The sequence below is a fragment of the Centroberyx gerrardi genome, chromosome 16, assembly GCF_048128805.1.
Source record: "Centroberyx gerrardi isolate f3 chromosome 16, fCenGer3.hap1.cur.20231027, whole genome shotgun sequence".
Taxonomy (NCBI): Eukaryota; Metazoa; Chordata; class Actinopteri; order Beryciformes; family Berycidae; genus Centroberyx; species Centroberyx gerrardi.
Genome location: NC_136012.1, coordinates 13,733,751 through 13,860,291, shown reverse-complemented (window position 1 = coordinate 13,860,291; position 126,541 = coordinate 13,733,751). Strand labels below are relative to the sequence as shown.

The 126,541-nt window shown below is 42.3% G+C and overlaps 1 protein-coding gene across 2 annotated transcripts; it reads right to left on the bottom strand.

The window, feature by feature from the left end:
- Positions 1–27,973: 27,973 nt before the first annotated feature.
- LOC139929968 (glutamate receptor 3) lies at positions 27,974–100,632 on the bottom strand. 2 transcript variants are annotated; one of them, XM_071923056.2, is made up of 15 exons: positions 100,554–100,632; positions 99,899–100,057; positions 77,777–78,016; positions 59,650–59,837; positions 51,629–51,682; positions 50,441–50,602; positions 49,433–49,600; positions 48,896–49,000; positions 46,634–46,741; positions 44,553–44,759; positions 41,814–42,187; positions 41,014–41,212; positions 33,819–34,066; positions 32,910–33,024; positions 27,974–28,219 (listed from the first exon to the last, which is right to left on the bottom strand). In XM_071923056.2, the coding sequence occupies exons 1-15, from the start codon at positions 100,630–100,632 to the stop codon at positions 27,974–27,976; spliced, it is 2,652 nt and encodes an 883-aa protein (XP_071779157.1). The 2 variants fall into 2 exon arrangements, with proteins under 2 accessions (XP_071779157.1, XP_071779158.1); XM_071923057.2 differs by lacking the exon at positions 32,910–33,024 and adding an exon at positions 29,672–29,786.
- Positions 100,633–126,541: the final 25,909 nt, after the last annotated feature.

The window sequence follows — 126,541 nt, the reverse complement described above, 5'->3', positions numbered from 1 at the left end:
TTCTGTTCTTAGTGCCACTGCATCTCGGTTTGTGGTTCTGCACAGTGCAATCCTTTTTTTTTCTTCCCACTCATCTGCAGCAAAAGTGATTCCAGGCAGCTGCCACTGAAGGGCAGCATTGCCAAGCCATAAATCAATAATGCTGCATACCAGTGTCCTGTTGAACTTGGAACTCAGTGGGAACTAAAAAAAGACTCATGTTGGTAGGGTAATGCAATTTTAAATAACGTCTAATTATTTATATTCTGTATATTTCAGATCTAGCTTTTCCCTGGACTATTGATCACAAATTAAGCACGCTCCCTCCTTTTCTCTCGGGAGGCTATTTCCCCATTGTTAGAAGGCGAGATACTGGAATCGAAGAGAGAAAGACATTCAAAGTAACCCTCACAGGGCCTGTGACTGAGGGCTCAGCCTAAGCATGTTTGCCACGGTTTTCATCCGAGCAGCAAACACAATGACTTTGAGAAGCAGACAGATTATAATGCAGGCCTGGAATAGTCAGCCACATACATTTCCTATAATTTGATCCATTCGGGTTTTCTTACGTTTCTGAGTCAGTAGAGCGGAGGAATTGCTCCAGGCTATTTACTCTATCAAATTTCATTTCAGAGCTAAATCATTTGTCGCTTTTTGTTCACGTTTGTGGGAAAGAGGAGGTCACATGGCCCTAAGGTAAAGGTCAAACTGAAAACAATGCCACTGTCTGAGTCACCTCCGTTTTCCCGGCCTTGTTTCAGGCAAACAAACCCAAGATCAACTTTAAAATGGGCGACAGTTAAACCACTATTGTTGTGATTATTTTTGGCCTTGAAGAAAGCCCAGGAATAATTCTTATAACGTCCCCCAGGCTCCAATGCACCGTTCTTAAACGGTGTGCCACTCTATCCTCTCTGAGCTTATAACAAGATTTAGAGGCTTTCCCTGCCAGATGATGGAGTTTGCAGAAGGGATAGGCGTTCTTACGGTTTACCATGGAGAGTTGAGTGGCAAGGCTGCCATTCGAATGCTCATAGCCTCGACAAAGTGTTGGGAAATCATTACCTGCCTGGGCAGAGGTCTCGCCCGAAGAGGTCTTAAGAGCGGTCCTATCTGCTTCCCCCCCATCCATCTCTCCTTTCCTCACTCCCTTCTTTATGTCTCTAGTACCCACTGCTGAAAGAGCATAATCAATGTAAAATGATTGACTTTCAATTGCCATTACAATGAAGAAGATATGAGCTGAAGGGGTATTTTATAGATAATAGGATAATACAATTACATGTTAGAGCAAATTGTTTTAGACCCACCCCCCTCATACATTACAGTCTCAGGAGTCAATGTTTCTGTGTTACATTACGAAGGTGTAACCTTGGCTAATTGATATGCTGTGGAATTTGGTGCCCTGCCTATAAATCTCCTGTAAATTGGACAGTGTCTCCCATTTCCCCTGAACAATGATTAATTCATTGTCATTGTTAGCGTCTGTCTTAAGTGTCCTTATCAAAATTGGAGAGCTCTCTGCCTCTCTTTTTGGACTTGGCTGCTTTTCTGCCGTCGTCCCGCTGTCTCTCTCCTCCGTCCCCTCGATTTGCTGACTGCAGCGTAGAAATGCTTTGGGGAAACTTAATTGATGTTTTATTCCACACAGAACTGGCACCGTTTAGTGGTCTTTTAGCTTGCGAAAGGTTGCTTGTGTGTGTGTGTGTGTGTGTGTGTGTGTGTGCGTTCTCATGGCAACCGGATTCAGGGGATTCAGAGAACAGCACCATCTTATATCACCATCACATATTAATGAACAGTTTTAATTGAGGTGTTAACTAATTATATTCTGTCACAATCAAGCCCTTTTTTCTGAATGGGAAGCCTAGGAAATTGGGTTCTTCTTCTTCTGGTAGAGAATTAGAGGATCTAAAAGGTGGAGGCTCAGAACCAATGAGATATCACTATTCATACAGATGACTAATGCAAGTTTGAGTGAAAAGGGGGGGAAAAAAACAGTGCAAAGCTTCTACTTTTGAAGTTTTGTGTCATCACTTGGACTAAAAGTGCACTTCTGTCTATGAGAGCCTGTCCCTAAAAGCAGGTTTTCCAGTGCCAAGTTTTCACTGTTTAAGGTAATTTATTAAAAAGTGATGTTCTGCTGTGAAGGCTCTCTTTCTGCCTCGCCTCCAGCTCAGCAGTACTCCTCTGTGAGTAACCTTGTCTCTTACATTGCAGCGCCATCAGCGGAGACACGGTCCTGTAATTGTATTTATTAATGAAAAAGCAGAGGACCTGAGAGACGCACACACACACACACACACACACACACACACGCACACACACACAAGCTGAGGAAACCCCAGAGGAATACAACACGGCTGTTGCCCCGCCAGATCAACTACATAATGGGGATATCAACAGAATCCACACCTAGATTCATTAAAAGATTACATCCAGAGTTACTGCGGCTGTTTCCATTGTGTTCAAAATTATGAAATGACACTGAAGAGGATATCACCCGAAAGAATTTACAAGATAGGAATCAGAATACTTTGAGCCACTCTCTCTCCCACTCAGTTTTTTTTCTTCACACTTTGCTGCCAACTCCGCCATCGGAGGAATGTTTAGGTTTTGGATTTTTAGGCATCAAATTGCTCAGCAGCCCACAGTATAGTGATAGAGTGATGTTTTCTGGAATATGTTCTTGTAGACACTTGTATCTTGGATATGTTATATAGTCAGAGTCCAATAAAGAGGTGAAATATGAGTGAGATGCGTGTTTTTTATGAGGCTTTATATGTGCCAGCGCGGTGCTTTACGGCTTCTCTATTCCCTGGATGTTTTCCACCAGCTTCGTTTTGAGGCTCGTGCGAGGCTGCCGCCATCTCAGAGAGCGCAGCCTCTGCCAGCTTCGATAAACAACAGCCCCCTGCCCACATCAGAGCCTCCGTGCCACACCAGCAGTGCGGTCGACAGGTAGAACTGAGGTAAACTCGGAGGTAATCTTCCCTCCTCCCTGCCTCTCTCTCCGTGTCGCTCTCTCTTTGTTTACCTCTCTGTCTTTTGTGTTTCAATTGCTTATATTGTTCCCCGGTTGAGAGCGCCGCTTCATTTAGGAATCAATGAGTGTTTTGCGGCGGATTGCAGCATCATCCACTTGATCCTCCTACTTCTCTGAATCCTCAACCACATCATATCATGATAATCTAACACTCTCATATGTTTTTCCCACTTCCTAACCTTAGGGACCCGTGACTCTAACCTGTTTCATACACCACCTAACCTGCACTCTCTCATTTTTTTTTCACTCTCACTCCCACTCTCACTCCATCTCACTCTTATTCTCAACTTAGATCCCTGCTTCCAGGAGAAACCGTTGCCCGGAAGAAAAATAACACAGTTTGTTCAGTTCAGCTGTTCATATTTTTTCCTTCATGGGGTGAATTCCCCGGTGCTCTACAAGATGAACGACTCCAGCCGTCTCTCTGGGAAATGGATGTAGTTAAACAACAGAATCACCCTTCCTCCAAACAGTTGAATGGACAGGCTCAAAAAAAAAAAAAAGTGAATGGGAGGTGTGAAGAGGCCAACCGCCGTTGCTGTTGTGCTCACCGAGAGGAAGGCAAACAACTTACAAAAAAGTTGTTTGCAGAATTGCAGCGCACCATGAAAACAACATATCAAATTGCCCCAACAGAAGTGTCAGAGGTTCAGTTACCTCACATGAACTCATTCATTTTAAATCATGAATTCTGTGTTATTCTCACTCTCTTCCAACACACACACCCTAACACAACCCACTGAGCACCAGACATGATTTCAACGTTGTGTCTATGTTTTAGCTCTCATATAGCTTAGGATCTTTTTTGGCTATGTATAGCCCAGTTTTAGACCTAGCAGTAAATACATTCTTACATATTTAAACAATGCATAAACAGCGGTAAATCTCAAAAATATGCACCAGAGAAATCCCTAACTCTTGTCATATACCCCAAAAGCTTTAACTTTTAAACCTATGTAGCCTAATTTTAGCCTAGATGTCTATAACCATTTAGACATCTTTTAAATGGCTAGACCTGCATTCAAGTTGCTCTAGGCAGCTTCACACATTCGTTTTTCCAAATGGCAGCAAGGTAGCTGTTTGAAAAATTTGTGCTTTGATACTCAGAAATCATGTAACGTGACATCATTAAAGTGCACACCGCACACTCATGCTTACCAACCTGGCCGGTCTGTGACGCTTTATACCAAAGGGACAAGAGAGGTAAAAGATTTAATGTTGGTGAATCCGGCTTCTTCTGGTTACAGTGTTCGCTTGCTGCTGTTTAGGACAGTGTGTATTTCACTCTTAAGTTTTTATTTGTCACTTCCTGCCAGTGCCCATACCCAACACCAGAATGTCATTTGAGCAAATAGGGTGAATAAACAGTTTTTGTTTTGGATTCATTTCGGGTGCCATGATACATGGAGCTGGCAGTTCTCACTGATGTAGTTTTCCAACAGTCAAGACATTATGCAGCCTTGATAGCCTTGATGATCAGATGGAAGTATAATAGTCAGCTAATGTCGCAATGCTATTAGCTTACACTAGATTTAGAGAGTTAAGTGTCTGAAAAAAATAGTTAGTGGCTCACTAAATGAAATGCCAATAACAAGTTGTCAATACTGCCCTCTCCCAACGACACCAAAGTACACTGGCAAACTGTGGGAAACGGTGTGACGGGTGTATTTTTACATACAAATCTTGCATAGTTCAGCTTTACATTAAGGAGTTTCATGCCTATCACAAAATGATAAATGTGGGATCATTTTCAATCCAGTATATTCATTTGTTCACAGTGTAAGGAATGATTTAAACAAGCAAATGTTTTCGGTCACATTTTATCAGTTTGACCTTGAAAAGTATCCAAAACCTCCAGCTGTCACTTTGTCTTAAGACTTTTCTGCTGATGATCTGAGCTCCTTCACGCCCTCTATCTCCTTCCCTCCATCTCATTATCTCTCCAAATATCATCACTTATTCAGAGGCCCTTAAAAGGCAGACTATACCCTGACACAGCAATATCCAGCAGGAGTCCGCCAGTTCATTAAAAAACCTCATCAAACATGCATAAGACAAACACACAGACACACACACAGGCAGACACACACACACACACACACACACACACACACACACACAGGCTAATTCAGCTTTCTGGGAAGTGTTGCCCTGTGGTGTTAACAAGTTTCCCTTAGCCCCCATAGCAACTTACCAGGGTTGAATAACTAGATGTTGTCCCTTTCCGAAAGCCTTCCGTCATAGCGTCTACTTATTAATTAACACTCATAGTTTCATGCAACAGTTACACACACCTCAAGGAACTCAGCTCGGCTTTGGGCTGCTGCTAAATTCAGCTTTTGCTCTACAAGTGAAAGCTGAATTTACTGTACTTTTGGCAAGGTGTATTGTCTGCAATTTTTACTGTATCCCAAGCTGAGCAGCCGTGTGTTAGGAGGGAGCTGCTGACCTGAAAACCTTAACATTATGTTGTCAACTGTCACATACCCTGATAGTTTTCCCTCCTGGCATGCAATGTTTAAATTATCCGCACCTGGTTACCATGTTGGTTGCATGTTTTTGATAAAAAGCACTTGCCAAGCAGGAATGCTTTTCAATAGTCTCTCAGTAGAATAGCTTAAGGCCTTATTAGGGACCGTACGCCTGTCTGACAACACACTCCCAATGTTGTGTTAAATCCCATATGCAGCTGTGTGTTACTTGGAGCGTCTTAAGGTATGTGTGCGTACGCTGGTGGGTAAACGGCCCTCTTCGGCTTTATTACCTGGCCATGAATCATGAGCCTTCATTACAGCCCGCTCATTGTGCTCTGAAGGTTAAGCAAACCAATTAGAGTTCCCCACACGCCGTTGGGGTTCTCAGCAACAACCGCATCCCTGCGTCTTGCATTTTAAATAGCCGGACGAGGGGCGGGATATAAAAAAAAAAAGAAAGAAATCAAGTGAGAGAGGGAATAAGAGAGACGGATGTGGTGAGGGAAAAGGGAGGCTGAGCAAGGTTCATGGCCGGAGGTACAAGAGGGAAAAAGAAACCAACACAGAAGAAGAAGAAAGAGAGCAGACTGAAAGAGGAGGTGGGGGAGAAAGGAGGAGAGTGAAAAAGATAGGGGGAGAGAGAGACAGAGAGAGAGAGAGAGTTAGAGACAGCAAGAAGCCCTATTAAAAGAAATGACACCGTCATGGCTCACTGAGCCCCTGCACTGGGCGGTGGGAGCCCCTGTGCTTAATGCTCTCTGGCTGTCAGCGCCACAGTCAGCAGCACTGCCTGGCTGCTCCCAGGGGGAAGCTGTGTTGGTCTGTGCTCTCGATTAACTCTGCTCCTTATTAGAATAGATACTGGGAAGGGACTCAGCTAACCAAAGAGCAGATCCGATGGAGTGCGGGCGTGGCACATTGTGATCGTAATGCGAAGTGTCACTTTGAGAATTCCTCGGGAAGCCAGATATGAAGTTTAGACACAGCAGCAGCAGCAGCAGCAGCAGCACCAGATTGCTGTCGTTTGATTATGCCCACGTTTGAATTGAGCCTCCTTACGCATTGGATCTGACTGATATATAGACTGGTAGAAGCCCACTGACAGACGCCTTTTAATTATGATTACATCCATTTTCATTCCTCCTCCTTGGATGAATGAATATTTAGATTTATCTGGCAGGAAGATGTGAAAGCCGGTGTGTATCTTGATCAGCGGGTGCACAAACAATTTGGCACCAGCGCTGATACCACAAAGGAACCGGTCTTTCTCAGATTCTGGTGAACACCCTGGGGATTCAAGTGTACTACTGAGAGAACTGTCAGAGGAAGGTTTTGAGAAACAGCTGAAATTACAGCTTTTATCCAAAAACAAAGCGGATAACGGTGCCTGAAATTGGTTCTCTTCAGAAGAGCACAATAGAAGGGTCACTGTGCTGGCGAACCGTGATGAGCAGCAGTGTTTAATAATATATTGTGGCTTATTTGTTCGTGCAGTGTCTCAAAGGATGCAAAATACACATGGCCGCTGACCTTCTCCTAAAGTTCACAGGCATTTTAACTATGCAGGAGCTCAACTTTGCTTTGGCCGCTCACGCTGCACGCATCCAGAGGAGGAGACGGAGGGAGAGAACAAGGGAGGAGGAAGAAAGAGTGCGATCTCATCCAGGAGATATAGAGATGTGAGGCGGAGGCTGGGAAAGGCTGACGTTGGCTCACTAAGTTGCCACATTAGCATTTCAGAGGGAATAGTACAGGAATCAGCTTGGAAACAAAAAGGCTGGATCAGCACTGACTGACAGAACCAAGGACTAAGGTTCAGTGGTAAAACTTCCTCCTCCTCCTCCTCCTCCTCCTCCTCCTCCTCCTCCTCCTCCTCCTCCCCCTCCTCCTCCTCCTCCTCCTCCTCCTCCTCCTCGTCTCCGTCCCTCTACTCTTCCTCCCAGCTCCACTCAGCCAGAACATCAGTCGCCCTAAAGATGGATGACTGTCAGTCTCTTATTCTCTCTGGTCACTTTTAGTCAAAATCATTGTCACTGCATAGACTTCTTCGTATTTGCACGCATTTCTGCATAATTCATGTTGCCATATCAACTGTTTACTGAAGTTCTTTTTCTTTACTGCAGCAAGGACTGTTCTTTATATGACGAGTTAAACGCCTATAACATACCAGAGGGAGAAATGTTATTATCTGTGTATTTATGTTATGTGCGTACGTGCGTACATCTCCGTGCGTGTAAATGTGTGCGTGTTAGTAGGCGGATCAATGCTTGTACATGGCGTTCTGTTCCCTGGTGTGTGTAATGTGGCTCCCGGCGTGCAGTAGAGAGGTGGCAGGACCGGCAGTTAGCCAGCCCGGCCGTCCCCTCCCTCAGTCAGCTTTACTCGAAGCGGAGCGGGGGCACAGGGGTCCTGGCAGCTGCCCTGTCAGCTTGACCTGCTTTAAAACGCCACCATCATCGGAGGAAAAGAGCCTTGAAATGCCTGTTAGTGCTGAGCTCCAGCTTCCCATTCAGAGCCCTTTGAAAGCCCCGCTCGCCGCAACCTGATAACAGCTCCAGGTGTCTGGGCGCCGTCCAAATAGCTGCCTATAGTCTTCGCTCAGTTAGAATGGCTCAGTCCTACCGCTTCCCCCCCAACCACCCCCCCCCCCCTCGCCCCTTCACTCTTTTTTCCCCCTCTCCTCTTTCACTCTCATTCCTACTCCCTCCTTTCACTCATCCACTCGTTTTCCCTTTACCTGTTCCCCTGCCTGGGACATGTTTGTTAAAGTACAGGCTCTCCGTTTTTTGAAAGAAGATTTCTCCATTGATACACATGGTTACCAAGTTCCTTGGCAATGTCATCACAGCCCATAGAGTCTTCAGTTCAATGCCTTTCAGCAAAACCTAAACTGCACGCTGAGATGGGAGTCATATTTACTGGAGTCAGCAAGTTTATTATGGCTTATATTGCTCTGGTAGCTGCTGTTTCCATATGAATTTTTCTGTTATGTCACGTCTCTTGGGATAGTTTGTATAGGGCAAGGTAAAACCATTAAAGCACTTCTTGCCATTTTATGGCCCTTGTGCATTATTCATATGCTAGGTCATTCTGGGTAAATTACTTTGGGGCATCCCTATTCTCATATTGAACCTGCCGGCTGTGTATACTCCACTTCTTTTTATTCTGCTGGTGCCTTGTGTCGAGGATAGCACAAAGTTTTGTTGCAGTTGGGAGATTTTGGATTTGATAACCTTGAGGCAGTGGGTCTCGGGGCAGAAGTAATGCGTACAACTAGTTTTCCACTCTTCCGTTCCCATATTGCAGTTGTGTAAGAGGTCAGACACTAGCCCCCCTCCACATCCCTGTGGAAACCAGCAGTCTCCAAAGTTCACTCACTAAATTAAAACTTGCTCTCTTCTTTCCAGCACCTGAGAATACAATGCAAATGTTTAAAAGTTCTCACTCTACTGAAATTATGTGACTGGAATGCAAGAGTGCTAGTTTGACCCAGTTTCTGTATTATGACAAAATGTTGAACATGCACAAATGTGAAGATGAGTCTTAAAATGAGAAGACCCAGCATATCCTTGAGGCATGGCTGGAATGAAATCTACCCAATCCAGGCAGTCTGTTTGCCAGGGAAGGAGACATTCAACTCTTTTTGATATTTTCCTATTCCCTTATTCCACAGAGCACCTCCACCACCTTCATCTTGTCCCTGCCTTCACTCGCTTCTTGACTTCCCGCGTGGATGGCTCCTGTCCCACAGGCCCTCTGGCACTGCAGGCAATGGATTCACGAGGCAAGTATCAGTTAGACACAGAGGATGTGAGCATCACCTCTCAGTGTGACTAAAGAGTCTGATGAGACGTGTCCTCGGCTCCCTGTCAAATCATAACCCGACGGTGTCATCATCTCTGACCAGGAGGAAATCACCCTCAACTTGTGTCTCAGCTGATAAGGTAATGTAATATCTGGTGAAAATGACAGTCTCTGGAGAGAAATAACAAACTTTTATAGGCAAACTTTAAAGGCACATGCCGGCATTATAATGGTTTTCCTCCTCTCGTCATGATTGTTTATAGCTTAGTTTTGTTTAGTAGTTTGGTTTTAAGCTGTGCTTGCTGTCACTGACTGCACTACAGTTAAGAAATCTAAAAGACTGTCAGGAGTTTTCAGTGTGTGTCTGGGATCCGCTTCTGCTCGCACACAGGTGGGCAAACCTGACATCATATCAAAATTTTTGGGGAATTGCTTCGTATTTTGTGAAACAATGTCTAAGCGAGTATTCGATACACAAGTGACAACAGTGCCACAATAACAGATAACTTAAACAGATGAAAAGTTAAGTCTGAAGCTCTGGAGATGATTTGATGTACAGTTCTTTGGTGGAATATTCAGCTGTAGTTTAAATCCAAAATGTATGCAGAAGTAATGGATGGATCTTAAGTTGGGAGAAGGGAAGTCAGTGCTAGCTACTGAAAAAATCTGAAACTAAAGGAGCTCTGCATGCACATTTCTGCACAAGCGCGGACACGTGCCAACACACACACACACACACACACACACACACACACACACAGTAGTGCTTCCTGTGACGCCAGCTGTAGGTTTCATTGCGTATTTCTGACTGCTGTTTATTCCCTCATTTCTCTCACTTATCTAGCGCCTTTCACTGCAGATGGTGCAACAAACAAACCGCAACCATTTGAGTCATGCTTCATAAAGGCAAGCCAATTATTGAAGACATATTCTTTCACCCATTTGCTGTGAATGACTTAAATGAAAGCGTTTTGGAGCCTAATTCACTTTGCATCTCAGAATTTTCTGTCTCAGAGTCCAAATTACAACAGAGAGTGTCAATGGAAGCTTTAGGTTTCCTCGCCGCAGTAGGAGGGTGGTATCATGATTAATTTAGGCTTGTTTTGTCAGCGCAGGAAGCCACAAAGATGCTCATTACAATCAGCTGGGCTGTGTCAGAGTCCGGGCTCCCTCTAATCTCCCATAGAGAAGCGGAGCGATACAGCCTCTCTGAATATGCATTGACGATGATTGCATGATTTATGCATGAGCCTCATATGGCACGTTAAGAATATCCCGCCCATTAGAAGTCCTTGAAATTTTGAAATTAGTGCTTTTGTCACTCTTTCTCAAGTTGTTTGTTTTAGGCACTTCGCTGCATCACTCACAGGCAATGCTCTTGAATGTGTTGCAACACAAACGAATAAGTGTTTAACGTGGCGACGTAAGATAACAGTGGTTTGTTTGTGATTGAACAAGAATATTTACCAAATGCTTGTACAGAGCCATTAGGAAATGTTTTGTGAGCTGTCGTGTTGCTTTCAGACTTCATTCAGTATTCAGTCTGTCGCATGTCTCTGTTTGACTTTGGGCTTTACTGACATTACCTGCAATTAGGGTGTCGTAATTGCCTGACTTGCCAACAACAGACTTGAATTAGGACGGTGATTGATGATTATATGAGAGTCACAGGAGTGATGTGTGCATTGACCTTCCAGTCAGCTCATCTCATGTGGCTGTTGACCCTTCAATAAACACAGGGCCTCCCAGACAGCCGTGTCCGGCTGTTGCAACGCGCCCTAGAGTTTTCCTAGTTAGCTCTGATAGATGATGTCCACAGCCACGGCTGACTGCACCAGTCCGTGCGCTCCTCTCCGCAGATTCCTCTTCCCAAGTCTTCTCCACAGTAGCTGCCTTTTACTAACAACCACCTGACTCGGAATAGACGGCAGAGATGTACCTGCGCGAGTGTGTGTTTCCTTGTCTTCTGCTCGTCTCCGTCGGTTCTCTGTGGATGAATGGACAAACAGACTCAGATAGACAGATATATAAGTCAGCGGCAGATTACCGAACGCTGACTAGCAACGGGCAGCTCCTGGCTTGGTGTTACCACTCCCTGCTCAGGGTGAGTGATGGAGGGAGGATTTTCTAACATGCTTGAGAAAGTTCTGCTTCTCTGAGCCCCAAACAGGTAGTGTTGTTCACTCTATCCCCAGGGGGAGCCATGTCACTCCATTCAGCGATTAGCAGCAGCACCAAAAAAAAGGCCAAGCCAATCTTGAGCCTTTGATGTCCGTTTGCATAGCAATCCACCCTCTCTCGCCTCTCGCTACAGACTCATATTTTCCCTCCTGCCCATTCATCCCCTCCCACTCTCGCTCGCTCTCCAACTTTCTTCTCCTCTCACTCTCATCTCCCTCTGCTGAGCCAGATCCCTTCCTCTATTCCTTTCGCTCAGGTCCAGAGGCTGAGACAGACTTATTTAACAAGCGCCTGGCAGGCTGGCAGGCTGGCTGACTGGGCGGTGGATGTGGCAGCTGTGGAAAAGAGGTTGATGTGGGCCCCTCCACCACAGGAGAGTGAATCCCAGGGAGGGAGTCTCCAGATGGGCTCGGTTTGAAGCGGCTCACCCCTGGTTCCCCTAGATGAGCCCCATCCTGGAGAGCAGTGCATATCTGAATACTAAATGCAGATTGAGAGTAATTAATTACCTGACTGCATTTTGATCTATATTTACATACTACATCTGACACTGTGAGTATTACTGTGAGAATAACTGACTTTTCACTTTACCATGTGCAGTATTTATATAGGGTTCAGAGCTAAACTTCTTATCTACACCACAAGAAGCTATATGGATCCCATAGATTATGACATAGAGTATACAATCCCAACTGGTAATCCAAAGAATTGATTAACTGTGTTTTTTTTACATTAAAGCACACAAGAAACCGACCTCTGTCATCATGCATTCACATTGTGTGACACATACTTTGATCTATCCATGCTTCAATGTTCCTCTCTCCTCTCGTCTTGTACAGGCTGCTGGTATTCTCCCTGCGTGCCTCTGTGCTGACACTGCTTTCCTCTGCATCCCATTGATTCAGGAGCCCTCAGTGATGGATGGGTTTAATAAAGCAAGGTGCAGTCCCCCCAAATAAATGAGCAAATGCAGGATTTATTAACAACATCTGCATTTTGAGGGGAGTAAACAGGCCTAAGCTGGGAAACACTGTGTAATGATACTCCCACAGCCCAAAATCCAGGCCAGACGCAGACATGCATGCACACAGGCGTGCACATGGACACATACACACACACACACACACACACACACACACACACACAATCACACACACGCACGCGCACGCTCTTGCAATCACTGTCTCTTTATTCATTCTCTCTCCCCGTCTTTCGTTCTTTCTGTCACTTAATTCTCACATTTGTTGCCGTTCATTTTTCCCCTTCAATAAAAGCTGTTACTCACTCTCTTCAGTTGTTTCTCTTTTCTCTCACTCTTATTCAGATAGACATGCCCATCTTTTGAAGATGCTGAGCGGCTTCTCTTTGAACCACAGTGTTCGTCACGAGTTTGTCATCATATATAATGGTCTTTTTGTAATAAACAGCAGCATATTTTATTTCTCCGCTCTTTTTATTTTTTTTCTCTCCCATAGAAGTACTACAGGCTGCTTAGTGGTGGTGATTTATCCATGCAGTGGAGCTAGTGGTGCCAGTGGAGCTAAATCTCTACTCCCCTTGGCACTGAAACAGTAGTCTGCATGGTTTAATTTCAGCTCTGAAAGACTGTCGTGCTGCAGCGATAACACAGGCCTGTTTGCTGGTGATTGGACTAATTAATAGGCTCACAGATGATCCTCGACTGTCGTATCCAGTCACAGTGGAGGAGGGCAAAAAAAGGAGGGAGAGAGAGAAAGAGATAGAGAGAGAAAATAAGGAGTATGGCCTGTGAACTGCAGAGCCCCTTTATAAACGGTAAGACTTTCATGTGCCACACACACACACACACACACACACACACACACACACACACAGACACGAAATCCTAGCAATAAAAGTGCAGAAAATTGCACTCACTGACTACTGCAATTTTTCTTTATCAGTGACAGCATTTTGTCAGCACAGTCGATGATGGCAAACACATTTAGCAGCTCTTCAACAGGATTCACACACTTTTTAATTTTCCCTTGTGTACTGCCCATCGCTGTTTGCAAATGTGATAATCTGAGTGGTCTTCTCATTGCTCTCTCACTTTCTCTTTCTCTCTCTCTCTCTCTCTCTCCCTCTGTCTGTGTCTCGCTGCAGATGACCCACAAAGACTGCAGACAATGAGTGCTACAGTGATAGCTATCCCTCGGTGTAATTACTGACTGAGCTGTGACTAAATTAAAGGGGCAATGGTGTGTTTACCACACATGCATTAGGCAAGCATACATTTTACTTGGCTGGGGGAAGCATTATTGGTACGTAGCCTCGAGTTGTGACGATGATGAATGGCAATTGTGTGCAATGACATGGAATTTGTCAATGAGTCTTAAAGATTCAATCTGGAATTTACATGTCAATCTGAATTGGACGTATATTCACATACTTTTCAACCCTTTACAAACTCAAAAAATCAAGCTTAGCAGTCTCAAGTCTTCACTCCAATTAATTACCATGTACACAAAGCCAGTAGTGGGGTGACAGGGTTTTAACAGGGGGCGCCACACTGCTATGAGAGACTGGATCCTTAAGTGCCTGTTGTAAACAGCTTTACACTCATTTCATTAACCCAACTTATCCACTGTAAAGACACAGCATGGGAGCCATGTGCGATCATGCAAGTACAGATATATTGCTTTTAAACTTGTTTGCAGGAGACATCTGCATCTCTCCACTGGCTGATGATGGTAGCAAATGTGTGTGGGCTTTGGCAGATCATTAGGTTATTAGAAGGGCTGCGCTCACCTGACATACTGCACTAATTTAACTAGGTCCTGGCCCATATCTTCACATGTGGACCCATTACACTATTAATGAAGCTGATTATATAAGTCATAACTAACCTGTTCCCCTCAGACTCATGTTTTACTGCTACAGTATCTGAGTTACAGAGCCCCATCAATGTTTTAAATGCACTCCTGTTCATCTTGTCAGGAGCAAATACCTTCTCTATTTTCACTACCTCCCTCATTTTCTGTGTAAGACTGAAACAGAGAGATTAAATGGAATAGTTCATTTCCAAAATGCTGTAAATCCATTTTGGAACAAAATCGTTACTTAAAATTCATCACTGAATATCTCTAAGATATAAACGATCCAGTTTGTAGAAACATTATTATTTTGTCAACCACCGACTTAAGATAGCTACTTTACTTCAAACAGCACCAGATGAATTAATTCTCTGTGAGTAGGCGTCACTTTTTTCAAATAGTGGATATCTCATTTTGGAACAAAACTCTTCAAATGTTGCTTAATAACAAGAGCATCTGTGGCTACATCTCTTTCTTTCTCCCTCTGGTTCTCCATAGGCTTCAGTCCGTTTCCTGGGATCATGATGTGCGACGTGTGCCAAGACCACCGAAGAGCTTGCCGTGCCTCCATCCTAACCAGTCGAGCCTTAACCAGGTACATAGCACCAGCAGCAGGGGGAGAGTGCACTCAGTCCAGCCCCAGCTCTAAGCCCTCACTATGGGGTGAGCGGCGTGCCATGCTGCCTTAACTACACAACAGTGCTTCTCTGCATGGGCCTCAGGGGTCAGAAGCATTGTGTATTCCTGTGCTGCCGGTTCAGGGTTGCTTGGGGGAGTCCAAGAGCATGGCAGCGTGTTAGCAAGCTGTTGGAGCACCGCTGTAAATGATTCATATTGGACAGGCAGTCACGTTCACCCTAGCGCTGCTTTTAACGCAGCAGCTGGCTGATGTCCTCTAACTCAAGGTCTGGGGTCCCTGAGCGGATATTACGCCTCAGGTTAGTCCCATTAAAGAGGAAGAAGTGATTTCCCCCTTCTCTGTAATGTTGCTTGCATATGTTCCTGGAGACTTTTGATGAAATGTGGCGTTGGAGGGCCATTAGTCCAGCTATGCTGAAGTCACTGCAAAGTTGATGGTAATCTGCTCAGGGACAACCTGTACTGGCACCATTCTCCCTGTGGGAATCTATCAATCTGCTCGCAGCGGTGAAATGAACACCTCTCCTACTTTACACGTCTCTCTCTCCCTCTGTCTTTCTCTCTCTCCCTCCTCTCGGGGCTCATTCTCTCATCTTCCCCCTAATCTCAATCTCTCTTTCTCTCTCCCATCTCCTTTCTCTCCCTGTGCTTGTATTTTACCTCAGTCAATCCCCGAGAAGATGAAGTGGCAGGATAAGGTCGCGGCATCTGTAAAGGCTCTCATTGGGGCTTAATGAATACCATTAATTCAATCGGAGGACTTGTTGGGATGGTCGTGGCCTTTGTCCAGTCATGATTAAGCGATGCTATCAGTTATCAATCGTAATGAGCTTTTGTGGCCGCCGGAGACGGGAGCCGGCTGGTGAAATAATAACATCTTGGTCTGATGATACCGGGTAAGGCCAGACACCTACCTCATCCAGGCCTAATGATATGACTTGTGTGTGGGAGGCAGTATGGGCATACTGTGTGCCACGGTTCAACGGACGCTGGTGAGATGGAGATGGTGATTGTCACGATCACCACACTGTTTGCCTTTTATGTTGACATGGGAATTATATTATTTCATTCAACAATAATGTTCCTTGTTGAAATCGTCTGTTATTGTTTTTCCCATAATGGATAAAGGATTCCTGAACCAATTGATTTGCAAGCAATTCATACCTTGAAGTTGTGGCAGTTTGTGTTTTAAATGGGGTTTTCTTTAGTCTCAACTTTGAAATGGCCAGTTGGCCTATATTTCAGTAATTGCAGGTTGCTTGTCATGTCAGCCATGATGGCCTTGCCCATGCATTCTCATTGAGAATGCAGCATCTGTACGGTCTTTGCCCTCCAAATTTAAATAATTCACACACAGCAGAGTCTCCATTTCATTCACTTTTTATGAGCCCCCAGTGGCAGTTCAAGGCAGTTTTAGCCTGTTTACAGCACAATCTCCCTTATGTGTCCTCATCCCAGCCTTTCTTAATTTTGCAGTTGGTAGCAGCCTTTAAAATCTAACCTTTGTTTTCTCTTCTGATTTTTTAATAATACGCTTCACAACTATTATCAACATTCCGTAGCCTTTCAAAATTACTATTGTCTTTGTAAACAGTGCACGCCGCTATGATCCATGGCACAGTTTATTTAAGTACACGTATGACTTTTCAGATAAACCCAAGGGCAAATTCCTGGGCGGCTTAGAAACCTGCCAACAAACGAAAACAAACAACCCATCAAACGGAGTCACCACCAGCTATGGGAAGAGCATATCGTGTGGGACGGCTGAGCAGAGCTGCACCAGGGCTAGAATGATGCACTATTCTCATCTCTCTCATAACGTTATTAAAAGTTCGGGCCCTGAGGCCGTGGAGGTTTAGCAGAGGGTTATTATTTCAAGCTCCCTGCAAAATAAATCAATCCTTTATCAAAGTCCGCAGTCCCCATGAACTGCGTAATCAAATTGAACAGTGTTCTAGGCTAGTATCCCGTTACTATTCTATTAAATTGAGCTATTGCTGAGGGAGATGGCTCGAATGTAGCCTTCTCCATAAGACATGGGTGTTATGTGCAGACAATTGAAAAATCCCATCCATTTGGCACTGTAAAACATCTTTTCTAAAGGATTCTTTCTTTGAAGTTTTTTTCCCCTCCATTACCTTCGGCACCCAGAAAATGTAATGTGTTACTGATGACATCCATACTCATTGCACTGTAAGTGTAGCTGTAGCAGTTGCTATGCATGCTTAATACGGAAACATATTACACTATTTATATATTACTTGAAATAAATCCTCATTTCTTCAAAAATCCTTTCACTGTTAACTTTGCATGAGGTTGTCTGCATGTATTTGAAATAAGAGCACTGCTAACCAAGAATGCTTCTCTGACATTTAGAGAAAATATAATGGCAAGATCTATTCCTACTGCAATATTACATATTCCTGTAATGCAATTTCTGAACAACAATATCTCTCCCGCTGCTCTCTCTCTCTCGGGCCGGTACGCCTGTCCGCGGCCTGTGATTGGACGAGGCCTTCTTGCAGGCTCGGCGCTTCTATTCAGCCAAGTCCCTGTTGAATAGCGCCCGTCAAGCGGCAGAGCAGATGAAGTGTTTTTGCTGTTATGGTCAATGAAGGAAATGACAGTGAATTTGAAAATATGCTGATGGCTCCACTTGAAACGGCAATTCCTCAGAATTTAGAATAGGCAGTGTTTCCATCACACCCCCCGGCTCCGTCTGAAGGTTTCCCCTGATGTTGGCAGGGATTTCACATCATCTCGGAGATCAGGTTGTCCAGGCAATGGATACAATGTGCGTTGGAGACCGCATTACGGCAGTGTTTTAAAACAGGGCTGCGTTTCTGTTTTTGATTCCAGTCAATCCTCGGTACAACATCGGAATACATAAACACTTCAGACAAACATTTCATAGAACGTCAGCACAGCGTTGTGTCGGCAGCATGAACTGTACACATTGAAACAATTCTGAGTAGACTGAGAGTGGATCAAGTCATCCAATATTTGCTGGTGAAAACTACCACATTTAGACTGACCTTATGGTTTGGAGAGACGAAACCACTTAACACCTTTCACTTAACACACTTTCTCATGTTCCATCAACATACTCTCTGTTAAGTATCTGATCAAAGGCTACTGATGTCCTTATGATGTACTGTAAATTTGTATAATGGTAAAAAATCACTTCTTCTGAAACCGATTTTTAAAACGCATCTATGGGAATTCTTTCAAATAAAGATTTTTTTTTCATGTTTATATGGGCAATGATAATCATTATGTACTGCAGGCAGCTGTAAACCCTAACAGATCAGATGATTTGTATGCGTAGCAACACAGCATGGATGGCATTTGCACTTTATGTCTTATCCGATATGTAACCCAGTGTGTCATTAAAAGTGAGTGTAGAAAAGCAATTTAAAGTGAAGCTTTGATTCAGCTTCTGATGAATGCTCAAAGGGGTTTTGAGGTGCTTCTACATTCCTAGACAACGAGGAAGAATCATTTTACCTTTAGAGTTCTAATTAGGTTCTAGAAGAGTGTGTGTGTGACAGTTACTTCCCTGACTGTGTCGCTCATCCACGCAAGGTGTTTCCAACAGTAATGAGCGAGACACATCCTTTCAGTTTGCCTCATTCGCGTTTTCATGTACTCGCATTTGGGAGGAACATCTTAGGATTTATTTGTGCGAGGGCTGTAAGACATTGTCAAATTTAGGAAAACACTGGCACTGCCGTGTAACTGCTGTCAATTAGAAATGGAAACATCAAGCGATTACACTAATACCACGTCCTTTACACACACACACACACACACGCACACACACACTGTTTTGCTGTCTTCTGTTGGTTCATTGTAAGATCAAAATTATTTCTCTGCCTCTGCTCATCTTTGGTATTCAAGAAATGTCTTTGCTGATATCTGGCCTGTTTTCTCTAATTTGGTGCTGCAGTTGGTGATGGAGACCTGGTATTTTAAAACAGTAATGGCACTTCTCAGGGGATGAGGGAGGCGTGTACTTTTGATATACATACTGAGCCTCATATAGACCAGCACAACTCTTCTACTGAGGAGTAGATTCTACATTACCTTTTATATGAGATGTAAATACACTGCCATTGATGAGACTTATGAGGATATAATTCATGTAAATTTGTGTTGGCTCTGCACCCTTCTTGTTTATCTGGTTGGCAGGCATTTCACTGTGCAGCCTGTTTAGCATGGTATTAGAGAATTGCTTGCATTAGCTGCTACTACCATATTATGGTAGCACAGTGCCATAACTACAGTAGGGGAGACCGGGGATGGTTGTAACACAGGGTTAGTTGTACCGCTGACAGTTTGACATGTCAGGAATGAGCTGTGGTAGTGTGATCAATGTTGGACACGCCCACTTCTTTCTTGAGCTCACTGGAGAACTTTCATGGCTTTGTATGAAACACTGAGAAATGTTTTGGTTAGCACTCTTTAACTTACATAACATCAGTCAGTCTAGTTCCATTTGTGTAATGTTTTAAATCCATGCCGACTTCAAACCCACATCCTTAAACAGTTAGCGGTGTAATGGCTGCCAGAGACGGGGATAACTGTAACGCCTGGATTCCACCGGGGGCGGCTGCGTTGCGTTCCGGCTGCGACGCGGTATTGTTCCGTCCTCCGCACGGCTTCATACCACACCAGGAGCGTTTCAGAAGCGGAGCGTTTTGTCTGGCCGATTTTTTTTTGCTGATTTGGTAATTTTTCCTTGATTTTTGTGCTTCTACCATGGGTAAATAGGCTACGTAGTTAAATGGTTTCTTTTTTTGTCTGTTGTAATTGTGTTAATTGTTGTTATTTCCTACTTTGTTGTGCTGCAGCCTACAGACAAAGTTAATACAGTTTTGAGTGATTGTGTAGTAGATGTTTAGAGGACTATTACTTGCAGTACATAAATAGGGGTAGCTTGTATCAGAGTTTGAGAGATCTGGCACAAACAACCACTGAGTTATAGATGTGAACCCAAAAGTGTTACAACCATTCCCGGTCTCCCCTATACAACTCACAAAGTATTTGGGAATGTGCTTTGATCAACTGTTGTGTTAATGTTTAAAGAAAAAAAGATCTGCCTAATCACAATAACATATTAATAATTCCTCAACTGTAGTAACCACATGGAAATATTATTATCAAAAATCTTGGGGGAATATTGTGCTCTAAAGCTCATGCTTTGCCAAACTTTAGGTCATGGCTCCTTGATATAAAAAATGAGTCCCTCAAAAAAATCCTAATAAATCTAAAACTATGACAATAATATCTAATCTAATGAAATGTAAAATTATAACATCATTACTATTGCTTTTGGATTGCACATGAGACGCTGTAAAAGTTAACGCTGAACATATTAGATAAATACCTAAATACCTATACATATTATGAAAGACATGATTCCTCTGTGCTCTAAGTACTGGGGACACAAGAATTTTCTGACCTCGCTATGGTGCCAAAAAAGAGTAAAAAAAAAAAGGGTAAAGAACCAACCTCATACAACATTTTCAGTTTTTCAGACAATATGTTCAGCTTTTAGCTTTTCACACTTGTTTTATTTTGTGTAAATAAACATGGTAGCACTGGATAATGGACTAGATTCTGGTTCCAACTGGTGTAAAAACCAAAGCTGGCAGTTATCAACCACTCTTTGAAAATACATGTTGGACTGTTCAATCAACATTTGTAAATATGAAAGTGTCTTCCAAAGCCAGAAAGATGATAGTGAATGTATAATATCTATAATCTGTGGTGTTGTCAAGAGATATTGCCTGAAGCTACTTCATTAGCAAGGAATTCATGATCGACTTTGTGGACATTGTAATGGTGCACAGGTTGCTCTGGGAATATGGGCACATTTTCTTCTCATTTGGGTGAAAAAATCAAAACAAACTGACTTTGTTGTCTTCTAAGTCAACAAAGTCAGTCTTGTATATACATTACATGGTGAAGCTCCATGCAATGTCTCTTGATACCATCACAGATCACACATCATGAGATCAATTCATAAATGTAGACTGACCTGTCCAAGATCTTTGGGTTAACACATGTCAATTCAATTTCAGGGGGATATTTTCTCAGTCAACTGTACAAATGTATTATAAAAGCCCAATGCCCTATGCAGTAATGAACTGGTGCAACGTCCAGATGTGAAGTCACACTGAGCTACTTGTCAGTTCTAATGGGCCGTGTTAATGAAGCTCTGCAGGAATTCAACCCCTGCTATTTTTTACTCACCTCTTTTTACTCCAACGCTCTTCACCATCCTGTCTTCCCCCTGTTCAGTTAAAGTACAGAATATTACATGAACACAGTGAAAACAGGCATGAGGACTGAATCAGGACAACACACTCACTGGCCCTGTTATTAGGTACACCTAGCTAATGCCGGGTAGGACTCCCTTTTGCCTCCACAACAGCTTGAATTCTTCAAGACATGCATTCAACAAGGTACTGGCACATTTCCAGCACCTTGTTGAGTGATCTTGGTCCATGCTGACTTGTTAATGTCATGCAGTTCTTGCAGATTTTTCATCCATGCTGTGAACATCCTGTTCCTCCTCATCCCAAAGGTGCTCTGTTGGGTTGACATCTGGGGACTGCACAGGCCTCTGGAGTAGACTTAAAGGAAAAATCCACCCTAAAACTCTTTTATGGTGTATCTCTCTCATTTTTGTGGATAAATGAGCAAACACAAAACGTGATGTCACATCGAAATATTTCTAGTGCAGCTACAATGAAGTTTAATCAAAGAAAAATTTTCAATGACATAAAATGTCACTGGTAAACATCAGGCTTTGGTGTCAGAGAAAGGGTTTCTTTCTAGACTCATCATTTTCGCCACACAGGGACAAATCCATTGTAGAAGAGAAAGAAATACCAATTTGTCCACCAAGCCTCAATAGACCATAATGCATTGCAGCCACAAGACATTTTGTGTTTGATTAAAGGGCATGGCTATGTTTTGTTTTTTCTTGACCGGAAACTCACTCTCTTGCTGTTACTATCACTATCGCTATCGCTCTCTCCACCTACACATAAAACCAACATCTGGATGCAACAAGTCCAGACGAGTTCTCTGAGGATTGTTGAAAGTCATTCTGGGAAATGTAGGAAATCACTAAGTGAAGTAGAAGCAGACAAGGCAGGTTGAGGGAAAGTGGGGACACCAAAAAAGTAAATTACAACACCTCATCACAAAATAACTCCTGGAATGCATTGGAGCAGCACAGATTGATGATATATGTGAGAGTATTTGAGGGTGGAGTTTTCCTTTAAGTCTCTGTCATGTTCCTGTCTTGAGATGATGTGCTTTGTGATATGGCACATCATCCTGCTGGAAGTAGGAGCTAGACTGTGAAGGGATGCACCTGGTCAGCAGCAGTGTTTAAGCACGGCTCAAATGATGCTCAATTGGTACTGAGGGGTTTAATGTGTGCTAAGAAAACATTCCCCACACCATTACACCACCGCCACAAGCCTGTGCCGCTGACACCAGGCAGGTTGATCCATGGATTCAAGCCAAATGTTGCCCTGCCATCAGCGTGTTGCAACAGAAACAGGGATTCGTTGGACCAGGTCATGTTTTTTCACTCTTCGATCATCCTCTTCCAGTCTTCAGTTACTGCAACCCGAGATGGTCTTCTACTGCTGAAGCCCATTTTTCTTTAAGTTTCAACAAGTTGTGTGTTCTGAGTTGCCGTTCTGCACATCACTGTTGTACTGTCATGCATATTTGTGGCCCGTCTCTTAGCCTGATCGAATCTTACCATTCTCCTCTGACATCTCTCATCAACGAGACGTTTTTACCCTCAGGACTGTAGCTGATTGGATGTGTTTTGTTTATCGCACCGATTCTGAGTAAACGCTAGACTGTCTCTGAGATGCTGGAAATCTATCACCAATGATCATATCACTTTCAAAGTCACATCTTACCCATTCCAAAAATTTAGTCAAACAGTATCTGAGCCTCTTCTGCCTGTCTGCATACTGAGTCACAGCTACATGACTCACTGTCTGGAAAAGCGAGCTGTTTGCATAATTAGGAGGTGTACCTAATAAAGTGGCCGATCTAAAGGTGTCATGTAACTGTTATGAAGTTCTTGCTCAGGTCTTAGGAATGAGTTATAGGCCAGAGTTTATGTAAAATGTTATCCCTTATTCGCCATAGAATGATAATCCCTCTATATTGCTATTTCGTGTCTGTGCTAATATTTGTTCTCTTATATTATTCCCCTTACATATCTCATTCTTTCTATTCTGTCCCAGAGGCTTCACATATGAACCCCATGTGTCAGTTTTCTACATCTCCGTTGTCTTTGTTCTTAGTCACAACAATGTTGAATAGCTTTAAACAGTTGAAAGAGCAAACCAGAATTTGGAAATGTGGAAAAAAAAGCAGAGGAGTGAAATACTGGAAACAAAGTGGAGAAGCCTTCAGTTCAGTCCTTTGTTGGAAAACACTACAGAGCCCTAAGCTGTGAACTGCTTATATCAGAAGTCAGTTATAATGCCCCAAAATACATTATTTATGATAATGCCTTTGAACTAAAACATTGTTTTGAAATAAGCGGAGTGAATGCTTAGTAAACTCGTCAATGCCAACGCCTGAACTCAAGTGTCAAGTGCAGGTTTGATTTGCCTGCATTCACTTTTTCAGGCCCAGTTGAAGATGACTCAAGAGTTAAAGTGGAGAAAACAGGGAAATGGAACGACTGTGTTGGAATTTATTCATTTTGTCCTTGGAGAGAGAGAGATAGGGCGAAAGACTTCAGCATGGCGGAAAGCGAGCGAGCTAGTGAACCAGAAAGCTTCTGTCTATGGCGGTAATCAAAGTATCCTCCCTGTGACACCTCCTCCTTCAGCCTTTTCAGTTCTCTCTCTCACACACGCACACGCACTATTTCTCTCTCTCTCTCTCACACACACACACACACACACACACCTTAACATCTCCCCTAGTGATTGAGCCCATGTTAGATCAGATTCACGTTCGCAGCCGCAGCCCGAAAAGAGACAGCGAGCACGAGAAGCCAGCCTAGTTGCACAGTTCAGCACAAGCATAAAGTGTGCTACAACACAATGGGAGATGATTAGTCGTCCTGTGATTGGAGAACGTGTTCAACCTGGTCCTATGCAAGAGAAAGAGTTGTTTTCCTCATGCCACTCTCTGAAAGAAGGGCTGTTTTCTCGTATGCCTGCAAGAGTGTGGGGGGACAAACGGGGCCATTGTCTCGGCTTCTTTGATAGCTGAATGAACTAATTCCAGTGAATAGTCTCATGAGCGTCGTGTACTGCAGTGCAGTGCCATCCTCATGCACCACTCCCCCACGCTGTCTTGTTCCTGTTTGAAAGCAGTCCAGGCATAACAAAGAAAAACCACCAAAAAGAGAGGAGGCAGTGGAGCAAAGGAAGAACGAAAAAAACCCCACAAAAAAAACAATATCCTTTCATGCTTTGACAAAAACGGGTTGTGTGGAGCGCACAGTAGCATTTCTATGGCCTGAGTCTGTTCCACAGGACTGGTGCAGTGAATAAATCCTGAATCATAGTGTCTGAATCCAAAAAAGAAAGGAAAAAACAAAACAAAAAAACAACTACTGGTCCTTTGCCATGTTTGTTGGATTTGTTATTTGAGCTGTGGCAAGCTGGATCTCTGGAACGAGGAATTCATTTTACCACACAATGCAGACCTAGAGACCAGTGAAATGACACAGACTGTCTGGGCAATCTATTAGTATTGTGCTGATTTACTGTATATATGAGAATTTACACTGTGGGAATGAGTGGGGTTTAAATGATTAGCTGGTCCCTTTTGCACTGACATTTACTTAAGTAAATCCTGATGGAAATACGCTTCCAAAAATATCATTTTAATAGCAAGAAACCGATGCTTGATTATAGGCTAGAGCGTCTGTGTGTGCTAAGGTTTGTAAGCAGTTGGCGGTTATAATACATTATTGATTGTGTCACAAAGCATCTTATAGAGAGAGAGAGAGAGAGAGAGAGAGAGAGAGAGAAAGAGATCACATGCCAGATGAAGCTGTCAGTGCAGCCCTCAATCAGTCGATGCAAGGGAAGAGAGTGAGAGTGAAGCAGATGGTGCTTACTATTGATCCAAAACATGCACACACACTTCCATCGAGTAACGGCTCAATATTGGACCATTACAGGAAAAACTCCCCTCCTTGTATGTTTCGTCTGCAGGGGGATGGTCTGGCAAGCGATACTCCACTGGTGCCACCCTGGAGTTAAACTTTAAGCATGTAGCTGGGTGGATATACTGCTGTGGATATGTTTAGCTAACAAACAAGGATCCTGTGTGTGCCTCCTGTTCACCAACTATTTTTTCAACCTAGACAGATATTTAAAGTCATTTTGTGTGAAGACATACACAAATACGCAGAACCTTTTCTGTACATTTTATTTACAAAATGTATTAAAATTCTCTGTACAGCGCCTCACTAATGAGGTTCAGCAAATTATGCATGCATTTCTTGCTCTTTTGTACCCACTACAATGCCTGGCAATTTTGTCTTTGCAGAGGTGAGGCTTACAAAAAAGGGGAAACTGGTTTACAAAAGAATAACCAGGGGCTGGATTTCTAACATTAACCTAAGATCAGTTGTGAGTAGCAGAGCTCGTCAAGCATCACTGATTTTACATGCAATTTCTTAGGAAAAAAAAACAAAAACCTGGGAAACCAATCTCTCATTGTGTAACCCTCATATAAATAAATCTCATTTAACTAAATTTACACATCTTTCTCAACTCGTTGCTTTTTTTCACCCCTTTATCAGTTCCTTTTTTCTATAAAACTATCGGCCCATAGTTTTAGGTGATTAGATAATTAATTGTCTTCCTAAATCCTATGGAATCACAGTCTTTTGAAATAAAAGAAATTGTTACAGCAATATGGAAATGTGCTAAGCTTCAGGACACTCCCTGTTATAACCTTGTATAAATCTATTTTCCATTGTATTTATATATTTTTTTCATTTTCATTTACTAAGTAAATTCACCAAACACTATAATGCTCATAAAATCAAATCAAATCAAAAGCAAACCACAGCTCATTGTAAAATGTGCAATTGTTAAACAAAATGTTAAGGTAATCCAAAATACTACGGTTTAAAAGCCATTACTGTTATCCTTTTAATTGGACTGCAGTTAATCTACAATTGAATTACCCTTTTTGTTTGGTTTTACTTTCATGTACAGAAGACTTGAATGACTCTAGATTTCAGGGAAAGACAGTTTGGAGCAATGTACTTTTGTGAATTAGTGCTCCTTCCATATTTTACAAACTGTAAATCACAAACAGATTTTTTTTTTTAAATCAAGCATGAATACTTGCTTTACAGACCAGACAGTTCTCCCTATTTCATACAAAACACACTCTTGGCAGTATTGGAAGTGCGAAATATGACCTGTTTCAGTAGTGCGTAAAGCCAAATGTATCAGATCATCTTCTCATCCTCATGAGTCCCGTCATGCGTTCAGAAGACAGTGGCAGCAGCACCAGAGTTTAGAGTACAAACAACACACTCATAATTCTTTTGGCTAAATGGTATCACTTGACTCCAGTAAGATCAATCTGTCTTTTAAAACAATTACAAGGTCACTGTAAGTGACTTACAGCAATATAAAAGCTATTGTCTAATAACCAGTGTCTTACAGTGCTCTGAATAGGTCTAATAAACTTATTGTATAACACATAGAACCAGTGAAAATCTGGCAGCAGAAGGATGAAGAGTAATCTGATCATATTGATTACAAGAAAACCAATTAGACGCTTGTCGTATAAGATCCGTCTTCTGTCTGGCACTTCAAAATGTGCTTAGGTTGCAAGTGATGGCTTTAGTTCTCTCATTCATTGTAACATGTCAAATATATATTTTTTTTCACTGCACCATTCTTCTGTTTTGTATGAGCTTCAAGCAAAAGCAATATCATTGTGAATGAGTTGCATTGATTGGACTCTGAGTTCCATAAGGCACTGAGAGGAAGGAGCCGCAGCGGCTCTTCCCATGACCAGTCCAGTCGTGTCGTCATTGCAGATTATCATGCTATGTCCGCCCAGGAGGATTAGGCTTGGAGCCCATCCCCGTGATCCTGTCCTTTCAGATGTTTAGTCACAGTTGTAAGGGACAGTGTAAAGTGTTCCTAAAACCTGTTTAAAGATACAGAGGAAAAGCACACATGGGAAGACTTGATTGGTCGATTTGATTATCAAACAAATGCATTATGAACTTACACCTGAATTATCATCGCTGTTGGTTGAAAACCTCGTAACTCAATTTTTTTTGGTTGCGATTTTCATGCATTAACTTAAATTTAAGTATTACACGCTCTTCTATGGGTTGAGAAAATTCTCTGACCTCTTGGGCTGATGAAACCCTTTCAAAACCCTTAGGATAAAATTTTAATATACATGGTCATCAAGCTAAAACAAGTTTTTCTTAGTTCTTGAAAAGTCGACATTTTGGAGATACGAGGTTTTCAACAATATACTAAGTACACATTATATTGCCTGTAGTGTTATGCAACTACATTACTGTAAATTGACTTTGTTTTGTGTTTAAAGGCTCAGATTAGAATCAGAGAGTGAAGATCCCTAATGTAAGCACATTTTAACAAGATGTTTTGTTGTTAAGCGTTCAAAACAAAACTACACAGTAATTAAATCACATTGCATAAAAAAACGTTATTTAGTACGATCATGCGGCCTATAGCCTCCCTGTAGCCTGGGGCACTGTCCATGAAGCTATAAGTTAGAGGTCAACCTGACGTATATCTCTGAGTTTTATATTTGATCTGGCATGTGTGTGTTATGTTGTGTCCAATGTGACAGCCATAAAACAAATTCACAAGCAGTAGCAAGACAACAAAAACAGGCGAATGAATAATTTACTATGACCGATATGACAGGAAGCTAAATGATTTATTTCTCACTGCGCTCTGAGACTGAGGATAGTGAGGAGAGATGACGTACCCCTAGATCTTAACGCTCTCGGTTCCGTATACGTTGTAGCCTTCTCTGTATGTGGCAAAGTTCTGGGTGTTGGTCGGGGGAGCCGGCTTAAAGTTCTGGGCATTCTTTGCCAATTTCAGCCGTTTGGTTTCTTGCCGTGACTTATAACAGAACTCTATCAGAGCCACCATCATGGCCAGCCCCAGCCCTCCAACCAGAATATAGAAGACACCAGCCACATTGCTTAGGCTGAGAGCACTTGTCTTGTCCTGGGGAAAAGTGAATAGCACAGTTAGAGGTTTGCAGTGGAGGGAGGACAGCAGAACAAGTGCAGCCTAAATCCTCCAAACTGATCCTTACATAGTCTTGACAGTATCTACAGTAAAACTGCTAAATCATCATAACTTACTAGTGCTACCAATGGCAGATCATATGGATACTAAGAGCTATAAGCAACAAAAGATTGAAGAGGTAATGGGGTGCTAAGGTTGACTCCTAGAATTTAGACTGAACTGATTTTCCTATGGTTGTCACAAAGTTATGAGGAACTTCGGACTGCCATAGTCAAACCACTCTCCGCTGGGGAGAGAAGAGCCAACTCTTATGCTCGATCTGTTGGTGAATGTAGAGCTTTCCCTGCCCTAAGTTATGGCTTCTGCTCTTGACCATGTTAGGAAGCTGGTCAGTATCGCATAGGTCGACAGCTCTGAAAATCCCTGTCTTTGCAAGCCCCTTAGCGACATGTACGTATAACTGCCATGGCAACATTGTCATACAGTACAGTCAAATTCATAGTAGATGAATGGTAGCTCCATTAAAGATAAAAAAACACTAAAGATCAAACCATTTTGCTGCTGCTTACCTACCAAACATATTCATTAAAAATTTGTTCATGAGAGTTTTACTATTTGCAGTTTAACCCTATGAGCATGGGCATATCAACATCCTGATCCTAACCTATAATTCAGTGGCCTTAGCTATATCTCAGAGGGTTAAATAGTTGGTTTATTACATTCCTCAACTTCTTGTACTGTGCAAACAGAGCCTCTACCTCAACTCCAAGCAGCCACAACATTTAGTGGGCGCCCTACGGCGCTCTCACTGCTCATAGAAGTTGAATTTGAGTAACTCATCACAATAAGAGGTTGTGTTTGTTCATCACACCACAGGAGGCGGAAGAATCTAATAGACACATCTCCATGCAAACTAGTAACAACACAAATAAATCAAATTTTAATTAAAAGTTTGGTAAATAGAAACAGCAGCATAATGGTCAAAGTATCATGAATGTCAAGAGTGAAAATGAGCAAAAAATAGCATTTATCAACAACTGTAACTGTTGTGATTTATTACTAGTCAATTGATATATCTGTAAGGCACATTTACAATTTCCCCACACGATTATCATTACAGTTTGCTGAGGAAAAAAATGTGAGTTTCTACATTTTATATTCAATCAAAAAGTGTCTAATTTCCATGGCACAAAAGAAAAACCTTCCTTTGTATATTTGAATTTGGGGGAAATTGTGCCCTGAATTAATGCCACATATAACTTGTATTACAGTTTGTGGCAGGAAAAAGCTAAAATACTAAAAAAGAAAAAAATGTGTAGCAAATAAACAAAATGTATACTGTAGATGTTAGAGAAGTCTTGTCTTTGCATATGAACAGTACGTCAAAATGCAATTTGGAATCAGTACAAAAGACCTGCAGCGACTGACCTTACTTCCAGAGTCCTTGGTTCCACATTCACCCTTATCGTACCACCATTTGTTTTTCAGCTTGTCTAAGATGCCTTGTTCACTGAGTTTCAATACTGCAAGGTTTACAGGAGTTCTTCACGTGGGAAATAACATAAATAACATTATATTATGTTATTTTATGTTATTCAACTTTTAAACTACTACATACTTTACAAAGCGATAAAGCAGGGCTCCTGGCCATGTCAACATCACAGAGAGCAGGCATTCTACCTATTACCTTTATAACCCCTAGTCTAAAGCCAGGACCTACCCATATCGCTTTGAGTAATCGGCAGACGCTGTTAACAGGGCGACAAGCAGGTACTGACAGTACAATCTGCAAGTCTATGAATACAAAAAAGCACAAAGGAACATTGGTTTGGGGGGCAGGTAATAGACTACAGTAGCTTTCTGAACAGCACTGAACAAGTTCAGCCCAACAGGAGCCTTCTCTTAACAAACAGAAAAAGTCTAATTTTATACTGTATACTACAATCAAAGAGATATCATCTCTGCCGAACACTAGCTTTACATGCGTAATATTAACTTAATCCAACCACTGTCACTAGCATCACAACAACCAATCCTGGTAGCACCACACCAGCACATTTCATATCCCAGCAACTATGCGCAATAGTAAAAGCTGAATTAATTCTAACATGTTCTATCCAGACATATCTCTAGGAAAACCTTAGCTTCCAATTACACAAGAGATTAGTGTCAGATGAGCATGTCCCAACCAAGCTCTACAGTGCTTCAGGACGAGGCTTGAAAATATCAGCAGAATAATTCCTCTCAAATTCGCCTGTAGCTACATAATCTAACTTTTGACACAGCTATTACTTACTACTTGATGTTTCTACAAGTCATATCATGAGGTTAAATGCAATGTCAAAATAAAAAAAATAAATCTGCATTGCACTTAATTACTGTAGGAAATAAGATAGGAAAAACAAACAATTATAAGACTGGGTAAAAATCACATTTTTGTGCTCATAAACTAACTTTTCGGATCATTGTTCAAATCAATCTCATGGTTTCCCAGTGTAAAAATAAAAAGAATCACAAACGCAAAGCAAAATAGTCCATCAATGAATGAGTGACCCGGCTGCTCCCAGAGAACAATGTCCCCCAAGGGGATCCACGCAATGCATTATGCACTGAGAGAAGATTACACCACTGTATATCCCTCATAGCCAATCTTGAGAAACGGACTGTGAAGACCAGACCATTGTGTTGGCTCAGAGAGACATTGATTAACAATGCAATTACCCTGTAACATGCTCTGTGTCTGAAACTCAATCTAGGCCGCACTGTGTTGTGCCTGAGGGCGAGAAAGAGCTGTGTCAGTGTGTGTGAGTGTGTGTGCATGCGTCTGTGTGCATGCTCATGTGCGTCTCTTGATGCCCATTTGGAACATGGAGCTGTAAGCAGGAAGGGGCCAGGTAATGCGCTGTTTGGAGCAGATCGCTCCAGGCCGCTTTATTCCACCTAATCTGGCCTTTCCACTGAGTCCTGGAGAGCCACAACAAGCCAGGAAACAGACAGACAGTACATACCTGTGCATGACAAGAGATCGATGACGAGACAGAGACAGAGATGCTTTCAAATGGCTCCCCAACATGCTCCCAGTAGCCCAAGGAGGCTTTCTCCAAGGAGCACAGAACACACAGCAATGTTAGCAATGCAAACATTGAAAAAGCAGTGACTCCCAAACACCTTAAAAAAGCAAAACCCCTATTCAAAAATAAACCACAGACAGAGTGCTGTGGCGACTAGTAAGACAGTATTTGATCTATGCGTCACGGAGCCTCTAGTGGCGGTGCTATTTTAAAAATGACTCACTGCAGCTTAACCATTCATTGTGGTCCAGGCCAATCCATGCCAAATGATATTAAGAGTGTCATGACACACGCTGCAGTCCACAATACCTTGCAACTCATCTGTAATGTAGCCAATTAGCTGACCTAAATCATCACATGCGTCATGACAGTGTCATTTGTCATTAAATTGACCTGAATTGTAAAGAATGTTACGCCATTGCCTTGTATGTCATTTGGTAAAAATAGCACGATGCTTCATGGCACATAGTCTAAGTAATGTTATACTAAGTTGTCACGCTTGAGTGAGGATTCACACTTTGCACCATTAGCTTCCATAATGGGAATGCCATTTGTCGTTTGACCATAGAGGTGCAGAAGAAGAGAGAGGAATATGATGTCATACGGGTCACAGCTGGGTTATTATGGTTGGTTGTTATAAACCATTAAGTGGTGGGGAAAATGAGATGCTTCAAACTGTACGGGTAGATATTGCATATATTGGAATCAAACCACAGTCGGTTTGTTTTATGACCCATTTCCAATCAAAGAGTCAAAACTCCTTTATATAATTAGAATTCTCACGTTTGCCTGCCATGCTTAGTCCCCTCAAGACTCCGCTGTTCGCCTCGCTTCCCTATCGGCCTCAGCTGAGCAGCCATTTTGAGGTTTTTGTCATTAAGGAGAATCCATCATTTCGGCTTTAGAGCCCATGGGTTCCCTGGGATGCGTCATGGATGTATCATGGGAAGCAGTTGTGAGATGAATTACTGCAAAGCCATGTATTTAATAGAACTATTATGGAAAACAAACTTCACCTTCGTGAGGGAAGGCTAGAGGTTACGGCCGTTTCAGTGCCATGCATTCAAAAATACACTGGCAAACAAAACGGTCTCCTCTTGTTAAAATATACTGTATGATGTGACTTCATCAAATAGTTAACCTCAAACTACCTAGACTACCTAGACAATGCATGATATCTGCCACAAGGTTATCTGCCCTACAGATGTATAAGGATGAATAAACAGTAGCTCAACCTTTCACAACTGCAGGGCAACAACATCCATCTCATGATTTCCTTTTTTCAACTAACAATTTTGAAACTTTCCAGTCAAATAACTGCAACTTCATCTAACAGACAGGAAACTCCTACCTCCTAATCTCACAACATATACATATACATATATTTATTTTTTCTGTTTGTCAAGCAAGGTTCCTTAGTTTGGTCTGAGTTGTTAAATAGCCTGGTCAGACTATCAGTTAATTTGGTAATCTGCCTTAGGGCAGCAGCAGGTTGGTTGGGGCGGACAGTTGGTTTGGTTATGGTTGGGTTGTCGTAACAGCCTTGCCGATTACTCTGCACTATGGTACCCGATTGTGGTGACATCGAGGCTGACCTTGGAGTCACCTCCCCCGCTGCCGCACTCTCCCTTGTCGTACCACCATTTGTTTTTCAATTTGTCCAAGAGGCCTTGCTCATTCAGTTTTAAAACTGCCAGGTTAACAGCATTTCTTGAAACGATAAAACATAACTTGTAAGAAAATGCACAGGTCCGTGAGAAATCTAATGCAAAGTAATAATAATAGCACTAATCATCATAATGATAGCAAGACTTGATAATGGTAGTGAGACTACCACTGTTAATGCAGGGGCTTATGCTAAGAATGCTATCTGTTAATCAGAATGGACTAGGAAAGGACAAATTGTTTAAGAATTTAAGGAATATGGAGAGATAAGAAAGGCTTATATAAGGTAAAGACAGTGTTAAATCTTGGAAAGGTGGCATGAAGGGTTACGTTGTTTAGAACTGAAGTGTGCGGGATGGGGACACTTGTCATTGAGAAGAAAAGTAACAACAACAAACATCATGCAATTAACATTCGTCACAAGTGACAGCGCAGCTTTTAAAGGCTAAATTGAAAAACCGTTGAACTGTTAAATTAAAAGTGACAACACAACAGTCAGGTAGGACAGCACACAGGACAGAAGGAGAGATCGAGGGAGAGAGAAAAGCAACAGTGAGAGAGACACAAATATGAAGTGATTATACGCTTTAGCCTTATTAACTGGATTTGATTCCTCTACTTTAAGTTAACAACTCTCACACACATATATAAAAATATCAAAAAACATTAATAATCATCAATCAACCTTGGTATCCAAGTGCATTGAAAGGCATACTACCGTTACCTCGGTGTCCATAACAAAACAAGAGGAGGGAGAGAAGAGAATGACAACAGGGGGACATCAGGGTAGGTGGAATACTATAACAACATGGAGGATATTGTTATATTATTCCACCCACCTTAATGCTGAGCCTTTGGGCGTCGCCACACCGTAGCCCTTAGAGTCGAGGTTCCCGCCCACTTTCATGGTGTCGCAGGGTTTCCGCTGCTCGATGTACTCGTTCATGGTGGACTCGAGGAGAAAGGCGAACTTGCCCTTTGACTTTCGTACCCGGGCTACACCGTCGGGCGTGGTCTTAGCAAACACTGAGGGTTCAGCAGATTTCATGTATGACCACATTTTCTCATACACTGCTATTTTGGATCGCTGTTCGGGGGAGAGAAGGAGAAGAGAAGTAGTTTAGACATCCAGGTATCATATAACATTTAATGGATCTTGCGGTGTCTTTTGTACTTCATGATCACTTGATTTAAATGAGGATACCGCACGGCATCATGAAGTATTTATAGACATCTTGGAATGCTGCTGTGTGATATCTTCAAATACTTCAGGAAAAATATAGCAGGTGGGCTTCTGGGAACCTGTGGGCCTTTACAAGATCATGAAGTACAAGAATTCGCAAAATCCATTCCCCCTCCGTCAGTATAAATGTGCTCTTTTCTCCAAACATTGTGTTACAGCTTGAGGCTCAAATTCACTGAGGGTGAATGGAGATCACACATCACCTGCACAGTGAGAATGTTGAGCCTGTATTGGTCATGCATTAGTGATGCTATGCAAATTAGGCTTCAGTGGAAAATTTGGCATAAATATAAGTGATTTGTGGGCTTGGCTATGTAAGAATGCCTGCAATAATTAACCCTTTGTGGCAACTAATTGCAATTCAGTGAGTGTGAAAATTATCATTTCCATGGGAGCATGCTGTGCACAAATTTTGGACCAATTTGTTCAAAATGCAATCTTAGTGAATTTGAGCCTGGGTTTATACTGTAACTTGCACAAATGATTACATTCATTCAATTCAGCAATATTGTGTATGGCCTTGATGTAACATCTTAACATTGTGACTCAAAGGTAATGTACATAGGGAAGAGAAGACATGGACACAAGGCAGAAACATCACAAAGTGACACAGATGAGCATTTCCCCAGCGCCTGGGGTCAGGCTTAGCAAGCCTGTAGAATCTGGGGGAGTTGAGCGCTATCTATAATAAGCATCAATTAAATTATTCAACGCCGCTGGATTTATTTTGGCATAGGCATTACACACTTTGAACAGATCCCGGCCCAAGCAGTGATGAGCCAGTTCCCGAGTGGTACTGTGTGTACCGCAGAGCAGCTCCCACATAAATACATACTTCACTTTAGCACGGCCAGAGAAAAACTAAGGGGCTGGATGGTTACCAAGAACCATCTGAATCAAAGGATCGACTGTCTTCAGCCAAAGGGTTTGCGTACGGAGTATGGACAAGCTGCTGATATAGCAACATCAATCAGAGTGTTTTCCTGTGGTGTTTGTTACCTCATAGGGTTACAAGTCATTCGGTTAGCAGGTCATACTGTCAAACTGGTGGGAAAACTAAGAAAGGGAACATGTATATTGTGTGTGACATCCCCCTATTGAAAAGCTCTACTATTGACAGTAGAACGCAAAGCACACTTGGATAAGCCATGCCACACATGGATATTGAGCTCTATGGCTTTGCATGTCCAAACACACTAATCAGCACACAGACTCATCAATGTCCTGAATTAGTAAAAACTCCCTTTACAGGAACATATCCACCTCCAATGCATCACTGTTGATAAACAAAAACATTAACCTTGACTTAACTCAAGCGCACTGCTGGCTTTATGTATTCCTATACAATTTGTTTAGAGGCGTCTGTCATAGTGCATCAGGCCAGGGGTTGAGGATGAGAGGAGACAGCAACATAATGCAAATTAAATAGTCAACATGATGAATGCTCCCTGCTTTGATGGAAAAACCTTGAAGTTGGGGCAATGACCATTGTATTTTAATGCAAATACAATAGATGGGGGAAACAGTCCCTTAGATGTGATGTTTTTGTTGACAATCTTATTAAATGTGTTCAATTTGCATGTGTCAAACATCTTTGAAAGGACACTAGTTTAGAGGACAATTTCCCCGAAGACCCAGGACTCATCTGCTATGCAGTGGAGAGGTGGGAGAGCTGCAGACGCCTCCTCAAATGAGCAGAAAAGAATGGATTTGGGCATTGATTACTGACGACAGAGTGTGCTGCCTCAGTGCTTTATGAAGTCAATTCATCAATATCAGAGCAGGGATGAAGTGAGACCGAAACCTAAATAGGCTGATTCCACTGCAACTAAAGTCACCGCTGAGATGCTTGAAACAGAGGGATTCAGAGAAAGAAAGAAAAAAAACAAGATGTGGCGAGAAAACACAGGAGGGAAAGAGAGATCCTTTGATTATATACTGCTGGCAAACAAATGTGCACACTCACACAAAGGCACACAGATACACACACACACACATAGTCAGCACACACACATGCCCTATACACACCATAACACATTGAAAGTCAACTCTGGTCCCTTCTAAAATGTAATCATTCACATTCCGGTCTACAGTGGTCATTTAAAATTCAATTAGGGAATAATGACTGGAAAAGTCAATCATCAGTAATGAAATGAAAATTTGTTGAGCAATTATATACTGCCATAAATACAGCTTTACACATGCGGCTCTTTTTCACACAGTATAATGCCCTGTTGGAACATATTGCAATCCAAATGGACTTTCAACCAATTAGAGGGAGTGGCCACATTTAAAAACTATTGTATTAAAGTGAAAAGAAACAGTATGCTATGTTGCATAACATGTACCAAGTTATTCAGGCAACCTGCGTAACCCCTGCTGCACTGTCTCTTTAAATTGCTCGAAACCCATCTGTAGAAAATGATAATGCTCTTCTACTCAGAATGAAACACCTAAACAGTCAACGGCAATCTCACTTAACCCTCCTACCTAGGCTAGACAGTTACATCATCTCTGTAGGTGTTCCTCTTGCAAATCTGTCAGTGAGCTTCTTGCTGTCCTGTAATAGTCATAAAGTCAACCCCGAGTCTGTTATTCCAGGCATGATGACCTCAGATGAGGTATAGAGGGATGAAGGCAGGAAAGCAGTTAATGCTGCCCTCAGCAAGGCAGGTTAGTAGGGAGCCAGAAGAATAGCGGTGGGCTTATTATACTTCTCTAAGAAATCTGGGAAACACACACATGCAGATATGCACTCACATGCACGCAGACACACTAACACGCGTGCAGATACAGACGCCCACAGAGGATACGAGCATTATCCTCTTACAGTAATACAGGCCACCCTGTTTTTCTCTGCAGTCTGAAGATGAAATGCTTATTGGCCAGAAAAAGTAAATTCTTTTGAGTACTGCATGATGCACTGAAGTGGACAGCAGGAAGGCTGACAGAGAGAGAGAGAGAGAGAAAGGGGAGAGGGGTGTGCATATATGTGTGTGTGCTTTCAAACATCACCGGTAAATATATTGTTTGGAGCTCTGCCATTGGAAGCAAATCCATTTCAAAGCTTTTGTTGTTCCAAAATTCACCACCGTGGTCATTAAAATGTCGGAGAAAGGACATGTGATTAAAGTGCAAAGTCAAAGAAATTGCCCTCTCCTTTCTAAATAGCTACTTAATCTGTATTGATTTTAAGTTATGCAGCATTTCCAGACCTCTGTCCACTGCCCTCCGAACTGCAGCCTGTTTTTTATTCCTCCTTTGGCATTGCAGGTTGCTTCCATTATGGTCTCTCCCACGTACTCTCTGCTGCTTGTGTATCTAAATGCCATCTTCAAACACCCACCAGTACATTTCCTCCTACTTTACTTTACCTCCATTCCATTTTGTTTCTGGACATCACCACTTTTCCCAATATCCCGTATGCCAAGACTACCTGTATCTCAAGTATGCAGAAATGAAAGTTGAGGCTCTGGGGGCGTACTTTGTCATTGAAGTGCTACATGGTATGCCCAGAATACCAATTGCATGTCTTTGAGGCTTGTTGCCGGACTCCAATAGCTCGCTCCGTGCCTGTCGTTGCCGCTCATCTAAAGTTCGACGAGGCCCACTGAGGACACTGCTTTCCCTTGGAGGTTACCCCTATCTCACACCAGTCTATCATCACTTTTGTCAGCTTCCTCTTTTATGCAAACAGGCTGTAATCTTTGTTGTAGGAGCCTCCCCCCGACTCAACACTGTACTGAAAACACAAAGTGACAAGAGCTCAGGGACTCGTGTTACAATGTGTAGCATATGATTGCAGAGCAGCCGAACTATAAGGACTCCTTTGTCTATAGATAAATCTCCTTGCAGGCGCTGCATCCTCTTCATGCAGCCCTGGTTCTACGCAGGTCTGCTCTGCATAGAAAAATGCTACTTATTAAACATTGTACTGTATCATGTAAAAGCTATAGTGTCTGCACCACAATAGCTGAGACGTGAAATTGATTTTCACGCTTAGTAAAATGCATTGGTGACTGCTCTCAAGCTGTTGTTTCCATCTCCGCCACACCTGCAGTTCAGTAAGATGCATGATGTCTGCTGCCGAGGCTTCAGATAATGTATAATCTTTTGAGAACAAAAAAAAAACCAACAACACAGTGTTCCCATTTCTCTGCGCAATTATCATTCCTTTATTGTTACGTGGTTTAATGAGGTGCATGAAGGGACAGCAGTGTGGTCGTCTTCGATGGTCTCGCCCCAGTCTTTACACGTAATTAAACAGCCACATCAGCCCACTTTATCATCTCAGCCATTATTACGATCCAGCTCCTACTTCAATGTACATTTCCAAATGTAACAGAGCCAAACCTTTTGATGGAGTTAAACCTCATCAAGAGGATAAACATGGCCTCACTGGTACAACTCATCATTTTCTAATCATCCAAAACACAAACATTCAACTGACTGCATGAAAAGATCCATGACAGGAATTAAAATGATGAAACAAACCGCACTGGTGCAGCAGCGCATGACAGCTGCTATGTTAAGGAAGAGCCGCACAAAGCATGAAGCTGTCTTCCACATTGTCTGAAGGTAAAGCAACAGACAGGCTGGAGACAGAAGAGAGAGGGTGCCCAAACAAGCGGGGTAGTCTGGGGAAGAGGAGCCAAGCGCGGGGAGATTTGTAGTGCCAAGTGCCTAGAGCCATTCAGCCTTCCACTGGGCACACCAGCGCCAGTCTCCCAGGCCAGCTGTCCTACTTGGTTGAGAGCAGTAGAACCAGGCTTTCTGGGGATCTACTGTAACACCTGAGACATAGATATTTTTTTTCCAATTGCCTCTGTTCGTGAACACTCTGCAGGGATGCGCCTAACAGTATACAATTATATTGCTCAAGTGATGTCATTAATATGATTTTAATTCAGATTTGTCTGTTAGAGCTTTATTTAAAATATGAATATGCCTGAATATGTTCTCTTAGTTTATTAAGAAGATTTTTTTTTTATGTTATTGCGTCTCATTCTCCGTCCTTTCTAACTAGAAGCAGAGCATGGAAAAACATTAAAACTTTGCAAATCTATGACATTATTGAGTTCTGCTCCACTTGCCAGGCACCTTTGTAAAATAAACCAGGTGAAATCATCAAATATTAAAGCCAGGAGTGTCAGGGATGATGACATATGCCTTGTTTGAAACATTGGACCTGATTTAAAATTTCCAGCTGGCTGATGCCGTATGGGTCTAATTAAGCCTGAATGTATTTCCTGAAAAACAGATCTGAAATAGAACTTGAACTCCCATTAATCAGTGTGTTTTTTTCCTTGTCAGCCCTCTGCAGTTTTAATTAAAAGTCCCTTGGAATAGCGGTTCACACATGTCATTTCCTATTTGAAGACTGTAACTAGGACACTCATTATATGGGATACAGGAAAACTGCGACTCCCCGATCACCCCTCAGATTGTTCTACCAGCAGACCTGCGGTGGCTCCATTGTCAGGCTGGAAACCCAATCTGTAATTGGCATCCCTCAGCTCCGTGACACATACAGGCATACACCTGTGTCGCATCGCTGATTAAAGGAGAAAGCGATGACGGCTTCGCAAGATGTTCTGTAGAGAGCGGAGTATTGTTGTGTCGTACACGTCATGTGCCATGCTTCCCAAGATGTATTATCTCCATCGTACGAAGCCTTTTACAGCACTGTCTCCTAAGAGTTTACAGACCTAAAACTTCAGGGCTTATAATCCAAAGGTCTTTTAAATACCATCTGACTCTATTTGTGAATACCAACTCTGTAGACAGTAACTTGTTCTTCTTTGCCTGAAAAAATGTGGGTTTGATTTTGCATTGTTTTGTTGTTCTGAACAATTCAACCCAGGGGTAATACAAATGAGTAGCACATTCTGCCAACAGGCTGCAGCTGTGAAACATATGAATTGTTTCTCTCCTGCTGATGAGTAATGAGGGAGAGTAAGATAAAAGACTGTCATATTGCCTTTCGTCATCACAGTCAGAGTGCTGTTTCATTAATTCTTTCTCAACTTCTTGCACTTGGACCCTCGATGTAACCGTGCCAAAAGCTGAGACATCTACAAACTTCACAGCAAAAGCTTGGCAACCCTAAAGACATGCAATGTTTTTAACTCCTGCATAGTGAGGATGTGGGTGGATTGGAGGGGCTAATAAACTTTGAGTTCAGCTTTTGGTTAATTTATGACTTAATTGCATGACTAGTCCCTCATGCCGACGGACATATTGCTTATTCCATCTCAAACGTCTTTCAGACTGCTCTCTTTGACCTACAGGGCTTCTCTTCATCAGGTCCAATTTGCCAGCCATGGCCAGCTAGCTAATTATATTTTATGAGCTGACCCTTCTGAGTTTAAGCCCGATGTGGGTGCTTTGATTAGGCTCCTGTTTTTATCACCTCTGAGTCTTCCACGTTGTTATCACACTTTCTGCTGACAGCCCCAGTGCCTCAAGGTTGCACACTGCAGTACTGGCGCATAAATTTCACGTTCATGTCATAAGAGTTCAAGAAGTACTTCACTGGCAACATGCCTCGTTTGGTGCAATCCTACACAGGTCAGAAATACTGTGCTAAAAGTAAAGGTAGAGAGTGGAAAGCTGCAAGGGGGAGTTTTCTAGGAACGTTACACAAGGTAGTGCTCATTGTATCATTCAAGCAAGATTGGGTGCAAATGTTTGGGCCTTTGCATTACCTATTTGCCAGTTGAACTGAGAGCAAAAGAGCCACAAGCTGATAAGTCAGGTACTTTTTGGTACAGTTTGTGGGTGATACTTACCCTAAAAAACTCCTTTGTGGAGCCTGAGTCCAGCGTGCCATATGCTATCTCTGTCTGCTTGGCCAGATCCTCAGCACTTTCTATAGGAGAGACCATCCTCTCCACTGTCAGGAAGGCAGCCAGGTTGGCTGTGTAGGAGGAGATGATGATGAGGGTGAAGAACCACCACACACCACCAACGATCCGTCCTGACAGAGACCTGAGAGAGGGACGTTAACAACAGAAAGAAAGATAACTTAGTTAGACAGCGACATGTGGAGCCTATCAACTGCTAAGATCTTCCAGTTGTGTTTAATGTACCTAATTGCATCGGTCATCAGAAATTCCTTGTAAACCCCTACATAAAAACCTGATACTGAGTCAGCACACCATAACGCAGCATATGGCCTGGAAGTAATAAACTTTGCATAGGATGCACTCTAATCCACCACACCCATCACCAGGGTCAAAGTTCATAACTGAGACTATTTCAGGTCACAGCCTGAAGAAAGTATTGATGAAACCATTTTGGTCATGACAATTTCAGTATACAAATTGTCAAACTCCGTTAAACATAACAGATGCAATAAATGTGAAATGAATTTAGCTTCAAATAAAGAACGCCTAAAGCAATGTGACAGGAAGGAGCAAATTAAGATGCTTGACTAACTCTCTGCAGCCTATTAAGGATGTTTGCATCTTATCGCCTTGTAAAGAGAAAGAGAGAGGAATAAAAATTACATGCTGTGTAAGAGAGACTAACATCAGTGATTCTATTCTATTCTATTCTATTCTATTCTATGCTATTGGAGCTGACCCACCTTGGGGAGATGTCACAGCCCTGCTGCATGAAGGCGCCCAGTGAGAACCAGAGGGAATTGAAGATGCCAAAGTCATTGGGAGGATCTGGGGGGGTCTGAGGATCTTTGGTCTCGTCCTGCTCCTCCAGGTTCCATTCGTAAGGACTGAACCGACTGACCAGGAACAGAACCACGCTCACCCCAATATAGGCAAACACTATACACATCCAGATCTCATAGGCCAGCGGGTCCAGGAAGGAGAATACGCCAGGCTTGGACTTTTGCGGCTTCTTTATCATAATGGAGATGCCCAAGCTCATAAAGGGCTTGGAAAAGTCTATCACCTCCTCTCGAACCAGAGTAATGGTGAGAGGCGCAACGGCTATATCTGCTCTCTGGAAACAGGGACATGCACAGCAAGCGTTAGTTTTGACCTGCATAAACACCCAGGCCATTCTACATATGTGAGTGACTGCCGCTGATTGTCAATTACCCTAGAAGCTAGGAGAGAAAGAGAATATAAAACAATGTCGTTATCACACATAGCTCTTTCATATATGGTTTTAAGAAATAAGCCACTGCCTACGGCGCTTAGTGAGTCTCTTTGTAGGCAGGCTGAAAAAAAACACAGAATAAAAAGCAGGAAAAGCAGGGTAGCAACATCTTGAACAATGCTGTGATCTGCGATGGTAGGAGTCGCATAAAAACAACTAATGCATCTGAGATTCATACAGTAAAACTAATCTATTTGTTCACTGGAATGTATCCACATTGGGTGGGAAGGAGGAGCAGCTCAAGAGGGACTGAAAGACATTCAGAGAAGAAGCTTGGAAATAATCCACCAAGGCAGATGGGTGTTTGAGTCACATTTGAGATTTTGCTCCAAATGGATCCATACTCATTCTAAATGTTGTTCTGTCGGGAGTGGCATGACCTAAGGAGGCACAGAAAAAAATAACTTTTCAAGTGTAAAGGAAATTGCTGGTTAAAAGCAATGACCTCTTATATCTAGTTATGAAACTGTTTCAATGACTTATGAAACGAATGATGAACTTGCATTAAAATAACTAATCAAAGGAAATGAAATGAGTAATTTGTCCCAACAACAAATAAAATGTCCCTATAACAAATCCTGCACGCTAAAATGGCAATAAAATGGCTGTGATTTAAACGGCAGAATGTGGAGTGGTTGCCATGAGGAAAACAGCAATCCAAGGCTGTGTAAACTCCTTCAATTGAACATTCTCCATCACATGCCATTCAGTCGACTGGATTTCCCGGATAGAGCTTATTCTGGCATTATCGTTATTTGTTTTTTATTTTCCAAGCTGTTTCTCTTTGCCTCCCTCCTTTGCTCTCCTGCTCCAGTCACGTTATGTTATCAAAACACATCCATGGAGGTGGTGCCGCTTTTTTAGAAATCACGACGGCTTTCTTTGTAAAAGCAGAACAAAATAATTAATCACTTTAGACAGTGTTACTGCAGCTAGCGTGCATGTGATTAATTCAATAGCTGCTCCTCTTCAAAGCGGTGACTCGTGAAGGACAATTCCTAGCACTGCGCTGTATTGCATTGTCTTCCATATCGAAATTGAGAAAATAACATTGGATTGAAGGAACACGAGCAGAAAACGTTTCTTACAAGGTCAAACTAGGTGCAACACAAATAGACCCAATAAACATGACTGTTTTCTTTACCCCGTCAACACAGGACTGTGAAGGGCTATAACCATTTAATCCTCATGCGGGCTTAGGCAGCACTCAATCAATGGTGAGGGAAACAAAGCAATAAAGAGCAGCCTCAGGCCTAACCTTTAAAAGACAACTAAAATCAAATTAATTTACTGGTCAAAAGGTCAAAATGTACACAACTATTAGTCCCGGCCCACCTGCCGTAAAACTACAGGCCTAGAAAGGCTTGACAGGGACTTGATGGGGGTATTTTTTTCTCCCTCCATCTGCGGGGAGTGGACTTTTCCCATTTGAAAGATAATTTGGTGGCGATAGCACATCAAACCAGGCAATCTCTCTGGCTGATAGTTGGGAAATTGAACAGATGAGGAAGCCTAACCCTCATGCATTTTGTATTTGGCCCCTGTTCAACTATTGTGGCCTTGGAGAATGGGGGATAATTTTGGAATGCTGGAGGTGTTGCGAGAGCCCGAGCACGCTGTCAGATGTAAAACACGGCGCGGCCCTGCTAATGTGAGAGGTTCAACCTTTATGGAGCGCAACACATATGGATCTTGTTGTTCCAAACCACAACCACCATTTAGCTGTTGATTTTAAAGCAGATTTTCTCAGCTGTGAATTTACAATGCGGCGTATCTGTCATACACATCAAACAATGAACATAATTACACAATCACTTCAAAGGCATATCATTTTTCATTCATCAAAGTGATTACAGTATGCTTGCCATATGGTCTCATTGTGTTCATGTACCTACCTCTGTTTTGACTGTGCTAGAGGCATAGCTTTCTAGCCTAAGCAAAAAATTGCAATGAACAGCACTGAGAAATGATTTCATTTTCTCCGTCTCAAGATGATCACCAACTCCCCAATGCTTGAGGGTGCATTTGATAAATTCACTCACAGCTGAACTACCTGAGACGGCGTTAGACTTTGAACTGGGCAAGAGCTGATGAGTTCAAAATGAGTTGGTGATGACCTTAAGACAGAAAAATGAGATCTCCTCTCATGTTGAAGTTCCTTGCAAACTGTCATGTAATCATTGAAAACGAGGCTCCCAGTACTCACCCCATAGACCAGTTCACCCACCATCCCGTTCCACGTCTTGGTCTCGGGGTCTCGGGCTCCGTACTTCCCATCCATTACTATAGACAGTTTGTACTTAATTCCAACATGTTTGGCAATCTCAGATGCTAAATCGACGCAGTAGCCTTCATATCTGTCATTCCCCTCCAGATGCATATAATTTTTCTTGTACATCACATAAGGAGCTTCCTGTTGATTCAAACACACGCCGGTTTATTCACTCCCGTGCTTCAGGTACACCCTAGCACACATTCAACTATATTTAAAATATGCATACATGCGCTCATATGTGCACGTGCTCTTGCCCCCCCACCCTCCCACACACACACACACACACACACACACACGCACACACAGATCAAAAATAATAATAATAAGCTGCTACAACCGCGCCCATGCAGTCATGCACGCACAGATGATGCACCACAAATGCACGAATATACACTGATAACAGCAGCATGATCAGGTGGTCACACTGCTTTCATCAAGCTGTGGCAGCCAGCAGACACCAAGCCTAACGCACCCAACCCCTTCTCAGCCCGCAGGGGTGACTCTGAGGCGTAATTCAGGAGGGTTAAGGGGAGGGACAAACTTTTTCATTTCTGCGGGAGAGAACAGAAGGCCTGAAAGATTTTTAATGGGGCTGGGAGTCATTGGTAGGCAGGGTGTGGGTTAGCTCAGAGTGGGGTGGGGATGGGAATGGGGATGGGGTTCATAAGTAAATGCCAGTGACAGGAGAGGGATCAGAGAGTGCCCATAGTATCTCGACGTAGTCAAGCACATTGCACCAATGCGCAGGGAAAGGCTGTTTCATTCCAAAAAATTAAAACAAAAAACAAAAAAAAATAAAATAAAAAACAAAATGAGCCATTATTTGCTATCCAGAAAACGCAAATACTCCATAAATAAAATAATTACATCAGGAGAGCGAGAGCGTGCTATTTTTCCTCTCCTTTTCAAAACAGTGGTGCAGCTCGTCTTTTTTCTTTCTAAGCACATCATCATTATCAAACAAAAGGACTGCTCAGGAGAGCAGGCATTGTCATTACAGCCACACACAATTAGGGTGCAAGTGGGAGAGCAATGGTTTGTTTGTTCTGTGCTGAACGTATCCCCTCACCTTGGCTCCACTGAGTGTTTCCCTTGAGTTAACACATGTTTACCTCCTGCCTGTATTTCTCATCTAGAGATGTTAAATGTTTCCTCCTGCTATTGAGTGAAGCTGGGTTAGCCTTTGGAATACAGATGAAATGTAACCGTGTAGGAATACCTAGGATCCTTATCACTTCTCAAACATTTTCCTTCACCTTTTCAAGTGTTTGTTTGCCATGGACAAGGTACTGTAAGGTACAAGTAATTATAATGTCATTATACTGTCATTCAATACATTTGTAAAGGTAAGTAATTCAAAAAGCTTGATAAGTTTAGTAAATATAGGAAAAATACATTTTCAAATATTTGGTTTGTTCATGGCACCTTGCTTAGTCTTAGAAAAATACTAGGAAAACAATCCTTCCCAATTCATTGACTAGAGGTTATACTTCAACACAGAACACTCCGAGGAGCAATACAAAATAGATTGGAGAGGCAATAACAAGGAAAAAGTACCACTCCTTCTTATCCCTCCTCCAGTACTGGTTATTTTGCTTTGCCCAGCTTGAGAAACCATTGCTGTATCATCCTCTAGTCATTCTTCGGCCAGTCTATCCCAAGTGTCATTGAACATTTACTTGATGAGGACAGACAGGTCTACTTACGTATGCGTTTATATGTTTTTGTAATTGATGGAGTCAACCATTATCATATATACCATTATTGTGATGTCACTGCTACGACAGGCCACTGAAGTATGGAAAATCAAAATGCTTTGGCACCCACACGGATACAGTTGAAACACTCCCATTGCGGATCGACTGTTTCAACATGTAGTGAGTGGATGGAAAGCAACACAAAAAAGATGTGGTTCTACCCGCCCAGGACAGAATGTATCAATCATTGGAATCAACACCATGACCTTGAGTGGCAGAATACGTGAAACATTTAAAACTGCATGGAAAGTGTACCATAATAGTAGTGACCACAATCGTTCGGTTTTCCACTGAGGAGGACTCGTTGGTAACCTGCAGGTCCATAATATTTACAAATCGCTCGTACTCGTTCCAGTACCCAATCTGCAAAGAGAAAACAGCGGTTATGAACATTCCTGGAGTGACAGCCCCGTCTCATCCACCCAGCACCCCACTCCACCCCACCCCACCGACCCCTCTGCCTGGCTCATGCATTATGCCCTCCGCCCTATGTAAGGGAGCGTATAGCAGGGACACATCTAAGTATTACTGGGAACTGCCATGATGCTGGGCTCATTAAAACAACACTGGATTTCCCAGAGGCCTGCTGCCTCTGCCCCAAAGTTGTACCAAAATAGCACCGGATGAGCAGAATACTAAAATGGGAGAACTGGCCCAGTAATGCGAGCATGGCGGAGTAAACAAAAAGTTGAAGTTTCTAAATTCAACATGCAGTTAGTGTCATCATCACAGATAGCATGCAGATATAGTCTTGCTTAATGTGATTCATAACAACATCTATAATGGTCCAGATAGCCGAAAGCGCTAGTAGAAGCATTATACACTGAGTTGCTCCTGTGCAGTGGCCGCGCATACGGCAGACTACATCAAACCCTCCCACCTTCAGCTGCCTAGGTTTTATGGTAAATAATTGATATTCAGGCCTGTGAACTGCATACACACTTAATAATTTATCATAATATGCCAGTGCCTCCACAGCTTCTCCTCCACAGTCCTGCCATTGCAGTTACTCTCTATTCTGCTATACAGATGCTTAAGTCAAACCAATGTCAAGTGTTTGTTTGCCCGTCTGAAATAATGGCTGGCCTGGCTCACGATGAAACGTGTTGCATATGTCGCTGCCAATATTGTAACTGTTGCTGGCTGGGATTTTCCCCTTCACATCTGGTCCGCATTTTTTTCTCAGATCTTTAAACGTTTGGGGACAGACAGGTATACGACAGTGTGGGATTCTCAAGCACCAAGTGGAGGCGCTGCTTCTCAAACTTTTGGAGTCACAGCTGCAAACTGGAGCCTGACTATAACGAGCGGTTGTAGTTACCGCGCTTGCCGGATTGAAGGGAGCTCCTATTTTTATTTATTTCCCAATGTATCAGTCTTGTCCGACGCTGATATTTGAGAAGCGGTGCTGTAGGCCTGGACTGCGGGGAGCTGTGTCACGGAGTGCCGCTCTAGAGGCAAAGTCCTGATCTCACCCTGAGCAGCTGGGACAGATATCAGCCCATACATCACTCCTGACAGTCACTGCTAAGAACCTTCATCCTCTAACTGTCACTAGGGTGAGTGGGGCTCCAGGTCCTGACAAACTGCTGCCCGGCCTGTCTCGTCTTCCCTCGCTCACTCTCTCTCACTCTCTCTCTCTCTCTCTCTCTCCTGACCTCTTTTCTCCCTCTCTCCATCCCTCTCCCCGTTCTCTCCGTTTGGCTGTGAGGGCTGTGTGATGCTAATTGAAGTGCGGGCTTTAGAGGCCTGGGAGGCAGGCAGCATAATCACACGTCATATCAAACTGAGCCCACACTTATCCAGCTAACGAGAGGAGTTGGAAAACGCAGAGCCGTCTCTTGGAACTCGGAGAGGTTATGAAATAAAACCAGAGGTCATCATATGGTACCAGTTATGATGTGAACGTACCACTGGGAATCACCTTTGTGAAGAGGAGCCAGGGGAATTCTTGGATTCCCTTTACGGTAATTGGCTATTTGAATGGTAATTACTGTCAGGAGAGGACTGAAAATCATATCTGCGCTATCCCGTGGAGAAGAAATAGTCTGATGTCATTCTTTTGATAGGAGAGTTTTAGCTATCAGATTGCAGGCTCTGTGTGTGACTTGTGGGGCTTGTAATGCTTGGCGAGGCTCATCATACTGAATGCTGCTACCTAATGGAAAGAGAGGCAATCGACATCGCTCTGCTCTGTCCCATCAGCCATGGCAGTCCCGCACCAAAATACCTCATGCAGAAGCCCTCACTACTTTCATCAACGGCGGTAAACAGCCGGCTTGTTTGAAAATACATTTACAGAATGTTGCTCTTCAGGGTAGATGATCACTAAATCTTTTCCGATTATGTCTTATGGCTTGAAATATCTTATAATGAACTACTGCCAAACTGCATGGCTTTGACATGTATAAGTAACGAGCTGAACCTTGGTGTCTGACAGTTGTTTGCTGTGTTTTGATAAAGAGCAGAGATTTTTGATCAGGCTGGGATTTGACAGCTGATGGATGGCTCTCTTACCTTCCTTGGCCCACCTGTTTTCATCTCATAAACGTCTATGGTGAAGTTGGTTCTTCGGCCGTAGTTGTCAAACTGGATGTTCCCAGTCATACCTTGCACTTGGACCTGCAACATGGGACAGTGAGACAGACACAGGGAAACGTGTAATAGCTTCAAAGCTATCACTTTGCATATATAGCTGGCATTAAGGGAGGGCAGGTGTTCATGTCCATGGAGCTACTGGAGAGCGCACAGTCTGTTAATCAAATGATGGACTGGATACGCTTTAATAAAAGATGTAGTTTTATGGTAATGAGGGTCTGGATTTGAGTGAGCTCTGTGCAAAGATATCTGGAGGCAGAGGGAGGAGAATAGCTCTGCTCTCTCTTCCCTTCTCTCTGTCACTTTCCATCTCTATCACATTCTCACTCGCTATCTCTGCTTCACTCCTTCTAGCCCTTTCTTTAGTTATCAGCTTGCCAGTCTCTCTCTTTCTCTCTGTCTCTGTCTCTCTCTCTCTCTGTCTCTCTCTCTCCACGTCTCTCTCTCTCCCCCTACCGTTTTGAGAGCTCTCTCGATGTCGATGCCTTGGCTCCAGGGTACAGCAGGATTGGCTAGACAGTCTCCAGCGCTGCCCCGACGCGATACATCCACACGTTGGCGCCGCAGGTACCTGAAGGCTTCTGCTATCACCAGGATGGCATCGTGGGTCAGAGCTGAAGTGTACTGTACAAAATCACAGCAGAGCAGGAACACATAATGAGACAGGAACACACAAGATGAAGAGGACTCGCTGCCGATGGGCACTATTGTTTTTGCAAGATTAGTGAAGCCATTTTCATACTGAAGTGTTCAGTGACTATGTTCTGTGCTCTATGATTGTGAAAAAATAATAATAGTAATAACACATCTGCTGCTCCACTCATTGTGAGTTGCTCTGGATAAGAGCACCAGCTACATGGCTAAAATATAAATGCAAATTTCAGTGTAGCTGCCATGTGTTTAATAATATCTCTGCAGTTATTGTTAGATACATTGTTCATGCAAGGCGTCATTTCTTATTTAAAGCTGAAACTGTGCTGATGTGGAACGGTTTGATCAGACAGTGGGAAAGCCGGGGCTTCTTTAATGGTCAAGACCTCTGTCAAAACTTTTACTGCAGAGTTGGAGAGAAAATAGAAAATTAATGCGAGGTTTTATCTCCCACACACTTCCCCTCAAACTTACCTTGACCTTTTCACCAGCGAGGGTTGAGCCACTTGTTTGTTAACCACCGCACCATGACAAAATCTAATTAAATGTCATTCAAAATCCATTTCTTTCTTGATCATTGTTTAATTAGATGTAAATTGAAGCTAAAATATAACCTTGCCTTGCACTGCCTATCAATATATCGATCGCTGGGAGAGGAGAGAAAGCAAAGAGGAGGAAACAAGGGGAGGGAGAAAGAGAGAATGACAAAGGCAGAGAGGGGATGAGAGGAGGAGATGAATGGGTAGAGAGCCCTTCAGAAGAAATGAGTGTCGTATTCTGCATGCGCCATGAAAGGCCTCGCGAGCAAAGTACCTTCAGAGGAGTGTTTCGGGCTTCTGGGAATTCTCTTTCATCTAGCCGCTCCCAGCGCTGCACAAACTGCTGCACAATCGGGTTCTCAGGGTTGATTATCTGAAACCCAGAAATGTTGGCTCCACCGGCGAAGACTTTGTCCAAGCTCACATTGGAAAATCCCTGAGATGAGACAGAAGGCAAAGAGTCGTGTGACTTTTTTGAAAGGTTGATCAAACTTGGGACTATGCACCATGAATGTTAGTATTCTGGCAGTGTGTAATATACATAAGTGTACACGTTAGAACGAACCCAACAAAACAATCATAAAACTGTAAGTGCTCTATTCTGTATAAGAATGCAACATGTGTTTTCTATTATGTTGAAGTAAATGTTTCTCTTCACACTTTATGCTGGAACTTCAAATTCATTTACAGATAAACAACATGTCAGTAGGTACTTTGGAGTTTGTGTCAGATCATGTAAAAGACAAAATATTTTATTTGAATGAGCTGGCCTACTTTCAATTGGAGAGATTTGCCACGAAAAAAAAGCAAACATTTTGTAATGTATTTTGACAACTCTGCAGCTCCAACTGTCATCAAATTTCACGCTGCACCCTAGAGCCATGACATAGGGGGCTTTCTTTTTATGGTCAAATTGCTGGTTTTCAAGTGCAGCATTGTGTTACAGAGCACAAGGACATGCATCTGCCTGCTGCATAATCACATCTTCTAAAGCCAGGGAAACAGCAGAGAGGGAACAGCAGGTGAGAGCCGGCTTGGCCTCCACCTTAAAACACTCATGCTAATATCAAGGCCAAATGAACACTTCTCCCTCCCCAGACGGTGAGAAAAGATGACTGTCCTCCAAAGACGGCTGAAAAGGTTAAATGTCAAATTTTTTATCGCTGAAGACATTAATTTATACTTAGAAGCAATGCAGTCTGACTGCGAGAGTGGGATTGACAGGGAGATGGCAATAAACAAAACAACCCCTACAGAGAAGAGAACAAAGACATACATTTACAAACAAACAAAATATACGGCCATGTTTTTTTTCCCCCCATACAGAAGACTATAATCCGCTCATTGTGCATGCACGTTTTTGTTCATGGCTGAGAAGGATAGGTACATGGCTTAGTCCCGTCACATGCGGCAAAAAGCGGGTTCCACTCCCTCCCTGGGGAGCGGCTTGGTTATTACTCACAAGATTGGCCAGAATGTAGTGGTAGCCACGGCTGTTCTTCCCCAGGGTCACAACCTGTGGGAGAGAGCATCGATACAGTGAGAGCTTGGAGGCACGAGCGGCTGCAATAATCTCTGAAAATGTGCTAGCGTCCTGCGAGCATGGAGGGTGCTATTGAAGTCGAAAGAATGTGAAGTCGCCTATGGAATAACAATAGAGAAGGAACAATTAGAGGAAGTGTTAATTAAGGAGGAGCTGATAATGAGAGAGAGACAGAAACGTTTTGAACAACTTGGAACATCTTTGAATATTCCGCTCACTTTGAAGTAATCCGCGGTGCAGCGGCGTGCGTCCCCGCTAACCGTCGGACAGAAGGTAGAAATGGAAAAAAACTAATTCAAAGGAATGTACAGTAAGACGGTAACATGTAGATCTCCCTCTGCTTTGAAAATATCACACCTTCCGAGCATAACAGCATGTTTCAACCCACGCAGCCTGTCTGAAAATAGCAAGCGGTATTCTAAGCCATTCCATCACTGTGGTTCAACCATATGCTGTCTTTTATTCTGCTTTTTCTTTCCTTTCTTTTGTTCTGGCCCAGACATGAATCCAACAGTCAAACTCTAAATTATCCTGGCTGTCTGTGGATTAGAAAACTGGTCACACTTATCTGGACACGGTTTTCAACTCGGGCCTCGTGAGGTCTGTTATTTATGAGTTCCCAGTCCGCCGTGGACGGACGTCTGGGCGGTTGCCACGCAGAAATTGACAACCATGTCTCAGTTTTCATCTGTGTTCTACAAACACAGCAACACAAGTGTACAGCAAAATCAGCGTGTTTGCACATGTTCTGGCTCTGACTCCGTCACAATAGCAAACAGTCGGTTTATCAACTGTTTGTGTCTGCGTGTGCGCCGGAGGGCTTCATTGTGGTTGGAAGTTACATATTTGTTACTGCGGATCATTTACGACATTCCCGCTGAGTAGGAGAGAGCGATGCACAGCAAACTTTTATCTGCACGTCTCTCGCTGTAAAAACCTTTTGAAGGAAGATTTTGGTAAGCCACTAAGAATAAACTGTCCTGAAGACACAAAAAGAATCAACTGAGTAACCATTTCAGCTGCAGTTCTTTGATTCAGGTGTGGCTGAAGCTCAGCTGACCTCAACTCACTTTGAGGCCACGCTGAGCGATTGGTTCTTGGACCGAACAATTCAAACAATTGCCGGCGCTTGCACGCAGCCCCCTCACACATCAAATGAAGCCATTTCTCCCCTCTTTGTTGACATCTGAAAGGAACTATAGTGTTTTTCACAAAGGATGGCACACGAGGGAGCACAAACACACAAAGCCTTTCACTCACGCTATCAAGCTGCTTCGGAGGGTCAGCATTGTCTGACAGCCTCCCCATCATTAAGACTTTAAACTTCCAGCGCCGCGGGAAGTCAGACGGAGGGAACAAACCGAGCAAGCGAAATGGAAACAAAGGGAAAATGAGTTGATTATAAAGCAGAAATGGCAGGAGCTGTGTTTTTTTTTAGAATCCCTCCATCTGTGTCTAATGAGTAAGTGACAGAAGGCTCCATGAAAAGAAATCTTTACCAGACTTCTACTGCGGCAAGAGTCGATACAAGAGCTAGATCATAGCTACCGTGACTGTCTTTGTTCACGGGACGCTCTCTGACTTTTGACCCCGCTGCTTTGCCGCGGACAAACCCCACCGCTTCACACACACTCCTCCTCTGCCCGCTAACCTTGGATCTGGCCGTAAGCCTCCTCACACCTGCCCCGGAGCCGGGCAGAGACGGGCCTCGCCCCCCGCCTGCAGCCCGCAGCTCACAGCCAGCCTGGCAACACCAACACACAGCAACCTTGGGCTGGGGCACAGCGAGACCGTAATGACACAGAGACACACAGAACCTCGGGCCACAACACACCACTTCCCCTAGATCTCTTTAATTAGGCAGCGTGCAAGACCCAACTCCAATTGAGATGGGCAGATTTCACTGTTATGAGAGAGTGATGCACCTCCAACTACTCAGTCCAACTACTGCAGATAGCAATAACTACCTTTCATAGCGGTGATAAGATATTATTCTAATTTCCTTCTGGAATTCAATATTTGAGCAATAACATACCAGTATTTACTCAGAGCAGAGATAGGAAAACAAATTCACGCCTGCCATGATGGAAGCCACAGCAGTCATTCTCTATTCTGCAACAAAGTTTGGACTATTGGCACTTTAATTCAATTCAGTCACAATGTGTCATTCAGCGTGAGTTGAGAGCCGAGCTTCAAAGCTTAGTTGTGCACATGAACAGTCCAAAGTGCTGCTACAGACCCCTGACAATGCTAATGTGATCTTGCTAATCAGCTTTGCCTTGAAATGGATACAGGATATTTACACCGAAAGCAGAGTCTCGGATGATTTTGTATTAACTTTCATTTATTATTCAGACAGCCTCGGATTTTCATCACCCTCTATTTTTCCCTCCTATTCTCCTGCAATTCGTTTCTCTTGCTTTGTTCGTCTCTTTTTAAAACATAGACTGCATACATGTGCCCACACACACAAAACACATTAGCCAATAACACCGCTTCCCAGTGACACTGAAGAGAAGAAATGTGTCTAGGATGTCTTGCCCCTCAATAATCGGATTCCGCTTTTTTCATACATATACCCTCTTGCACATCGATCCTCTAGCGAGCTCCACCACCTTTTGTTCTGCTGCTGAAGGAGAGCTTCTATTCCCGGCTAGAGTTTTCTCTAAAGCCTGATGAGGATAGACAACCAGGATGACCTTGACTTCACCCTCGTCCAGACTCGGCGCGCACACAGTCCGCCAGACAGAGAGCCCCAAATTTAAAACTACAGCGGCACATTTTCAATAAACGCCCAGACCATTTTCCTCCAAGTTTGACCTTTCCACTGCAGAGTTTGCCACAGCGCAGGGAGAGGAAGACTGGAAATGATAGGTTCCCGAGAGTTTGTAAATATCATACCTTTCACTGAGGGATATAAAAGACAAGCATATAATGGTGCAATTATTTTTAGTCTCATCCTGCACTGTGGAAATGCAGAACCTTAAACACACAGTCCCTCGAACCATTTGTGTGAGTAATGTGATTACAAAGGTGTGTCTTTGGCCTTCGGCGTAACCACAAATATAATGGCTATCAATAATAGTCCTATTATCGAAGAGAGCGCTAATGAAATAAGCCACATCAGCTGCTACTACATCTAATTCGGTGGCTGCAGAGTAATCACAATGCTCCACTTCAGGCAGGATGGGACAGAAGGGTAAATTTGAGTCCCGTCTTTGATACAGAAGGGCTATCCTCTTCCTTACTCCCCATTTCTGCTTCGAGCCTCTTGGTAGAAGTACTCTTGGTGGAATACTATCTAATTAACAGGCAGCAGTGGCCGCGGCTAAGGCTCTTTTCTTGGCAGCCTAAATTTATGCCCCTGGAGATAGCACAAGTGCTGGCCTTCCCCCAAACGCAGAACATTTTAGAAACACCTGACTCATATTCGGATGATTATGTCTATCATTGCTCTGAAATATGAGAGCAATTTGCGACTCGATATCTTTGGAGGAAGGAATCACATTCTCAGGTTCATTGACCCCGCAGCAAGGAATCCTTCCCGTGTTTCGGTGCCAAAAATTGGCTTGTGAAACAGTGCGGGGCTCTTCTCTGTTTTCAGTAACACTGGAAACCATCAGGGTAATTTTGCTCCACTGAAAAATGAGATTTCTCTGTTGCCCGTGTCTTATAAAGTATTTATAACAAGACTAAGCTGTATTATTATAAGACGGTGCATCATTGATACAGTTATAGCTATATAGGGAAACCATCGCACACCGTTCCCAGCCTCTCATCCAGCAGCGGAGTCAGCAGGTCACACTCTCTTTAATGATAACACTTTAATCCCATTTAATTCTGTAATCGCAGTTAGTAAATGGCCCTTAACAGCCAGGGATTTGAAGGCACAATGTATCCAGGGTTTTACATCAAACAGCGAGGGTTCAGCTATATTTCCATCAGCCCCCCTCCTCAGCCTAGGGGACAATGAGCTGACGCTGGGATCAGGAGCACCTTTCATATCAGCGCCGACATTAGCTCGCTTTCCTTCCCCTCTCCTCCTCTATCTTTCAGGTGGAACGACTTGAGAGACACCGAGGCAGGAGGGGAAGCCGGGCAGCATTATTAGAAGATGGAATCAAAGTAATCAAGGGGCTTTGAATTGCTTGAGAGGGTTTTATGTGGCAGACTATGACCTTTGTTATTAGTGCTATAACTTTTGGAAATTGTGTTTCTTCTAACAGGGTGGCTGAGTAAATTTTCGTTATGATTTTTTTTTTTTTTTTTTAAATTTGTAATACCTCTAGTTGTATCTGTGATTGCCAATATGTTATATGAACATAAAAATGTCACCCCCTGTTTTATGGAACACTGATAGCTGTCTCTTTTTTCATTGTGTCATCCTCAACATGGACTGAGCAATTTCTTTCATTACTGACAATTTTCTATCTGCTCTTGGCAATCTATCTTCCCTTCTCTCCCTCTTCCACCACTTCTTATCGGCCATGGTCAGATATTTTTTCCTGACATAGGACACAACAAGATTTCAGATTCTCTAATACGTTGAACTGTGAATTCTCTATGAGCTCCTCTTTCGAGAGCTGAAAAGAGGGATATGGAGGATCTCCAACTCTCCATGGGAAGGCAATATGGCCACCCTCCATGCCTCTACAGGCAGCAGAATGTTGTTCTAACAAATCCCCAGATGCACCTCTCAATTTTTTTTTCTTTTTCAGTCATTCCTTTTTAGTTCTTTTTTTTTTCTCCTGCGTGAATACGCAGCTTTGCGGCTGGCAGAGCGCTCACTGCCTGCCTGTCTTTGAACAGCTTGTGTGCCCTGGGCCTGTCCCAGACGCCATTCATTTTTTGCCTGCCTCTCTTTACACTGGAGATGAGCAGGTTGTTGCCTCTGAGCAGACTCCAGCACAGAAATCCCAGGAGGGAAGAGGGCCAGGAAGGAGCATAAAGGCGAGTGCAGCACGCAGATATGCCACTATATGTGCAATCGCATAGATGGATCAGATTAGGCATACATATGGTCTTACACACACACACACACAATAGCACACAATAGCACACAATAGCACACACACACACACACATACATACACGCGCACACACACACACACACACACACACACACACAATTCTTCCTGAAAAATTAACATTATGATATGGTACACAAAGTAGTGACAATTCAAACACGATTGACTTACAGTCAATCCTACTTCTTCTTTTCACTACCCTTCTTTAATGCCACAAGCTTTTTTTCTTTTACATATAATACCATAAAAATAGATGGTTCAATGAAACAGATTCATTGGATATGATTCAGAGAGCAGAGCTGGCAGAGGCTCCTCTAGTTCTGTTCTAAAGGAAGGATTGCCATTGGGTTAATTTATCTGCAGTGCAGTGTATTGATGTAAAAGTCCTATGGGTGATAAATCCTGAGTGGTTGTTACAGCACAAAATGATAATGGCCCGGGTGTAGCATTCTCCTCAGCATCCCAAAACAAATTTGTTGGGAATCTCACTCTGCTCTCATACAGCCAAACACAACAGTGCCTGATGCAGCAGTATGCAAATAACGCTCTCTCTTACTGTATTCCTGGATCATGTAGCGTGATAAAGGAACCATATAAAAATGACATTCAACTGAGTGCACTTACGATTTAAGAAGAGGCACATCCAATATTTTTTATACATGTATCATCACAATAATTGATAAACATGTCACCCGTTTAAAGGAATTTGCTGTCCCAGACCAGAACACAGGATGGGATGGACTAATTTAACGAGGCAGTGACCTATTACCCCGACAAAGGCTCAGCAGGACCAAAGCGTAAGCAGTGACTAAATCAAACGTGGTGCTAATAAAAAGCAGTGTGTAGGATTTTCTTTGTGTGAGACAACGGTACAGAAATGTGGAAGCTGAATGAAACCCTCAGAACTTGCCTATTCAAGATAACTCTACGCTTCATGGACTTCATTGCCTGGTATAAAGAAATTCTTTCTGCAGTGGGATTACTCAGACTGAAATCATAAAACTAAGCCACTGAGCTGATTCCCATTTCCCCCAACAATCAGCTAGCTGGATCTGTCCTGCCTCATGATCCTCTCTCAATAGGCAGTGACCTTGACGGATTGAAGTGACACGTCGACATTGCGATACATAGATGCCGGCCTCTGGTCCAATAACTGCCTCAAGGTGCACGGATCAGACAAAACACTCCCTCCTATCCTCTGGAGATGCATGCCAATACTTGGTCAATAGATCTACAGCAGCAGGAAACACAAAGAAATTAGCATCTATCAACTGAAAGCTTTGTTTCTATAGCAGCAGGAGTACATATGGCTGCCAGTGGGTGCCGATTTTGTTCTGATGGCCCTCGTGGGAGACGGTCCGTCCCTGTTTCACCGTATAATGGTACGGCCTGATAGGGGGGTGGCTGCAGAGCGAAGTCCAGCAGATTCTCTGCATGCCTATGACTCATCAGTATTGGCAGAGTCGGCCAAATTGTTTCAATTAGCTTCAATAGAGAAGATCCCACGCTGAGGTCGACACTGAAACAAGGAGTAAAATTGTGCTCACTGCTGCTTTGAAGGTTAGCTATTGTGAAAGCTTTATTTTCCCCTTCAGAGCTAAAACAAAGTTTAGAGGCAGAAATGGATGATGGTGATAGCGGGAGGTGGAGGGATGGGAAAAGCTCCTCCAGAAGAAAAAAGAAATAATGTATTATTGAGAACAAAGACAGAAAGAGGAGAACATCAAACAGATTATTGCCCTGCATGCTTATTATTGTTTGCAGAAAAAAAGCAATTAAAGATGCAACCATTAATATGTCTCACATGTGATTTGTAATGGGTATTCTAAGCTTCTCTTAAAAGCTGATGCATATTCTTAACAGAAAAAGGAAATAGATTTGAGCATAGTCCCTGAATTGTAGAGGGAGGGAATTTGCAGCACAAGAATTAAATTAGACACAGCAAATTAATACTAAAAGCAATTCTGCTTTAAACTATGACTCTGGGATCAAATTAGATTCATAAAAAACAAGTGAAACTAACAGTCATTGAGGGGATATTGTGAGGCAGAGAGAAGCCAATATCTAAATGAATGTTAACGAGCAGAATCCAATTCAGGGTCTGATTGCCTTATAAACAGGCGGCGGCAGCAGCCAGCTGAAGGGTGTATGGTGGTGTGGGGCGCGGGAACAGAGGAGATGCATGGCATAATAGCCACTCATCTATTGATGGTAATTGTGTTTCCCCTACTACGAGGACTGGTGGACCTTTCATTCCCTCCTCAGGCAGTGGATGTGATGGAGGGGTTTGTGGTTGTTAGAACAGGATTAAAAAGGCTACATCATCAGTGGTCGCTCCAAATGGCTGCTCACGCCCAGACCTCTCAACCCCAGGCTCCCAGGCAGCTTCTGTGCTCAGCCTGGCTCATCTGTAAGCATGCCAGCCTCAAACTTAGCAACCAAACAATGCACAACTGAATGAAGAGCTCCTCAAGATTACTGCTGTGTCTCTCATTCAACTTAAGGTACTGTCAAAGCCTCGAGGTTGCAAAAAATACATATCCACCTTACTAAACTTATACTAGGAAGAACAAATGATTTAGTTCCAAAATGAAATATCCATCAGTTGAAAAAAAATGACATGTGCATGAAAGACATGAGTAGTAGTACACATTTTTTACAAGAGGGTAGGAGTCCTTGGTTGTCAAAAGGATAACACTTTTGCAGATTAGTTTCTCTATATTTCTAAGATACTGAATGATGAACTGAATGATGTTTTTCCAATGTGAATATATGGCATTTTGGAAATGAAATCTCCATTTGCTTTATACTGTGTGATCAAAGCAAGAAAAGTCTGAGCCAGCTGGTCAGTGGGAGTCTTTGGTGATATCTGGTCACTGGTATTAGCACAAACACAGTGGGTGTGAGGCTCACCTGTTCCAGTATGGTGTTGATCCTGTCCACCTCACAGTCAATCACATAGCGCTTCTCCTGCCTCCTGTCCATCTCCTCAATGATGCGCTTGAACTCTGCTGCATCTGTTGTGCTGCTAACAGACCGAGCGGTCACCTGCCAGTTGTTGGCTACTGCTGCCTCCATGATGGCCTGCAGTATAGAGAAACCTGGAGAGAGGCAGAGAGAGAGAGAGGGAGAGAGAGAGAGAGAGATAGAGAGAGATAGAGAGAGAGCATTAGACATAAAAGACATTGGCACACAGTAATATAACAATTATGCAAGAACTGAGTGGCCAATAATTTATTCTAGATAGGTTTTGCTTGAATTCAAAGGTTAAAGGCCATCTCATTACAATCTAAAATAGCATTCCAAAGTATAAAGGCCCGCTAATATATTGTCTGGAGTCTAGACTTTGTGTGTGGGTTTGCATGTGTGTGTGCGTGAGTGTGTGTGCGCATTTACACTTGCAAATTCAGGAGGCAATATCATAATGAAGTGAAGGGACAGGAATCATATCTCCATATTATTAAAAGAGCAGTGGGTGATGTTATTGCGCTTGGCATCAATTAAATTATGGCATTTAGCTCAGCCACATGTTAACTTTGACAGCGAGTGTGGTGAAACACGTTCCAGGTCCCATTTCTCCTTGGAGGGTTGTGCCAACTCAGTTAAAGATAAAGACAATGAAAGATTCATCCAGGCCAGTGGTAGAGAGAGATCATTATGCTAGCAGAAGAATGGAGAAAGAGCCCTTCTAATGATTAATTCACACGTGAAATATTTTTCATTTAACAGAGCTCTCAGAAACACTATGGTCAAATGACATACCACAGAATGAATAATGCAGTCCTATTTCTGGGGGATAGATTGCACATAGCACACGCTGAAATAAAAAGGCTTAACTCTTCTCTGTATGACGGGAGAGAGCCAACATGAGGGCTATTAATGAAAATCAAGCGTAGTGCTGGTATTTCATTAAGCCATGGACAATGTCATTGTTTTCAAAATCTATGCACAATAAGCGTCTTTTCCATATCTCTATTCAATTTTTACAATTTGTCATTTATATTGTTAGCCGATATAAAAAAGAACTTGCAGAAACAGCAGAATCTGACAAACTTGCTCGCTGGCACACATGGCAGACACACTGATTTCATATGATGATTAATATAATTGCGTTTGAAATATTTGGTCATTGGGTATTATGCAAATAGTCTGACACAGTCTGAACAGCAATGGGCAAAGAAAAGCTTGTCATATATTGTTTACCGTGAGCCATTTCTCTGTACAAGCTTATCTCTATGAACCGGCTGCAGACAGCCAACAAAGCCAGCAGAGAGACCAAAGCAACATCAACAACAGCAATAACAAGAAAACTACATCCTGGCTCTCTTCTCCCTGCCTTTGCATTTCCTCCATTTCCATTCCCTCTGAATGGTCAAGTAGCCTTTTTTTTCTTGAGAGGCAGGACTTGTAAATGCTCTGAGACTGCAGCACCATGTGTGTCCGCACCCCCAGTGTGCCCCTGCCACTGCAGCACTGCCATCTCACCCGGATGACCTTTTGGTGAGAGGCACAGCGCGTCGCAGAGACCAACGCACAGTGTGTCATCTGTCCAGAGGAGCAATGGCATACTGCCTGGAGACATCAGCCTGCCAGACCTCAAGGTTATCTGGCAACCCCCGTTATCAGGTCACATCTCCAAGGAGTTAAGCCTATATTTCGCTGAATGTAACTTGTAGCACAACATGCAGTTCAGATGTTATGTTGAGAGCATTTATTGTCAGTACAGGTACGCACGCAGTCCCTTTAGCTTCAGGGTCGCATAGCTGTTTAATAATGGCAGCACTTGAATATCTGATGTAAATGGCCTGGGACTTTACAGTGAATTGGGACATACTGTACATTAAATTACTATACAGGCAGGCAATGTATTCTGAAAGCATAAACTTGCTGAATGTAGTTGGAATTTCTATGTGGACCAAATCCATAATTTCCTCTGCAAAACCTGAACAAAGTGAACACATCGGAAGTTGCTTTTATCATCATTTTTACATGAGGGCAGCAGCAATCTCCCATGCACTATGCTGAATTCACTATACCTCTCAAGGCACATCTCCTATACATATAGAAAAAATTCCAGAATGAAGCTTTTGAATAACATGGATGCATTATTCATTTTCCTGAGGCATATGTTCAGAACCTCACCAACCACTAGCCAGCTGGATGGCATGGCAGTCTTCCCAGCTGTAAAAGCTTCTCACATTAAGAGATGTCATGCAGATTAACTGGGTCAAAATGGTCTCTATCGGTTTGGAAACTGTTGAGAAAAAGGCTAGTAAGGGTAACAAACCAATAGATCATTTAACACACTAATCACATTGGGTGTACAGAATGTCATGCATAAGGGCTAAAATGATGGGCTGGATATTTGTTCCAGGGTTATAAGTACCTCTTTGTTTTCTGCAGTGCGATCTCTAATTCTAACCCTAACTCTACTCAAATAGCAATTAAAAATACATAAGTTCATGGTGGAATGCTCTCAAGATTTTGGCTACAAAGGTGTCTATAGTATAAGTGTTGACCTGTATATGAAAACATTATTCCATGCATTTCCTTTCTGATGTGTGAGCTGCAAGGTAAGACACAAATTAAGCTAACTCTAATGTGAGGGAGGGAAAACAATGTCCTGTCAATCTGATTAGAATCACAAAGGGCTTTTATTTTGAAATTGCTGATTTGCGCAGCACTCTATCTCCCCCTGCCTCCGGCAAACCCTGATCTGTGTGGGAACAATTGGATTCATTTAAGATTCACAGAAGATTCCATGCCTGCCTAGTTTTACATTTGTATGGAAATTAAGAGATGGAATCTGGTAGTGGTAAATAGTCTTTCCAGAAATGGATTACTTTTGCTCTCACTTTTTCTGAAGTCAGCAGAAAAGTTTATTTCTTGCTATTTAGATTTCAAAACCAAAGATGAAGGAAATCCTTAGTGAACACAGCAGAACCTGACAGCGGCAACACAGCTGAGAGCTTTTCATCTATACCAGCAAGTACAAATAAAAAAACAAAAAAAAGACAATTCCATGCTTTATGAAAATACTGCTGCTCCTGGAACCAGGCCATCAAGTGTCACAGAAGTTTGGGCTAATTGATAGAGTTCAACACTCAAGGTTTCAGAGACAGAATGAACACAGCCATTCAAGGTAAATTATTATCAATAGTCCTTGCCAGCACCGATTTATGTCTGCCACTCTCCTCTTCCTTGGGCCAGTGGCCATTTCCAGCATTAGCTGATCAATGGATTCAACCTCCCAAACTGTGCTGGGGAGCCCACATAAATACTTGTGCAAGTGATTTTTATTTCCAACATGGAGAAAAGCTATAAATCCCATTCACCTCTTTGCCAGGAGGAGCCCCGCAGCTGTGTTGCATCTAAAAATGTAATACAGTCAACTACATAAATTCTGGAAGACAACAACAAGATTTCCTTATCACCACCTATAAATCCCCACTGTACAAATGCAGCGGCATGCGGCAGCTTCTGCTGATCACGCTCCTCAGTGCTCATCATGCCACCGAGACAGGCAGCGTTTTAATATGCTGTAATGCTTGCCACCGCTAGTGTCAGTGTGTACACATGTGCACACACACACACACACACAATGCATACAGTGTAGTATAGGATGTGTATATTCATGCACATACTATATATACTGTGTATAGTATGTATGCAGTAATCCCAAGATACACAGTAGGCCTATAGGATTTCCATTATAGTTAAAGTGTTCATAGCTCACCTCGTTTTCACTTCGCTCCCAAGGTAAAGACCATTTTCCCTTCACATACTCAGGTACAGATGTTGATTATTTGTCACAAACAGGATAAAATACTAGTGTTTGGATCATTTCCTTCTTTGCACCTCAATTTTGAAATGACAGAAGTACCATTTTTTACTGCAGCTGCTCCCGAACATTTTTATGTCATGGACGCCTACATACTGCAGATAAGGACCTACGTTGGAGAAAATGTTTGTTGTTAGAAATTATTTAGCTCAGAAATGCCTACAGCCCACTGTCGGACATTTGCCTACCAGTGGGGAGAGTGAAACCCTATGAGCAGGTCATTCTTATACATTCTCTTACTGCTAGTGCATGTAATAATAGTACAATTTAACTATTCCTTATTTTGCTAGGGAAACCCTGGAATCCCCTTGACGACCCCTGTGGTTCACTGGACCCCACCTTTGTCCACAGTGCCAACTACAAAAATGCACACAGGCATAATTTGCCCTGATCTCTCCAGACAGATCAACACAGATCAGCTCACCAGGAGGTCAACTGTGGGTAGGCTCAAACAATACAATATTATGAAACTACTACAAACCATTAAAACCTAAGCATGCATTTGTCTAACAGTGGTCCAAGATTTTGAATCTACTGCTGTATCAAAAACAAGATGAATTAGCTAACTATCCAACATGTGTATATATAATGGTAGAGCCAGAGAAACCGCTACAGTAAATAGTTTCCTTGGAACAAACAGCTGATTAGACTTTCCTTAAGCAACTCATTCAATTATACTGGCAATGTTAGATTAAATACAAGCGCATCTTGTCAGCTACTCATCACTGCATCCCTTACTAGTAATTTGAGTAGGAGGTAGGGCTTAGGGATGGATGGGCACGTGGCCACAGACTTGAAGCCAAGATCAGTAAAGTACACAATTTGTACCAAATAAAACTTTATAGCTGTCACTTCCAAGACGAACTATATTGCTCCTGCTGTGCAAGTTGATCAGAGCGCTGCTTACCCAACAGCTTGGGTAAGCAGCGGGGTCACATCCAGTCAAGTTACAATCTGAAAGAACAAGGAAGCTATTTCCCAGCAAAAACTGGACACTATTATTTCCAATGATGGACCGTGGCTTTGGAGCAACAATGTCTGTGAATGAGGTTTACAATCTGAATGGGATCCTATGTTTAGCTGAAGGTGTGTAACTTTAACAACTCAGTCGGTTGTGGTGCAGCATATAAATGACAGAGCTGGGTGAAAAACTCAATAATACCAGCATTTTCCTTTAAATCTAAATCAGAATACTGCAGTGAGCACTGTGTAACCTGACTTCCCTGAGCCTCCTATCAAATCCCCAAGGAGCTTGATGACGCCCCATGTGCTTATAAATCAGGGCTGCTGCGAATGAGATGGTGTGGTAGTGTAGCGTACAACAGCTAAGTGAGAGCTGCAGTCCTCTTCTTCGTCTGTGAACCGGATCTTAACAGGATGAGTTTTGAAGCGTCACCCGTGGCGGCTCAGCAGTAATTGAATTGAGTTGCATCTAATCTCATTGCCCAGCTCCTTTGGTTCCCTGCCTCTCATTAGGGTTCGGTACAGAGTGTCACAGGCTTCCATCTCTCTCTCTCCCCTCTCTCTCTTCCTCCCCCCTCTCTCTTCCTCCCCCCCTCTCTCTCATATCTCACAGCTGGTCCAGGCTAACTAGGCAAATCAGAGAAACACAAATTGCACATTTCTCTATGTATACACTTTGGCTTTGGCCACAACTGACTGTCAGCTTTAGTAATATAGCTGCACACGCTCACTATTACACTATACCATTGGTTTTGTTACAATCCACATCAATCCAATATCGAATCCACTAATCTAATAAGAGTGAAATGTAAGTAATTCAGGCACCATCCCCTTCGCAGATACACTGGTTGAGAATGATGAGAGGGAATCAAAAAAACAAGAACGAAAAAAAGAGAACAATTCAATGGTTCAATTGAAACTACTGCCCTTGCTTTCAGACCAATTAACAGCAAAATGTGTGAAAGGAATGGCACAAAGAACAAAATCTGCACTCTTTTCTGAAGGATCAAAAACTAAAGCACAGACATGAAAAGAGGCAGCGGTCGTTGAGCCAACTGTAAATGTGGCTGCTCTTCCCTCTAACTTGCCAATCCTCTGGTAAATGAGGGTCTCTGGCAGGCTGAAACGCCCTGCTGAGCACTGTCCATGGGCCTGAGTGGGCATCAGAAGCAACTGGATTGAAACTGCAAAGATAATGGCTTTGACTTATAGTTGTGGGGTTGGCTTGATATCAAGTTTAGGACTGAACATCTGCAGACAGACAGAAAGTGGACTTTGCAAACGTGACAACGGCACACTGCAATAAAAAAAAACACACTAATTTCCACGCTACCGTGTGTTGCTGAAGTAACATATTTCCTTACCACTGCGTAATGTAATTTAATGTTGTCCTTGTTGCTTTATATAATGCATCACTGAAGTAAGACACACACGGTCAAATTTAGCCTAATTAAAGCTGAAGTAGATGCTTTTTAATATTACATCTACGACATTTCTGCTCTTATTACAGTAGGTCATCTACACTGCAGATGGACAGGGACGACAGGACTGAGAGTAAAAGACATGCAACAAAGGCTGAGCTGCCTTCAGCCCCCAGAGCCACAAGGACACTGCAATAGTTTCTGTTCTATTTAAAACCCAGAGACCATCAAAACCTCACTCTATATTAACTGCATTCGTAAGTATGTACTGAGTGCGTATTCCCAAAGATGCTTTATCTCCACTGTCTTCTGACGAAGCCAAAATAAATACCTATTTAGGGCCTGATGAGTGTTTACCTCTGGGCTAAGCATGCTCACAGGGCTCTGCAGATCCCTCCAACGTGTGCGCAGTACAGATCAAAATCTTGGGCCGGGTGTGGATAAGGCACTATATGTACATTTCCTCTCAGTCACTTTGCATAGGGCCCCAGCTTGTACCAAATAGGCAATAAGTGACTGGTATAGGGCTGCAACGATCAGTCGACATAAAATCGATCATGCAAATCCGTTGATGTGGATTTTTTATCACTGACACGCCACATTAATTTTAAATGATCCTGTATGCATGAAAGATACACCACCCTATTGATGGTCAACCAAGCAACGCACAAAGGAAGCGCTGGGTAGCAGCGCTGCTTGAAATGTCTGCTGACAGACACGCAGCAGCGAGGGAAAGGAGATGTTTCCCTCATTGATGATGATGGCTGAAAATAGAACCGAACCTGTGAACATTTAGACCGCGAGTTTCAAAGCAAAGTCTGGGAATATTTCTATGAAATGTCTGCAAAACAGAATGGCCTTCCACTGTAGCAAAACACCAACATTTAAAATAATAGTATCCTGGAGCCACATCTGCACCAGGCAGTAGTTGGTGGGTATTTATGCTACCTGGCTATCAATGGTGGAGACAGACCTGAATATAATGCTGATAGCTCTGAATAGTTATGGTTAGTTAACTACTTATCTTAAAGGATGACAATAACTGTCAGCTCTTATCTCTACACAAAACCTTTTTCATAAAACTTAGCTATATATCCAGAATCTGTAATTTTCCTTGTTGAGTAAATGAATAGTTATGTAAAGAGTATTTTATCATTTTGAATTAAGTAGTAAATTCATGTTCTCCCTACCTGTACACACAGAAAACCCATGGTATTTGCAGGCATGAAATTACTGAAAAAATTCATTAATGAATTTCCATATTATCACTACATAAGGCATTTACTATTTCTTCTTCCTTTCTTCCTAGTATCAAAGGTGCATGGATGACTTTTTCCTTGGCTCCTCAAAGATATGAGATTTCAATAAACTTTTGAGCTGCAAAATCATTTTTCTTTCTGTTATGACTAATGGAACTAAAAAAAAGAATAGTTTGATTCATCAGTAAATCTAAAATAATGCTCGCCTGACTATTTTTATTAGCAAAAAAACTGGTGTAGTGTTGTGTGAATCAGGCTTGCGACTGGAAGGTTGCTGGTTTGAATCCCTGCCAGGCTGTGCAGTAAAGTGAATAACACTCTGTGCCCTTGAGAGAGGCGCTTAACCCCGAGCTTCCCTGGTTTGATGAAAATAAAGGCTGAAAAAACGGGTGGTACATTGCACGGAGATATTCAGAGGACAGCAACCAAAGACGCATCGCGGCTGCAGCGCTGTGTGTTTCTTCAGGACTCCCTGCCCACGGGCGAGGCGGCTTCACAGGCTTTACCCTTAAGGTAAAAAAGGAGCGTTCACAATCAAACAAAAACGCCAAAGTAGCCTAAATGTGTAGCCAAAGCTTTGATGTGGTGTTTACAGTAGGGCCTATAACCAAAACAGTTCTGCTGCCAAGTGTTGTCCTAATCACAAAGACAGCGCATGTCAAATCAAACAGAAGCAGCGTGCTGTCCGTATCTTTAGAAGTGCATACATGCAGGAGGATGGAGAGGAGCGCCTTACCGCCGTGAAAATCCACCCACAGACGGTTTAGAGGCTCTCTCTCTCTCTGTCTCTCTCTCTTTATCCATCTCTCTCTCTGTCCATCTCTCTTGTTTCTCTCGCACTCTTAATACACACATATTGTGACTGGATGTACTGTATATGTAAGTATAAAAACACCTACCTACACGTGTGCACGCATGTACACACACACACACACACACACACACACACACACACACACACACACAGTTGTAATGAGTCCTAATAATGAGGATGACCCCTGCAGTCTATTAAATTAATCTTTTCCTCATTAGAGTAGGTCTATTTGTATTTTGGAATCACATGCCGTACACATGTTTTAAAGGTACAGTAAGTAGATACAGCAAGGTCTAGGGATGGCAGGTTGTTCAAGGGCTCCATGAAACTCTGAAAAGCTTAAGCTCATCATCTGTATGACATTGCAAAGGGGATCTCAAATGCTCTTCATGCTGCGGTAAAAATCAATGGCAATCGTAGCTTATTCAATGTAACGCAATTGGCAGTACGTAATTCTTTTTGCATCCTCGTGTTTAGCTGTTGTGACTCGACCTGCTGTGACACACCGACTGTATCGATATTCTCCTCCGGTAAAAGATATCTGTATAGAAAAACCCATCTGTCTTGATCAGATGTAGCTTTTCTTTAAACATATTTTGACTTCTCTTTCAAGAAAAAAAAACCACACCCAAGTCCAAATATTACTCTAGATTTAGTGTGTGGTTACTCTCCGGAATGAAATATATATTTCATTTGTTGTTTCAACAAACAAATTGGCCCTGTGACATAGTGTAACATCAAAGCAATCAACCTCTACAGTGGCTGCTTGAAGCAAAGGCCAGGACATTTTGTTATAATGAAAAAAAAAAAAAGAATGCTCCCAGCAGCAATTTCATGGCTGCTGAAGCTAGCAGTGGGTAGGTGGTAAAATGGCTTTATTCCAGGTTCAGTTAAAAGAGGACACTGGGAGAGCATAGGGGTTTATTGTGTGCTTATTGTGACAGACGATGGCTCTCATATCACTTTTTTTTTTTTTTTTTTATAAAAGGCACAAACGTTTGACTTGCAGTTGTTTTAAGGCAGTGGTTCTCACCCTACTACTAAAATTCTACTATACAAATTTATTATGTGAATTTTCTTTTTCTTTTTTCTTGTGAAATACTAAATATTCTTAAACCTCTAGGCCTCCTCTGATAATTAATCAAATGAAACAGCCTGAAAAGGGCAAGTAGGCATCACTTGGTTTTAAGGGATCACAGCCCAAAAGGTTGAGTAGCACCAGTCTAAGAGGTTTCTGAGTTGTAGAGGTTGCAACTGCAGGTTGGGGGCTATCTGTATACTGGGCTGTCACTTGGATACTGATACCAGTTTATATACGGCAAAAAAAAAAAGACGAGAAAGAAATACCAGAGGTGTATAGCTTCATCCATATTTCTTTAATATTATTTTTCTTGCGCATTTTACGGTTTCTCTGTTGTGCCCTTTCTTGTCAGCGTGTCCAAGCTGATTTATTCTCCTGATGCATGCATAATTTAGCTGTTATGAAGCCGGCGTGAAGGAGAGGGACACTAAAGCACAAGAGGCATATGTGTGTGTATAAAGTCTCAGCTGGGTGCAGCTGATGTGCCATTATAGTGGCTGTGATGACACCACAAAGCCAAGCCAACAAGCTGCGGCCTGTGATATAGACGTGGTTGCAGTAGGGAGCTGGCGTCCACCCTTATTATCTCATACTGTATGCAGAGAGTATGAAACAATCCATTGTGGGCAATAATATTGCACTTGGTGAGACATTATCCGTGTGAGGCGTGTCAGAATGACAGAAAAAAAATCTAGAAGCAATACTTGTATAACAAATTGAAAGAAAAAAAAGATATACTGCATTACATGGTAAAATGACATTGGTTTAGGTGGAGATCTGTAAACCAATGGGGGTTCATATGGGGGTTATTTGGTTCAGGGAGAGAGAGAAAATGCAAACTCCAGTCTCCACAGGAGACACTGCAGGAGAAAACACACAGAATGACAGATCTCATTCTCAACACACTTTCCAAACTGGTTATGTAGAATAATATAGCAATAGCCCATTTCATTCTAGGTGTTCTTGACTAGAGTGTGCTTTAGACAATGCGCTGTGTATTTGGTAGTGTATCACATTGCTTGATCTGTTATGTTGTTTACAACAGTAAAGACAACCCAGACACAATGCAATCAAATTAAAGGACAGATTTGATTTGGTTTCTCATCAAAGGCGTCCAGGAGAACAGCAGGAGGCATTTATTGTTTGAATCTTTCAGGAACAAAGGCAACCGTCTCTGGATAGCCAATTAGGCGGATTGCTGACGAATAGGAGCAAGGTCCACTTTAGCTACAGCGTAGCTGCCTCAGTCTGATTGGCCCCCCATCCCTTCCCATCTCTATCTTTCTATCTAGCTTGGCAGAAGCTAGAAAAGATGAGGCTAACTATGTGCGGTCATCTAATCTTCCCATTCACAAGCCTCTTGGCCCTGCTGGCACCTCGCTCTGCCAACTGTGCCAGCCTGGAATTATCTTGTCTGCTAAAGACTGATCAACAGGGTCTTGATTGTGAGTTATGAGGTTTTAATACAAGGCCAAGTGGACTTTGATTGATGCAGCCCAAAAGTGATAACTCATTTTGGCAGATCATTTTCACTTTTTAGTATTCATACCTGCATATAATTTTGTTAGCCAAACACTCACATCAGCAGCCACGAGGATCTGAAGCAGCCACTGGTCTTCAGGGATTCCAGGAGGCTCCGCCCACTTGCATATATGAACTTATATGAACTACAGCCCTCAATATGCTTATAAATATGGTCATATTTCATAGATAATTTAATCTGGTCTGTAATGTGTCTATTTGACAAATACCACTACTAGGGTATCTGCAAGTATGGCGCTATTTAGCATGAAAATTACAACCATAGACACAGAAGAGAAAAATGTCATGCATTGCTGTAGTTTTAAAATATATTGAAATTGAATTAACCAGCTAAGGATGGCACACCCTAAAGGGACACTTCAATAACACAGTCAAAATGAAAGAATGCATATTAAGGTCTTTCTCCCTAACACATGATTAATAAAAAGACAAGTTTAATTCACTTGAACACAATGCGTTAGGACTGTATTATGTGATATATAAAGTGTTAAGTGTTACAGAAATCCACCACTCTGAACATGCTGAAAGGCTCAAATCAATTTCAAACCTCAGCAGGTGGGCTGGGCAGTTGAAAGGTCATGAGCTGGGAGCCTAATCGCCCTTTAATTACTGAGCAAGGGAGAGCGGCTCCGCCCCTCCCTATAAATACAGCAGGGCCCTGCCGCCTCCCACAAGAGGGGCCACTCTTGGCTGCCCGGGGAAAATGTTCTTTCAGCAATTTTTTTTGTTTGTTTGTAGGAAAGATGGGAGAGAGAGAGAGTGGTAGAGAGACTAGAGGAGAGACTAGAGAGAGTGTTGGTAGAGCAGGGACTGACTGAGTAAACCTGATGGGGCTCTGTCATCATCTTTTGGTATGAGACACAACAATAATGTCTTTTAGAAAAGAAGACAGATGAGGGAAATTTGTTTCTGTGTTTTTGTGAGATTTTTACTGTCACGTAGCACAAAATGACCATAATGAATCTGCAGGGCTTTCATATATTTGCTGATCAATACTAATAACTCAACTTTGGCAGGTGCTGAGATTTCTGCCTTTTAAAAACTCACTTTCCAGCCTGTATGCTCAGTTTTTGTGTGTGTTTGCTAGTTTAAGAAGTGCTGAAGTATTTATTATATATATATTATAGTAACTTGTAAATCATAGAAGTGCAACTTGCAATCAAGCGTATTAATCTAAACAGAACATATTACACATGGGTCCTCTGAGTAAGTGAGTAAGTGATTTTTTTTTTTATGGTGCAAGACACAAAAACCTCCACACAAAACTAGTACAACATCTTTTCAAACAGCTTAGTGAAGTGAGAAATATTTTTGTAGAATTTGAAAAATCTGACATTATCTAATTTAATTTTTTTTATAGAAGTATGTCTCACAGGAAAAGGGGAAAAGACATCCCTCATGGTTTTGTCAATAAAATTTACCAACCCGGGAAGGAGTTTGTAAAGAACGCTCATGTGCACAAAATAATTATTTGTACTGAAATATAAGAAGCTAAACACAACCATGCAAGTAATTCCAGTGCTTTGCCTCATGGCAAGCCAACTGTGTTGGGATAATGAGTTATGGTGCCAGAGAAGGTCGAACCTCCTCTCACAGCTGGAAGACTTTGCTTTTATTCTTGTATTTACCCTAATGGGCTGCTTTTAGTTGATAAAGGACAGAGATTGCTTAATTTTGGATTTTATCTTGACACATCTTGCGCACACAAATGAGCTGATAGGTTGATGCTTTCTTCTCTAATCTTCTGAGCACATGCTGGGACTCAAAGACACTTTTAATTTGCCACACAAAATGAGGTTAATACAAGCTTTAGATGTATATACGTTAGATGTAAAGTATAAAGTTTGTTTTAGTAGTAGTAGCCAAAACAAATGATGGACAACTTCAAGCAAAGTGGTGAGACTTTTGTTTGTATTTAAGACACATACGCCACCTGGGTACCTGCAGGTTCAGCTGACTTACTCATGATGTTACCAGTCTCTCTTTATCAGTCTCTCTTTACCAGTTCAGCAACAATCAGTAGTTTCACTATATATATTAAACTACTATTTTAACTACATTTTGCAGGAACTGGGGGGTAGTTCAACTCCATTTAAAATTGGATAGTCATTTTAGTAGTCAGTTACAGCTAACTACTGCCACCATTAACTATTTTGGCTATAAAAAAGAAGGGAATTTGATATTTTCATCCTTTCATTTGTTTTAATTTTTTCTTTTAATAATTGTTTGTGCAAGTCAGATGATCATTTTATTTAAGTTTACAAAAAACAGAAAGATACCACTCCTTCTACCTTTTATTCTGGAAGGAAGCCAAATTGGGTTGTTTGATTTGGGTTTACTTTCCAGACTGTAATCTAGCAGACAGTTGTCTGAATGAAAGTTTGAGTAAAAGTTAACAAAACTATTTTTCTCTTGAGGGGAGCTTTGCTGTAGTTCAACTTTTTCCAATGTTAAGTACAGTAACTGGTAGCTTGTGAAACTACTTTCAAAGTAGCTTCCCCAACACTGGCTTCTGCTAACAACATCCCTGCTTTTCCTTAAAACCATTGTCAATAAAGTTTACAAAAAAGTGTCAAAAGATAAGAATGTCTGCATGTATGGTCTGGAGAGGGTACATCAGACTCTGTACATACTTTGTAATAAGCTGTTCCCATAACAATCACAAATGCTGCAGCAACCAAATGATCAATACATGCACTTTATTGTTCCAGATAAGTTTGTTGAATTGACTCCACTGCAGTCGGGGTCATTGAAAATATTGACAAAGCGAATGAAAGGAGCTCCCTAGAGATATTTTGGACTGAATGCTGGAATTCAACTAAGTTTTTATTCAAAGAAGATATGACTTCCTGGTGCTGTAATGAGGGTGCGGCAACGAACACCGTTTCAACGGCAGTTACAACTGTCAGCAGTTAAATGATAAAAGTAAATAGCTGTGCTTTCTGTGCAGCAGCTACTGGATCATTTTCCTCCTAACTGTATCACATTCACAATATTGATTGGCAGCGGAAATGATGGAAAGGGATGACAGGGGGCCAGGCATTGTTCTTAATTTGTCATCGCCTCCTTTGTGTGGCAATGAATGGAGACCACATCGATATTTTGAGACAGGCTGAAGCTCCGTGTCTCACAACACCATCAGGCACCCAAAGGGATGGCGGCTCTCCAGGTCTTACCAAAAAATATCACCGGTGTTGCTCTCCAAATTGCCAGTCACAAAATGTCAATGGAAAATAAAAGTGCTTTCACACTGTCAGAAGAGACAATTGGGCAGCTTTGGCTTCTTCATTCACATTTTTTTTGTAATGTTTTTTTTTTTTTTTCAGTTTACGTTCAACTGGGTATTTTGAAGACTGACAAAATCACCATAATACAGAGGAGGAGGACACGGGGATATTGAGGGAGTAGAGAGAGAGAGAGAGAGAGAGAGAGAGAGCAGTGATGAAGGAAGGATACAGATACAAATGTAGCCAATGAAGAAGCCCAAGTTTTTAAACAGTATACTAGTGCTGTAGTGTTGCTCCAGCCAAGGAGGAATACTTAAGAAAATTCATATTTGTTTTCAGCTGTCAAAAGGCGCAACAAATGGTCTGGGCACCAGTGGATGGAGAAGCTTTCTTTCACAATCTATCGTTTCTCATCTACTTCACTGTATTTAAGGAAGAATAGGTTGTGACCGCTGTAGCTAGTGCAGGATAGATACAGCACAGATGCATGATGGGGAACTTCTGCGATGGTGACGAGGGGGGTAGAGATAACGTAGCAGTCACAGAGAACACAAATGTAGATAGGCAGGAGGAAGGGACAGAGAGGAGAGGTAAAGGCTTAAAGTAGACAGAGAGAGAGAGAGAGAGAGAGAGAGAGAGAGAGAGAGACTCATAAATCAAGTGGAGGTGAGATTGCTGAATCAGGGTTGATTGTGCCTGGGAGAGACAATAAAGCCTGTAATCATCTGTCTCTGCTGCACAGACCTGGCAATTATCTGCCCATACCTGACCGCCAGAACCGAAAGGGCAAGATCCATCTCCCTTCACCCTATATACAGCCCGGCTTTTAAAGGGGGGGGGATTCGTCTGCTGTTGCAAACTGAAGGGATGAAAAAATAATATTCACTCTCGGAGAGCTAAGAATTGCAAAGAGAACGGAAAAAAACAGAGGATTTGGTTTGAAACTGTGGTGTTGAATGTCCATTTTTTCCCGACCAGTCAGAGGTCGTGTTTGGGGGTAATTCAAAAAGACAAGTAGTGATATCTGTCACTAGAATGAGCCGAAGTGCCTTGATTCAGGACCTCTCACCTCTCTGCATGCACACAACACACACACAGACAGTCAGTCACACTGACACACACACACACACACACACACATACAGGCATAAGGTACCCTCTCTATATATTACCTTAGATAAAAGAAGAGTAGCCACTCATTAAGCTGGTCTAACCACTTTCAGCGGAGGCTCCATTTGCTTCAAATGCAGCTCCTTCATCATAACGTCTGCTTTCAAACAGCCGTCTGACATTGGCATTTAGGGTACAAATTTCCCTCCATTTCCCTCCAATACATCAGAGCCTGAAGCATATGGCCAATCCCTCTCAGACTGAAAGCACCGCACTAAGGCCTAAAAGCATTTTTTGCCGGTCCAATAACAGAACCAAATGCGTAGTGTGGCTGTAATTAATCTATTGTATTGACTGAATAAAATCCCTTGGTGGAACTCAACTAGTGAATGGTTTTTTTGTACCACAATGTTTTTTCTCCCTAACAGGAGAGTTTGGGGAATAATTGCAAATTTGCCTCCAGTATTGTGTGCAATCAATGCTTTTATCAAACACACAAATTAAAAGGCAAAAAGCACTCAAGAAAGTAATGAATTGCAACGGGGGCCTTGTGTCACACAGCATGACCAGACAGGACATTGTTTATTCATTTACTGCAATGACAGGCAGACAACACAAAGTCAAAAATCTGTCAGAACAAATTGCTCGCGGAGCCGTGATGAAACATATTTATGCTTTATTCTCTTTTGCCACTTATGTTTGAAAGGAATCTTTACCTTTAGGTCAGAGAGCCGGCTCTGCTGACACACCGGCTTATTCACTGCTATTAGACTGAGCCTGTAGTTTTCCATTACCAAGCAACTGTTCTCTAGATGTCACTTTTGTTTTTCAGACAGCGCTAACACAACAAAGTACAGTACAGCTTGACTGTAATAACACAATGGAATCATGTCCCATTGACTCTCAAGGTGACCCAAAGCACTGTCATTCAAACACCGAATGCAGAATCAATTAAATAAATAAATAAATAAAATCAAATAACGGCGTCATCTGTCAACTTTACTTGCACTTCCGAGAAAAAAAAAAAAAAAAATCCCTGGAGACTATTTTCCCTTGTCACTCCTCCTGGTCTAGCCAGCAGTCAGTGTCCATATTGCCAGGGGAGCTGCACTACCTGATAAGCGGAGGTAGAGGCTCTCTGACACATCTGTCTGCTTGATGAGCCAAGTGTCAAAGCCCCCCAAAGTGCTGGATGGAGTGCATCAATAAACGACTTTAATCCCCTCCTGGGGCCAATGTCCTCCCACTAATAAGGGATCGTGTTACACTACTGGCAGTGAGCAGAGAGGCGAAAGTGGCTTGGCATGCGCCTCTGCACGGGGATGTGCGGTACACTGGGAGTTGTCTGTACACAGGTAGAAGGCGCTAAATCATATGCGGCTCTTGGCTTAATTGCCAGACTGATACTGTGTTTTGTTTCTTTCTCTCTTCCCCTCCCTCCCTTGTTCGTCTTGAAAGTATGTCTGTTTGACATCGCTCTCTCCCACTCTTCTTCTGTCTTTATATTTCCATTTCTTTCCCCACCTCCTCTATGCATCCAACTCTGCCCCAGACAGTCTCACCTACCAGACAGAGGAGGGATGGGAGAGGGACGGGGCCTGGTAGCTGGGCAGTAGTGGCTGTGCTGAAGGACGTGTGGGTTGCTAGCATCCGCAGGGAAGCTGGAATGAGTGTTCTACTCAGAGTGACCCTAATTAACCACGTATTATCTCCAGGCTGCGTGGAGGATTAAGGCCCTCAGCTCTGGACCCTGCAGGCCTAGAGACCCAAAGACAGAGGACTGTGCGCTAAAGCACACTTCATATTCTGCCTCAGAGCAAGACAGAGGGAGAGGTGGTGGTGGTGGTGGTGGAGGGGGGGTGGACCAGAAAAGAAGACCGAAACAGAGAGCAGAGAGCGCGCTGCAGAGAAGACAGGTTGCTTGAAGCATATCTGCAGGTCAGGACCTTCCATAATGAGCAAATAAACACAACCCTTTCAAGCTGCTATGTACAGTGGAGGAGGGATGGGCAGCTGCCTCTGTTGGCACCTTCACAACCGCTGCTTTTCAGAGAGAAAGACACAGCATGGCTTTGTCTGTCACACAACATACAGTATCTGTGTCCCTCCCATGTCTCCAGGTGCTCTTTGAACAGATTGAAGTTGCTGTAGGAGGAGCGGATTATTATTCTATTGAGAGATAATGAGCTCATTTTCTTGTCTGACATTAGAGATCCCAGAAATTAACACTTTGCCATGTTGACAGGGTGTCAAACACACGGCGCTGCCGCATTAAACCAGTGTCTATTGTCAACAAAGCAATGCAATCTGGGAACTACACAAAACCTTCATTGACGCAACACAATAAGCAACCCCCACAGGCAGAGACTGTGATTTCTGAAGAAACCATTTTAGAGAGTAGCAGCTGTGACATACCTCATTTCAGATGAAAGACGAGCCAATATCAACAACATGATTAAACAGAAGATTAACCGACACAAGCCAGCCTACTGTTACAAGAATCTAAAGGTTATGCCTCATAAGACATGCAATTTCTTAAAGTGCTGCTACGTTATTGCAAGTTTTACTAGCTACTGGTAAGGTATACAGTGAATGTCTTTCAGATTTACATAGTGTAACACCAAACTACTGTATAAAATAGTGCAATATTATGTCATGAACTATTAAGAGGTGAACCATCCTCTGCTAACAACGGTCTGCAGCTTCCGTAATACTCCTGTGGGTCCAAGCTGTAATTTAAGCTATAAAACAAGTCCTGACTCAAGGCCCGCAGTGTCACCTACCTCGGTCGGTGTCATAGAGGTAGACAAACTTCTGCCACTTGTAGTGAGAGAGCAGGCTGAGGACAGCACCCCGGAGGGCGGGGCGCATCTGGATGACAAACTGCACCTCATTATCGGTGGGGTAACTGGGTGTGACAAAGGAGGTGTGCAGAGCGCCGCAGAAGGAGGTCAGGGTGTTCATGGACTTCTTGTCGTAGAATCCGAAGATGGCGTACACTCCGCGGGAGAACTGGGAGCAAACTGCAAGGACAGCAGGGGGCGAGAGGACATGAGTGTTAGGACATTTGTCAGAAAGCGTGCACACACACACACACACATTCACATATGCATGCCCCACCGCTGTAACCAGTAATAAGTCAGTTGGGGACCGACTGAACCCAATTAAAGCCTGCTGTGTCTGTAAACAACCGCTACCACACTTGACTATGCATTTACAGTATATAAAAAGCAATAATGGGCATATGAAAGATTGAGATATTCATCATGCATCCCTTGATTGATCCACCTTCCACTGAATTGAAAAAACCTCACACTACGTTAGTTTACAGTGTTCCGTTTCTATGGTGATGTCTGGCTCACATACTTCTAGGTGGATTACAAGCATATGGGTGATTTTGTGTATTTATGGTGCCCTACTATCATCTTTAACATCTTGTTGAAAGGAACATCTTGTTGCCAAAACCACATTTGGCACAGAAGTTTTGCAGAGAAAAATGAATGTCTTTTTGGAAGTGAAAAAAAGGAAAAAATGTACTCAAATGTACTGAGTGAAATAAAAAGTATTTATGTTTAAGAGAAGACTTTATTTTTATTTTCATTTACCCAAAGGAATTCTTAGAGCAGTGTGCATGAAGATTTTTAGGATTATACTCTAATTCATTACGGCTTGGAAAACCAGATGAGAAACCAGGTGGTTGCCTTCAACTGAACAAGGCAGTGTTTTGATATAGTAAGTCAAAAGCCTTAGATAATAATACATACTGTGATCACAAAAGAAGACCTCATTTACACCTGGTATAAAAATGTGATCTATAACTGGATAACTTATCTGGATAAGGAAAAACGCATGTTTCCGCACAGTGTAAACGCACACAGCACGCACTGCGAATGTGACCGGATCTCAGCCAGAGTCAGCCAGGTGTAAATGCAATCCGTACACTGTGTTCACATTTGTGAGAAAGTGCTGCCCACGGGGTAGAGATGTCATGACTCACTCTGAAGTTTGCCATCCACTCAGCTTCACCGAAGGAGTCCAGCTCCCACCAGGAGCTCCCACCTGTCATCGCTCCTTTCCCTCATCCACAGTGAAGGAGTCACTGTTGCAGCGTTCGCCGCAGCTGCAAACGCTACTGCAGCAAAAATGACCTGTTGTCATTTCTGTTGCCTCCCAAGAAGAAAAGACGTAAAAGGCGACCCTCTCTGCCTCAAAGGAAAAGTAAATACAGGCTGTAAAGTATCACGCCTAAAGACCCTAAACCCTTCCAACCTACTCGCCTGCTTTGCATAGTGCGCACAAAAAATGAGAAGTGAATGTGGACAGAATGCAAACAACAAGAATCCATATGAATACCAGGTGTAAATCCAAAAAGCATAATAGCATATCTGGATACAGATCACATTCCAATACCGTAAATGGGGCCAAAAGGTCCAATTTTGTGAATAAGACCCATGCCCTCCTACAAGCTGGTTAAGGCCCTGTGCCAACATACATACATATACTGTACCAAGGCTAGGCTCTGTTCAGTAGCTTTCTATCACTAGGTGAACGGCCAGAGCTATGAATGTGAGACGATAATACACACACATTTGAAAAAATGCAAGCTAACTCAGCTCACTGTAGAAAATCTATTACAGCCAATTTGGGGAATGAGAGTCTCCAGAATGAGAGTAACACATGCATTAGTCTTTATCAACATGCCCATTTGCATCTGACGACATTTATTCAGAAGCAAAAAAACATTTCCAAGTATTTGTATATCCATATGTATATCCATCCTGCAGTCTGGTGCGACAGCATAAATTGTCAGGCAGAGCGAATTGCACCCAGTCAAAAGCCATTAACGTCGAAGCTAATATTCAGAGCTACAGGTGTGTGTTTGTTTCCTACTCTGCCTCTGAATGGCTGTTCGCTTGTTCTGATTGACTCTCAGGCGTTCCCGCTGGGTAATCAAGTCTGAACATCTGCAAACATTTTGAACATTCCACACGTAGAACGACTGGAGGACAGAAGGATCTATCCAATCACATCCTCTCATGCCATCTTAATGCCACGCCGGCCACCTATGTACACACAGACGTAGTGCTCAGCGCCGTGGGAACCAGCCGGGGTTTAATGCCGTACTATTCTCTGAGGTCATTAATGCTGAACTGGAAACAATTTATCACCAACATGACATCCTAATGAAGCGCAAGATGCAATCACACACACACTCAAACACTCACACACACACTCACAATATCACTTCCCCAGTTGATTTTTTTTTCCTGCCAGTGAGATTTTTTTATATATTTTTATTATAAGAGGATGTTGCTGCGGCAGTTAAAAATATGTGCTAACCTTTCTGATACTCAGAGGACAACATGGCAGTATTCACATTTTTGGCTCTTATGCACAATTGCTGTGTGAATGAGAGATCAGAGGGACCGGTGGGTCTTGCCTCATCCTTCTTTAATTCCATTCCCTCCCTATCTGTCCTACTACAGACACCTCTCCCAAGCTATAGGCACCCTTTCTCAGCGCACACACACACACACATACACACACACACAGACACAGACACACATGCACGACGGAGCTTCTTGATAACTGAATCAACAGATGGACAGCAGTATTGTGGGTAAGTGCTGCTGGGTGAGTGGTGCAATCTCCCACACTGAATGGGAGCCAGTAGGAGCTCCGGCGTGGTGCGAAGGCCCAGTTTCTCTGCACTCCCTCTTAATTTGGGCCAGTACTGACACAGAACCTATCCTAGGGGAGCGGATCTGGCGGCCTCTTTCTCTCTGCTCAGCTGTCCTTTGCTTATTAGGTTGAGCTTTGAACAAGCCCAGGCTTCAATAAGATATATGTCGTCCCATCCCAATCCTCCCAACACACACACACACACACATACACACACACCTTCGTGATACAGGTTCTCTTTGCTGCACTGACCCCTCCTCTCTTTTCACTCTTATTCACTATGTATTCCTCCCCTTCCCTCACTGTCTCTCCATGCAGTACTGATCCCCTCCTTCTCCAGCCCCTGCCTCTCTCTCTCTCTCTCTCTCTCTTTCCCCATCTCTCTCCACTCCCCTTCTCTCTCTCTCTCTCTCGCTCTATCCGACCTCTCCTTTTGTGGCCTGTCTTTTCCCTCAACCATCTGGTCATTCCCTAAAGCATACATTCTCTTCAAGCATGGCAGTATCTCTCTCCACCTGAGTGCCTCTCTCTTTCCCCCCTCGGATTGTTTCCCCATAATATCATCCCGCTCCCTCGCTGGAGCCATTTGCGGCAGAGATTGGTGCTGAAATTCTGTACAAGTTCATGGTTCAGTCAGGGAGGGCAGAGAGCTGCGGTTGGGGATAAATGCTTATCGGAGCGACGGGTGCCCGCGCCTTCGCCTCATCCCTCTCGGTAATTAAATGAAATTGAAATAAATGTCGTAGGTGGAAATAAGGCGGCCCACTTTGTCTCCAACTCTGAACACATCAGTTAGTATAATTCAGTCATTCCGTGCGTGTCACCTCGAATTTCAATAATGCATATTTACTCACAAGCCCTCAGACAACCAGAGAGCACGCATTTACACACAAACATGCGCATGCACTCTGAGTCATTACAAGTGGCTCGCATGAGGATTGAGTGGTAAACAACATGAACAGACTTCTCCCTCACCCTCGCCCTCTCCTTTCCTTCCCTTCCTCTCTCTTTTTCCCTTCCGCTGTTTTTCTTCCTCTGCAGCTTGTATAACCCCCCCTCCCCCTCCTCCTCCCCCCCCCCCCCCTCCTGCTGCAGGGAACCATGCATCCCATCTCCAGTTCACTGGTCAAACACACACAGTGTGCCGCCCTCATTCCCTTCTCTATAATCAGGACACTCGGCAGTGCTACGGGGACGTTACATTTCTGATGCATCACTTGAGATGGCTGGCCTGGAATGCTACTTCAGAGGGATATGTGGTATCCTGCAGGCTCGCTGGGCTAATTCCTAAAAAACCTTTTCATGCACTCAAAGTATTTGGACTTCCATGCTCTTTTGCGACCCATGAGCCAGAGTCTTGCACAGCCTTGGGAAGGGGGCTGGGCACTGTAAATGTCAGCGATGATTGTATCTCTTTAGCTGTTTTCCTCTCCTTCACACAGCCCACTCTCTCTTTCTCTCGTTGGCTCTGTTCTCTCCCCTCTCAGCCACTTGTCCTGCATTTCTTTGCCTCTGTCTCGGTCTCCTTCTCCCTCTGGTCCTCATAGCTCCTCTTGCTCGTACCCCCCCCTCCCACACACACACACACTTCCCCCAATCCCCACCACCCTACATCAGGCCCGTCCTGCTCTCTCTGAAGAAGAGATGCTGTCACAGGGAGATAGCTCGTAAGTGCCCCGGGGGATTGCATCAGCTCTTGTCATTTAGAGATGTGAAGCGCTTGAAACTGTTAACGCAAATGGCAGACCCAGATTCGACAACGCCTCAGCCGCAATGGCGCCCATGTAACGTAGGAAACTGTTTCTGGTCCTGCTGCATCAGCATCTAGTTCCTACCATCCGGCCATTAACACTTCTAATCATCTGCTGTGTTAAATGCCACCAAGATGTCGTGGAAAGAGAGCAAACCCTGGTGCATTTTTACTAAATAGAGTGAATGGATACAATAGATTTCATATTATATGGAAGTATATATTCCTTTGCTATATAGCATATTCCTTTCTATCAAAGGAGTTATATCACAGAACAATGGCTCCTAACCTTTTTATCTTAACAACCTCATACACCCTCATAAAATCTGCACCTGACCCCTCCGATTTTATCACCTTTCATACACATATCACTCATCCTTAAAGTCAGTTAAAGTCAGGGAATCAACATTTAATTGAATGCAATTTTTGCTTCAGTTATTTTAAATGATTTAACATCTAAAAAACAGGCAGCTCTTTCTTGGTGACGCTTACTTCATTCCTTTTCCTCAAAAAAATTCTCATACCCTGCACCCGCCTTCCCAGACTGGGAACCACTGCCACAGAAAACCTCAGTTCAAGGCATCTGTTGTACGGGCTTGGAGAAAAAGCACAAGCAATCTACTGCTGAGTGCCGGAGCATATCAGTGTGGGTGTGTGTATGTGGGTGTGTATTTATATGCATGTACTTGTGTCAAGTCAGTATGTTTGACTGCTGGAGTGTGTGATGGATGACTGGGGGGCAAGGAGCCTGGCCTGGGGACCCTCCCCCACCAAGGCTGGTTAATCTGGAGCTCACCCACCAATCCTGGAGGACCAGGCCTTCCGTAGCATCCCTGAGAGCTGGGGACAGGCTTTTGTTTCTCTCCTCATGCTATTCAATTCTTTTTCTGTCAAACTTGGTCGTATCGGGTGTCATGGTGGCTCAATGGTCTAAGATGAGAATCATGTAAATGCGACATCCTGGGTTCAAATCCGGCCCAGGACCTTTGTCACATGCCGTTCCCCTCTCTCTCTGCCAATACTGTTCCTGTTTCTCTCTGAACTTTGAACTATCTAATAAAGGAGAAAATGCCAACACAAATACTTTGGATCTATTGTTTCCAGCCTCTCCATTTCACTCTAAACAAACAGTAGATTAGGGATGGGCAACTTTGATTGTGTTGTAGACTGAATAAATGTTATTATGTTGTCACTTCAAGAGGTACATGCACTATTCTGAAACCTTCATGTGAAGACCATTCATATATGGTGTAGTAAGCCTATAAAAGTAGCATTATAGCTTGCTAATGAGTGCACAATAAAGCATGCATAAATTTGGTACCAAAATATGGACGTGGGAGTTTTATGTCTGAAATTAACACCTGCGAAGTGTCAAATGGTGGTAAAAGTTGTCTATGGTGAAATTAGTAAGGACCAACTGCCATACTGATGAGTAACATTTGCTTGGATGGGTAATATTAGTAGAAACTTAACATTAATCCCATGTGGCAAGGCAGATAAAGAGACTCAGATGATAAACATCCATTGTACAAGTGAGTGAGCAAGTTTTAAATGAATCTCTAAATCTCCTCACACAGTAGCTGATTCTGCACATGAAACAGCACGGAAAACAGGTACAGGGTGGCATATTTCTATGACCAGTCAGGGGTTAAAATGGGCCGGAACACAGCTTTGGTGCATAGGTTTCCAAACGTCATCAGGCGGAGCCGAGACCCGGCACATCAGCTTCCAGCCATATGCGCCCACTCCATAGAGCCAGCGGAGCTCTGGCCCCCACACTGTTAATTCTGTGTGGGAAAGACTGTCTTTCAGCCCCCACACATTTTTGTCACTGACAGCTACGATTCTGACCGTAATAAATCCAAACATAATCTATTAAATGACACAAAGATTATTTTGAAAAAGTCATTGGAAATGCTTTGTTACTTAAACAAGCATGCAACAAATTAGTGACACCCCTGCTGCTAATATTAATGATATGACCCACGCACTTGCAGTATACCTAGTGTGGTACTTTGTCATACGACAGGAGTCAATCGTTAGAACAAACTGAAATATTTGGCTCTACATAGCAAGATTGCAGGGGAAAGGTAGGACGTTTTGTACAGTCCAGCGATTAAGTTTTCATTATTATACCTTAATAACACTCCCACATATCATCTTGGAAGCCTTATTTGTTTTTCAAGCAAAACACTGGACACAATAGACAGGACACAATAGACAGGATGTCAGTTAATGTTGCCACTGAGGCAACATTAAAGCTAGATTTGACAGCTGGCTTGTCCCAATACTGGCAGGCAGCACTGCTCATTATTCAGTAGTCCAACATCCACCTGTAGACCGGACTGCGGATGTGGTGGCTTTTGTTACAAAACTTACTTTGGTTTGGGTAAATCTGTTTTTATGGAAATACCACATTTATTGTAATACAGTTATTTCAAAATACATTTATTTGGGGATTTTTTTGTCTGAGCTCTATGCAAAGTACTCTATCCAAGTGAGAAGGAAATTATGGAAATTTGTATGAAAGTATAAAATTCAAATACTAGTCTGCATGATTTACATTCTCTTTGAAACTTCAAGGATTGGACCCAAAAGTCATCTATAAGAAAACCAATTATCCCATACTGTGCCTGAGCATTCTGATGGAGAGTCCACCATACACCCTAAAATCCCATTAAGCCCCATTAAGATGTATTGTTGCGACCCGATCAGCTTTGTTAGCAAGACAGACAGAACTAAAACAAATTGTGAAAGTAAAATGTTCAAAACACCTACAGTATATACAATCTAAAGATGACATCTGAGTTGCATGTGATGCATGTGGCAGTTTAGCTCAAATGAAGCAAAGCGGGTGAATATTTATGGAAACTGCAATTCTCTGTCATGGGAATTGACCTAATACTCTGATTAAACAACAATATTGAGATGTGAGTGGACTATATTCGCTAGTCAACGACCATGGTCATTATCATCAACTCAAGTATTTTCAATCAAGCCAGCTAAAACATAAACTAAGACTGCCTGGACTGTATTACAGCTGAAATACTGTATTGAAACTAAAGACTGTGTAGACTCCTTGAAGTGAAGGACTGAAGCCGATCATCTGACTGTCACCACACTGAACTCTTTCAGAGCAAAGACAGTTACTGTAAACTTTGGGATGTTAATGATAAAATAAACAAATTGTGACTTACAGTACAATTATTGTATTTACTCAGAGTAAGGTTTAATGCTTCCACTTCCAAGAGAGATATATATATATATATAAGACATTATAAGGCTTGATATACTATATATATATACAAAATATAAAACATGTGCGTGCACACAGCTGCCAATCAGGCTTCAATTTAATGTGAATAATGTATATGAATTATCTTGGCCGTTAGAATTTTTGTTTTTACTTTACCAGCCCTTAGGTGAGCCAAAAAGTTAATTTGATATTGTATATATAGTTGAAATTACACAAGATAAAAGTCAGTTCTAGGAGCCCCACTTAGCTCAGGGTTCATCAAATAGATTTTTTTCTTTTCAGCAACAACAATGCCCTGAGATTGTGGTTAAAATCGGCTTGGAGACTGCACCTTATACAGTAGGTGAGAAACTGATCTGGAGGCCAGATTTAAGGAGCACAGGGGTCGGATGTGGCCCACAGGCTTCTAGTTCCCCCGTCCCTGTTGTTATTCATCAAGTATTCTCTTTCCCCTCCTGTTTTTCTGTACATCCCCTCAACCGCCACCTCCTCCTTCTCCTCTCCACCAGGCAAGACATGCCACTTTGATGACATAGTCCTTTACTTGTGAGAGTGGCCAGTGAACAATCCCTGAGGGACTCGATGGCTCTCAACCCCATCTCCTCCTGAGAGATATTTTCACCTTCAAGGTCCTGCCATTATGCTTTGTCTGAACGGAGAGCAAACAAAGGGTTGAAAGCGCTGCGCCGTTCAAACAGACCAACATGCTTAGGAAGGCCACATCTGCGTATGTGATGATTTCTTCATTATCATAGTTTGAACAAGTGGAGTGTTCAAATGTTCAACACGTTGGCTATTTCAAAAGTCCAGATAACATAGTGTTTTGATGGTGGTTGTGAGATAGGATGGTTTGCTTAATAACTCCAAAGAAATTCAATTTGATAGAATTTAACTGATGCATGAGACCGTGAACACGCTCAGCAGCAATCTCGCTCTGCGTGTCCGCATGTCATTTCCTTGACAGTGAAAAGGAATTCCATGCAAGCAATTAAGCTCTATCTATGCTAGAAGATAACGGACCAAAAACCCTTGGCTCTTGCTTCACCTCTAGATCAGCGCTGTAGAGGTGCCCATCAGTCTGAACAAACAACAATCCCTTCCCCGACACGATCATGCAGTCCACCATTTGCTGCAATGCAGAGGCGAGAGGAGAGCTACGGGACTGTCTTAGCCTTTACAGGATGATCACTCTCCTCACCTTGTGAGAGATGTCACACGGCGACACTGTCATTACGCTACACAGCGAGGACAGTCGCTCAACATGGACCCTTTGAGTGTGGCTGTATGTATTTTTAAGGAGGATTCAAAAGGGTATGAAACATGTAAGGCTTATGATATTCTGTAATTGGATTTCCCAGAAAGCTGGTGACAAAGTCCCTCACACACCACTAATCCTCCCAATCAGCACTGCAGGCCCTAAGCATGCTCTTTGCAGATGAATATGGAGGAAGGAGAAGAGAATGGAGCATGGAGGAAGGAAGAACGCGGGGATCGCAGATGAAGAGGGGTGTGGATTGCGCCGCCGCATTAGGAGGAGCAGCCATTGAAGGCGTGCCAGCGTGTTCTAACACATGGCCTAATCACCGTCTCCGTGCCGGGAGCGAGGGGAGCCGGAGTGGGCCGGGCCGCCGAGGACAGCTGGGAAAGGAACGAGGGAGACAGAGTTCAACGTGTCAGACCACAACAGCGAACGTTCAAACTGTTGCTGTCAGAAGTGGTCTGGGGCTCTGGCTTCACAACAAACAGCCCCAGCTCGAGGAGATTAGCTTTGCTGAATCACTGGAAACAGTTCACTCTAGGACTCCATGACAGATGCCTTTAAGAAAGAAGGCACAAGGAGAAAACTCTCAGCCCCATCAAAGAGATTAAAGGAATAGTTGAGGAGGACGCCCCTAAATTATTTGACTTGACTACAAGAGAGCTGCAGTTGCCTGGCTGAAGATTTGAGGCTATATTTCAGGTATGGGAATATAGAACACCGCACCCTGCTGACTTGTTTTGAATCCAATTCAACACAGCGGGGAAAATAACCGTGGCAGTCGAAAACCTCTCTTGTTCGTATTCTCATTCGGATGATTGAAAAAAAATAAGCAGGGTAAACTTTGTGGGATGGCTGGCACCCACATATATTTTTCCATCAATGTCAAAATGCCGGATTGTTTTTCCTGCTTCCCATCGTATACATCAATTCTCTGTGTTATTCAGTGTTGAGGATGCTGAACTAGTTTCTGTGCATCATCTGCTCCTTTCCCCTTGCATCTCGGAGACAGGAGAGCAAGGAGTCTCAGAATTTCCGTATCCCAGTTACAGTACAAACCGTCTGAGGATAATGCTTCCTGACTGGTGGTTTCTGTCCTTTAGGGGGAGTTCAGATCGCTCTGTTCCATGCATGCCCTAATGCACATGCAAGGCCTAGAGTCTCTTGCATATGGCCACCAAGAGAGGATGACTGCCTGCCACCCTCACAAGGCCCTCTTCCTGCATCCTGCATGTAAACTAAGCCTTTGCCCCTGGTCTCGCTAATCAAATTACATATCGCAATTCATAGCCTATGGCGATATAGCAAACCGAGCCGAGTTATTGTGGGATTTGCATTGTGAGGCTTGATTACAGGGGTGAATTTTAAAACAGCACCTCTCCAGCTCTATGCCTTTCCGCAAAGAATAATAGAATAAGTCAATGAGGACAGGAGATGGGGTCGGTTGTTTAACCTTGAAGGCATCACTTAAAGAATTCCCTCTCCTTCTCAGCCTCCATCCACCCTGGTTAAGTATGTAGAGTCCAGCGCCACTTTTCATCTTATTAGTGCCCTTGCTGAGACGGCGCTCCGTCCATGAATGATAATGCTGGTGGTAGCAGAGAGAGAGAGGGGACGAGAGAGAGAGAGAGAGGGAGAGAGAGAGAGAGAGAGAAACAGCGGGCTGTGATAGTGAGTGAGCTGTAATGCTGTATTCCAGGGCTCAGGCATACAAGCCCTTCATTTGCCTTCTTCGACAGATGTGAGCATACTTAGCATTTCAGGGCACAACACTTCTCAGAGAATTTTCCCGTAAAAGTGCTGTAAAGATTCTGAGCTAGGAGTTTCATTTCAGAATCACTTTGTGAAGTTACTCGCAGACAGAGGGGGAAGTTTTCTCAGATTAGATGAAGGATGTGTTCCATTTCATTCTCTTTGCAGACCTTACATTGTCTGGGTAAGTGCTTGGCTCTAAAACAGTCCAGTCATATGATAGATCAGTCTCATTTTGTGACTGTGAAGTGTGAAATCTTATGAAATGTCACCCAACCACTGGCCAGCACGCTGCAATGTAGTCGACTTGGAACATGACTGATCTGCAAAAATTACTCCAAAATGAAGAGAATGAACAAACTCTCTAAACTGTATCTTAATGCTTTGGCAATATTGTTCTTAACTTCCATGCCAATAAAGCCTGTTGAATTGGAATAAACTGAACTGAATTGAATAAACTCAAAAAACACAATAAACTTGTTTTTGCTAAATTGATACATTTGCTGTAAAACAATATAGCTATATATGTTTTGCTCATTTTCCAAACTGCATTATATGGTTTTTTTTTGGAATCCTACATGCTTTGTGTCCTAATCACAAAGACTTTAGTGGATTGTGAGAATAACACTGCTGCTACAATAGAATAGGAAACTTCTCATGTAACAAAAATCTACTCCATTACTCCTAAATATTTTATCCTCTTAGAGCGAGTTCTAGGGCTAAAAAAGACAACCTCCTCAAATTAGGAGTGAAATGTGCACTGACTTTTCACTTTTCTCAAACTTCGGCCACTTGAGAGCAATTCTCAAACTTAAGCTTCTTTATGCATAAAGGACCTAAAGTCTATCCCCTTACAGCTTAGAGATGGGACTCGTACTGTAGCGGCGGCAGCACTACAATGGATAGGATGGAAATACATTGTAGAGAGTCTTGAGAAGAAAGCCAGGGAACAAAAAGCAGGCCTGATGAGACTTCTCTGTGCCCTTGACATATTTAAGAAAGGTATGCTATTTGCTCTCACTGCCCATTTACACTAGAAAGAGCATATTATTTAGCTGCAATGCCTAGATTATTCACCAAAGCGAACACCGCTGTTCTCACATATTATAAGTTCCCCTGTGATAAGTTACCGTTCAAAGCGGACATCATGCTACATTCAGCCACTGTCTAATTCGCAGTCAATGTGGGTCCGCTACTGAACTTGCTCATCTCAAAAGGCTTATTGACACTCTGGACATGAGACAGGTATGTGGAGAGATGTGTGGGAGTATGTGCTGTCTAACAATAGTCCAGTTCACATCACTTGCTTAAAACACACACATGCCCACACGTGCACGCAAACACACACACGGTTGGTTGCTTCATCTCTCCATCTTCAGCGCCGTGCCTCTCTCTCTCTTCCACTATTCTCTCCTTTCACAAACACAGCTAAGCCACTGAACTCTCCGAAGCCCCTTTTCATCATATTCTAGCACTGTCAGTGCTGCAAAGGGCACCGGCATCTGAGAGAAGCTTTCCATTGAGGCCTCTGGAATGGATTCACTCCAAACGGCCTTTTCATTCTGCAGCTGCGATGGATTAGCTCTGTCATGGGTCCAGATGAGGTTGACTTCCTGATCTGCACGCCATGCTGCAGAAAATACAGCCACACCGCCGAGATAAAGAAGGGAGGAAAAATAAAATTAAGGGACAAGAATCGTGCGCGCGGCTGGCCATTGGTCGATGATAGAACACTTCAATATTTCATCACACAGTCATGCATGGACACGCAAACATGGACAGTGGCCTGGGAGCAACCGCCCACAGGTTTTACGTAGCCATGTGTGAAATGGCAAGAGCCACACTACAGCACTCTTCGAATTAACCATTGGAGGGAGAAACAGAGCAGGGTCATGGTTGAGAGAGCACACATCATGTTCACTTAATTCTCACTCATGGGGATAGTGAGCACTAAGGACACACGGACTATGGTAAAGCAAAACAATATCACAGAATTAGAAACATAAACTGTTTTTTCTTGCACATCTATCAAGACGTCTCCTTGATAAGTTGACAGACAGTAATGGCACCCACCTCCCTGGCTATGGAGCACCAGATGAGTCAAAGCACCTCAGAGCTACGCAGTCGCCTACAGCCATTATAATTCCAAGCATATTATTCATGGGGCATTTTATTATTCATATTCTGTTTACCCTTTATAGCATTCATGCAGATTTGATTACGCTGATGCATTCAATGTGAATCAGTGAAGAATCAAAAATGTATTGGCGTTTGTTATGGCGACAACACGACTGAAGTGGTTTGAGTGGCTTGGATTTGTTCTGCAGGCCTGTCAGAGGATATTTCTATTTCAAAGTCATCAGCCAAGAAGTGTTGATTCCAAATGCCAACACATCGCGAGACGCTCCTTTGACATTGCTGGAGTCTTGAATTGCAATCACAGTTGTCGTAATCGTCCATAAATTCACCCCGGTCTCTGGAGGTGCGGGGCTGCATTTCGTCTCCCATTACATAAGACGTGTTTAATATTAACCGCAGAGGCTATTCATGGCGTGGCTTGTCTTATTTGCATCTCTGTATCACTGCAAGGAATATGCTAATATTATTATTTTTTTTCCCTTCCTCCTCTCCTTCAGCCTGCATGCAAGAGTGGCCATACACTAGTTTCACAAGGTTATGATGCTTCAGCGGCCCGGCGACTGTGAACTGTCACAAGCAATCAGTTATGATGGAGCCCCTGTTTCTGCACAGACATGCAGCTTTGGCAGCGACCGCCTCCTCTGAACAGGCCAGAAACGTGCGGATCAATCTGCTCGCTCGGCAGACGAAGGGCTGGGAGCCGGGCCCCGTTGCACTGTGATCCAATATTTACTAGTTGGTAGAGTACATTATGACACTCACTGTTGATGTTTGGTATTCATCACAACACCGCCCCCTGTCCTCTTCATTTTTGACTGTCTTCAGCCCAGAAATCATCTGTCCACCACACACACATATAGAGGGAAACCAAAACAATAAACAGCCGATAACGCATGCAGTCCTAGTGGGGAAGCGGGGAAGATTATACAGCACACAGGTGCCAATTAATGTTTTTCCTCCTGTTTCCTTAGGAATAATAGAAGCCTAGGAAGTGTTTTTCTTTCAGAAGCTCTCTGACCTTGCTCAGGACAATGCAGTCAGAGGCTCCTATTGAGGGAGACCACAGAGTTCCCTCTCTTTCTTTTGGACCCAGTGAAGCCAGGCCAATGCAGCAACTTCCGATGAGGCTAGATGCGGATGTGCTATTCCAGCTCAAGTAGGGGATTACTGATTCAGTGATTACGGGTATTGTTGAGGAGTCTACTGAATGGCCAATAGCTGATTGCGACTGCGACGGCTGCGGGAACATAGCCGAACTGGGCTTTGTGAAAAAGTTCAAATATATATATATATATAAAGACAGAGAAAGAGAAAAAGGCAGAGAGTGAGGGAGTAAAAGTAAAAAAAATGCTGACTGCAATGTCGGAGATCTTTATATGTGACAAGTTTCGAGAATTGTTCACCTCCTTCCTTGCTATTCTTCACCCACTCCGTTCCTGCCTTTTCACAATTGGTGCATAAGGGTAAATGACTTTTTGAAATGAAAAATAATCTCTGCCACAAACGGCGTACCCCACTCTCCTTGAGAGGTTTTCCTCATTGAGAAGACAAAATGGAAAGCAGCCATCACAGGCAGCGAGGCTGCTGGCAGACATATCCCTGATGCACCTGAGATGAACAGTTCACAATACCAGCTCGGCCCCCATTCATTTTATTCAAAATGCAGCAAATGTACAGGCTTTTTCTTATCGTAAACAGTTTATTGCCTTGCACAGAGCACGGCAGCGAACGTGTTTAATGTTCCACTAAGATTTCATGAGTCTACCAGTATGTTTGGTCCCCCTCACAGTGTTTATCATTGCTTTTTTATGGTCAGCCAGCTACTCTTCTTCGTCACAACGCAGTGCTGATATGATCTTCAATAAGGGAGCGCAGACTTACCCTGTCTTTGTTGACTTATGGTTCAGCAGCCATCCTATAATTTGAACAGTGGTGAACAGATGTGTGGAGCATAGATGGGCTGTCACTGTGCATCGTGTCTGCTGAGAAAAGGGGCTTGATCTATGCCTTGCATTCATGAGTTAGCTGTAAAACTTACATTTGGGGTCAGTGTCCCACAAAATATTCCTAAAACTCTCCTTGGCTGGTTGGTTACCTGTAACATCAGGCTGTTTGTTGTATAGCTGAGGTGTAAATTGTTTTTTATAGTTGTAGAAATTTTATTGTCAACAAAATCTATCAAAGCTGTAAAGCTTTATGAGCAATCCTATACCTCCACTGATACGTATTGTTACTTGAGTAGTTCTACTTCTTACAGTCCCGGAGTTATTATAGCCTGTATTGTATCAATACCATTGATCCATGCTAAATATTTCTTGATCAGCTGTGAAGTGCTAATACAATAGGCAGTGGGGCCAGGTTGGCTATTTGAAATAATCATAGGTTCTAGGGTGATGATATCTTCATGGCGCCATGACAGCCCATCCATAATCATTCCATCTCATGCCCTATCCTCCCTCACAATTCATCAAATTTGCACCAGAAAATTGAGCAGATAGATAAAGGAAATCAATAGGAAATTCAAAGACCTCAACAGCCCAGGTCTGAACAGAACACTAAAGACTGACATCAGTCAGGACCAGGTGAAACCTTTAAATGCAGCGGCGTAAATCTACGATGGAGTGTTGATTTATTGCTCTTCAAAGATAAACCCTGTTCCTGAACCATATGCTTCTTATGTTCCATACATGCTGAAATGGCCAAATGCCCAGTGTTTGTGATAGATGTGTGGAGAGCTGAAGCCACCACAGCAGTGAGGGAGGAAAAGCTGTTGTTTTATCAAACAACATCTGCGAGCGTCAGTGATTCCAAGACAAATAACACTCCGACAGCAACACTTCTCCTCAGGTTGGGTTTAAGAGGATCTTTTGATATTCTGATTAAAAATTCATTGTGTTGAATCTGCCTGGGAGTGTGTTCTATGTTTCCTCCTCTGAATCTCATTACAGCTTCAACTGTGCGCCTGGCTTAAAAAAAAAAAGCAAAAAAACAAAAAAAAAATACAAGTTGGAGGGCATCTCATGGCCGGAAAATTAGGTCAAAATCATGTTCCCTTTGGAGCTTTGGCCTTTGGAATTTTTCCAGCCTTTTATATATTTGCTGTATGAAAAACTTTAACCCTGTATGACCGTAACAAACACAATACATACCAATGATTGTGCAAGTACACCAACAAGACTAGAAGAGATTTAATTTGTGATTAGTCATTAGTTTTTCATCATTATTAAATTGCAGTAAACCATGCAGTTAACAAAACTCACAGACACTGAAACACAAGATGGATCATAATCACACAGAACTGTATCCGACACACACTCCACCCTTTCTCCCCCTCGTCCCTCTCTATCTTATCTACGCTGTCAGTCACCCCCTTCTGGTGGTTTCCCGCTCCCCTCTCGGAGGCCTTCGGGGTCCCGGGGTATGTAACCTCATCCGGGGCCTTTACCCCTCCTCACATCGTGCCACCTCACCGGGCCTTTGAGACCTCCCCGGCCTGTCAGCCTGGAAAACGGACCATTACATTACTGTACGGTGGCTCATGTTTCTCTCAGAGGCTTTACTGCACAGTCATGGTGCTTCTCAGATACACTCGATGCTCCCTTTTTTTTTTTTTTTTTACCCAACTCCTATCATCCTGTTACACACACACTGGTGAAACCCTCTGACTGGTCAAAGGGGAGGTAGCGTCTGTGGTAGGTGTTATTTGGTTGCACAAAGAGACAGGACTACTGAGTATCAGCCAGTCACACACTCTCCATGACCTTTACTTTGGATGAAAGATGAAGAGTGTCATGGGAGCTAATGCAGAGGTCTACAGGACAGTAAAAAAAATGATTGGGTTACAAATGAGATGAGGGAGATACTGTTTGTTCATTTGTGCCACTGCATGTGTTTCTCTATAAGCCTGTGTGTGTGTGTGTGTGTGTGTGTGCATATGGGCACACACACACATGCGTATATTCACGCCTGTGTGTCCATAAACGACTCTCCATCTGTGTCTCCAACACAGCTGGGCTGCGATGGCATGTCCCGGCACAACCCCCTATAGCCTGGAGAACACACTCTCTCTCTCTCTCTCCCTCTCTCTCACTCCCTCTCTCTCATGCACACTCAAACATCTATCATAAACATCTATCACATTCTTTAATCAAATTCTTTCCTTTCTTACTTTCTTTGACAGCTCTCTTTATCTCGCTTCTCTCCCTTTCCCTCTCTCTTTCCAAGCGTCCCTCTCCTTGTTCCTCGTCCACCGCTCAGGTCACACCTTTCAAGCCGGGTTACCGACAGCGAGGACAGGAAGGTGTGGCACTACAACAATGGACCATAGCCTGCTGCCGTCAAGCCACGCACTCTCTCTGTCGCTCTGTTTACCATCCATTCACACATACCACTGCAACAGCCCCATAAGCTACGACGATGCATGCAAAGAATTGGTAAAGGCCCTTTCATCTGTGCATCATAACATATGCCATTTGCCACGTGCTCAATCATAATGTAGGTCGCTGCTGTAAAGGCTGTTGGTCTTTGTGGGCAACATGAAGGTAGCTGGCACCTAAAGGCAAGGGTGGAAGTAACTAATTACATGTACTCACGTTAATGGAATTGAGTAGCTTTCATTATACTTGTACTTTTTTGAGTATTTTTTAAAGTCAGTAATTTTACTTTTACTCCAGTATTGTACTTCTCTACATTTTAAATCACATCCATTACAGAGTACAGATTTTGTGGCTCTCCATAAGCATCAGAAACTAGACCAATGTAAATTGACAAATTGTGGAGCCATTCACAGTGAACGACCAGTCAGCAGAGAAGATAAGAGTAATCTGTCTTTACTTTGTTTGTGCACTTTATTTTGTAATTTCCAAATTTTCCAATTAAAAGAATCAAGTTTGAACTCTGTCCTCTCGTCCTTTTAGAATCACATGGAAAAGATCACAGCTAACAATGTTTTAACAATGTGTAACTTTTACTGTGAGTACATTTTAAACAAGCTACTTTTTACTTTTACATGAGTAGATTTTTACACCAGTACTTTTACTTCTACTGAAGTAAACTATCAGCAAAGTAACAGTAGAGAGTAGAGTATCCTACCTTGAGTAGGATATTTCAGTACTCTTTCCACCACTGCCTAAAGATCACTAAAGAAAATGCAATGGATGTTTCACATCCAGACAAAAATGAGGTATGCTTGTGTGCAGTGTCATTGAATGCTTGTTTTCAGTTAGTGATAATGATATCCCATATCAATGTAAATTCACGCATCTGCTGGAATTTTCTTTTTGACAGTCAGATGAAATGCCATGCATTTTTTATTAGCTGCATATCCCCCACACACTTTCTGATCCTCAATCAATCACGTCAAGCTACCCACGTATCCAGGATGGTGCCGCTCACCATAGTTTTTCAGTGAGGATAATTCTTCAAATATCATCAGCATAGATCATTCTGCATAATCTTCAACACAGCATCCACTCAGAATCCTGTGCAATAATTAGTTTTGTTGCATATCACTTCAAACAAGCCTGCACCCCTATTATCATGTATGATGGCAGCTAGCAGTCCTATTCACTTAGCGCTGTGTTAACCTCATCTGCCCTCCGCCTTCAATGAAATGTGCTGCACCACACTGTCAGCCTGCTCTGCTCTCCTGTCCCTCCTGTTTGTTGGTCTCGGAAATGCAATCACAGTGACTGTTGTTTTATCCTTTGTTCGTTTGGATGTTCTTGGAGTGAGGCAGACTCAGCTACAGTAGCTAACAGCAGCAGAGGGAGAAGGTGGCTGAATGGTGCAGCCAAATAAGCATCTGCTACTGCCAGTGTTTAAGGACCTGGAGGATTCAATAAAAGAAGGGTAGGCACATGTAAAAAGGCTGGCAGAGGGGACACACGCCATTAGCTTAATGACAGAATGAGGAATGGGGGATAGGGAGGAGAGATTCAAGAGCCAAGCATTGCAAAATTTGCCTTTAACAGGAATCAAGGCGAGTAATCTAATAAATAGCGTGGCAAGGGAAGGCGGAGGGGGGCTTGATGTTTTCTTGCCTCAGGTAAAGGAAGGAAAAGAAGGGAAAACAGGAGAGAAAGGGATGGTAGTGTCATTAAGTTGGCTAGCCGTGACCATCAAGAACATTAATGTTGTCTGCTCTGCTTTCTTCAAACTCGCACCCTTTGCTTTGAACTACTCCTGTCTCCTGTGTGAGCATACCTGACTCCCAGCTTCCACAGCTATTATGGACCCAGCAGTGGTAATTACACATTTCACCATTTCTGATGTCACTTCAAAGCAACGACAACAGTCTTGCCTCCAAAGCACATACTGCTGAAGTACAAAGCCAAGCCTTAAGGATTACTGAAGCCACACATTGTTTTGCTGCCGGTCACTAATTCAATTAATAGCATGAGGCTTTAAACTGACTTGAAAGAAATTATTCTGACAAAAAAAAAAAAACTTTGCTTTCATTACGCCTGAGGATTTTCATATTTGTGCCTAGAATGCAAAGTAAATTCCAGCCAGTTTAATTTGAATTCTGTATGTCCTCTTGTTCCTCTGCCTCGATCACATTATCTTTAAAGGGTGTACTGCAAATGAGGGGGAGTGATCTACAACATGAGTCAGAGAAGAGGGCTTTGGCAGTATCTACGCCAGAGTAAATAAAGAATAGAGAATGCACACTAAAGCAAAATAATATTCAGCTTCAGGAAAGGAGGAGTCTGGACAAAAAAAATAATGCTGTCATTTCGACGACTCTGCAGTGCCTTAGAGGCAGCCAGATCTCATCTTGATCAAAGCAGTGAACGCTTGCCTCAAAATAGATTTACTCCACAAACGTTTTGTAAAATCTTGGTTCAAATCGCTCGATCATAACGAAGATGTGAGTGCCACTGCTGACAAAGGTCTGAGTCATCCACACAGGGGCTATTGATGACGAGGGAAGTTTGAATGTCCACTAAGTAATTGTGGCAGCTTGCAGAGCAAACAACATGGCTGACAAATCCAAAACTCCATAACATGAGGAGTCTTCACTGACTGGAGGCGAAGCCTAAAAAGCCGAGAAGTCAGCAGATTAGTGTTATTTAATAACCTTCATCTCTATTTTGTTCTCTACATCGGTGGAGACTATCTGAGGTGTTTGTGGACCGTTGTGAGCTCAGCATGAGCTGTCTGCTGTTTGCGAGCTCAGCTTGACAAGATTCCCAGGGCACTACCTTGAAACAAAAGCCTCAGATCATACATTGCACACATCATGTTCAAAAGCAAAATTGTGTCATTTACTGTTATGAAGAACAGAAAAAAAAAAGAAAAAAAAATGTTTTTTTGCAAATTCAAGTTAAAGTCAAAGTAAAGTCCAGCCAAGTTTGACAATTATTGAAGAATTAAGTGGGGGACTTTTAGTGTGGTAAGAATGGAACTTCTTTGTGTACAATGCAGCAGCCTACACACTCAGCACAGCAGATTACTTAATATGCACATCAAAGAGAAAGAGATGCTCTCACCAAACACCATAATGACATTTGACAACATCCTACTACTTCTGCATAACTGAACCATTAATTTCTCTTGAGCAGTAGTTTCTCAGCATCATTAAAGGTTCATAGTGTTCTCATAGTGTATGTTCCAGGCGGTCCTGAGACAGTGCTCTTGATGGAGACGCTAAGACGTGGCAGCAAGAAGCCAGAAATGGGGCCATGGCTCCCACAGGAACCCCTTCATCTCACTAAAGCTCTGTCTGCCCCTGAATTTAATTAGATTCTGATATCGAGCCTTTTTCTCCTATGCTTCCCTTCCTCTTCAACATGCGTGAAATTGCACGGTGTTATCTATTATTTATTTACTCATTTGCTTATTGTTTCTTATGGACGCCTTCGTTAGGGCACTTGCAGCTCTGCTGCCTGTGATATGAGGCTCTGCTTCATCTCCCTCACTGCTCAGACCCACCTCCTCTGCAGGTCTGAGCCCAACTCATTTGCTGGCGTTGGTTGGGGAGCTATGGATTTTTTTTCCCCTTTCACCCAATGACAGCACAGTGAGGTGCTATGAGGGCTGGGTGCTAATGAGCTGACTCTGCAATGCTGGGGGAGATGCTCTGTAACACAGGGGGAGTCAGAGGACAGAGCAGGCGGAGATGCTCTAGCACATGGAGTCAGAGGGGCCATTATGACCGTGCCACACAAGGGGTAGACGGGCTGAACCACACCAGTCAGACAGGAAGTCTGTATACCCAAAGTCGGCCACTCAGCCAATCTGGACTCATCATTTATGATGACATCACCGCATGGTATTCTCAGCTCCATTTTCTTCCCTTTTGTCCATTCTGTTTCTGCTGATCTCAAGAAAATTTAGCCAAGGGGAGCACAATATAAAATGAGGTTATTCGTTGCATCAGCCACAAATCAAACAGTGGCTCTGTGGGCCAACTGCACCACTGGGACTGACAGTAACCACTGGCAGCAGGACGACCCACACAGAAACATGGAAGGAATCTAGTGTTGCTTATAGTAGAGATACCATACTAATTTGTATCCTGTATTATGGTGATTTAAGGCCAAATCTTGAACAATGAACCATGCATGTAATCAAAGTTGATAAAGAAAAACAACAAGAACAACAACAACAACAACAACAACAACACATGACCGCCTCCTACACTGAGTCCTTGACAAAGTGCTTGTGTAATTGGTCGCATTTTCTTTTTTCAAGGCCAGCATTTCAATAAAGACTGTGTCATGGCTTTCAGCATGTTGCCAAGGGAACTTAATTTACAATGTGGCATTCTTGACTCTGAAAATATTATCTCTGTTGTGGTAAAACTGCACAGAAAGGCAGAGGACATTTGTGTTTATAAATATTCTATAATTTCTAATATGAGACCTCATGAACTGGCATGTAAGGAGGCCTATTTTTTGATTGAACTAGATTGATTTTCTCAACTATGGTGAGCTGTAGCTACTGACTTACTGGTACATTTATGCTTCTAAGGTCTACATGAGTTTGACATAAATAATTCTGCCCATCCTGCTCAGGGAGAACGAGTGGAGATCTGGATATGACTGAAATAGAAACACACTTACACGCATGGGTGACTGAAAAGCTGTTGGACGACTCGAGGTTGTCCACATTGTAGTTGAGGTGGAAAGGCTTTTCAGTGGTGTTTTGGTTGGTGTTGTAGAGTTGGACAGCGAACCTGAAAGCGCTGTGCTCCTGCACCGTGGAACGCATAAAGAGTCCCCCTTCAAGAGATGGAAATCATGATCAGTCACATTTACAATCGTCTTTGTGCCTTCAGTGCAGCACCAGTCTGGGACTCTGTTCTATTACTCTAACTAACCCTCATGCTTAGATCAACTTGAAGCAGGAGGCAAATTATTATTTAAGAGAATAACAATCATTATGCATGTTAGCACTTGACCAGTGCGCCCGTCTATAACTCTTAAGATCGACAACTGAGCGTTTCCTGGCTTCCTACGGACTTATTCCACACTCCAGTTGTTCTTAGACAAAAATTACAATGGCACCTTCAAGACAGTGTCTTTAGCTGTATTATACAGATAGTTTCCAGGATCAGCGGCTCTATGTTCGCAGCAATGGTAAAATCAAGTTATCATTACGCATAGCTCCGCGCAGCGTATAGCTTTCTCTCCGAGAAATTCAGTGATTTAAAATCCAGCATTTGATCACCCTATACACACCACGATTTGTATTCCTTATTCATAGCAAAACACTTACCTATATTAATCTGATTGGGAAATCCTGCGAATGATCTGCCAAACAGCCACAGTAGAAACAAAACCACGCTTTGTGCCATTTTCTCCGACCTGTCTATTCAACTCCTTAAAAGGGTCTGTCTAAGCAAATTCATATGTATGCAACCCGTGGACGATGGAAATCCAGTGGATTGATGATGGTCGCTCACAGTGCACCAATTAGGTTCATTGAGGTGCAGCCCGGCTGCAGAGCATTTTTTGCAACTGAGAGAGAGCGAGCTGGAGAGAGGGGGTGGGGGAGGACCGGGGGAGAGAGAGAGCTGATCTGAACTCCGATTGGACCCGCCGCGGCGGGCCAATGTTGGTCAAACTTGATCTGACGTTAAATTAAAAAGCCTCAGCCTGCTAGACTACGACAGCTAGGAATAAGCGCTGCGCTTGTCAATATTAGCCTACTGTTGGACGAATCAATAGAAACACTGCAATCTCAGGCGGCCAATGACTCTGAATAGCCCGGCCACTTCCAGCTGCTGCAGCTGCTGCATATCTCAAGGATCCACGGAGAGGCTGGGTTAGCACGCAGAGCCACGGCAACACAGAGCAGAGAAGTAGCCTTTTGTCAGGACACTGCGGTTGTTTTTCCACGGTGCGAATATATGCCTTGCTGTCTCAAAACTTTCTGTTCACGAGCGCCGATGTGATCATTTTTATTTTATTTCGTTTTAAGTAGATAATGCAATTATCCAAAATCCCTGTGTTTATCACCAGGCTGAGGCAGAGAAAACAGTGACAGTGTGTTTTTTTTTGGCTAGAGAGACGCACAGAAGAACAACTGGGTGTGAGTTGGAAATTAGAGCTTTATTTCAAACTAGCAGCCATATTAGCAAATTAGCTGGACACACACACACACACACACACACACACACACACACACACACACACTGAAAGAGAGGGAAAGAGACACGGAGCCAACGGAACTGTCCATAGTGCTGAAAAAGAGGTCGAGCAAAAAAAAAAAAAGAAAACTTCTGATCTGTACTTGTAGTTTTAGCTCATCGGAAATTATCACATAGCATTTAACCATTCTCCTAAAAGAGATTTAGGTTCTTTCGAGGTTTTATGATAATAAACTAACTGATACCTGGCTTTCAATGTTGTAAATTTTGCATCGACTCACTCAGTCTCAATTTATTTACTATAAGTTCCACAGTTTTACTCTGTCACTAATGAAACATCTATCATTCCTGTGATTCTGCCTAACAGAGAACAATTAAGGGATTACTGGCCCATTTATCGCCCTCAGCAAAGCTCTTCGAAAATTGAGTTTTTAATTGCATTGCAAATGGGCAAGGCTTCAGCTATTGATACTGCAATGGACTGGGTTCCCTATGACTTAGGATAGACTGTGTGCCCTGTTAAAAAAAAAAACGATTTAACACGAAAACACACCAGTACAAACAATGGCACTGACCATAATATCCAGAGCAATAGGTGCAATGCTTCAGAATATATCATTACTCTGTCATCTCTGCGTCACTCTAATTTCTTACCAGTACTTTTTCCCAGTAAATCTCATCATAAGGTGTCATGGTTTTGAAATAGATGGCAGAGGAGAATCTAAGGGAAGGACTTTGGACTGAGGGAGAGGTAAAGCACTTCCTCTGGCAGAGTGTGAGCGCAGTCCAAATTATCCCTGCATGTGTGCAGTACCTCACACTGTCTAACCTGATCTTACAAAGATACACTAGCTCTGCAGGGGTCAGAGAGTGACTGGCGCCTATAGTAAGAGCCAGTACTGACAGCTCTGATATATAGTGCTTACAGTTGATCGAGCATCACAAACACATCCAGGCCTGTATTTATGACTCCGAATGGGAGTGCTGATCTGAGATGGCCATGTGATTCTCACCAGCGACTATTATGAGATGTTTTATACATATGGGGGCTTATAATTGATCACATTTACATCGTATCTGCGTGAGAATAATCCTTATTGGGATTGTGTGTGTCCAGTGTAAAATTTTGAAGGTGTAGTGTCAATCTAGTCATGATGTGGTATGACCTAGTCATCAGGGGAGGAGATTTCCTTTTCAGCGGGGTCAAAGTTGATGCCAATACCCACAACTCACTTGGCCTCTGGGGATGAATCTTGGATGACATCACATTGATTCTCTGGTCTCTGCAGCGTCTGTGTCAGAGTCGCAGGCTGAGGCCGGACGTGGGTTGTGCGACCTTAATGACTGAAGTCATAATGACCAATGTCAAAGTGTGACCCGCTGGCCTCGCTGCTCTGCCAGCTACACAAACACAAACGCTAGCCTCATATCACACCTGACTCCTGACTCTGGGATGGTGATGGTTGTTGTAGAAGAAAGCAGAATAGGAGGCCACCTGCGTTGGTGAAGTGGATTTGCTAAAACGCTGTATAAAACAATTTTAATCATTGAAAGGATCCCTTGAACTATAGAAGGGGCAATTTAATTAGTCATTTACAGTGCATGCTGTTTCTCAGTGTGAGCTAATCATGCAGCATTTCAAACAGAACCCATAAAGAAAAATCATTATCAGCTACGGGGGGAGTAGTAGTTGAGATAAGGCCTTGTTATCATTGATACTAAATGGTGATGAACTTGCTGCATTATTTCCAATTAGGAAATTTCAGACATGCTGTGCTATCTTCTAAACTAAACCTCTGCAGGAATTCAATTTTGTCATGAGCATAATAAATCGCAGGTATGATCTATAAGAAAACAGATATTTTTATGATATGGCATTTTGCTTTGAAAACACTCGCAGGAGTGTTACTGTAGCAGCCTAAATGAAAAGACTGAAAAATAGATGAAACGATGCTGTCTTTTATCTCGTGATGATGATGACTATGGCTCTGAACAGTGCAAGCCATACCAGCAAGAATTATTCATTTGCTCCCCTGTCTTCTGTTTCTAACACAATATGAAATCTTCATCTTTGCTTCTTTGAGGATGCATGAAGAAATAGGGCAGAGACTACAGTATTTGTTAAAATAGACCCCATACTCAAATGGCATATCAATATAAAATATCTACCTATGGTCATTGATTTGGTCCAACTTGCTCATATCATAACTATTGTGATTTCTACAAAACGGGTTATGTAATGTCTCTAATATGAGATATCTACTCACACACACTTTGTGTATGAACAGAAGCCTGCCATTCAGTGTCTTGCAGATAGAGAGCCAGGTGTTAGATAAATTCTAAAAATCTGGTGCAGATTACCTCAGAGCTTTAATCTAATGGGTTGCAATACATCCAGGCTGTAAGATTTAAATCAACAATGATTACTTCAATTTAGCAAGAATCATTATCTGCTAAAGAATCATGTAAATTATGAGCAAACTGAGGACAAATTGCGATTGAGATCGCTGCACTGATATATTACAAATTCAATCTTTTATTTTTAAAATATAATAAGGGACGATTAAGACTGATCTCATCAATCGTCCACTTCATTTTCTTTGCTCACATATGACTCGACTCACCTCTCAATCTCTGCTTCCCTGTAATGTTCTGCCACACATCATCCGACTCCACTGAGGAACTAAACCTAGCAATCATAGAAATGGCTTCCTCTGGTGAAAGACATATAATGACGGAGGTAAATTAGTGTTGTAGGAAGGATGCAGTTAAACAAGCTTTATATAGCTCAAACTCAATGATATTTGGAGAGCTATTCCAAGAGCCCATCAGTCTTGGCCAGATGTTGGAGGCTGATAAGAGACTCCGCTCTCAAGGAGCTCTTCTTTATTCTGTCAGAGTGCCTCTTTCCATGGGACAGACTGAGGGAAGGCAATGGCTTAAGGAGATAGAGAAGCACTTCCCATTGTGGTAGTGTCACAGAGAAACTGAAACAACAGATCTATCTGAAGAAAACATTGCGTACACACATGAATTGTATGATTTGTAACCCACATTTGGTTTACAAAGTGTAAAAAAACTGGGATGAAATGGGATAAAAACTCAGTGCGTGTTGAGTGGCGGGACACTCTGATGGAAAAGATGTTCGGGAGGAACCGCTGTGAACTCGGAGGGAAATGAAAACAAAATGTGGTGTAAGATAAATGACGTGACACAGTTCAAGAGATGAGAAAAAGCATCTACCCCAATTTCACTACTTGAATACCGCTGTGTGCCGCGTCACAACCCCATCATGCGCTTTGGCTCCCAAGCAAACACTCTTTGGCCCGAGTGTGACAGAGGCGGTGTTATCAGCTGCACAGGCTGACACACTTCACTCTCTTCCCCGAGGCTTTGCACAGTCAGAACCATGTGACCACAGCAGTCAGCGCAGCGTGGCAGGAAGACATCTTCACCACATGAGGTTTGAGCTACATGGAATAGGTCGTCTGCGCACAGAGGGGTACCCCCAGTTTACACACCAATACGTACTGTACATACGTATATGAATACACACACACACACACCACACATACACATGTGCACAAGGTAACTCAGAATCAAAGGTTAATCAAGCTGTCACTGCATGCTTGTGGGCAGTCAGAGGGTTACATCTGGTCGCCACAGTGGACCAGGAAAGGCTTTAAAGACCCCATGACCCAATGGCATCTTTACTTCCTGGATTTGATGCATTTCCTGTAGAAACAGGATGTTGGGGCGGGACATAATGCAGTGAGGGATCTTTGAAAAGTCTAAATCAATGGAGTATGAGTCAGGGAGAGAAAGGCAGTTTTATTTGATTCGAGGGGTGCAGAGGGGCGGGATTGTTAAAAAATCTGATAGTTTTATTCATTAGAAATGTATATTATTTACGCATACTATTGCAGCATGAGGTCACCATTAAAGATACTGTGTTTTCCATGAAGTAATGGGGACTTTATCATATTAGTGAGGAACTACCAGGAGACAAACTGTTATCTGCAGAACACATTGGATGCAACTCAGCTCCTACATACCGTGTGTGGTTATAGACCTGTTTCTGATTATTGTAAACATCTGACCATTTTTTTTTTAAAAGGGGCCCTAGCAGAGCCACAGTACCAACAATACCAACTGCTGTGGCTCCAAGAACCTGGTCAAGGCTATCCCCACTTGTCCATTTTTGGCTTAATTTCAGATGTCCTCATTAGGAACATATCCCAGGCTTTCATATTCAGTGTCCTCTACACAGCAAAGAGGACAGGAGAGGGCACATCATGGCTCCGAGTCAGGTGGCACTCCTGCTTGCACTGACCCAATCATTTTAGACCCCCAAAAGGGAGTGACAAGGGTTTAATAGGGGAGTAAGTTATGGGAGAGGGAATGAAGAAATGAAATGCAGCCAAGGAAAATGTTCAAAACAATCCCTCAGCAGCAGCAGCAGCAGCAGCAGCAGCAGTAACAACAAGGGCAGCCTGTTATTTTCCCTTCCCCCATGGCCTCTGTTGCCACATCCCAGTAATAGGAGATGGGTGTTGTTCACTGCCTGCGTGCCTAATTGAGAGGAAAACAAACAGGTTTCTATGGATAATGGGAAAGGTGAGGCAAAATACCATTAATAGTCAGTGATCCTTTTAAATAATTACCAGTGTCCATTGTGTCATGTTGTTAGCGCCATTCTCATGATCGATGCTCGAGCCATTACGGGTCTTATGACAAACCTGCTAATGTAAAGAGAGACATCAATCTTACATATTATGCTGTATGATAGATATTCTCCATGAGTAAATACTACATTGTAAGTGATTTAACAAAACTGTTATATAATGTTCTGTGTAGGCTGAACACTAAAGAAGATGGATAACGCTCTAAATATACATGTTCGCAAATTGTGCTAAATAATGATAATTGTAGGCATGTATTTATAAAAAACAGGACTTATAAAACACAGGAGTTGAAAGAATTTATCTTGGTTGATACTGGCACAAAGACAAAAAAATAACAGTTTAACTCCCTTGTGATTTCATTTCCAACATGCATGATTTTCAGCGGCAACAGAAAGTAACATTCAAGGTCAAGCATTTCACATGAACAGCACACTAAGTCAGCAGTACATGATGAATGATAAACATTCTGTGGATACTCTGTGCCTCACTTCTAAATAATGCACTCTACATCTCAGCAGCTATAATGAAACATTCAATAGCCTCAACTATGAATATTGCACGTCATTAATGGCTCAAAGAATCAAGAGGTCAGCAGACTATATGTATGCAATTTTGTGCGTGTGTGTGTGTGCATGTCTCTGTGTGTGTGTATGTCTGTCTGTGTCTGTGTGTGTCCTCGTGTTGCTAGTCAAGAGGAAGCTCCTGCTGTTTGTTAGTCCCTCGCAGACTGTAATGCTTCAGTTATCCCATTGTTAGGGAGTTATACTGTACCTGCAATTAAATTTCCAAAGTCAGAGGAGCTTAACTAATTATTCTGAGAAAATACCCCCTATTTCCAATGCAAATAACATGGCAATATGCTGTAATAGGGCAGGGAGTTATAAAATGGGATTGGTGAATCTTGCACTGCCAATCAATACAAAATTGGATTTGTGCCATTATGTTATGTCAGCTATTTCTGTGCATTTATTTGACTGATAAAACTATAATCAAGCTAATGCAATGCCCTCAACATAATAGTTTAGCAGTGCAAGTGGAAATGAAGACACTTTTCCTGACTGCTTTGCCTGACTGAACAGAATCAGACTTCCAACTGCAACATTTTTCATGTATGGTAATACTGACAACTCCTTGACAAGGCCAAGACCAGGCAGCTTGTCTGAGCGAGGGAATGAGAATGAAACACAGTTTTAATACAAATCACCATAGAAACATCACCTTGGAATGTGAAGCGTAATGTAAATTCTCTCCATTTTGATTGTATATTTGCATATTCCCACGTAGAGCGCTGTCAATGGCAGCGGCGGGTGGTGGTGGATTGCAGAGAGGTTTCAGCATTTGTTCAGTTCAGCAGACAGCTATTGTTATAATTACATTAGGACATCTGCAAGGCCACCATGGGCCTATAAACACCACCTGCGGGATACCAGGCCTTCAAAACCATCCCTGCACGCCTGTGTGACTCTGTGAAATAGCAAAAGCTGGAGCTGGAGTGATCTGGCAAAGGAGGGTACATCAGTGGTGGCTCATGTTAGAATGTGGGGATACAATTATATGAAAGAAAAAAGAGAAAAGACATAGAATGGCCAAAATGACTCTACTGAATACTGAAAATATACCCACAATACTCCGGTTTAAATGTGTGTAGTGTGTAGTTTTTGTTTTACTCTTAGCATAACTCTTCACATTAGTAATCATTCCTCCTCTGGGTTTAGAAAGATCTTATTTACTGATAGATCAGCCATGCTTCATAGGGTTGAGTGGGAGAACTGATGATAATGATGCTATTGAGAATTAAGACCCTTTCATGCTCTCCAGCCTCAGCGCTGCAATTTCACCATTACAATGAAAGATGAAAACAAAATTTAAACCACCATCTTGACTTGATTTTGAATCAAATCAAATCAATTTATCTATAAAGTGCGTCACAAAACAAGCTTCCACAAGGTGCTTTGAGGAGCAAACAAAAGGACACAAAAATTTCAATAATGTTACAATAGGTTTATTCAGTGTCTCCCATCCCCAGTGTGAATGACATGAGGTATGCCTCAGTGCATATGTTGTGTGAATTACATATTAACTCAGGCTGCAGATGCACAGGAGTGCATTATTTACTGATGCTGGAAGTGGAAGCGCAGATGCTCTATCTCTGGAAAGTATACACCTGACAGCTGGAGGGTTTATTCTACAAGTACTTTAGTCAACTCAAGTGTTCATTAAGATTAAGATTACTGCTCGCTGTTTATCTGATAATCTTAGAGCTGTCCCACCACAAAGATGCACAGATCACACTGTGGTTTGTGTTTTTATAAAGTTGATCCACTTGCAATATTGTGCCGTAATATTGGAGATGATTAAAATAAAACAATAAGTCCAGTCAAAGCATTTTCTTGGCATAACTTTTCCATTTTATGCTAAAACATCCTGTGACTGTGACATTTTATTTGACACTCCGCAGTTTCTTGTATTTCTGCCATCACATTTACTGAACACCATCTTCCTCTTAGCGTCATTAAATTTTCACACATTTTCACTTTGTCTTCTAAAGGTAAAGTGCTCTAGATGTGTCATCCATTTGATCCAATTCAGTCTGACAGAAGCATTTATTGCTCCACCACATTTACTCTATATGTATGTCCTTGCAAAAGAACCCCTATTCATTTAAATTTATTTTGACCACTGGTGGAGCTGCGGCAACACGCGCAAAAAGCAGCTCATTTCTTTGACATGAGAGCTGATGATTGCCAAAGACAGCTAGAGTGGTGACAACAATGGCAGTGGAAATCCATAGAAGATAGTCGGATTGATCTGCCTCAAACCAAATAAATGGTTCTGTCACTGAGGTGAATGGTTATGCTTCACCCCCTCATTGCCCATCCAGTAAACCCAGATTTTTGTTTAATATTATGCACAAATACGGCACAATATTGAGCACAAACCCAACATAAGGGTAAGTTCTGAAAAGAAAGTCTGGATAGTTAATGGTTATTTGTGCTTTGCGGGTTCTATAGGTCTGAAGACAGGTCATTCCAGCTCAGTGGGAGTTGTGCTCCGCTTTAAAAGGGGTTTCCAGCAATATATGTGAACGATAACAAATAGCTCTGGGCCATGGGATTCATCACTGTCAGACATTCCTCTTTGCCGCGCTGCTATAGGTCATCATGAGTCCCTAAAACAGAGGAATTTTCTGAGAATGTGGCACACTTATTCTAAAACCTCTTCACCTGACATTTTAAAAGGTTAAGCTCTTCTGGAAAGGGCAAGCTAATTTAATATTTTTCTCTCACAGAGAACAAAATCAGCTAATCACTGTGGAGATGTATTTTACAAATATTAGATCATCATTTAGAGGCACTTGAGAAGAGGCAGCGGCAGCACTTTGGACTGAAGATAGAGTGAGAAAATACTGTCATTATGGCCGATGCACAGCTTCGGTAAACGTGTCTGCGTGTTTTCATTACACTCAGACTGTTTAACCGTGATTACACTCAGTCTTTTTAACTGCGTCAGAAATTCACTGCTATGAAGCTGTTTTTCTAAAGGTCAACCCTGCTGTATACCGTTATCTGTCAAGAGACCTTCCTGGTTTGAATTTGTGAATTTGGCTGCAGTTTGATAATTACAGTAGAGATAATTATAAGCTCTGAATATGGACACCAAAGGCAAAAGTGCTTGGCTGTACGATATATCATTCCTACAGCTACAGAGAAATCAGCTGTAAGATCTTACATAATTTTCACGTCACTGATAAAACACCCCCACAATGCAATGAAGTGAGAGGTTCAAAGGAAGTCTTCAGCTAAAAGCTCGGAAACATAAGGTAGTTCTAGGCAAAATGAAAAAGTAGAGAAAATCCCCATCACATTGCATGATACACACACAAACAAATGCCACTACTCAGGTTGCCATAAAGCACAAGGAACACTCAAAAGCAGTTTGGAGATCTGCTCCAAAGCTGCAGGAGCTACAGGCTGCATTTGGAAGTTTTGGCACATAAGTATATTCATGTTGTTTCTCTCCTGGTCAGTCAGGAGGTGATCAAGAGCTCTGGATTCTGTACAATTTCCGTTCAACTTAAGATGAAAGCTTGATTCCCAGGACTACAGATTTGTTTTTTGTTTTTTTTGCGTGTGGTCAAGAGCGACATCAGCCCTGTAGATATGGAGATTTACCAGGATCTGCATGTCTGACACATCATATTGATATTTTCACGGAGACATTGTTCCCTAGCCTTTGCATAACGGAATGCATTAACATGATTAAGATCAGCACAGGGGCGATAATTCTTAGTGCGGTATATGTGATTTCAGATTTGACACAGGGGGTTATGTGATAAGACTGTATCCTATCAGACAGGATGGAATGGACGGAGGACACCGGCGGACTAATGCAGAGTGACACTCCCTCTCTCAGCGACTCCCCTAATGGCCCTCAGACAGACATACAAAACTGGGGTGGCGTGAAGGGCACAGGGTTACAGGTTTAGACCGCTGTAACGTTATCCAACCACTCTTCTATTCAGCCAAATGTATCGTACATGTAAATGTAGTATGCATTGAGTACTGTGAGAATTTGGAGGATTCCTTGTCAGAAAGACAAGGAATCCAAGGAATCCTCTCTGGAAAAGAGAGTAGTTACTGTATTCTAAGCAAACTAGAAGAAACTAGAACTAGCAATCTGACTAACTGTTTGCGTTCATCGCTTTACTTAAAGGATGGATTTCAGAAAGACCAAACAGTAAACCCAGTGGAGGAATCTATCACACAGCCACCTCTACACTGGACTACATAACTGTAATAAAAGCACAAGTAGGCGTTTAGCCGAGTGACAGTATTCATTTGTCACCTCGCAGACTGCTGGTGGTTGACTATTTGGAGCACAGGGGTAGAGGTTATGTGTGTTTGTGTTTGCGTGTGTTTGTGTGTGTGTCTATCTGTTTAGAGGGAAGGGTGGGGTGTGTGGAGGCGGGGATCCATCAAACAAATAACAAGGAGTGGGCTATGTGCAGGAAACCTCAGTAAATGGACGGAGAGGTACAGAATCTGATGCTTTCACCAGCGGCCCTGACCTGAGGCCATCTAGATTTCAGTAAATACATGTTGTTCTGTCACTGACGATTCACAATTCACTCCAAATTCAAAAGTCACTCAATGACTAGATTCACATATTTGTAGGAAACATGACTGACATGTTTATAGTATTGCTGTTCACAAATACTGTGTGTAGACAGCAAGCATCTTGTGCCCAAAACATTTAGTTGAAAATAGAGTCCAGCTTTAATAGTTATCGCGTTGTATCTATAGTACGTCAAGGAATAAACACACACCTTCACTGAGAGAGACTTAATCTGCATCACTGTATAAAGACATTATATAATCTGCCCATGCAGTGGCCCTGAGCACCATGGAGGCTGCTGTTGCAGCTTCAGAGTGGGCGCCTGCCTGCAAAGAACGTCCTGAAACTGAAGGCAGACAGTTTTTGCTCAGCATAACCTTCTGATGCTGTCAACAGACAATGGGAAGGCTGTGGGCTGCTTCAAGGCATGCGTGAATGTTAGCTGCACTCAGTCAAAACATATTCATTTGTTTTCATAATTCTCCAGAAGAAAGAAACAGGGATTGACCCAAAATCTCTACTTTGTCTCTCCAGCATTTCAATATGTTCATCTGATATGACAATGTTCATGGGCCATCAAACAAGTTTAGATAAATATGAGCCTATTTTTCCATTTCATCAGCAGATGGGTTGGCTGTGTGTGCCAATTCAGCTATTGGCACTGACACATATGACGTCGAGTCACTGCAAGTCACAGCTGCACTGAAATATATGAGACTCTATTAAGAGATGATGACACATCTCTTTCAAAAATGTGCCTTTGAGGCAGTTATGTAACATGTAATATAATTACAAAGCAGATTTCAAAATAAATCTACACTGGACTGATAAAATTATAAAAATTAATGAAAAAAAAAAAAAAAAAGCAAATTACTGTGGGTCTGTAGAACAATCGCTGTTCCCCCAACTATTGTGCATCTGTGCCACTCAGTTTGAATGATCTAAACAAGTCCAGTCTGCCAAAAGTAAAAAGGTAATGAGGACCATAGTGAGGGCCATTGCTGATGGGTGAATGTGTTGCCAGTAGAATAGCCTTCTGCAGCTCAGTCCTCAAACTATGCCATCTGTATCCAAACTGTCCTGTGTAGTTTATTGTTTTGCCCTGTTAAAGACACTAGCTATACAACAAGCTAGCTAATAGCTAACCCTCACTGTCTTGTTGTTAGGGTCTCCTGAAATTTCATGAAATGAGCACAATTAGTCTGAAAATGCAAATATATGCAGGTAGTAGCTGGTACTACTACTGGTAGTAGCCTACCAGTAGTAGTAACAGTAGAGGTGTTTTAGCGGAATATACCTTGAAAGTATGAAAAGTAGAGATTATACTGTTTAAATCAACTAGGCTTTTAAAAACAAATGTTACAATATTGGTAGCTTTGGTGGAATATACTTTGTAAAGTATCTGCCCTGTGCTGTACCATCTGTGTCCTACTGTGTCTCCTGTGTCCTGTCTGTGCCACCTGTGTCTTGTGCTGCAGGTGTCCTGTCCTGTGTTGCCTGTTCCTGTCCTATGCTGTGCTGTTGTGTCCTATAATTACACAGGACAGGACATGAAACAGTGAAATTGCAGCATAAGATGCTCCGTTTTAACTTGTATCAACTGTAAATAAACTGTAAATAAATGTGAGAGTTTCCCACATGGCATTACAGAAGCATTACCAATACACAATCTTAACAGATTGAAGTGACCTTATAGGTGATTATAGAACTGTTCTCAGTATAAAATCCCAGTCTGTGATATTTTCAAGATGTTTGATACTGAATTGATTATTCTATTAATAAATTCTGTTAAATTATATGATAAAATGCATCAAAAAGCATTGGAATTCACACTGTCAAAAGCTGTATTGTTCTGTCAGACCATTTTGGGAAAATTAGGTGTAGGATATCTAGAATACAGACTAGGCAATGTTTACAACCTTGGAAAAATGTCACATTTTATTTTGTCCAAATGTGTAAATAATGGTGTCAATCCAATCAAGGTTTACTAGTGTGAAAAGATGATGACAACACAATAGCCACTTAATGATACAGGGCACATACACAGGACAAAACACAGAAATGGACAGGACAGGACACAGTAGCCACCTAATGGTACAAGACCTACACTGCACAGGACAGGAGACAAAATTATCTAACCCACCAACCCACCTTCTGTGTAGAAATATAAAGTCTTTTTTTCTGCAAGAAGTCATGAAGTCAGAATAACTCTTTTTAGGGCTGCAACAAATATTCAATAAATTTGAAATATATGACAGAGTGACAGCTGAGCCACACCAAAAGCAAAGTATTTGCACGGAGCCGCAGCTGCATTCTGTCATGTCGACCAGTGGTACCAAATGGGGGTTAATCAACTTTGACTTTTTTGAACGGAGTTTGGCGTGACGTTCTCTCCATACCAGAGAGAACGGCACGTATCGCTGCAAAATTTCATCATTAATTTCTCCGGGCGTTCTTTATCCACCTTTACACTACAGAGGGGAATCGGCAGGAACCAATGTATCTGGTGAGACCATAAATATTGCTTATCCCGTAGTAGATTCAAGACATGCCCTATGGAGAGAATGCCACACTCTATTCAAAATCTGGCAAATGAATGGGACTTTGCTTATCGGCAAAGGTACATACCCCTTAAAATATGACTTTTTCTGAATTGTCAAGAGCCAATTTGGCACTCAACTTGGCATATACTGTATATGATCCACCAAGCAGCTCTTATGTCAATAAAATTTCAACTTGATTGCCTGTTATCCCCAAAATCTTCTTCCACCAAAATACATCATGGTGGGCGGTAGCCAAGAGAGTGTAGAGAGTGTAGCCAACAAGCTTATAGATCATTCCAACCAAAGCAGAAACAACCAGAATAGCACTCAGACAGATGCTACACCTGCACTGCTTGCGTGTAATGTCATTTACGGGTCATGAAGGAAGGTGTCACACATGGCAGTCATGTTTCACAAAGTGGAAAGATGCTCATTGAGTCTGACCTGTATTTTGTGATTATAGTGCAAGTCTGTTTTGTAGTGTAAATCTGTCGCTCGTAGCCTATAGTCCTAGAAGTAAAACAGATCCATCTCCTGCCAAATGCTTCCTCAGTGGGGTGCAGTGAGCTCACGCTGCCTTGCTCCGTCCACAAACACATGTGATTTCCCCAATCATGGAGAAGCCAAAATGATGACAGTAGAGGTGATGTATGCGGCCTCTACCCATTTGGCCACACCCATGGTCCCTCCGACTCATGGGAATCTAGTAACTACCCTTCAAACAGGCTAAAACAGGTGATGTCACTGTCCATTATTTTCTACAAGAAATCTGTAAATCTATCGGTATCTAAATGTAAACAAAAGGGTTTCTCAGGCACATGAATATAAAGCATGGGATTTTTCTTTTCTAAAGCTGAGTAAGAGTTCTCAATACAAAAACTAAATTCCTTTTGAAGTTATAAATGTAGGCCTGTTATGAGGCAGTATAAGAGATATTTATGTTTGCACAAGACATTGGAATAAAGGCAGAAGTGAGAAAATTGCAAAAAGTGCTACTCTTCATGAAGCTATTCACATACCCATAATTAGCTTGTTTTAAAAATCCTAGATTTAGACTATAAACTACTTTTCTAAGAGGGAACATTTTCATTACTCAAACTGAATGCCCCAAGTGCACACGAGGAGGAAAGGCTGCAGTCTACTGGGATATTAGACTGAAAATTATTTGGCACTGAAGTTGTAATAAATGTCAGTGTCTTTCATGAATGTTTCAAGAAACGCGAGCCTGTAATCAATGCTATGTGAACCTCTTACAAAGAGTTACCCTTATTAAGCAGGATTTAGTCTTACATCAGATCAAAAACTTGGAATTAAATTGCTTCTGGAATTAAAACTTTGTTAGATCCCCTGATTATTGATGTTCCCTGGGGATCTCTGGATTGTTGGGGTCCTGAATAACCTGCTAGCCATGCTAATTTAGCTCTGTAGTCCACTTATAGCAGTCTGTCTCTTTTGCTGCAGTCCTGACTATGCTGGTTTCTTGCTATAAATTGCAAGAGGAAATCTGTGCATGAAATCTGATACAGGCTCTAAGTAGAATAGACTGACAAAGTATGACACTATTGCCTCTCAGTCACTTCACAGACTTACTAAAGACTTCTCACAGTCGTTCATTACATGAAGCTAAAATCTCAGTCACCTTTAACCTCATCTAAGTAAGCACTGGTGAAGTTTGAGGGGGTGAATGTCCAAAATGTGTATGGCCAATGTTCTCTATAATTATTGCCTATATTGATGCAGCCTTCCCTTGTTTTGTTTTTTTTCTAGACTGAGACACACCATTGCTTGATACACAACCTAGCTGCCTCGTCACATCCATCAGTGGACACTAAGCTAGCGTCGTCATAAATATGCATTGTGGCATCCTCTCAGCCAACACTGGAATCCCTCTGAGACAGTCACATACACAGCTCTTAGGTCACACAGCTTTTAATTGGGTAGATAATTAGTTTGCACTGAAATTCTAAACTGATATAATGAGATTTCCTAAAGCAAAAGATGAGAGGACAATGCAGTGCATTTTTATTTTCCCCTCTAAACCAGAATAGCCAAGTCACAGAGCCTAATGATGACAGTTGAGTCTTGCAGCCCTTTGCTTAATTTGCAATATATATGCAAGATCATATGTTCTCTTTTAATATTGTCATTCGGTGAGTAGCGACATGAAATGTTGAGCACCTGCCACAGTTGCCAGCACCGTCACTGTCACTCCTCTCACCCCCGACATACAATATAATCACAAATATGTTTGTAAGGAACCATTTGTTGTTCAAATGTTGCCGTTGTTTAGGTGGGTCTTGCTTCTACAACGCCAGTAAGGAATGTAATTTGTTCACTTGGGAATAAATGGTTGGCCCCACCTCTAGATGTTGTTGCAGAATGTTTTGTCTAAAGAATGAACCTGCATTAAAATAAAGGCCTTCCCCTTCTCCTGTGGTGACTTGTCAGGCAGCTGCGATAATTGGTAATGGGATTTTCATTGAGCTCCAAATGCACAGTCAAAACACCAATGTACTATAAAATGATTTTTTTTTCTAAATTGGCCTGCTGCAGCACATTTGTTATTCCAAGGAAATAAACGAACACATAGACTACAACACAAAGCACCAGCAGTTCTGCATTGAAATGTGTTCCCTGTTGATCTATGGGCGATAAGAACATAGGCTCAATTCTAAACAGGGAGAAATAAGGCCTGGAAGTACAAAATTACTAAATGTGAAGTCATCAAATCAGTAGGTACATAATTGCTTTTTAATTATCTCTGTAAAATAAGAAGAAAATTACAACTCCTGGTCTTTTTTTTTAATGAACTCCTAGATGTGTTTTAAAGTAATCAATTATTGTGGTGTTTTATCCTTATTTAAATATAGACAACCTTTAGTCATCCAAAAACTATGAATAAAATGTAATCCATTAAAATGCTATAATATGCACGCAATAGAAGGATTGGCCTTAAAGTGTCTTATTAAAATTCGGAGGAAGAAAAAGATACATTGTGTTTGCATAAGGAAAACAGAGAATGGTGTTCCGAAAATTTTGTGATTGATCACGGTGTCTTAAAATGCAAATAGGTGCTTTGTGCATGAAAAGTGAGAGAAATATTGTAGGTTTCCTCACCATGAAACAATTATGTGGAGGAGGCACAGCTAGAAACAGGGAGTACTTTGATATTGGAGGTAAGGCTGTGGAAGTCGGGGTGGTGGATGGGTATAAACGTTTGCCTTCAACTCCGGTGACCTGGGTTCAATTCCCAAAAGTTTTCAACTGTGAGTCAAGTTTTAGTTTTTCTTATTAAACCATGACCAAAACCTTACCCAAAATGTTATAGTCACCTAACCTTGACCAAAGTTTTGATTGCATAAGCCATAACCCTAACTTAAACTAAATTGTTTCAGTTGCCTAACCGCAACCAAAGGTGTTTTACTTGTCTAAACTTAACCGTTAACTAACTTTTTCACGTGATGAATGGGTGAAAATGGCGTGTCCAATTCATGCTATTGTCACATGCAGTAATGCAATTTGTGGTGGAGGAACACATAATATGCATTTCAGAGTTCGTGCTCATTTCAGAAAATGTTATGAGACTGTGCTGAATGAAAAAGATACAAGTCCATGAATTTCACAGGTTTACTTTAAGATGGGGATAGGCGCTGTGCGATCACTGTACCACACTCACCATATGTTTGGCTTCCTCTGAGGTCCCACACTGCTGAGATGCTGTCCAGTGGGGCTTTGTCTTGCTCTGGGGTCCCTTGATTCATTGACATGAAGCATACAGCATCCGTTCCCTGGGCATTGATCTTTCTTCCTGCAACACTCCTCTCTGTGTTATCCTCTGTTTGGGTTTGTCACCCACAGCTGCTGTGAACAAGGTGAATGAGTAAAGACAAGGCAATAGTACAACCATTACAGCCTGGAATACAGATTACGCTAGGCTGCAAGTCAAGGAAATGTTGAAATTACAGTCCATTTCTTGCAATAAAGACAGCCGCACTGCTATTATTACTGCTCTCCTTACAGTATTTCATGTTACCTAAACACAGTGTAATGGGGTCAGTGAGGGGGAGGATTGTCTGAATAAAATCATCCAGGTGATATTTTTTTTGTAATTTGTGATGTGCAAACTTTTGCGTTGTCATTAACTGAGAAATGTGCCTTCAAATTGTCTTGTCTTTGGCAGCTTCGTCCCTCTTCGTTTGGTATTTTGCCATTTTTTATTTTTTTCTATTACCACTCCTTTAAGCTTCCCGATTAGCCAATAGTAGTTGTTTGGCACCCGCAGTAAACCAGTGCTTGTCATTGTTGAACTTGACTATTGTGCTTGTTTATCTTGCAGAAACAAATGTGTCTCTGTTGAAGTTTCTGCTCGCGTTTTAGAAATCATTCCAGAGTCAAGGCATTCTTACCGACTGTTTCACATCACTGTTCTACAGTAATGACTGGCTTTGCAGATTTCAGCCTGTATCTGTATGAGGAGATAAAATGAACTACTGAATGATCAGAGTGTCCCGTGAGTGGTCCAAAGTTTTCCTTTTCATTGTGGGGCATTTGGCCTGTGTGTTTTGTTATTTTGAAGGTCCCATATTTAAATGTGCATGGTTATACTACAGCAGTAATCTGAGAGCCCAGATAACCCATTCCTTTCTATATAATCTGTTGGTTACTGCTGTTTCTGAGACATATTATCCTGCTTGTCTTTGGCCACTTTACTACTTCTAAATAATCCATAAGAGTTAGCTACTGCAGCTTTAAGCAGAACTGTGACATTGTAACACCAATCTTGATTAAAGTAGAAAGAAAATTCCCCTTCCAACAACTCAACAAGTGAAACCCAGCAGGGTGCAAGTTACAAGCTGGCCATGTGGGAGCGTATGGGTGAATAATGCAATATTGTTTTTCATTAGCTGTGTTGATGTTGTTATATATACTGTTTTTTATTTAATTCGTTGTTATGATTGCCGCAAAACAGTATGATAGCTTTATTTCAAGCAAAAGGAAATCTTAATATGATTAGTCATTCTAAGTCAAAAGTAGTAGGCCAACAACACTAAATTACAGAGATGAAGTAGAGGTAAAAATAAATCAGCAGATAGCATAGCTTATACTGCATGTATTATCCTTTTGATCATCCTATAGCATGTCCCAGTTATGTTGCAAACTGAAATTACATGAACAGGATACAAACATGAAACTCTGTAAACAAGCCAAACATGGTTGCACATCATGAAAAATAAATAGGACATATACTCTCGGTTTTGTAACAATATGAGACTGAGAATGAGATAGGCCTACTCAGTGAAATCATTATCATTACAGTGAATATGGAGTGATCTTATGATGCATGGAATTTTCTGATGCAAGATTGTCACATGGAGGGGTAAACCAAGGGGAAGACATAGATGTCAACTCTCTTGTAAAAATTAATTTCAATGTACAGTAGTGGGGAGGCACCACATCTATTACTAATGCATGGGAGCTCCGTTACCTTGTGTTCCAAGTTGTGTATACGTTTGGTGTTTGACTCTTTGTGAAGATATGTGGCAGCACAGGGGATTTTTTTTGTGATGAATCTTTATGAACCGTGGTGCCACTGCTATAGGTTAATGTTACTTTCCGGGATACTAAACACTCATAAGTTGGGATGTTCCATTATGTTTTTTGTGTGTTTAATCATCTACCATTTATTTTTGACCTAAAATGTACCCATCCAGAGGACAAATTTCCACATCAACTTTTTACACCAACTGGGGTTAGGTTTCTACTGGGACTTTTCCTCATAGACATCAAATGAACAGTTTGGGCGTATACCATTGTTAGAATCAAGCTACATCGGCAGCAAAGCTATACAAAAAACCCCCATATGATAACTTCAATGTAACCTGTACGTTTATTTGTGGCCACGTAATAGAGCTCAACAGTGACCGCCCACTTTTGAACGGCTCCAGTTCCAGGAAGTGAATTTCCCATTCATTCCTCCATTGACGTTTCAGAAAATCCTTATATAGAGTTTTAAGCCTGTAACCAAGCCAACCAACTACGAGATGAATCGTGACCATAAAACATTTGATTCGGAGCAAAAAAAAAAAGGAAAACAGGAAAAAAAAAATACCAAAAAATAACCTTTGCCGTTTTTTCTGTTTTCCAATTTGTTTTGCTCCGAATCAAATGTTTTATGGTCACGATTCATCTCGTAGTTGGTTGGCTTGGTTACAGGCTTAAAACTCTATATAAGGATTTTCTGAAACTTCAATGGAGGAATGAATGGGAAATTCACTTCCTGGAACCGGAGCCGTTCAAAAGTGGGCGGTCACTGTTCAGCTCTATTAGTTTATACATCCATGCTGTAACATCACAACCTAGCAGTAACATTAGCTTAGCTACTGTATAGCTAACAGAGTGGTAACTTACCAAACACAGTGGACTGAGAGTTGCTGGGTTACAGTAGCTAGCTGTATGAATAGCCCAGTTGCTGGGTCCGCTAGTTTTGATGCTCCTGATGATTTTGCTGGCTTTATTCCCACAGCGTATCAGCAGGGCATCACGAGACAAATTCAGGTCAGGCAGGCAGGCAGTCAGTCAGTCAGTCAAGTAACGCTTAGTGAGATGTCGCTCCGTGAGATGGCCTCTAGACGGCATATTTGACTAAAATATGGCCTCTCGGATCTCACACAGAGCCAAGGTTGACAAAGGAAACAAATCCGTGGTTATGCCTGTTTTAGGACCTTAAACTACTGGCCCCGTTTGCTTTCAGACCAATGTTTTCCGACTGGGCGGTGTTTGGACCTTCGGGCTAATCACAGTGCTTAAAAACGGAAAACTCCACTCAACCGGGATGCCGGGCGACTTTAAACAAATCATCAAATGACAAGCACAGACAGTTTACTCTGAGCCGCGGAGCTGACAGGTTGTGTTGTGAAAATGTTGAGAAAGAAGAAACTAGACATCCTTTCCCATTTTCAACCCAATGTGAGTGATAAAACAACGTGTTCAAGTGAATTTAACTTGTTTCTATTAAGTAATGTTAGCACTGTTATGAGTGAAGCTAGGCTACTGTATTTCTGCCTCTCCCACCATGTTGACATTACAGAACAGCCCAATGGACAGAAATCTATCTGTCAATAATTTTGTCCGTTTTGATCAGTTTCGCCGCAGCTTGTGGAATTCAACACACGCGCTGTGGTCCTGTACAGGATCTGTACTTGTTTTTTTTTGTTTTTTTAAGTGGCAGAAATATTTAGCCTGCGATGGGACCACAGTAAAGTGATGGGCTGGACCCAGTGCCTGTCGTCACTTCTTGGGTCAATACACTGCTGACAGGACTGGAGCAAGACATCATAGTGCTGAGCTTATCAGGTAAGTGGCAAACACCTAAGTTAGTTTTATATTTTATGTTCATTCACGTTGTTGTGGAGTTTTTAATTCAAGTGACTCATACTAGCAGACAGGAACGTTAACGGCTGTTTTCCTATGGTTAACGTTAGCTTAGCTAAACATGCTAGCACTGTTGGCTAACAAACTTAATGCTACATTAGCATCGCAAACTTTATTACTAAAACTCTGGCTATGGTGAATTTATTCCTCCCAGAGTTAGTTAACGTTAGCCTTGTCTCCCGGTTAACATTACCCATATTTGGTGTTTTTACCCTGTGACTGGGCTAGAAAGTAGGCTAACTCTAATGTCAGGACCTAACGTTAGCTAGTTTAATCCATGGTCAGGACTGCTAACTTGGCTTCAATCTTATCGAACAATTCCAGGCAGCATTCCAACGTGATTTGAGTTTTTGCTCATTGTTTACATTTTCCATCCCATTAATGTTAATTGTGACAGTAAAAAGCAAATATCTCACAATGTGATGCACTGGAAAACAATCTGCAGAGATGTAAAGCAGTGAGGGAATGCATTTAATGAGCAAAAAATCTGTTCTAAACATGGGTAATGTGTCAAATAGGTCTTTTATAAATGAATCTAGGTTTGCACTTTTTTCTTACATTGAGCTATCTGGTCTTTATAACTTCTGGGCAGCATCCTGTGTGCCCACACATTAACTATTATTGTAAGGGTAGAGCATATTAAAAGTGTTTGCTAGTATTGTGAGGGAGTCAGCACATGGAATATCCTATTTATTTATTTTTATTATTATTATTTTATCAATACATTTGTAAATGGTCACTTACAAAGTCATGCAAAGTGATTTATTTCTCACATTTTTTAATTTTATTGATTCTACTTGTCTTTTATATGGTGAAAGAAGCACTGTAATAGTAATTTTCTAATTGGCGTGTGTGTTTGTGTGTGTATGTAAGGTTAATTATTTGTTAGGAAGATATTTTGCAAAGTACATGGGCTTTTTTTAATTGTAATATGGCTTGACAAATATTAAAAGATTAGTCAGACCAATGGACAAAACAATTAACTACCAACCAAGCTGAAGTGCCTCGGCAGATACCGCAGGCACAGTATTTGCAGCCTGTCCGAGACGAGCAGCATTTCCAATGCTCATATCACTGTCATTTTGAGTTGAATTTGAGCATTCAGTATAAAGTTTACATTTGGCCTACTGAAACTAAAAAACCCTAATGATCGACTTGTTCTACAATGCGCTACTTCCTCAAAGAGCGGGCCTGAAAGTGAGATGTCTTTGTTTGTGAAAGTATAATGCAATAGATTACACATAATTAAGCTTGCATTGCTTACATTGCAATGATGACAGTGGTTCTTTTGGCTCATTGTAGACTTTACTTTGATAATTTACAGAAGCCATTTGTCTCAGTATATAGGCATGAGAGAGCTTGGCTTGCTAAGTGCTTGCTTGTGAGTGAGTAAGTGGGCGGGGGGAACGGCGACTAGTCAAACTTTGGAGGAGCTGCTGTCGGACTCGTTCAGTGAGCTTTGATGTGATACTCTGAATGCAAGGTTTGATTTACTTGCACCGGTACGTGCCATTGCAGACTCAATATGTTTCGACCTTGAGCCATTAAATTATTTTTTTGTTTTGTCTTTTTTGCCCGGCACTGTAATAGAAGAACTTAGTAGTTAACATGGGCAGCGATAGCCACCATGGCATAGACAACGAATAGACAACGAAAAGACAGGATTTACAGAAACTCAAACTTCAACAGAAAATCCAAGAAAATAGAAATGGATTAATCGCTCTGAGGAAGGCAGGCATGCTGAAAAGGAAAGCAATGGTCTCTGCATTGCTGTCCAAAGATGAAAGACAGACAAAGATGAGAAGTAGGGTTGTCGCGGTGGGTGGTGTTACCGGTGGCATACGGTCTTGGAGTCCACACCGGTGTTATTAGCCCCACATCGGCAATACTGTTATTTTGTATTTTGTAAAATAAAAGCACATATTCAGCGCTTCCATGTTCAAGTTAGGCTACTAAATGATAAATGGACATACTAACAACATACTGATCACTAATATCTGATCACTAATATGACAGATTAGGATGAATAGGATTAATTATTTGTCCTTACCTAGTGACAGTAATGTGTCCAGTACAATCCAATGGTAGCCTGAAGAAGGGCAATATGCCAGAATCTGCCCTGCACTCACATTAACTCTCTGAGTGTTGAGCAGTGTTATAAATCTCTGATTAAAAAGTGTTACCGTTTACAAATGCCATTAGTGAGTTTGGAGAGGAATTTTAGTTTCACTTTCATTGTAGTGAAGCTGACTTTCATAGCGCTTAGACCCTCTAGTGGCGACAGGCGGTATAACCGGTATGGCCGGTGTTGAGGAGGGAAACAACACCGGTGTAAAAATGGCACCACAGTGACAACTCTAATGAGAAGGGACAATGAGGAGCGATGCAGATGTGTCTCTTTTTCTTTTGAACTGTTAGATTTCGCTATTCGTTTCGTTTATTAGCTGCTGCCTACATGGAGTGTTTTTCCCACGGCGCAGCTGAGGGCATCACAAGGCAAATTCAGCTCAGGCAGTCAGTCAGTCAGTCATCTGTCGCTTCGTGAGATGATGCGTTTTGTTAGATGGCCTCTAGAGGGCGTCTTTGATTGCGAGATGCAGTGTTTCCCATACAGAGGCACAAAATCAAAAGTTGGTCAGTGTATAGAATTCTCTAAAGCACCTGATGTGCACATCACATCATGTTTGTCATTTGGAGATGTACAGACAGCAGACCAGCAGCATTGTACTCAATCCACAGTCTCCTGCTGTGAAAACAAAAGTGAAACTTAACATTCAACAATTTGCCCCAAGCTTGCCTGTGCTGCTGCCCGTTATTATCTTGTGGTATTTCAGTAACGTTAGTGGAATTGGGTAATTTAACCGTGTTGCAGTGCTTCAGTGCATAGAATTGAACACACACGCTGTGGGTTTGTACAGGATCTGTGCTTGTTATTGTTATGTTGGGCTAGTGCTTACATTGAGTGCAAAACACATAAGCAATGACTAATTAATCACCAAAGATGTTGCCAAAATCAAGAAAAACAAGAATCTTGCTTTAACTATAAAAAAACACCTCAAACAAACTAATGTTGTCTAATGAATTCACTAACCTTCTCAAGAAACCAGGAAACTTGGTATAACTAATGGCTTCAAAAACACCAACACAACCAATTTAAATTGCACAGAAACTGAAATGGGAACAACGCCAGTGAAAAATCGCTGCAAAGGAAATGGTTACTTTCAATTCAACTGGAAGTCTACATGGCCATAGGTATCTGCAAAAGAGTCAGTTACTTTCACTTCACAGGGTACCTATAGTGAAGTTTAGACATGCTCTTCTCAACAGGGACAGGTGAGAGAGAAGTTCCCTTTGTTCCATAAGGACAGGACATTGGAGAGGGACAGAGTGAACTTGAATGAGTATTTGGACAAAAATCAGTCATTTGTGTATAATGTTTTTACGCTCATCCCAGCTCATCAAAAGCAGAGTTTAGCATACACAGACAGATTACACCAACACACCAAGGCTTCCGCTCAGGGTGCCATCTTAGAAGGAATGCAGTTTGATCAGAGAGACTCGGGGGTGAATTCACAAAAGGACAGCGACACTTGCGGCCGTTAAACCATCACAAAAGACAAGGGAAAAAAACATGTGATTCACAAACCACCCGCTGTGTGTGGCTAACGAACTTAATTGCGCTGCCAAGGAAATAGCGACATAGTGTGTCACTGTTCATACATATTTAAATTAAGTTAACCATATGCATTTCAGTGCAAAAACAACCCCTTTCTATGCAAATTAGGCTCATTAGAGGGTGCGTCCAATTCACAAAGACCATCGCTAATTGCAGCTCACAATTAAGGTGAAATTGTTTAGATCTTTCAAAAGCTGGCAGTACTAGGAGTTTAAATCGATGTGATACGCACACTTTCCAATCACTATGGCTGCTGTGATTGTAGCCAGGCGAAGACATCCACAACATCCCAGACACACTATTTTGAAGAAGAATATCGTTTCAGTTAACCGAGCCCAAAATTATTTGCTGTTATAGGTTGCAAAGTTATAGGCTACAATTATTGACTTAATCGATGTGATCCAGAATGAGATTGTTCCTGCCACTCAAAGATCCCATGCAATATCTGCCATTGTTATGCTGTCAACACGAAGTTCAGGTTCTTGCATCTGGCTCCTTCCAGACACCTGTTGCCTGTGCCTCCGGTATCACAACCATCCATCAGCAGGGCAGGGTCGGATGTTTTGCAAGCTGTTGTCATGACGCTGTTGTCAGGCTTTTTAAATGTGGTTTGAATTGATAAGATGCAGGTGGGCTCAGTTCAGTCTCCCTGTCAGACTTTTTTACTTACTTAATTTAATAGTCCCCCGGGTTTTCTGCGATTCCGTGATTTTGAATTTTTTGAATTACTCACATTTGTAACATGAATTACATTTTTACTGCAGCTTCTTCTATTTGTTTTTTTTTTACATTACTACATACCTATGGTCAATTATTATTATTATTATTATTATTATTATTATTATTATTATTATTAAACAAGCTGGTTACATGTAAAGATATTTTATTTTATTGCATAGTATCTTTATCGTATTAAAAATGCTTTCAAAGGTTACCAACACAAGATGATCATCAAGAGCAATAACTTACATAACTTAAAAATTGTCATTCCGTTCTGTTTCTATTTCATGAAAATTTACATTTTACGTTGTTCTGTGACATGGGCCTTATACATGCCCTTTAATTACAGTTAATATTTAGGCCTAACAATGTTTACAAAATTGAGCTTTTTATTTGCTCTGCAAACCTCTACAATGAAACTCTATGGTTTGAGAATATCACACACTGAGAAAATACATTTAAGAAAATAACAGATGGCATTTTGATCAGCTACGGAAGTAACAGCATAAAAAGACGGTGCTTCCTGTGACAAAGCTGCCTTTTACACTCCTGTTTACAATCCTACTAACAGCAGATTAGGGTGTTTCAATGTCAAAATCCACCCATTAAACAGACAGTCATTTTTTTTTATCCCTGTCCACAGCTTTTAAACCACTTAGGAATTTAGACTGCTCTGTTAAAAGGATTCTCTCTCTAATTCCCGTTTGAAATGGAAAACGGCAACTCTATCAACGCAGAAACCAAAACGTGTGGAGCAAATTTACATTTCCTGGATGTTTACTGTAGCTAATAAAATGCTAAAACAACAATAACAGTAGTCCGCAGTATAGTGCATCTTCTTGCTTGTTATTGCACCCGTTTCAGGTAGAATTTTGCAATGCGATATGCTGTGCGCTGTCTTCATTTGATATTTTAGCATTCTAGGAAAACAAAAGCTTCAAAGT

What these genes read in the sequence shown, in the direction of transcription:
- LOC139929968 (XM_071923056.2), bottom strand. Translation starts at nt 100,632, where the DNA reads ATGGCACAAAGCGTGGTTTTGTTTCTACTGTGGCTGTTTGGCAGATCA. An exon ending in TCGAGAGAGCTCTCAAAACG is followed by an intron (nt 49,001 to 49,432) that starts GTAGGGGGAGAG and finishes CCCATGTTGCAG; the next exon opens with GTCCAAGTGCAAGGTATGAC. An exon ending in AAACAGGTGGGCCAAGGAAG is followed by an intron (nt 46,742 to 48,895) that starts GTAAGAGAGCCA and finishes TTCTCTTTGCAG; the next exon opens with ATTGGGTACTGGAACGAGTA.